We start from the raw sequence: 121896 nt of genomic DNA on the forward strand, positions 1-121896 counted from the left end.
ATTGAACCCGGCTAGGCCGGGCTGGCTGCACGCAAGGCAAACACCCAACCACTGTGTTATCGCAGTATGTAAACAAAATAAATTTTTAAATTATTTTTTTAATTTTAATTTGAGCCTGTAAAAGAAGCTCAGTGAGCATGTGCCTTTCTCTAGGTTGAATGACTTATGTCTCCCTACCACAAAAACAAAAACAATGGATTGTTCACAGTAAAAACACAGACAGAACAAGATAAAAGATAACTAAAACAGGACCATGAACAGATACAAGCAAATGATAACATCAAGGAGCTGTAAAATTGTTCATCAGAAATTTTGTTCTGAGTTTCCGAGAAACAGCAATAACTTCTGTAATTTTAATTGTTGTTATAAGAAATCACTCTTCTATTCTTAATGAAATCCTTTGTTTCACCCCACATACTGAAATAAATTTTATGGCTTAGAAACATGTATTTTTCCAGACCTGCCTGTATGTTAGCTCTATATTATGCAGTAAAGAAACATAGCTAAAAATGTAGTCAGGGATTAAGGTACTTTCCTTGCACACGGCCGACCTCAGTTGACTTCCCAGCACTGCATATGGTCTCCAAGAACAAATCTAAGAATAAACCTTGAGCACAGTCAAGTATAACCCCAACCCCTACCAAGGAAATGAAAATAAAAGGTATTTCCAGTCCTCAGGAGTTTAAAATGTAGTGATAAAAAGATAAATTTAAATAAACTACCAATATGAGCTAAGAAGCAGAACAGAACCAAAGATTCTAAACTTTACAGAGAAAAAAATAATTTTCTCCACAGTTGGCTATCAAAACTTGCTGAAATTTCATGTAGATGGAGCATATTCAAGCAATTGGGTTTTTTTGTGTTTCTTTTTATGCAAAAATGCTTCTTTATTTGCAGTATATATTTTTTAAATTTTATTGAATCACCGTGAGAAAGTTACAAGCTTTCATATTTGGTTACAATCACACAATTATCAAACACCCATCCCTCCACCAGTGCACAATTTTTAGGTATAAAAAGGTTACTATAATGCTTCTGCAACTCATCCATGTCGTCACATGTATCAGTGGTTCTTTGTCACATTTATCAGTGTTTTCTTTAATTACTGTGAGATAAACCATTACAAAGCTGTTTGTGATTAAATTTCAACACCCATCCCTCTACCAGTGTATATTTCCCACCAACAATGCCCCCAGTTTCCCTCCCAGTCCCCCCACCGACCCCCCATCTGCCTCTATGTTATGCATCTTCTCTCTCTCTCTCTCTCTCTCTCTCTCTCTCTCTCTCTCTCTCTCTCTCTCTCTCTTCCCTTTTGGTCATTATGCTCTGCAATACAGGTACTAAGAGGTCATCGTGTTTGTTCGGGATACTCAGTGTTTTTATCGAGAAGGTACAGCTGAAGTAGCTTTTTTAAACTGGGTGACAGCTTTGGGGCATAGACATAACTGCCAGGGCTTCTGGAAATACAGGAAAGTGTGGGTGGTAGCTCATACAACCCTGAGAAAGACTGGAGATTTCAGTCACAAAATCTTCATACCCTTCCAGTTGTTTACATTAGAAGTCTGAAACTTTTTGAGTAATTCTACCCTATTTTTTAACTATAGCTAGGGTACAATGGTTATGATGGTATTGATGTTTATACTTTTGATGTACAAAGTTACTATACATTCACCATCACCAAAGTGCCAAGATCCTCCACTGACATATTTATGCCATTTTTAATCTACCTCTTTCTTCACCCCTAATTATTATCACTATTAGAAATATTAGCTTATAGATGGAAACATATAAAAAGTTGACTTTTTAGCTAAGCAACTTTTTTTTTCCACCTCCTGTCCTTTCTCCCCCCAAATATGTGTCACAGTGAGACCTAGTTTGTTAGGAATGTGTGCTGATCATGATGTTGATTAATCTCTGATTAATTTATCTAAACAATGAGACAGAGATTTGTATTGTATTAGTTACACCAACTTGAAATAGAGGGGTTTTTTTGTACAATAGTGTTCACTTTTTTAGTTCTGATATACAAAGTTGCAGCATTTTCACTGCCAACAACACCCAGACTCTCCACCACTAGAGATTTTTCAAGACTAATTAAACAAACTCCTCTCGGGATTAAAATGCATGGTCTTTTTATTTCTGGAAAGTAGCCTTGCCACATTAGCCCATTTGTGAATAATTGATGCTACTAAGTTTGTGGAAATTTATTACCACAGTGACCGGAATATAATATAACCATTTGGTAATTCGATTCTTACCAAATTCAATATGAGTGAATTTCCTTGATCTGAGAGAAAAATTTAGGGAATTTTGGTGACGTTTTGAATTGCTTTGGTTTTTGGTTTGGCTTGGTTAGTTTGGTTGGTTGGCCACACTCAGCAGTGCTCAGGGTTTGCTCTTGGCTCTACACTCAGGGATCATTCCTTGTGGGCTCAGGGGACCATTTGGGATGCCAATGATAGAACCTGGGTAAGCCACATGCAAAGCAAATACCTTATCCACTGTGCTATCACTCCAGCCCCCCTGAGGAAAACTTAGATTTCCTGTAAAATTTATCCACCAAAAATTTACAACTACCTGTATTTTTTCCCCTTTATTTTATTTTTTTTTACAGTTGTAAATTTATAATTTTTTGTGCTTTGGTTTCAATTATACAATGATCAGATACCCATCCCTCCACCAGTGCCCATTTTCCACCACCATGGATAATATCCCTCCCACCCCCATTCCCCCATCCCCCCTGTTTCTGTGGCAGGGCAATCCCCTGTGTTCTCTCTCTCCTTTTGGGTGTTGTGGTCTGCAAAAGAGGCATTGAGTGGCAAACATGTTCAGTCCATAGTCTACTTTCGACATGCATCTCCCCTCCTGGGAGGATTCTCCAAACATCCTTTATTTGGTGCTCCCTTCTCTATCTGAACTGCCCTTTCCTCTAGGATACCCAGCTGGCCTCTAAGTTATGGAGTAATCCTCCTGGTGCTAATCTCAGCTATTCTTGGGTATTAATCTCATACTTTGTTACTTTATATCCCCCAGATGAATGCAATCTTTCTATGTTTATCCCTCTCTTTCTGACTCATTTCGCTTAGCATGATACTTTCCATATTGTACCACTTGTATGTAAATTTCATGACTTCATCTTTTCTAAGAGCTACATAGTACTCCATTGTGTAGATGTACCAAAGTTTCTTTAACCAGTCATCTGTTCTTGGGCATTCAGGTTTCTTCCAGTTTCTGGCTATTGTAAAGAGTGCTGCAATGAACAAACAAGTGCAGATGTCACTTCGACTATACATTTTTGCCTCTCTGGGATATATTCCCAGGAGTGGTATTGCTGGGTCAAATGGGAGCTCAATTTCTAATTTTTTGAGAAACGTCCATACTGTTTTCCAGAAGGGCTGAACCAGTGGACATTCCCACCAACAGTGAAGGAGTGTCCCTTTCTCGCCACATCCACGCCAGCATCAACTACCTGTATTTTTATTAATGAAATGTTAAGAGTTTTGTCTTCCTTAAACTGGGAAGAAGACAAGGATACCTGGGGGTTTTATTTATATTCAACATTGCATTCGAGTTTGCAATCATTAGGCAAAGTAGCACTGTACTGTAGCACTGTCCTCCCATTGTTCATCAATTTGCTTGAGTGGGCACCAATGTGAGACTACTGTTTTTGGCATATCGAATATGCCATTGGGAGCTTGCCAGGCTCTGCCGTGTGGGTAGGATACTCTCGGTAGTGTGCCAGACTCTCCGAGATGGACGGAAGAATCGAACCTGGGTCGGCCGAGTGCAGGGCAAACACCCTACCCACTGTGACCATTAGGCAAAGTAGCACTGTAGCACTGTCCTCCCGTTGTTCATCAATTTGCTCAAGCAGGCCCAGTAACATCTCCATTGTGAGATTTCTTGTTACTGTGTTTGGCAAATTGAGTATGTCATGGGCAGCTTGCCAGGCTTTGCCATGTGGGCTAGATACTCTCAGTAGTTTGCTGTGCTCTCCAAGAGGGGCGGAAGAATCAAACCCGGCTCAGCCAGGCCGGCCGCATACAAGGCAAATGCCCTACCACTGTGCTATCACTCCAGCCCAATTAGGCAAAGTAAGAAGAAATAAATGTAAGCTGGAAAGTAAGAAAATTATGATTATTAGAAAACAAAATAATCATGTAGACAATATAGACGAACTAATATAGAGAGGAATTATGGAAGTGAAAAAGTAAATTCAAGATGCAAAAGACATGAACAGCACGAAAAGAGCATTTTTAAATTTACTTTCATAAAGTTGTTCACAGTAATGGACTACATTCAATATTTCAACACCAGTCCCCCCACCACCACACCCTCCCACCACCACTATCCTGAATTTTCCCACGACCACTTAAGCCTGCCCCAAAGGCAGATGCTAGATAATTTACCCTGTGCTGCTTGTTATGAATAGCACAAGATGTCATGCGGCTGCAAGAGTGGCTGCGTGCTCCTGGATTTCCAAAATTCCAGATAGTTAAGGTCTGGAGAAATCTCTGCAGTGAGTTGCTTGGTAAGCTACCCATGACATATTCAATATGCCAAACACAGTAACAATTATCACAATGGAGACGTTACTGGGCCCACTCGAGCAAATTGATGAACAACTGGAGGACAGTGACAGTTATGTATTTTTCACTTGCATGTCCATATATTAATAATAATATATTGGGGTCAGGAGACATGAATCACTGAATCACTATTCAAGTAGTTGTACTATTCAATGATGGTGTACTCTAAACATAGACTTATTCCCTTCCTATCTATGAGACCTTATACATATTGCTTAGTTTTCCCAGCCCTTTAGTATTACTCTCTATAAAATGGGCTGAGAGCATCTAAAATTTGGGGAAATTAAGTGAATTGATATACATAAAGTGTTCAGGGGTTTTTAAATTGCTTCTGACATATATTAAATATTATAGTCCATAGACAAGAGATAATCCACAAATAGAATAGAATCTAAAAAATAGAAAACTTCATGCTAAAGAAGTAAATCTTTCAAGGCATTTCTGAACACTAGACCAGAATTTTAGGAAAAAAATCAATATCTTTTTTACAAAGCAGAAGATTATGTTTAAATTGTCATATAAAAAGTACAGTCACATCACTGAAATGAAAATTTTAGTAGACACATTAAATAGTCTATTCATTTCTGGTGGAAAGAGAATTAGCAAAAGAAAATTAAGTACAAACAGACATATACAAAAAATAAGAAAAAAAAAGTCATGCAAACTAGATTTGGATGCTCCAGATTACTCTTAATTAGAGCACCAGGGGAAGAGGCTAGGGAATGAGAACATGCTAGTGTTTATTTCTGTTATGTCAAGATTTTTGAGAAGGGTTTTTGATGAAAAGGAAATCATGGCTCTCAAGCCATATAAATAAATGTAACTTACACCAAACATATCTTAAAATTTCAAACGTCAAAAGTGAAAGAATGCTTTTAACACTATCAGGGAGAAAGAATGCTACTTAAAGTAGAAAGAGAAGCATACAGACTCAGAGACCTTAATCAACAAGAATATATGCTGCAGTGTGCTGGAACTGGCCTGTACCAGATCACAAGAGTTGATCGTAAAATTTCCAGGAATCTTGCAAGCCAGTCATTCAAATCACAGCAGTTTGAAGTCAGCCATGGTATAAACATTTCTACCAATAGAAATTGATAAATGCTACAAATCAGGGTTCTTTCCCTAGCCCCCAGAAAACATTCATGAGTACATGATTGAAGGCTAGAAATAATTTTCAAAAGTCTCCAAAACAATGATGAAAAACAGCTTTCAACCTAGGATCCAATACTATGTCAAACGAGCATTTGAGACAGAAGAGAAAAATATTTCCAGTCTTACGCTAAAAATATACATATACATACATATATTATGTATGTATACATGTGTATAAGAGAGAGAGAGAGAGAGAGAGAGAGAGAGACAAGCCACAGATCCATGCCAAAAGAAATACTAGAAGCTACATCTGGAGGGAAGGAAAGTAAACCTTCCTTTCTAAGTTTAAGTATAAGTAAGCACCAAGTAGATTCTTAAATTCAATTATTGTAAGTTGTATGCTGTATATAGAATAATTTTATGTTTCCAAACAATGTGGAATCAGATAGCACAGTAGGCAGGGCACTTGCCTTGCAAAGCAGAGCCCTGAACACAGCTGGGGCACTAACCCTGAGCACTAACCATCCGCTCCAAAAAAACATGGTAGACAAAAACTACACTATAGAAAATAAATTACTAAACAAAAGTAACAACAATAACTTTTATGTTATTAAATGATGAGAGGGGGTCAGAGAGATTGTCTTGAGACACTTCGATAAGACTGAATCATTGTCTTACTCCCATACAAGTAGAAATGCTGAGATCAAAGGGGTATCTGGAGAGTAGGGAAGCAGAGTAAAGGAGAGGAGAGCACTTTCCAAGTGAAGCTGATAAATTCTCTTGAGAGTTGGGTTTTTTTTTTCCTTACACAGAAGACAAACTGACCACATGATATAGCATCAACAACCAAAAATGCAGGGTATACAAAGCAGATAATATTGTTCCACAGTTATTCTGAATTTCATTTTCCTCTTTTGAGCTTCCTCACTTGCTTCATGATGTCTTTAATTTAAAGCATAGCACGGCACGGCATGGTCCTCCCGTTGTTCATCAATTTGCTCGAGGGGGCCCAGTAATGTCTCCATCATGAGACTTGTTGTTACTGTGTTTGGCATATCAAATACATCACTGGTAGCTTGACAGGCTCTGCCGTGTGGGCGAGATACTCTCGGTAGCTTGCCGGGCTCTCCAAGAGGGATGGAGGAATCGAACTTGGGTTGGCCATGTTGGCCACTTGTAAGGCAAACGCACTACTGCTGTGCTATCGCTCCAGCCCAATTTATAGCATATTTAATAATATTTCATATAAATACACACTTCAGTGTCCCCATTGAAGGAGTTCCTTATGGCAGGGTGATTAATTTGCCTGGAACACTCTTGGATTATACCTCTTATCTGGAAGAAACAATAACAGAGCATTCCTCCACTGGGAAGTGTCCTGGTATAGGCAATAAATGATATGGTCCCTCTCTCTGAGCACGCAGTTATGTTTATTCCAGGTAAAATGTGGAAGGAAGGAGACTGACGTAATAGAGTGCTTACAATGACTAAGTAAGCTAATTGCAAGATTAAACCTAAGTAAGTTATTCACAGCTCAGCAAAGTCCTAGGAGGAGGTAATGTTAAGTACAAACATAGAAATAAGAAAAGTAGTCTTCAGAGAGTATGAACATTGCCCCAAAGATGTATAGTTTATAAGTAAGTAAGGATCAAAATCCAGGTTCAAAGTTAAACCAGTGTTCTTGGGCTGGAGAGACAGAGGATAAGTCACTTGCCTTGCGTGCAGCTGAGCCCACTTCACTCACTGCCACTGTATGCAGTTCCCTGAGCACTTCTAGGAGTGATCCCTGAGCACTGCCAGAGTAAGCCCTGAGCACTGCTAGGTGTGGCCTCAAAAGCCAAACAAAAAAACAGTTCTGTTTTTGTTTTTGTTTTTTTTTTTGTTTTTGCTTTTTGGGTCAACCCGGAGATGCACAGGGGTTACTCCTGGCTCTGCACTCAGGAATTACCCCTGGCAGTGCTCAGGGGACCATCTGGGATGCTGGGAATCAAACCCGGGTTGACCACGTACAAGGCAAATGCCCTACCCGCTGTGCTATTGCTCCAGCCCTACAAAAAAACAGTTCTGTTCCCCTGTCCCACCTTCCCAATGAAAAGAAAATGAATCAGAATAAAAACATTTCCCATGTGAGATTTGTAAAGTCTGTCACAACTCCATTTCACTAGGCAAAGGCACCAGACATTGGGTCTAGAGTGATAATACAGCGGGTAGGGTGTTTGCCTTGCATACTGCTGACCCAGGTTAGATTCCCATTATCTCATATGGTTCCCTGAGCACCACCAGGAGTCATTCCTGAGTGCAGAACCAGGAGTAACCCCTGTGTATCACCAGTGTGACCCAAAAAGAAAAAAAAGGCACAAAACATTCATTGGAATGCAAATTTGGGTGGCTTTCTCTGAGATGTGATCAGATGATTGGATACAATTTCTGTGTTCTCTGAGGCCAGAGCTATAGAACAGTGGGTAAGGCACTTGCCATGCATGCAGTTAACCCAGATTCGATCCTCAGCATCCTGAGAACAACCAGGAATAGTTTCTGAGTGCAAAGCCCAGAGTTACCCTTAATACTCACTAGGTGTGGCCCCAAAACAAAACAAAATAATTTCTATGGTCTCACGTCACACCACCTATCCAGAAGTGAATTCTGTTATTTCCCCCTTTGAATCCAGGCTGTTCCTGTAATTGGTTTTGACCTATAGAATGCAAACAAAGCAACGTTTTTTCTTGTTTTTTGTTTTTGTTTTTGCCAGTTCCATATTAAGTCTTTCAAAGCCTAAATGAACTGCAGAAACTGCTTTGAATCTTTGAATGTGCTTTATCAATGTGAGGAGTAGAGACAAGTCATCTCCACTGATTACTGCTGGGATTTCCTGGTAAAAAAATAATAGACACCCAATATCCTCTGTCATTTAATTGGCCCAGTTCCACAACTAATTTCTAAAAGGTTCCAAGCTGCTGAACACCAGTCTCCAGGCTGAGAACTCTAGGGCCTTCTCTGAATGGAGGGGGGCAAGATTCATCTCCTTGCTGAAAGGCCTGGCATCCCCATCCACACTCAACATCCTCTGTTATATGAACAGCCCAACTCCACAACTTAACCTCATCAATCCAATAAGTCACCAAATCGTCCCACCTCTGCAGCACCTATAGTGTAGTACCACATCTATGGCTGTGCAACAAAACAAAAAACAAACACTGTCTTCCCGTTGTTCATCGATTTGCTCGTGCGGGCCCAGTAATGTCTCCATAGTGAGACTTCTTGTTACTGTGTTTGGCATACTGAATACTCTCGGTAGCTTGCCAGGCTCTCTGAGAGAGGCGGAGGAATCGAACCTGGATCAGCCAGGCTGGCTGCATGCAAGGCAAATGCCCTGCTGCTGTGCTATCACTCCAGCTATGCAACACCTCCAAATTTGGGGGGCTATATTGACAGTTCAGTAGAAGCAGTCCAAATTTGATGGCAACATTGAGTAGAAGTCCACCAAGTTCAATGAGTGAAAACAATAACACAAAAGACTCAACTAGGACCAACCAGTTCAATAAGTCCTCAGACAATGACTTTAGTTGCACCATTGTGATGGCACAATTATGACAAATTATTTTTATATGTTTTTATCATTCTATTTGCATAGTATTGTAACAAGCAATATGGTATAAATATATGCCTATTTAAGGGACAGGCTTGGGGGATGGGTAGAAAATTGAGGATACTGGTGGAGGACACTGGTGGGGTTGGTGTTGAAACAACTGTATTATGAATAACTTTGTAAACCAAGGTTTTTACATTTTTTTAAGAAAAAGAAATTGATACTGTTTTAGAGTACATACTGGAGGGATATTAATGATACACCAATAGGTAAGTGGTATATCTTCCTCAACTACATCCCAGGTTTCTGGGTCTTTTCAAATGGTACATGGGCAGGAAAGGATGTCTTGTATTAAAACGGGACAGCTGTATTCAGACCAGGAAGTGCCAGGGATTGAACCCAAGGTTTCCTCATGCAAAGAGTGCACTCCAGACCTTCAAAATATTTCCTAGACTCCTCCCTGCTTGCTTCTAATATCATACCCATTAGAAGAAAGTTACTATGTATAGCCCTACTTTATGTACAAAAATAATTTGGAATTAATCTGCATAAGAGATTTGTTAGTTATCTTCATTTATTTAGTCATATACATATGCTGTCTACTAACAATGATGTCATGTTTCAATTATGTTCATATGCTATATATCAAAAATTATACAAAATGGGACAGTAAGCTTGTTTCTTCATATCAACTTATCCAAGCAGTTTTAATACATGTTTTACTTTGCTTCATTGAAAGAATATTCTAGGAATTTCACTATTAGCCATATCTCCCCTCATAAATCCAAGGTCACTACTATAACCAGTTTGATCTTCCCTTGAAGTCCTTAAAACGTCAATTTCAGGGGGCTCTTTTTTTTAACTTTTTTATTGAACCACTGGGAGATAGACCATTACAAAGATATTTATGATTAAATTTCAGTCATATAATGTTCCAACACCCATCCCTCCACCACTGTACACTTCCCAGCACCAGTGTCCTCAGGTTCCCTCCCATCACCCTCACTCCCCGATACCCTGCCGGCCTGCCTGCCTCTATGGCAGGTGCTCTTCTTCTTCTTCTTCTTCTTCTTCTTCTTCTTCTTCTTCTTCTTCTTCTTCTTCTTCTTCTTCTTCTTCTTCTTCTTCCTTCTTCCTCCTCCTTCTCTCTTTCTCTCTCTCTCCTTTTGGGGATTGTGTTTTGCAATATTGATGCTGAAAGTTTATCAATAATGCCCCTTTACCTACTTTTAACCCTCAGATGTCGTCCAGCATGATCATTCCCAACTATTATTGCCATATAAGTCTCTTCTCTGTCTTACCTACCCTCAGCCCCATACACCTTGAGGTTAGTTCCAACCACTGACCACTCCTCCTAACCCCTGTTTTTCTGACCATGGATATTAGTTCTCTACTATGCATATTTTTATATACCACAAATTAATGCAGTCATTCTATATCTGTCCCTCTCCTTCTGACTCATTTCACTCAGCATGATACTCTCCATGTCCATCTATTTATAGGCAAATTTCATGACTTCATTTTTCCTAACAGCAGCAAAGTATTCCATTGTGTGGCTGTGCCATAGTTTACTTATCCATATGTCTATCCTAGGGCACTCAGGTTGTTTCCAGATTCTGGCTATGGTGAGTAGTGCTACAATGAACAAAGGAGTTCAGATGCTATTTCTGCTGTATGTTTTTGGCCCCCCGAGATATATTCCAAGAAGTAATATTGCTGGGTCAAATTGGAGCTTAATTTCTAGTTTTTTGAGAAACATCCATATTGTTTTCCCAAAAGGCTGCACCAGTTGGCATTCCTGCCAACAATGAAGGAGAGTCCCTTTCTCCCCACATCCTCTCCAACATTGGTTGCTTTTGTTCTTTTGGATGTGTGCCAGTCTCTGTGGTGTGAGATGATATCTCATTGACATCTGCGTCTCTCAGGAGGCTTTTTTTTGAAAATGAGGAAGATGTGTAAATAAGTGCATCTTTATCTGCAGCATGTACCCGTTTTTCACATATCCTTTAGGTCTTGATAAAATTTAAAAAATTACTTGATTCTATATGTATATTAGGAATCCATATATGCTCCACGACACATGTAAATACCTAATTTCTTCATATGAGTCTCCAGCTCTAACTAATAATGTGCCAACTTCTGAACAGTCATCTCTCTTTAATTCTCTATAAAATACTCTTTAATTCCCCTTGATTCATTCTGTAGTTATAATATAAATCCGCTCCTCTGACCTAAAGAGCTTATTCCATGTTTTTAACCAATTTTAACTGTTTCCAATGGCAACCGGATAACCAGCTTGACATTTTAGATTATTAAAAACCTTAGAGTCCATTCATACAATGAGACCGGCCAAGAACTGGGAGGTTTATGATACTTTAATCATTGATAATTTTGGTTGTGCTGATGAGAAGACTTTTTAATGTGAGAAACTTGGAGAGAGTTCCAAGGAGAGTTGCCAAGATAATTAAAACAGCCTTGTAAATTGGTTTGAAGAATATGCCGATCTATCAAAAGGACTATCAGCCCCTCTGACACCACTCCTCCCCAGATCACCCCCACATCTCTTCATCACAGGTTCCCAACCTTAACTGAAGTTGACAATACAATAATAACAAAAACAGGCCGTGGCTCTGGTAGCATATACTACTTCAGGTTCTCTAGAAAAGGTGATACTAACTACTGAGATCAATCATTTATATCCTGTCAACTTTCAGAAAGTGTTTTAGGAATTTAAAATTCAGTGAAAATAATGTGTAAAATTAACTAAAGGTAATAGCCACATCTGGACATCTGGAGTAGTGAAGAGGCAGAAATTGAACCAAAAGTGTATGCTATGATTGCCACTCAATGCCTCTTTTGCAAACCACAGCACCCAAAAGGAGAGAGAGAACAAAAGGGAGTTCCCTGCCACAGAGGCAAGGTGGGATTGGGGGATGAGAGGGTTGGGAGGGATACTGGGATTAGTGGTGGTGGAGAATGGGCACTGGTGGAGGGATGGGTACTTGATCATTGTACAACTGAAACCCAAGCACAAAAATTTGTAAGTCTACAACTGTACCTTATGGTGTTTCACTAAAAAAAGTGTATGCTAAATGAGGGACCCTACGGCCATAGATATAAATAAAGACAACTACATAACATGGGGAAGAGGAGGTAGGTAGCACACTCATGATGCAGTATTGGGGGAGATGGGATCAAGCAAAGGTGGAGACAGAGTGCCAATAAGTACTGAATTCCGGTTCACATAAAAAAATTTTTCCTAAGACCGAAGTGATCATTTAACTGTCACAGAATTAAGGAGAAAACAGAGGCTCAGAGCTAAAGTGACTTCTCTGAAGTCTCACAAGCAACACGATGAAACTAGATAGGCAATGACTCCAAAGTCAGAACTTTCTTCCCAATCATTCTTTTTTACTATTTTTTGTGCTTAAGTCACCCTGAATACTGCTCAGGGCTTACTCCAGGTTCTGTGCTCAGGGACCACTCCTGGAGGTGCTTGGGTACTATATGAGATGCTGGAAAGAACGAGGCAGGCCATGTGCAAGGCAAACACCTTATCCTATTCTTCAGCCCATGCTGATTCTTCATCAACAAGAAATGTATTTAAGGACCTGGAAACAGAATAGTTTTTGCACAGCACTTCTTTTATCCATGCAGAATGAGTGGATGAAATTCACTTCTCCCTTATACAGTCTTAGATGTCCAAGTCTGGCTGTTTTTTACTTAATGGTTTTTCTTGCTGTGAAATATGAACTACTACATCAAAAAATCGGGAAAAAAACTAACTTCTATACTTGGCAATGATAAAGGGGAGAGGGTGCAGGAGAATCACTGTATAAAGGTGTCTGGTGTCCTTTGGGTTGTAGGATAGTACTGAAACCTCGGTGGTACCTAGTGAGGAGTACCTAGTGAGGTACAAAGTTATAGTTCTGAATTTTCATTGTACTAACATGATTTGGCAAAGCCTCCCATGCATGCTCAGGGGCCAGACCCATGCCAATGATACTTGGCCCTCCTGGGCTCTATGGTCCAATGCCAAGATCCAAGAATGTACTGCTGCTTGGATCTGCAGTGCTAAGGTCCACCTGGGTCACACCAGGCACCACTTTGGGAGGCCATGTGGTGTCAGAAGTCAAATTAGGGTCCGTTAAGTACAAAGCATGCTCCCCTGACCTTGTACTATATCCCTCTCCCTTGGTAAATCATATTTTTGGAAAAATGAGTATTATTGCACAGGAATATTGGAAACAAGCCCAGCAAATATTAGTGTTTGTTGAAACAGTGAAATTAGTTGTGGAGTTTATTATATTATTCTTTTAACTTGTGGGGTTTTTTTAAATTTTCCACAATAAAATGTTTTATGTGCTCATAGTCAAAATATTCAAAGGGCTCATATGTTCATTGAAAAATTCCAGAACCAAAGGCTAACAAGAAGACCGACTTATAGGAACACTGACATCTTCTTGAAGACCTTGTGGATCCACTATTGCCTGAAATAAGACTGTCACAAACTCTAGCTGTGTATCAGAAAATTAGAAAAACAGTTTGAAGAGTTACCAATCTCCAGAATTAGGTAAAGGCCCTCCCGTTGATCGTCGATTTGCTCGAGCGGGCCCAGTAACGTCTCCATTGGAGACTTTGTTGTTACTGTGTCTGGCATATCGAATACTCTCCGTAGCTTGCCGGGCTCTCCGAGAGGGGCGGAGGAATCGAACTCGGGTCGGCCATGTTGGCCGCTTGTAAGGCGAACGCCCTACCCGCTGTGCTATTGCTCCAGCCCCTCCAGAATTAAAGCTAAGTATTTTTCCACCACTATCACTCTGGTTTACCTTTTCCTGACCTGCATTCATTGTCAATGCTGTATTTTGACTTATTGACCACGTGACATCTTATTATCTCGTTTTTACTTTGGAAAACCCGACAGACTACCAAAAGTACCCTGCCCGCAGAGTAGAGTCTGGCAAACGTCTCGTGTCGTACTCAATATGCCAAATACCAGTAACAATTATAGGTCTCATTCTCCTAGCCCTAAAAGAGCATTGAATATGGCTCTTTTAAAATCTCAGGGCTAGGAAGAAGGAGATGTCACTGGTGCCTGCTCGAGGCAATCGACGAACAATAGGATGATCATGATCGTGATTGATTTCTCATTAGTTAATGATACTATAGATTTTTTTCTTTTTGGGCCACACCCAGCGATGCACAGAGGTTACTCCTGGATTGTGCACTCAAAAATTACTCCTGGCAGTGCTCAGGGACCATATGGGATGCTGGGAATTGAACCTGGGTCGGCTGCGTGCAAGGCAAACGCCCTACCCACTGTACGCCAGCCCTAATACTATAGATTTTTAAGGATGCAATTTTACACCTCCTTACTCACCATACCCACCACCAAAGTTCTAATGTCATTCCACCAATAACATCTCTCTTTGTTACTCCCATATCTTTCCACCTTTCCTCGGTTAGCCACCATAGGAATTTGTTTTGATGCTTTTGCCAGTTTTTTTAAATTATTCAAAGTATACTAATGAGAGAAATATTTAGTAATTGCCCTTCACTTACTTATTTATTTCACTTAGCATAAATCACCCCAACTTTACTCCTTCTTTGTTCCCAAATACACTATTTTATCTTTTTAAATGGGAGAGCAGTATTTCATGAGAATATGACATATACCACAGCTTGTCTTTCATGTCATCTACTGGAGAGCATCTTAGGTCGAATCTTATTTGGCTCTTGTGAAGAATTATGTCAAATAAAGTCAAATGAAGCCAAATGACTTTTCTATTCCTATTATTATCTTCACTACGGCCCCTTCCAAGCTTCCTAATTACTCTGAATTTCCTTTTACTTAGCACAGCGGTAGGGCATTTGCCTTGCACGCAGCCAACATGGCCGACCCGAGTTCGATTCCTCCGCCCCTCTCGGAGAGCCTGGCAAGCTACCGAGAGTATCTCGCCCGCACGGCAGAGCCTGGCAAGCTCCCCGTGATGTATTCGATATGCCAGACACAGTAACAACAAAGTCTCCAATGGAGACGTTACTGGGCCTGCTCGAGCAAATCGATGATCAACGGGAGGGCCTTTACCTTACCTTTACCTTATCTGCACCATGATTCTAGTCGAAGGGTCTATGACCTACCTTCCCCAAGTCTGCTTCAAATTACTTTAATTAAGCAAAATGCAATTTGTAAAAATCACATACACTTTCAGGAAGAAAATAACATTGTTACTTACTTGACTAAATTAACTAATTATAAATTTGTCATATCTATTAATTTGGGTCTTTTTTCTGCTGGGATGGTACTTTGGTAGTAGAATGGTGACAGTTACACAAATACAAAGATATAAAGATACACCCCTGAAATTCCATAATTATAAATAAGTCAATGAAAAAAATAAAATATAAAAGTTAATTAATGGTATGAAATGCCATGACAGAGTCTCCTGCCCCCATGCCTGGCTGTCCTCAACAGGCCCCTTGGAGGGGGGTGGGTTGAATTTTCCTCCCTGCCCCGAGCGGAGCCCCGGCAGTCGAAGACCTCCAGAACCAGCCACAGCCATGCTGAGACCACTCTCCACATGCATGAAGGAACCAGCAGAGGAACACAGGCATGAGAGACCCGGGGCTGAGATCTCTGAGCCTGCTCAGATTGGGACTGGGTCTCCTCCACCCAGATCCCCCATCCTCCAGTTGGTATACATCACACCCACCAACTGCCCCCGGTGCCAGGTAATCCCATCAACGGCCAAGACCCAGAGACTTAAAACCCAAGCTCCCGGAAGTGCACGGCCACATTTGCGGCTGCGCGACATCTTATTATCTAGTTCTTACTCTGGAGAACCCAGCATACTGCCAATAGCATCCTGCCTGCACGACAGAGTCTGGCAAACTTCCCGTGGTGTACTCAATATGCCAAAAACCAGTAGCTATGATGGGTCTCATTCTCCTGACCCTGAAAGAGCCTTGAATATGGTGCTTTCTAAAATCTCAAAGGCTAGGACAAAGGAGACGTTACTGGTGCCTGCTCGAGGAAATCGATGAAGAACAGGATGATTGTGATCGTGATGAAATGCCATAGTAGGGTGACTATAGAGAAAAGAATGTTTCCAGTAAGAGATAAGACTGAAAGATAAATTTTGCATGTTTACTCCAATGTTTCTCAAAGAAGGCCCAGTCTACATCATGAAAACCCCAAGGGAGATATGTTACTTGGAAAACAAACAAACAAACGTAGGCCTTAAAATCAAAGGACCTAAGGGGCTGGAGTGATAGCACAGTGGGTAAGGCGTTTGCCTTGCATGCAGCCAACTGAGATTTGATTCCCAGCATCTTATATGGTCCCCCAAGCACCACCAGGGGTAGTTCCTGAGGGCAAAGCCAGGAGCAACTCCTGAGCATCATTGAGTGTGACCCAAAAAGCAAAAAATAAATAAATAAAAATAAAACAAAACAAAAATCAAAGGACCTAGGAGAAAATGGAGGAGCTGGAGCAACAGCACAATAGGTGGGGCATTTGCCTTGCACCCTGCTGTCCCGGGTTCAATCCCTGGCATCCCATGGTGCCTCAAGTTTGCCAGGAGTGATCCCTGAGTGCAGATTCAGGAGTAAGTCATGAGAACAGTGGTTTGTGACCCAAAAGAAGGGGGATTTGAGGATTAGAAGGAGGGGGAGAGAGAGAGAGAGAGAGAGAGAGAGAGAGAGAGAGAGAGAGGAGAGAGAGGTGGGGTGAAAAACTGGTCCTCTATTTCAGTCATAAGTGCCAACTAAATGTAGAATTTTAATGTTATAAAAACCTCCTGTGCCTTTGTTTTCTGAATTTAAATTTGACTATCAATATGTATAACCCCTTCACTGCCTAATTTCACCTCTTTTTTCCACTGTGCCAACTTGTTGCTACATAACCACCATGGAAACTCGTTTTCAAAATGTAGAAGTTAATGCATTCAATTCAACTTTAGCATTTTCTCATAAGCATGAGAGATGACAGGACCAGTATTTTGAGGATCTTGTAATAAACTGCAGCCAATAGAATTGTTTCATTATTTCAATTTATCCGAATTCTGTAATTTACTCAATTATTCTCTGTAGCACATTGCATAAGTAGATTGGAGCAATTTATCTTTGCCTGAGTAATTTTATCAAACTTGAAATTATCTTCAGCATTCTCTCAGAGATCAACAGCAAAGTAAAAAAGAAAAAATTATTAAATGTCATCTTGCTTAATATTTTCAGTTACAAAATGATAGAGAATAGTATCACCATTGATATATATTGAATATTATCAGACCCAGAAAATAATATGTGAGTTTATTTTTTTTATTAGTGAAACACCATGAGGTACAGTTGTTGACCTTACAAGTTTTTGTGCTCGGGTTTCAGTTATACAATGATCGAGTACCCATCCCTCCACCAGTGCCCATTCTCCACCCCCAATGATCCCAGTAACCCTCCTACCCCTTCCATTCCCCCCATTCCATCCTGCCTCTGTGGCAGGGCATTCCCTTTTGTTCTTTCTCTCCTTTTGGTTGCTGTGGTTTGCAAAAGAGGCATTGAGTGGGAATCATGTTCTGTCTATAGTCCACTTTCAGCATGCATCTCCCATCCTGGGAGGATCCTCCCAACACCCTTTACTTGGTGCTCCCTTCTCTGTCTGAGCTGCCCTTTCCCCAAGCATGTGCAGCTGGCCTCCAAGCCATGGAGTGAACCTCCTGGTACTGATCTTGGCTATTCTTGGGTGTTAGTCTCCTATGTTGTTACTTTATGTTCCCCAGATAAATGCAATCTTTCTATGTCTGTCCCTCTCTTTCTGACTCATTTCACTTAACATGATACTTTCCATGTAGTACCATTGTATGTAAATTTCATGACTTTGTCTTTTCTAACAGCTGCATAGTACTCCATTGAATAGATGTACTGAAGTTTCTTTAACCAGTCATCTGTTTTTAGCCACTCGGGTTTTTTTCCAGATTTTGGCTATTGTGAACAGTGCAGCAATGAACAAACAAGTGCAGATGTCATTTCGACTATACTTTTTTGCCTCTCCAGGATATATTCCTAGGAGTGGTATTGCAGGATCAAATGAAAGCTCAATTTCTAATTTTTTTGAGAATTGTCCATATTGTTTTAAAAAGGGCTGGACCAGTCGGCATTCCCACCAGCAGTGAAGGAGAGTCCCTTTCTCACCACATCCACACCAACACCAGTTGCCTTTGTTCTTTTGGATGTGGGCCAGTCTCTGTGGTGTGAGGTGATATCTCATTGTTGATTTGATCTGCATCTCCCTGATGATTAGTGATGTTGAGCATTTTCTCATGTGCCTTTTAGCTATTAGGATTTCTTCTTTGAGAAAGTTTCTGTTCATTTCATTGCCCCATTTTTTGATGGAGTTAGATGTTTTCTTCTTGTGGAGTTCAACCAGTGCTGTGTTAATATGTGCGATTTAAAAAAAAAATAGGAGCATCCTACTTTGGTTCAGCAGAGGAAACCTGTATTCGGAAAACATGTACTCTTCCCTGTAAATATACATACACGTTGGATACTTCCCTTATTTACTAATGATAGAACTGAATCCCAGGCATACTTAGACCTACTTCCTTAGTCTGTGATTTCCTACTTACAAGTGATTGAGAGTTTTCAAAATCATCTGGGCATCTAATGCATCACTTCACTACCCTCATGCTAACCTTAGTAATACAACAGCAGTTCACATACTCCATGCCTGTGTTTTACCTGCTAGCAGTCTTTCAAGCCCACACCTTATGTTTTAAAGCAATTTAGAACTGTATTCTCTAAAGAAAAAATAATAGTTTGCATTGTTTTCCCTATCTTTTCTTTTTATGTGAATTAGGTGAAACGTTCTAGCATCTATCTCCTCTAAACTGACTGATTACCTTTTTATGCTGATTACCTATTTTATGTGTGTGTTCTATTATTCCAATTATTTACTTTCAAATGAAGTTATTCACTGACATGTATATAGCTTTTACAAACAACAGGTTTCGTTAAGGCAATAGCCATATCCCATATGCTTTTAACCACCTAATCAGGGCCAGAGAGATAGTAGAGATTGTCAGACAACTGTCTTGCATGCAACCAATCCCAGTTTGAGCCAAGCACCACTACTGTTTCCTGAGCATCATCAGGGGAAAATATTGAGCACTAGCCAGGAATAGCCTCTGAGAAGTGTTGATGTGTCCCGGAACCTGAAAATTAATTGATTAAATGAACCTCTAATCGTCTGAAACAGTGCTTGGCACACAGGGACTGCTTAAAGGTTTGTGTTGCAGCAAGATAGCAACAAAGGCATAAAGGTGAAAGGGAGAACTGAGTCACATACTTGAGTTGGGGTTGGGCTGAGAAGAGGCTTTAGGATACTTGGGAAAGGAACTGGTGATGTGTGTGGTGTTGGAATTATATACATTAGAAACCATTATGAATAGCACTGTAAACCAAAATATCTCAATTAAAAAATTAAAATAAATGTTATTTTAATAAAAAAATAATAAATTTTTTAAAATAAAAGTTTGATTAGAGCCAGGGGATAGCTGCCTTAGATTGAGTGCATGCTTTGCATGTAGGAATGCCCAATTCAACCTCCAACACCACATGGTCCACTGAGCACCTTCAGGACTGACTCCAAAGCACACATCAGGAGTAACCACAGATACCACCAAATGTGGCCCAAAAATCAAAATCCAACCCCTCAAAAGTGTATTCAGTAAATGCATGAACAATTCCGTTCAGTGAATAAAACCATATCTGCCCAAAACAACTATATCATGAAGAACTTTATAAACTGTAATGTTTAAGAAAGAAAAGAGGAGGGGCTGGAGCAATAGCACAGTGGGTAGGGCGTTTGCCTTGCAGGTGGTCGACCCAGGTTCGATTCCCAGCGTCCCATATGGTCCCCTGAGCACCACCAGAGGTAATTCCTGAGTGTAGAACCAGGAGTAACCATTGTGCTTCGCCGGGTGTGACCAAAACAGCAAAAAAAAAAAAAAGGAGAAAAAATAATATGGAAAATAAAATTCCAGTTTAGTCAACATGGAAGCTTTAAAAAGGAGAAGGTATATAAAAACAGGCAAAATAGTGGAAAGCTATATAGATACTAATTGATTCTACACACTAGAAAATATATTTAAGTGTATCACTGTATCACTGTCATCCTGTTATTCATCAATTGCCTCGAGCAGGCCCCAGTAATGTCTCTTTCATCCTAGCCCTGAGGTTTTAAAACGTGCCACATTTAAGACTCTTTCAGGGTCAGGAGAATGAGATCCATCATTGTTACTGGTTTTTGGCATATTGAATACGCCACGGGGAGTTTGCCAGACTCTGCCGTGTGGGCAGGATACTTTGGTAGACTGCCAGGTTCTCCAGAATAAGAACTAGATAATAAGATGTCTTATATTTAAGTGTACATATTAATATTTTATAGTAATCACAATAAAGTGGAGAAAGTGGCAACCACAGAGCATTTAAAAAGTCACACTGATTAGGTAATTTTTGAGATGGAACACAAGAGTAGGAGAAGTCCTTGGAAATATTTAGGGAAAGAACACTTCAGAGAGACACAGCAGCTTGTGCAAAACTACTGCTGAAAGTAGCAAAAGAACTGATATCTGTGCATAACAAAAAAGAGGTCACTATATCCAGAACACTAAGCAGGAGTGATAAATAAGAAACAAATATTAAAAATAACAGAGACGGTCAGAGAGATACTACAGTAAACAGGGTATTTTCTTTGCAGTCAGATGACCTGGGTTTGATTCCTGGCACTCATATAGTCCCTGGGCCCTGCTAAGAGTAACCCATGAGCACAGAAGAGGAAGTAATCCCTGAGGACTGCCAGGTGTGGCCCCTAAAAAAAAACAGAACCTAAAAAAAGATAGCAGAGGACTGAACCATAATCATGCAAGGCCTTTTAGAAAATGTTAAATGATCAGATGGTTAGATTTTATTCAGACTTTGGGGGCCAGAAATATGATATAGGGGTTGATGTTCCTGCCTTGCATGTGGCTAAACCCACTTCAAATTTCCCAAGCACTGTCATGAGTGACCTTTGAGAACAGAACCAGGGGCAAGCCCTGAGCACCACATGATATGACTCAAAGATAAACAAGCAAAAAACTTTGGGGGGCAAGTGTTTTAAGCAAGGGTCTAAGGTTATTGGATTTGTATTTATAAGGTCACAGTGGAGAACAAATTGTGAAGAAAGGAAAATGGAATCTAAGAGCTGGAAGCACTTTGAGCAGAAGATAGATAGAGGAAAATTGAATAATTTAGAGGGGACTGACAGACCCAACTGATGACCTGGAAGTGAGAAATGAGGGAGAGAGAAAAATTAAAGATGGTACTTGAATTTGGATTTTTTATAAGTGAATGGCCCTTTCATGTTGGGAAAAACTGGGAAAAGAATCAGTCTAAGAAGACAGTCAAAGTTGGAATAGACATCCAACAAGTCTCATTTTTTTTTGTATAACAAAAAAGAGCTGGAGCAATAGCACAGCGGTAGGGTGTTTGCCTTGTGCACAGCCAGCCCGGCCAAGCCAGGTTCTATTCCTCCGCCCCTTTCAGAAAGCCTGGCAAGCTACCAAAAGTATCTCGCCTGCACGGCAAAGCCTGGTAAGATACCCATGACGTATTCAATATGCCAAACACAGTAATAACAAGTCTCACAATGGAGACGTTACTGGACCCGCTCGAGCAAATCAATGAACAACAGGAGGACTGTAACTGTAACAAGAAAGGCTAAAACTTTAGATTTACAGAAGTTTCCAGAAAAGCCATTTTGTTGCATACAAAATGGTCATAAGCTTTTCTTGAAGGAAGAATTCCACACTTGAAAGCTAAATCTTATTAGTGAGAGCTGTGGTGTTTATTCTTCTCATTTTTTATTCAAACCTTGAAGGTTGTCTGTCTACAGAATCTAAATAAAATAAAACTTGATTAGAGAGCATATTCTAAATATCTTTCAAGAAGCACCCTTTAAACTCCTAAGATTGACATGCACTTTCATTATTTATTTATTTTTTAATTTATTCTGCTTTTTGGGTCACACCCTGCAATGCACAGGGAATACTCTTTACTCTGCACTCAGGAACTACTCCTGGCAGTGTTCGGGGTAATATATGGGATGCTGGGAATCGAACCAGGTCCGCTGCGTGCCAGGTGTATGCCCTACCCGCTGTGCTATCGCTGCAGACCCTGACATGCACTTTCAGATTACAGGTGCAAGTATCTGTACACAGAGCATATGTGAAGCCGAGATTCTTGATATTTGGTGTTTCTTAAGTCTAGAGAGTTGACCTAGGAAAAGAGCACAGAGGATGAAGAAGGCCCAGAACTGAGCACCCAAGGCAGACAAACAAAAGCAGAAAAAGGAAAAGAGAAGTACAAAGAAAGCTGAGAAGCAGCTTCAAAAGAAACAAAATAAGTTTCCCTGGAGGTAATCAAATTATCATTTACTGGGTAAGTTCAAAGTCTGTGTTTATTGTTAGCTCAATGAGTTCTGAGTAACTTTTTTCTCATACTTTCTCTGTCCTTTCTGAAATTCTGAACATTAACATTACTGCATGTTATTGTAATAATTAAAAATAATCTGTGGGAGTGTGGAGATAATACAGGGGTTAAAACACTGTTCATGTCTGACTCTTGGAACATATGACTTCTGTGCAGTGCCAGATGAGGCCTAGAGATCTCACCACTGCCGGGTATAGCCATTCTGGTGGTCCCTGGTACTTCAGGGCAAATGCCCTACCCACTGTAACACTGTCTCATTCTCAGACTGTAGAACTCACCTGTTCAGCCCTGTTGACTGAGCATCACCAGAAGTAAACCCCAGAAGCCACAGGAACTGCCTATGAGTCCCACATCAGAAACTCTCTGGCAAAAAAAGATTTTTTTTTCCATCAGGAAAAATTCTAATATAACATGGGTCTTTTCAGGGATTAACATCTGGTGGTGCTCAGGGTCCACGAGGGTCACAATAGGCAGTAGATAGTTCTGGGGGTAGGGAACATAGAGTGCTGGGAACTGAGTTCAGTACCTCCAACATAAAAAGCTCTTGGACCACAACTTGTCCCCTATGGTTTTAGTTATATGTATTTCTTCTTTGACTTAGGATTTGTTTTGTTTTGTTTTGTTTTGCTTTGGTGTTGACCTAGGATTTCTTTGCTGTTCTGTTTTGTTGTTATTTTGGGCACCACACTTTGTGGTGCTCGGGACTTATTCCTGGTTCTGCATTCAGGATTAGTCCTGGTGCTATGGGCTGCCAGAGATGGAACCCTGAGACAGAACCCAGGTTAGTCACATACAAGGCAAGCTCCCTACCCGCTATCTTTCTGGCCCGTGCCCCAGAATTTCAAATAGAAATTTCCATTAGGCAGTTTTCATTTGATGGTTGATAATTCCTTTTATTCAAAATATACATTTAAAAATAAAGCCATCCTCGAAGTTGCTTAATGAATACTAAATAATTCTCTTCTAATCTGATCATCCCTAATTGTTCTTCTAATCAGTCTCATTAGTGATGAAAACCAATGGTTAACTGGGTTTCACACCACCCTTCTGGAATATCTGCAACTCGGTGATTTGGTAAAAAGTGAAAGGATCTATTTGAACTTATGATCTGAATCTGAATCTGGGCCTAGTTCCTTCTTCTTGAATTGAAATTGTCTAAGTTTTCTGACTCTTCTAGAGAGACTGAGAGTTCTAGAAATAACAATACACATAATGCCAGTCAAGAGGAATGTCCAATAAATTGTAACCATATAATAGTATTTGGGAGGGAGGGCACACCCAGCTGTGTTTGAAGCGCCTGACTGCACTCAGGAATCCCTCCTGGTAGATGCAGGGGACTATATGGGATGCTGGGGATAAGACCCAGGTTGGTTGCATTCAAGGCAAGAGCCGTATGTACCATACTATCTTTCTGGCCCCTGTAGTAGCATTTGAAATTCCTCTTTGAGACAACTTAACCATCCTACTTCCACTTAATCTAGAGTCTCTCTGCAGAATCATTCAACTACTGTAATATAGAACCAGGGATCGGCATCAGAGTTTTAACAACTAGTGAGAAGAGTAAAATATTGTTTACATTTTCAAGGAATTTTACCATCTGCTTTAATAATTTTCAGATTTAGAAACTCATCAGAATCATCTGAGTGAGAAAGATTCCAGGCACCAAACTAATAAATGCTGATTCAGTAAATATGAAACAAAGTCTAAGAATCCAATCCACCCTACCTACCTTCTCATAGTGATTTTAATGAACACCAGGATTAAAGAGGTGCTAATTGGGTGAATGAGAACCCCTAGAAGGACTATGAATCTATATAATAGCACAGTCAGAAGGATACACATTCCCTGAACTGCTGACAAAGAATGTACTTCTCAAATCTCATTGTCCTCTACACTAACTATAATTCAAGATATACTTAAATACAATTCAAGAATTGTATTCAGTAACTTATCTCAGAAAGAAAATATAATATGTATTGGAAAAAAGACTATAATAGATAATAGCTTACCCTAACTTTCCAATAAATTGAAGAGTACTTGTTCACGGCGCTTTTGTCATAAACTAAATAAATTGCTGGAATCATTCAGGAGTGATGACACAAAAATGGTGAAGTAGAAGACCCCAGCCCCATACACCTGAGAAGACCAACACTTAAACAGCTACCCAGGAACAAAAACAACTTTGAATACATTCAAGATTCTGTTTAAGAAACTTCAGCAACAACAGAAGAACAAAACCCCTGAAAACAAACTCCCAAAAGGTGAAGTCAGCTTCATATTATCCACAAGATCCTGTGCCCCAGGCTTGACACTTCTCCCCAACCAGGAAAGGAAGAGAAAAATGTGACTAACTTATCCAGTATTTAGTGTCACTGTCACTGTCACTGTCACTGTCCTCCCGTTGTTCATCGATTTGCTCGAGCGGGCCCAGTAACATCTCCATTGTGAGACTTCTTATTACTGTGTTTGGCATATTGAATACTCTCGGTAGCTTGCCAGGCTCTCTGAGAGGGGCGGAGGAATCGAACCTGGCTCAGCCAGGCTCGCTGCGTGCAAGGCAAACCCCCTACCACTGTGCTATCACTCCAGCCAGTATTTAGTGTATGACATAAAAAATATACACACATGCACAGAGAGAGAGAGTGAAGGAAAGAGAGAGAAGAAAAGCGTCTGCCTTAGAGGCAGGCTTAGAGGTGAGGGGTAATGGAAGAGAATCTGGGGACATTGGTGAATGTACACTGGTGAAAGGATGGGTGTTGGAACACTATGTGACTGAAATCTAATCACGAACAGCTTTGTAATGGTCTATCCACAGTGATTCAATTAAAAAAAATTAACTTCACTATGGAATGGAATGCAGTGAAGTGCCTCAAATTTAAGGTTCGTGCATGAGATAAGAATTGTGAATTGTGAATAAAGGTTTTAAGAATCAAAAAAAAAAAGTCCTACATACAGAGGGGGAAAGTGAAGGAGATGGAGAGAGAGAATCATCTGAATGAGAGAGGGAAGGAAGGGAGAGAGACAGAGAGAGAGAGAGAGAGAGAGAGAGAGAGAGAGAGAGAAGCAGAGCAGCAGAGCTGACACACACAAAGAAAGGGAGAAACAAGAAGAACCCGACATACTGATGTAGGTGAAGGCACAGGAGCAACCCCAGTAAATTTCTTCACCTAGAACCCAACCACCATGGCTGCTGTAAACCGCCTAGAGATCTCTTGAGTCTCTGCCCCAAAGACAAAGTCAAACACCATTGTTGCAAAAAGCTGCCAATTTGACCAACTTGGCCTTTTACATAAGGGTTTATTTCTGGTCTTTCTGTTTTGTTCTGATCTGTGCATACCCGTTTTATGTCAATGTCATGCTGTTTGAATTACTATAGCTCCAGCCTGTAGCAGCAGGGAAGATTTCCCTAAGACTGATGTCTGAGTCAGGACATAAAAGATGACTAAGAGTTAGTTAGGTGGAGCAATTGGGCTGAGTTGGTGAAAAGGGTTCAAAGCAATTATTTTCTAGCTTCTCAGTAGCAGAGAAAATAAGGTTGTAAATTGCCGTTGCATGAATCATAGAGTATGTCGTGTGAATTTACTTACAAGTTAGAGAAAGAAATGGATAAACCAATTAAAAAAAAAAGTAAACTTTAAGATTATACTGCCAATCAGCAGACACCAGATTTAAAAAAAGAAAAAGAAAAGAAAAGAAAAGTGGATCAGGGGCTGGAGCGATAGCACAGCAGGTAGGGTGGTTGCCTTGCATGCGGCCAACCCGGGTTTGGTTCCCAGCATCCCATATGAGCCCACAAGCACCACCACGAGTAATTTCTGAGTGCATGAGCCAGGAGTAACCCCTGTGCATCACTGGGTGTGACCCAAAAAGCAAAAAGAAAGAAAGAAAGAAAGAAAGAAAGAAAGAAAGAAGAAAGAGTGGATATCAGTAAAAGGTGTCAATTATAAACTAAAAGGTATCAATTATACAGTGAATAATAGAATTAAACTTATCAATGAACTAATAAACACTTCTATTTTCAATGATGCACATCTGAAACATATAATAATGTAATGCTACATCATTTTTTAATGTAAACTAAGTAAATTAAAGTATTACTAGGTGAACACCATAGCTTACTGTGCTGGGGCACATGCCTGGCATGCACAAGACCCAGAGTTCAGTCCCCAGGGATGCATAGTCTCCTGGATACCACTGGGTATAGTCCTGGTGGCCCCTGGCCTAAGCAGCAACATATTGCTTGCATCAAGCACTGTGGTGTCTGTCAAGGTCACAAAGAGAGTCCCAGAACCTCTGAGAGTAGTCCTAAAGGGGCTTGGGAGACAACCCAAAAGTAGATGGTTTACTGCTATTTAGAAAGACTGTGGTTAATGAATATTCTTCCTTAATCCTCTGGAAGCCTTGATTGTGCTGAATTATACACTGAGCATAGTTCCTGTATAATATCTGCTATGAAAGTTTTGATCTTCAAAGTCTGGCAAAAAAAAATATCTCCAGGTAATTGCCTATCTAGACAACAATATTTATTAAAATAATTAGAAGATGATTGTAGATGGGAAAAGCCAAAATATTTGAAATTTAGAAAGAACTTTTGAAAAAATCTTCAAATTTTGGCTTAAATTCACAGGTAAAGTATATTTCCATAAATAGTGAAGTCTATAAATTTGCATTATAATAATAAACATAATAGGACAGATATAACTAATGTCAAATATAATATCCTACAGTATTTGTGAGAGTATCATAAATAAAACTAGTTCCCAGAGTTTTCTTTAGCACCAAGGAAAAAAGACAAACAGAGGTCAAAATCAAGAAGAGAACTAATTTTTATTGAATGTACTTTTATACGTGTAATCTTTCTAAACTACATTCTTTTTATTGATTTATCATTTATCTACAATACTACTTAATTTCAGGGGTACAGGGTTAACTGTATGTTTATGGGACTCACTTGAACTTAATGACCAGCAAAGTTCCAGTCCCAACCCTACTCATTCCTCCCTGAACACCCTTGCCCTCTATTAAAATCAACCATATTTTTCCGAGTCTAATTCATTTTGGGTTTTTTGTTTGTTTACTCTAATTATAATCCATATATAAATGAAACAAGCAATAAATCATATTCTTGTATTGTTTAAACACATTCTTAAATATTAATCTAGAGGCTAGATCAATAACACAGTGGGTAGGGTGGTTGCCTTGCACGCAGCCGACCCGGGTTCAATTCCCAGCATCCCATATGGTCCGCTGAGCATTGCCAGGAGTAATTCTTTAGTGCAGAGCCAGGAATAACCCCTGTACATCACTGGGTGTGGCCCAAAAAGAAAAAAAAAACCTAAAATAGTGTCTCCATAACCATGCATGACATATTTAAGCAACGAGGCAGGTGATGAAACATTGCTAAGTGGGAGAAGAATTATTGTTGAATTTCTATCAACTCAAAAAATTCTACTTCCTTCATATATAAATGCCAATATATAAATGTCAACACCAGATTGTTTTATCTAGATAATAAATTGGACAAGCAGAACTTCAGGACAAATACTAAGGTAGGTCTGTCATTTTGTCAGTACATTTGCAACACACTTTTTCAAAGTACAAATGAGAAGATACTGTTGTACAAAACAGTACATTTCAAGGTAAAATGAGGGTTCTCCACAAAAAAGAAATGAATGCATGTCATCCCAATGCCATTTTGTAAACAGAAACAAGAGAAACATACCAATAAAATGCCACTAGAAGTGAGAGTAGCAGGACAAAAACCGGGTCAAGCCCTAAAATTGATTTCCACGGCAAACTCCAGGCCTTAAAGGATAAGGGATGGACCGGTCCTTCTCATCCCCTTCCCCCCACCCCATGGGACTCAGGAGGTCACATCCACAAACTACCTCTAGCTGCTACATAAGAAACTTATCTGCCATGATCCAGAGACACACAAAAGAATCTCTGAAGGAAGCAGCTCACTGCAGAGATGCCTTCCAGACTTTAAGCCAGGCCGACCTCACCAAGTGCTTCAGGCCCTAATTATCAAAATTTTAGAATTCCAGGAGTGTCCAGCCATTATTTTGGCTGTTCAACATCTTATGCTATTCATAACAAGCAATACAAAAGAGAATATTAGGGAGATTATCTGCTATAGAGGCAGGGGAAGTGTTGGAATGGGGGGAACACATTGGTGGTGGAAGATGTGCACTGGTAGAAGGTTGGGTGTTTGATCATTGAATAACTGAAACTCAAACAGGAACGCTTTGTAACTGTGTCTCATGGTGATTCAATTTAAAAAATCCACCAATAAATAAATAAATAAATAATAAAACAAAATTGGTTTCCAGAGGGTAGTAAAGAAATGTTGGTCACTAAGCCATTAAATAGGCAATAACTTCTGTGCTGTGCTGTGCTGTCCAATGCCTTTGCAGTTGCAGCCCTTTCTTATTAAAAATGGAAATTAAAGTCGTGATCATGAAAGGTTTTTCAAATCAACAGTGTGGCAGGTCTTCAAAAAATTAATTCTGTGTCACAAACACTCTCTTCCCACCAGGACAACCACCTGTCAATCCAGCCTCTTCCTGGCTCACTGATGTGAATTCTGTGAAAACTTGTCAAAATCCCAGAAATTCACACTTCCCAATAGATTGAATGCTCTCTACACCTTAGTCTGCATGAACCATAGTCTTATATTTTAGTTGTTATTTACTTATTTATTTATTTATTTATTTGGGGTTGGAGGCCACACAAAACAATTGCTCAGGGTCTTCTCCCAGCTCTGCCTGTCACTATTGGTAGTGCTTGGGGACCAAGTGTTGTCGTGGAGACAACCCAGGCCTCCAGCATACAAAGTATGCATTCTGCTACTGAGTGCTCTCTCTCTGGTCTTTTATGTGTTTAAAACCTCAGTGTGGTTTGGTTGGTTTTTTTGATCGGAGCAAGATGTTTTATTTTGTTTTGTACAGTCATACCTGGCAGTGCTCAGGGCATACTCCTGGCTCTGCGCTCAAAAATCACTCCTGGAGAATCTCAGGTGATTATATGGGGTGCTAGGAATTGAACATCGGTTGGCAAGCTGTAAGACAAGTGCCCTACATGCAATATTATCTCTCCATCCCCTGCCTTTGCTTTTTAAACCATGAATTTCACTTTTCCATCTTCAAAATTATAATCCAATAATTATTATTTGCTCTTAATTAACATTTCAGATGAGATATGCTAATAATGAAGTTTTAGGATACAAACTTTCAAGTGACTGGACATGAAGTCTAAGGTTGTTTTTAGAGGCAAACTATGACATTGATTACCAACCACACTCTTTCCTGACAATGAAGCCATTAAAAGCTTAATTATAAAATACATAAAGTGCACAGAAATAAAGCATACAACTTGATTATTTTTAATATATGTATTTGGCTGTGTAACCACCACATCAAAGAAGTTCTGACTTTTATGTTTAAAAATACATTGTTTTATTCCATTTCAAAGATGTGGAAGAACAGACAAAATTAATATACTCGTACATCACCATCCAGATCCAATAGGGAACATTTCAATACTTGAGATGACTTCCTTTTGCCACTTTGCAATCTCTGAGAGGTAATTGCAATTCTAATGACAAGGATTACTCTTGCCAGTTATTGAAATTCATATAAATGTATTCCCATCACATGGACTGTTCGTGCCATGTTTTTTCAGCCTGTTTCATGCATCGCTTCTTTACATACCTCACAGAATTCTACTCTATGCATTTGCAACATTACATTTTTCTAGTTTTCTATTGATAGACTTTTGAAACATGTTTCAAGTTTTTAGCAATTTTGAATAAAACTTTCTTGATTTTGCTTGTATCTTTTCTTTTCCTTTGTTTATTTGTGGGCCACATCTGGCAACCTCAGGATTTACTATTGGCTCTGAGCTCAGAAATCTTTCCTGGTGGTTCTCAAGGGACAACATGTGGTGCCAGGGATCAAACCCTGGTTGGCTGTTTGCAAGGCAAGAGCCCTACCCACTGTACTATCACTCCAGTCCTCTGAACACTGAGTCAGGAGTAGCCCCAAGCACCACCAGACGTAGTCTGGCTAGACATGACTTGACAAGAATGTCTAGAATGATGTTCAAGACAATGACAAGAAAGATGTGTTGATAATTGTTGAAGCTGGTTAGTGGGGACATGGAAGCTCGTTAAACTACTCTTATTGCTTTTATCTTTTCTTAAATTTCCATAATAAAAGGCTTTAAGGCATTAAACAGTCATTTTAAGACTTTTGGTAATTTTTGAAAGAATAGTTTCCAGAGAGAAATTGTCTTTCAAGCATAATTACAAGGGGATAAATTATAAGAAAGGAACAATAAACAAAGATTCTTCTGTAAAAGGGTTTGTAATACAAGTCAAAAAAATAAAGACATATCTATGACGTATTCGATATGACAAACACAGTAACAAGTCTCACAATGGAGATGTTACTGGGCCCGCTCCAGCAAATCCATGAACAATGGGAGGACAGTGCTACAGTGCTAAAATAAAGAAATGGGAGGGCTCAAGCTATAGTACAGCAGGTATGGTGCTTGCTTTACATGCAGCAAACCTGAGTTCAATCCCTGACACCCCTTGTTGTCCCTATGCCCCCTCAGAAGTGCAGAGCCAGGAGTAAGCCTTGATCACAGTCAGTGTGGTACAAAAACAATAAGTTAATTAAAATAAGGAAATGAAGGAAAGGAATAGTCAGCCTTTTAAATGATCATTGAGCATAAACATGTTTTTAAAAACAGAAAAAATAAATGATACAATTCATCTATAGATATCAGATGATCAGAGACAGCATTACAGAAAATATGCCTAATCTATTAACTGTAACCTCCTGCACAGACCTCAAGATGTTCCACCTATAAATCCCTGAAGTGTCCTCTTCCTTCTTTCCCATAATGTGGGGTTTGCCATAGTAAGTGAATTGTCTTCATTTGGAAGGAGGAGGAGAATATGTAAGAAACTGGAGGAGACGGGCTGGAGCGATAGTACAGTGGGTAGGACATTTGTCTTGTACACAGCCGACCCAGGTTCGATTCCTAGCATCCCATATGGTCCCCTGACCACCACCAGGAGTAATTCCTGAGTGCAAAGCCAGCAGTAACCCCTGTGCATTGCTAGGTGTGACCCAAAAAAAAAATGAAGAAGGGAAAGAAAGAGGAGGATGAAAGAGGTAGGGGGAGGAGGAAGAGAAAAGAAAATGGAGGAAGGAGGAAGAAAACCTAAAAAAAATTGTTACTTTGGTACTTCTCCCAATGTCCCTAAAAGATTATTTCCTGTTCTGTAGGGAAGAAACAGAATCATTCACAGAGGAGTTAATGGCAAAAAGGCTTCAGCAAGATCACCATAGCACCTCCTGCACTGGGGTTCTGAGAGTTCAAGTACACACACCCTCTTTCAAGAATCCCTTCACGGTCATCTCTTCATGCCGTTATCAACTGAGCACAGGCTTGCAGGAAGTTGGAAAGTGACATATCATGTTCCTTAACTTGGCAAGGTTGTCCAGGCATTGTGGCTTTGTTCAAAGAGATGCCACAGAGCACAGCCACCTTCATTGGGCAGGGGAGAGATAAAAGCATGTGGCACAGGTGAGGTCTCCTAGAATAGAGGTTGGGGATGTTGCAGAGAGATGCTCATGGGAGAACAGGTCTTAGCAGGAGTACAGGTCAAAATGCTATCTCTTCAGCCCTGATTTTCAATTTTTAATTGAGATAATCTTTAGTTTTAAAATTATGTGTGTACTTATGCCTGTGCATATATATACATGTGATATATAAATATTAAATACATTCATTATATGCATGTGCAGCATTTATTTCTTTCTAATTTAATTTTTATTACTATTCCAGCCCCGATTTGACTACTGTTCTAAAAAAAAAAAATCTTGTAGGGATGAAGTGATATTGCATGCAGCTGATCCAAGCTCAATCCCCAGTACCACATATGGTCCCCTGAGCACTACTCGGAGTGATCCCTGAACACAAAGTAGTAGTAAGCCCTGAGCCTGCCGGGTGAGGCATACAAACAACAACAAAAAAAATCCTGTAAAAAGAGCTGCCTGGTGAATAGTCCTTTCAAAGCCCTAACAATTTTTCCAGATTATCTTGGCCTTGAGTTCTCTGCAAAGAAACACATGAATCTAGGGGAAATTACAGATAACCTTCCAAATTCATTCTCTGTTGTATCCACTCCAGACAAGCCCATGTTCCTTTCTTTTTTTTTTTTAGAGCAGTGAAACATTTACTTCTTTTTCACCTAGACCTACAACATCAATATATATAACTAAATTCTAGTGTTTTCTGTTTTTATTGGGAGGGAGAGGGAAGAAATACAGGGAAAGGGAGGGCTGGAGAAGGTGACCCTTTTGTTTCCTTGTTCTCAAACAGGAAGTACTGTCCTGGGGCCCCGAGCGGCTGGTCCACTGAAGGGAGCCTGGGCCCGGGAACATCCAGGATGGTTCCGTTGGTTTCACACGAGCAAACCCTTTTCCATTGGACAGAATGTGCACCAGGATGGGGGAGGAGGGGGGCACGCAGGTACTTCATCTGTGGACAGCCCTGGCTGAAGGGACCTCAGAACAATGAGTGGGGGGACAAAGGGGAAAAAAAAGCTGGTGAGAAGTGAGGCCCAAGGGTGGAGGCCGAGGGGTGCCGAAAGAGGAGGGGCGGAAGGGCCTTTCTGGGAGAGCCCTGGAGGATAGAGAGGGAAGGTCACGACAGAGGTCACTCCAAGGGCCCCAAGGTGCTTCCTCCCCAGGTCAGGCACGAGCAGTCCAGGGACGCTGGAGGAAGTCCAGGTGCCATCCCTCAGTTTGTTCTAAAACGCAAGCGAGGCCCAGCCTGGCAGCCCCACAGAAACCCTGCTTGGGCACCTGTCAGGCAGGTGGGGAGCCCAGAGAGAACTGCAGCCCCCACGCCCGAGGAAGGAGTTGAAGCCCGGGCCCCTTGGTCCCAACACGCTGGTGGCCCCGGGTGACCGCTGGAGCACAGGGGAGGGGGCGGAGGGGCCCTTGGAGTGCCTGGCAGGGAGCAGAGGGCACCCGGTCACCCCGGGGAGGGGGGCCCTGGCTTCCCAGTGACAGGCTGCCTAAGAGGTAGAGGGACAGGCCGGGAAGAAGGATGAAAGGAGTGGGGTGCAACTGAGAGGGCTTCACAGAGAAGGTGTGAGTCTGGCATCCCAGGGGTGCTGTGGGTCCCGGAAGCTGAGAGGCTGCAGGGAGCCTGGGGTGCAGACCAGACAGGAAACACCAGCAGCGTGGGCCCTCCATGATGCACGGCAGGGACCTAGGACCGTAGGTGTGTCATCACGTGTGTTGAGCGCGTGAGCTCCTGAACTCCATCAGTCCGGGGTGGAGACCCACCGAGGGCCCAGGCGCCCCAGGCTGCCCCCACTTCTCTCTGCAAGTCAGTGCCGAGGCCGACCAAACGGGAGGGGTGCGGGCGCGGGCACGGTGCTTCCTCTGGAAGGATCCAGGATCGCAGCCACACAGCCAAGGGGAGGAAGAGATGGACAGAGGAGGGAGGGAACGTACAAAAGTTAAGCTATTCACTCGCAGCTTGTGAATTGTTTTCCTTCTCCTTTGTAAAATCCTTAGCTGCTTTTGAAAACAAAACGCCTGGAACTGTATGGGCGTTTGCCCGGGGCGGGCTGGCAGGCGGGAGGAGGCTACGGCGGCGCTGGCCCCAGGTGCCGCCCTGCAGAGGCTCGAGCCATGCCACAGTCACGGCAGAAGGAGAGGACGGACGGGCCGTTGCTCGTTTGTTTCGTGTTTAAGCAAGCGGGTCGATGCCACGGATGCACGGGGCAAGCTGGCTGGACAACAGGTGCTCAGGAGTGGCTGGAGCCTGCTGGGGACGCGGCGGCCACCTCAGGCCTTGCTCTCATCCACCTTCACCGCCCGAGGCTTGATGGTGCTGGTTCGCTTCAGCTGGGAGGGGGCCTCGGGCAGCTTCACAGCTCCCAGGCTGGGCTTCTCGTCCACTCGGGGCTTTGCCTGTTGACCGCAGTGTCCCTGCACAGGGCCCATGTTAAGTGCTGATCCAGAGGGCTTCCCACTGGGGCTAGCAGAGCTAGGCCTGTAGGCCTGCGCTGAGGGCCCTGGGCCTCCGGGGGGAACATTCTGTTTACTGTCGGCAAAGTGAAAGCCCTTCATCTCCACCTGGGAGGACTCTGCTGGTGTTCAGGACTGAAGGCTGGGACCCAGGGGGGAGGATTCTTCGGGGGGCCCCGACAGAGAGGCTCTGCCCTTGTGGCAGCTGGATGGACTGTGGCAGGATCAGAGGCTGCTGGCCAGAGCCGTAGCGAGGCAGAGGCAGCTGGGAGCCTGGCATCGGCATCGTCAACTGCGGGAGTGGGGAGTCCAGCATCTGGGAGGCGCCCAGCCCCGCAGCCTGGCCGAGCTGGCTCTCGTACACCAGGGCTTGGCTCCCGCTCATGGGCTGGTAGGGCGAGCCAGACTGGGGCTTCACCATCTCCAGGGGCTGCAGGCCCGGGAATGCCGAGTAGGGGGGTTTCAAGGCGGTGCCCCCCGAGAGGATCATGGTGCTGGGCGGTGACAGGCTGGGGTGCATGTACACCTGAGACCTGAAGGGCTGTAAAGAGCTGAAGATCTCCTGCGACTGGGAGGCGGGGAGGCCCCCCCCCCCCTCAGGCCTAGCTGGGCTTGCGCCTGCAGCGACGTGTGCAGGGAGATGGGGATCTGCTGGGCAGCGGCCTGTTGGTAACTCTGCTGCTGAGGTATCTTCGGAGGAACCAGCCGGGGCTGACTTGCAAACACGTGACCGTCCAGGTAGAGTGGCGGCAGGTGGCTGCCTGGAAGGGACGAAGGCGCGACGGAGGCCACGGGCATGGGCGGCATGGACACACCCCCGAAGGAGCTGTAGCTGACCCCGCTGGAAATGTCCACTGGTAAAGGGTACAAAGCATAAAGTTGTTGGAACATTGTATAATTGAAACACAATCATGAACAACTTTGTAACTGTATATCTCACTGTGATTCAATTTAAAAATCTAATTAAATTTTTTAAAAGATCTATGTCTAAAACATCAAGAAAGGGGCTGGAGCACTAGTACAGCGGGTAGGGTGTTTGCCTTGCACGTGGCTGACCCAGATTCGATTCCCAGCATCCCATATGGTCCCCTGAGCATCACCAGGAGTAATTACTGAGTGCAAAGCTAGGAATAACCCCTGTGCATCACCGAGTGTGACCCCCCAAAATAAAAAAAAAATCAAGAGAGTGATTTAAGGCAGTCAATGTTCCTTACAATGAATTAAGTAATGTGAAGATCTCACTCTTTCTTAATGATATAAAATTGAAATATCTAGATAATATCATTTCTCTATCAGTACTGTAATTTTTGGTTCAACAGCAAACCTCTCTGCTTCACGAAGCAGAGATTCTAACCTCACAGAGTATATTTTAAAAGACATGGATGTATTGAGAATTTTCATAGTATCTGAAAAAATATATTTGAAAATACATTTGAAAATATAATTTCCCCCCTTATCTTTTGTACTTGAAATTAATTAATTCCACCCACATTCTTCAAGAATTACTTTGTTCTCGAGTTTCTTTATTCCTTTGGGGAGGACGGAGAGGGGGCCACACCCAGTAGTTGAAGGCTACTCTGGCTTTGTGCTTGGGATCCTTGCTGGAGGTGCTTCGGGGACCATGTGGTACATACGATCAGCCCTGGGTCTTCTCATATGTTCTGCCTACACCCAGCTCATTGAGCTGTCTCTCACTTCTGTTAAACCAACTCCTCTAATTCAAGTCAGGTTAGCATGTTGCTGAAGTCCCACCATGCCTTCTTATTGTTTGTTCTCTATAGGAACATACGCCTTTTCTGGAGCTTTTATTTATCTTTTTTTGAATCAAAAAAATTCTTATTTGTTCCTCCAACAACACAATAGGTTGAAAATTGTCCTAAGTACCAAGTAATGTTCCACGAACTCTCAATATATAGAACACAGAAAACTTTGCGCATTTAACAGAAAAGGAAGTTTTTCACTGATAGAAATTATCTTAGCCTGAAGTTGGTATATATAACAGGAATATAAAAATTAAAATTATGCCTTAATTTTGGGGGGGTTTTGGGCCACACCCTGCAATGCTCATGGCTTACTCCTGGCACTGCACTCAGGAATCACTCCTGGTGGTTCTCAGGGGACCATATGGAGCACTGAGGATCAAATCCAGTCCACTGAATTCAATCAAGACAAGCACCCTACCCACTAGATGAGCTCTCCAGTTCTATAAATCATGCCTTTATTTTGACAGATTTTAATTGAATTTACTGCATTCTTTTATTCTTTTTTTAGTTTTTGAGCCATATCTGACAATGCTCAGGGTTGACACCTGGCTCTATACTCAGAAATTACTCCTGGTGGTGCTTGGGAGATCATATGGAATGCCAACTATCAATTCCAGGTCAGCTGCATGCAAGGCAAGCACCCTATCCACTGTACTGTCTCTCTAGTTCCACTTCCTTCAACTCTGAATGTAGATCACAGACCTCCATACTTTTTGCAGTGCAAATACAAATACATTTCTATATTACATCAAAGGTGTTAGAAATATCTCAAAATATCATTTATACTCATCACATTTAAATATGACATTTCATCTAACTTTTAATAAATTTTACTTGCAATGTGATTATATGTGTCACAATACCGTCAATGTTTAATTATTTTATTTCAATATAATGATTTACTTTTCAATCTTATGCATTTTGTTTTATGCATTTATAAATATTCTGAGATGAAATCTATGGGGTTCTCTAAAATTTATCAAGTACCTGTAATATGATGTTTGTATCAGCAATATGTAAATTTTAATTAAAAAATAAATATAATGAACTACTGAGGTTAGGAGAGCAGAGTGGATGGGGCAATTAGAAAGATATTAAAAATGGGGGTGGGTAGAAATTCACTAAATAATCCAAGTATGTACTATATGATCCCATGAATACCATTTATATAATTTCAGGCTTATTTACAAAGCAACTTTTTGAATGAACTGGATATTTTTACTTTCTTTTAGGTGCTGTAAGTCATTCTTTCCTACACACTATATTTAGAATTTAAGATAAAATACTCCTAATAAAAAGTCAGAGCATCTGCTAAAAAGAACAGCACAGCAAATTCAAGCACTAAGCCTGCACTCTGTCTTTCTCTTAGTGTAGAATCAGTTCCAGTTATTAAATTTCACTCGATTTTTATTTAAAAAAATAAGAAGACAGGTAAGAATTAAAGGAAACCATTATCTCTGTGTCGGCCTCTCCTTTCTCATCCTTCTCAGTGCTGCCATGTCGGTGAAAGGAGAGGCCAACAAAATCTCAAGGCTGAACTAGGCTTCCACAACGAAGGAAGACAAAAATGATCATCTGTACTTTCAATGCACGTACGCTAGCATCAGATGCATCCATCGAGGACCTGATGGTACAAGTGCGAATGATCAAGTATGACATCATTGGTCTGACCAAGACAAGAAGGCACGAATCTCACCATGCCGTTTTCGACACTGGAGAAGAATTGTTCCTCGGAACATGCAATAAGCAAGGCGTCGGTGTCCTTGTCAACACAAACTTGGCCATGAGCATTGATTCATTCGAATGCCTAACAACCCGAATCGGACGTTTACATTTGAATAGATGTGGTTCACTGCCTGCAGTTTCTATCTTCATTGTCTACGCACCAACATCTCATTATGATGAAAGAGAAATCGAGAAGTTCTACATGGATCTGGAGAAGTTCTATAAAGAAGACGACACCTTCTACAAGATCATTGTGGGTGATTTTAATGCCAAGATAGGACCAAGAAGATCAGCTGAAGAACTTCACATCGGGACCCATGGCCTAGAATGGAACAAACAAGGTGAGAGACTCTGAGTTCATCATGTCGACCAAGACCATCCATGGTAACTCACAGTTCCAGAAGGCAGAATCTAAATGTTGGAGATGGGAGTCTCCCGGTGGACGATTCCACAACGAAATAGACCACATCATATTCAATCGACGATTTTGCCTGACCGATGTCGCTGTTGTCCCAAAATTTCAAACGGGATTGGACCACCGTCTCCTTCGTGCAAAATTCTACTTCACAGAGCGGGGAGAAAGGGCTGCAAAGTTCAAAAAGAGAACTCCCAGAACGACCACCAACTGGGAACTCTTCGGCACTATTGCGGCGACATGAGAAGATGCCATTGTTGACAACATTGACGAGGAATACGATCAACTGGTTCAGCACCTCCATGAATGTGCGAGGAATGCCAAGAGAGAGATCACTTAATCACTTAATCACTTCACTTCCCGTTAGTCGTCGATTTGCTCGAGCGGACGCCAGTAACGTCTCCATTTGTCCCTGTCACGTGCTAGTGTAGCCCAATGGCATCTGTTCGCTCTGGGAACATGAAGAGCCTTAAACCAATCGTTCATGATCTTGACGAAGAAGTCTGACCATCTGGTAGGTGGGCGGCCACGCGGTCTTTTGACATCCCGTGGAATCCAGTTGGTAATAGCTCTAGTCCAGCGGTCGTCTTTAAATCTCATTACGTGACCAGCCCATCTGATTTTTGACACCTTGGCAAATGAGACAGCGTCCCTGATTCTTGATCATTGACGGATGTCAGAACTCCGGATTCTTTCTCTCATTTGAGTGAAACGTGATATTCCAAGCATAGCTCTTTCTATTCTTCTTTGGGAGACCTGAATAGCGTTCTTATCCTGTTTGCGTAGGGCCCAGGTCTCTGAGGCATATGTTAATGCAGGAAGAACAGTGGAATCAAAGAGATGTGCCCGGAGCCGGAGGTTCTTCGTCCTCTTAGCTATTTCTTCGACGTTCTTGAAGGCGTTCCAAGCCACTCTCTTCCTCCTGCGCAGCTCGGGTGCCAGGTCATTTGTCATGTTGACTTCTCGACCTAGATGCACATAGCTTTTGCATTCGGAGATGGTCGTTCCATTGAGAGCAAATGGGGCATCAGGAACGAGGCTGTTTCTCATAAACATTGTCGTCGTAAGATTCAGCTGTAGTCCTACCTTTCCACACTCACGGTCAAAGTCGGCCAGCATTTGTGCCGCTTGGCTGATGTTTGGTGTTATTAAAACAATGTCATCAGCAAAGCGGACAGGCGGTTTTTTGTGTGTGTGTGTGTGTGTGGCTATCTCTCTCTTCTTCTCATCCTGAGAAGGATGAGAAGAAGAGAGAGATAGCCACAAAAAAAACGCCTGTCTTCGAAAACTCTTGAGCTAATTCACCAGCGTGGTTTGGCGCATGCCTCAGGCAACCGCAAGCTAACGTCCGAACTCGCAAAGCAGTGCAGAGATGCGATCAAGGAAGACCTCAAAGAGAGAAGAGTAGAAGTACTGGTAGATGCGGCAGAAGCTGGGAAAACTATTTGCAACACCCGCCTGTCCTTCACCAACTACAAGACCAAGATGACTGCCCTCCGACGTCCTGATGGATCCATCACATCCTCCAGAATGGCAATGGAGAAAATTATCCATGACTTCTACTCAAATCTCTTCGATAGCCATGTCCACTTGCCAACATACCAAATTCCACAGGATGGATATGTCGTTCCCAAAATTCTCCCTTCCGAAATCTGACACGCCATTTCGTTAGTAAAGAAACGAACAGCACCCGGCCCAGACAAGGTCAGACCTGAACACCTGAAGAACCTGCCGTCAGTACTCATCAATATACTGGCTCGGCTCTTCACACGCTACCTGTCTGAATGCAAGGTTCCGTCCCAATGGAAAACCAGCAGGACCGTACTACTGTTCAAGAAGGGAGACATCCATGACATTGGCAACTATCGCCCGATCTGCCTATTGTCTGTCATCTACAAGTTGTTCACTCGAGTCATCCTAAATAGTATTGGCAGAACACTAGATGAAGGACAACCATGAGAGCAAGCCGGGTTCCGCAAAGGATTCAGCACCATTGACCATATCCACACTATAACCAAGCTCATTGAGGTTTCTCGGGAGTTCAAGATGCCGCTCTGTTTAACGTTCATTGATTTAAAGAAGGCCTTTGATTCTGTTGAGATGGAAGCGGTCATTGAAGCCCTAGCCAATCAGGGCATTCAAGCCCAATACATCAAGATCCTCCGTGAGCTGTATTGTGGATTCACTACCAGGATCTCACCATTCTACAAAGAAGTGATCGTTGATGTCAAGAGAGGGGTTCGGCAGGGTGATACCATTTCACCAAAACTCTTCAGTGTCACCCTCGAGAACATCATGCGACGACTGGAATGGGAAGGAATGGGAGTGAAGATAGATGGTCGGCAACTACACCACCTCCGCTTTGCTGATGACACTGTTTTAATAACACCAAACATCAGCCAAGCGGCACAAATGCTGGCCGACTTTGACCGTGAGTGTGGAAAGGTAGGACTACAGTTGAATCTTACAAAGACAATGTTTATGAGAAACAGCCTCGTTCCTGATGCCCCATTTGCTCTCAATGGAACGACCATCTCCGAATGCAAAAGCTATGCGTACCTAGGTCGAGAAGTCAACATGACAAATGACCTGGCACCCGAGCTGCGCAGGAGGAAGAGAGCGGCTTGGAACGCCTTCAAGAACTTGTCAAAGAAATAGCTAAGAGGACGAAGAACCTCCGGCTCTGGGCACATCTCTTTGATTCCACTGTTCTTCCTGCATTAACATATGCCTCAGAGACCTGGGCCCTATGCAAACAGGATGAGAACGCTATTCAGGTCTCCCAAAGAAGAATAGAAAGAGCTATGCTTGGAATATCACGTTTCACTCAAATGAGAGAAAGAATCCGGAGTTCTGACATTCGTCGACGATCAAGGATCAGGGACGCTGTCTCATTTGCCAAGGTGTCAAAAATCAGATGGGCTGGTCACGTAGTGAGATTTAAAGACGACCGCTGGACTAGAGCTATTACCAACTGGATTCCACGGGATGTCAAAAGACCGCGTGGCCGCCCACCTACCAGATGGTCAGACTTCTTCGTCAAGATCATGAACGATTGGTTTGAGGCTCTTCATGTTCCCAGAGCGAACAGATGCCATTGGGCTACACTAACACGCGACAGGGATAAATGGAGACGTTACTGGCGCCCACTTGAGCAAATCAACGACTAACGGGAAGTTAAGTGATTAAGTGATTATCTCTGTGTTGCGAAAATGTTTTTTAAAAAACTATGACTTCTTAGCAGGACCAAGAGAAAAACTGTGGTAAGTAAGGTACTATAAGCTATGAGAAAGCCAAGCCATTACCTTTAGAGTCTATCCATTCTACCCATTTTTTACCTCCCAACTTTCATACTCTTAACTCGCACGAGTGAGGACTGCTCCAATTCAGACAAAAGGGATTCTATTTCTCTGGGCTCTTCTTACAAATAAGAGCGTCATGCCAAAAGATCAGACACCAAGCATAAACCTTCCATCTACTAGAGCAAAAATCATTGTTTCTAATCTCAGATGTGATCCTCTTAACTTCTCTTCAAAAATCATTTAAGGATTAAGAAATCCTTAAAGGTTTCCTGTTTCTCTTAGGACCTGGGCAAACTCCTCCCTGTAGATTGACAGGCACTGCAAGGTCTCATCCAACTCTTCATCTTGCCTACTACCTTGCTTCCTCCTCTGCTCCAGCTTGCAGTAGATCCTCTCCAGCTTGTTACATCTTCTTCTTCCCCTCCTCAAGTTGTTGTGCCCAAATTTCAGATCCCCAGTCATGTAAACACCAAGTCCACAGATGATAATGCAAAAGCAAAGGAACTTTACTACTAGCCTGAGCCATTCATTGCTAGCTTGAGCTAGGGTCTAAGTCTCATCCAACAAAATGGAGTCTTGACAAAGACCCCGGCTCCAAATAACAAGCAGTTTATACAGCATTCAGTGTCAAGAAGTGGTTGATATACTGGCCTATTTTTAGCATTGGCCCTATTACAATAGTGGTCAGCAATTAGGCAATGGTTATTAACAGTTTCTAAGGAGGTACAGCGGTCGTGACCTCTCACGACCAGCCAGACCCAAATGCCCAATTCCTCATCTAGACACATCACCCAACTGGGCGTTTACCAGAAAATGCAAGTCCAATTTCTGCTTCAGGGAAACAGAAACTGAGGCCTAGTTGGGACTTAATATTAACTGTATCCTGTCATGGTATTAATTTTGCCCTCACAAACTGCTTTGCATCCACTCTTGCCTCTGAATGTATTGTCATTCCCGCGACTTCACCGAGGCAAAATCTGCCCTTACTTCAGATCTCAATGCCAGCCCAAGCATCTGCAGTTCATGAAATTTCTTCTCACTTCCCTGACATGTTTAGCAAGTCAACAGTACCTATTTCTCTAGAAATTAGCATCATTTCAGAGATTAGAATGTGTCCTAGATGTAAATGGAATCCCAATCACACCTGGTTTAGATGAAAATCAAATTCTAACAGTAAGATTTGCATTTGCTTTGGCTGTCTTTTGGGAACCACCAATCTAAAATCACTTCATCTGTCTGAGTTTTCCTGGACACATTACCGATGTGCATTCATGTGGTAAGCCATTAGCACTGACAGTACATTGGAATTTTCAGGGCAGATGAGGGGACGGAGAGAGACAGCATTTTTCTCTTTCTTCCCAGTGCCAGTTTGAAACAAGAATGTTTCTGTATTACCTCTTCTGTGAGATTCTTTCTCATGTCTCCTTTATTTAAGGGGCCAGCCCTTTGGTATCCCAGTTTATGGTGTAGTTCTCTTCAGAGTTTCCAACATAAATGGTATTTTATTACCAGTATATAGTGGCTGTAAGTCTTATTAAAATCTTTAAATTTTCCTAAAAGACAGAGGCTCAAATCCCCCTGTGTTGAGACCTTTATGGTGCTCAGCTTTGTTTGCATTATTTGATTAACTCTGACTCCAGTACCAGACTATAAAGTTCCTGAATGCTGGAACATGAGAGCACAGTTTTTCATTACAATTTTACAACCCTGAGTAGGTTTGATTAAATATTAGGTGTTCATTTAATATTAATTGAATGAATAAGTTGGTGGAAGAATGTCAGAATCACTCCTTCACAGCACAACAGTTGCACATCAAGAACATAACCCATTTGATTTAGAGCTTTTTCAAATCAACCAGACCTGTGAATTTCTATAGCTGTGTTCCACAACAACTACACACCTCACAGTCTATCCAAATTCCTTGATTCTCTGTCTCTTGAACTATATTTTCTCTTTCCCTGAATCTCTATCCCAAACCATCTAATTGGAAAGCCCTCTCTTCCTTGCCCTGAATACAGGTAAGACTAAAGTTGATCCAGCTAGACTCACCTCAGTCACACAGTGCTGTTTTCCCTAGAAATATGCTATTATTGATTTTGGGGTAAGGAGATAGGGAGCAGCCAAGAACTCTGTGTTGGGTTCCCATTTGAATGCCAGAAACCTTCGACTCTTCCCAACCCAAAGAGGGAATCAGGCTTCTTAGCCTCTTGACTCTCCAGTTCCATCATTGCTCAGTAAATCAATCCCACTGTGCTTGTCTTAGTGGTGGGGATATATTTCTCTAGACCCTAGAGGCCCCAGAGGGGCAATTTGGCCCTGTGTGGTTGAGAATTCAATATCACAGAAGTAACTGTAGCTTCAAGAATCTGGTGCTAGTTTAGAATCACTCGCCAGAGTCTGGATCTTTCTCATCCTTGACCGTGAGATCACGGGGCAGTCGTTCCACCTCTGAGCCTTGTTGCCCTGTCTGTAATGCGGGAGTGGCCATGGGGACTTGGGCAGCCTTGCTGTGTAGAGTCAGTGATGACTGACTCTTATGGAGGAGTCAAATCCATGAGGCCTAGCAAGTGACATTGTGGGGGGAGGGTCACACCCACTAGGCATGGGGACAAAGCAGGGACAAGATGAGGCTGACCCGGGAACAGCATCCACACAGTGAGGCTGAAGTATACAACCTGCATTTTCCCCATCTGTGTCATTTTTGAGGGAAGGCCTCTACGAATTTTCATGATTCTAAAACATACATGTCATAAAATTTGCCACCTTAACCATAAAACCAAACCAAAAAGAAATCAGAAGCTTGTGAGAGAAGCTGTGTTTACTTCAAGAAAACATGTGGCAGAAGAAGGCTTTTTTTGTTACACCCAACGATGCTCAGGGGTAACTCCTGGCTCTGCACTCAGGAATTACTTCTGGCGTTGCTTGAGGGGGACCATATGGGATGTGGGGGTTGAACTTGGGTCGGCCACGTGCAAGGCAAACACCCTACTCACTGTACTATCACTCCGGCCTCCAGAAGTAGATCTTGATCCCTGTCACCCCTTCCAACTTAATTGGTATTTTGGTATTTTTCTTGAAGGGACTGTGAGGATGGAGCCACCCTTTACAGTGCTCAGAGGTTACTCCTGGATCTGAACTCAGGGGTTACTCCTGGTGTGCAGGTTCTAACTGAGGTGAGCTGTGCAAGTGCCTTAACAAGTGCCTTAATTGTGCTATCTTCCCCAGCCCAGACTATTCCTTACTGCCCTCTTCCTAGTATAGGTATTTTACTCCACAATAAAAACTAATATTCACAATACCATGACTATTCATTCTTTCGGGGGGGGGGGTACAGAGGGGGAAATATCACACTCAGTAGTCCTAAGGGAGAACTCCTAACTCTGAGCTCAAGGGTGGTCCCCAGCAATGCACAAGGAATCAGGTGGTGTTGGGCTCCCACATATAAAGTATGCACTCAACCTATCAAGCTATCTCTCCGCCCCTGGCCACTCATTATAAAGATTAATTTTTATTACTTGCCAAGCACACAATCATTTTTATGACTTTAGAAATGAATATAATGCTTTTTAAAATATCCACAGAGCATTTATTCATCCAATAGATTCTTATTAGGCTCCTAGGTGTCAGGCATTGGAGTGGGTGCTGGAAGCACAGTAGTAATGGAAGGTTTGGACCGTGGAGCTCAGTATAGTTTGGGAGGTGGAAATCGCAGAGACACTGTGGAAAATAGAAAATGCTCTCTGACTAGAAATCACAAATGCTCTGGCCACATGAAGGAGGGTTTCTACCTCTCCTGATACAGTAAAGATCACACTTTATTATCACTTCCCCATTTGGATACCTTATAATATAGGTATATATGTATTATGCATAATATATATAGTAAAAATGAAGAGAGTAGAAAATAGTACACAGAGGGGAGGAAATAATAACAATAAAAGAAGGAACAAGGAAGGACAGAGGAAAGGAAAGACTAACCCTCCCCCTAAAACCTAGCTTACCAGCCCCAGTCCAAGACACTGATGCAAGCCCAGTGGCAGCCAGCAGCAAGGGTCTGCTTGGTACTCCCCTGGCCCCCTCTAGGATTATCCCCAACAGCAAAGAGCATGACTGCTACAGTACACTCCACATCCATTCATTTCTTCACCTCTCCATAACTCACATTGAACATACAAAGACATTCCAACTGTAGTCACCCACCCACTCAAAAGAAGCAACTTCAAATCACAATGGCAAAGCAACACAGAGCCCCACCAGGCGTGGTGAGTGAATATGGTAGCCCAGAAGACTCAACCAGTAATAACAAGCAATATAACCTCTCTAATAAGGAACTTAGAGAGTTGCTGAAGATCCATAAGGACCTCAAAGAAACAATGTAATGGACCGCCAATAAAATATGAGAAGATGAGAATATAAATGAGAAAATTACAAACAGAAATGACAGAACTGAAAAACTTGGTAGGCAAAATGAAAAACTCACTGGAAGGCCTCAGCAGCAGAGTAACAGCTGCTGAGGACAGAATCAGAGAGTTTCAAGATGAGAAAGCATCCAGACAATAGCAGACGGGAGGGAAAACCTCAAAATAAATAAAGAGCTGACAAGAGAACTTTGGGATTAATTTAATAGAAACAACATAAGAATCATTGGGGTCCCGGAGGTTCCTGAAGGCAGCCCTGATGAAGAAGCAATGTCACATTGCTGAGAGAAGAAGCCACTGTCAAAAACATTGCTGAGAAGTTCGCAGAGCTCAAGAGTCCATGCTCTCAGATCCAGGAGGTACTTGCCTTGTGTGCAGCTCACTCAGGTTCAATCCCCCACACACTATATGGTTCCCTGCACGCTGCCAGAAATGACCATTGAGTACAAAGCTAGAAGTAAGCCCTACACCACCAGTATGACCCAAAACAAACAAACAAAAAAATAGAAGCAACATGTGTCTTCCCTCTCATGTTGCAGAGTCAGACCCTGTGGTTTCATAGGCCTTCTATGGCCCTAAAGAGTAAGGTATAATTGGAATGTCAGCTTTATGAACACATTGATGTTCAGATGCTCAGATGTGAAGTGGTGAATTGATCAAATCAAGAGGTTAAAGCATATCAAAGCTGTGGCAAAAACCAAATCCAAACTGGGGTCATGATTTTCATGTTTTTTCTGCAGAAGGCTTTCCAGATTAAAGCCTCCCAGTGAAGGAATGGATTTTAAAGCAGGAAATGGTGACTTCTTACAATGAAAATGTTTTAAACCTCGAAATAACTCATTTGTCCATAAATGTAGAAAACTTTCATACACCTCAAAGGATAAAGCCTTAAACATAAGCTCCTTCCTTTTGGCATAATTTTGTCTGGCAGATTTAATTGTCAATATTGATTAGTCAGAAGTCATTTTCTTCACAGTCAAGGCATTCAAGGCACAGTCATTTTAATTTTTCTGAAAGAGATACATTTAAAAAATTTTTTTCTTTGTTTATATGGTAATTATTCACATTTTCTCACCAGTTATAGTTTTTTCCTAGAACCTAGAACACAAATTTGTATTGCCTAATGCATAGGGGACATTTACTAAATGCTTGCGTCAAATAAACAAATGAATGAAGGCAAGCATATCATTGGCACTTTAACTTAGATAAGTATTTATGATTTACTCTTTATAAAACAAGATTTACTCTATATTGAAGCTGGCTGTTTCAGTTACTTTATGCTGCCAACATAGTACCCCAAAATTTAGTTTGTTAGGATAACAAGGACCAGAGAGGTAACACAAGGGTTAAGATGCTCACTTTGCATGCAGCAAAACCTGGCTAATCCCTAGCAATGCATATGGTCTATCCAATCCCTTGATCATCATCAGGCATGGGCTCTGAGCATAGAGCCAAGAGTGATCCCTGAGCACCTACAGCATGTCAAATAACAGCAGCAACAACAAAAGGAATGAGGAAAACAATTATTTCTCATCATTCCTTGTGCTGACTGGTCGTAACTAGGCACTTTTTCAACTCCGGAAGTGCTGACTACATCAAATAGTTGCTGTGCTCAACTAGGCGCTCAGCTGGGGGTGCCTCCTGTTCCTCTGTCAGTTTTCTCTCTCCATTTTCTATCTCAGCCCTGTGGAGTTCTCCACGTGCCTTTTCTCTCTAAAAGTGTTCTGGAATTCCATTTGACAATGCAGTGAGGTTCCAAGAAGAATCCTTTCAAGATGATCAGTTCCAAAATGCAAACACCAGATAATCACACAATAAAACCCAGGTTCACTGCTCATTTGCAGGATTTAAAAACACATGGTAAGGGAGTAACTAATGCCCAAAGATTAAAGAAATGAAGTGCGGGAGAATGGGTCTTTGGTAGGAAGTTTGACACTGTCTGGGAAGGATCGGTAGGGCAGGGAAGGGACCACTACAACATTAATAGAGGGAAGTGGTCACTCTGAACTGGTTTCTTAGAGGAGATAAAGAGATATGCGTAATAACAAATCAGTGACAGTATTGTAAACCAAACTGCGTAGAGGTGAGGGAGTGCCCATCAGAGAGAGAGGCTGGAGAAGGAGGGAAACTGGAAACATTTTGGATGGATGGAAGGAAGTAGGCCACTGGTGAAGAGATTAATGCATAGACATTATACCCCTGAAACTCATGATGATTCAATGAATTATTAAAAAAAAAAAAACAAGACTCAGTGTGGGAGGGAAATAAAGAGAGAAGAACCCAGGATGAGTGGTGCATTTAAGCCACTAGTCAAAGACTCTACCTCATTGACCATACCATTCCCACTTCTTACTTTCTTCAGTGTGGACTAATCAAGAAAAATTGAGCTACAATAGTCATAATCATTTATGTTAGAGCAAAAACAGATTGACGAAAAAGCAATTTATGTTTACTCACATAAGTGCAAGTTCAGGCAAAGGTGAATCAAAGTGCATAATTATTTTAGTTGGGACTCTTTTCTTTCCCTTACTAGGCACTGCTTTATGTTAGTTTTTTCTACTAAAAAACAATCAATCATCTATATTAAGGTGGTCTTCTTGGACCACAATTTCAGAAGGAAAAAGTCATCTGATGACTCTGATTGTCAAAAAATAGATATTTATTTCCAGGATTTCCAAGATGGAGAATTTTCTATTACGCTGACACTGCAAAAGATCCAAAACAATCAAAGAAATTTTGAGAAAGGAAAGGTTGAAAGCATTACATTATTTGTACCTATATTAAAAGCTACTACAAACTAAACCATGATGTTGGAAACAGGTACATAGCTCAATTGAATAGCTCTGTACCCCTGTCCTTCCATTATTCATTGATTTGCTCGAGCAGGCACCAGTAACGTCTCCATTGTGAGACTTGTTGTTACTGTTCTTTGGCATATCCAATACTCCATGGGGAGATTGTCGGGCTCTGCCATGAGGGTGGGATACTCTCTTGCTGGGAGGAATCGAACTCCGGTCAGCCACGTGCAAGGAAAACACCCTACCTGCTGTGCTATCATTCCAGCCCATGGAGGCAAAGAAATAAACCCATTAGTGTGCAAGCAATTAATTTGAAACAAAGATAAAAATTTCAGTGGGGTGGGAAATGCCTCTTCCATAAAATGGTAAAAAGAAATCTGGACAGCTGTATGCAAAAGATCAAAACTGTACCACTATCTTATATTATATCCAAAAATAACTCAAAAAAAGACAAATATCATAATATCATATCTGAAACCAAAGGGTGGAGTGTATTCCTTGCATGCACAGAGCCCAGGGATTGATGCCCCAGATATAAACCTTGTGACCCTCAGAACTTCCAGAAAGGACAAAATCAATCAGTGAAATTTAAGAAATTTTCTAGAAGAGGACATAGGAGGCTAATCTCCTAATATAAGCTTTAGTGATTTTTTCTGGATTTTTCTCCAAAGGCAAGAGCAAAAAGCAAAAGTAAATCAATAAAATGATACCAAACTATGTATAGCAAAGTCAACTACCAACAAAATCGACTAGGCAACCTATTGAAGGGAAGAACTATTTGTGATTCTTGCTACAAGTTAATTTCAAAATAAACAAAGAACTCATTCCGTTCTAAATAATCCCATTTTAAAATAGGAAGAAGACCTTCTTCCAAAGAAAAAATACAGATAGCCATCAAACATATGAAGAGAATTCAAGGTTCAATTGTCAGGGAAATTCAAGTTAAAAATCACAATGAGATACCACTGAACTCTTGTCAGAATGGTTATTATCAAAAATAACAACTTTTGATGAGAACATGGAAAAAGTATACTCTCATGCACTATTAATGGGAATATAAATTTCTGTAGTCACTCTAGAAAATTGTGTCACATTTCCTTTGTGAGCTAAAACTAAAACTACCATTTATCTAACAATGCCACTTCCATGTATTTATATAAATAAAATTAAAATACAAAAAATGAATGTTGTTCATTTATTCAATTGCTTTGTTCACTGTAGCATTATTTACAAGAACCAAGATATGAACACAATCTAAGTGTCTTTCAGTGAATAAAAAAAGATGTGTATCAGTGCACTAGAATATTATTTAATCAAGGAAAAAAGTAAAGAGTGCTATTTGCAACAACATGGATGGACCTTAACGGTATTATGTTAAGTGAAAGAAGGCAGAGACAAATACCACACAATTTTATTCATATGTGGAAGAAAAAGACAAATCATTGGTGATCATAGGGAAGAGAGTGTAGGAAGAGCAAAACAGGATCTAAAAGTACCAGCTTCCAGTTACCAAATAAATCAAAGGTGATATAAAACCAAGAGACTATAAAACCAAGCTCCCGGAAGAGAACAAGGCACAGTCTCCTGTCCCCACGCCTGGCTGTCCTCACTGAAGCCCCCTGGAGGAGGGCAGGTTGAGTTTTCCTCTCTGCTCTGAGCAGAGCCCCCAGACAGCTGAAGACCTCCGGGACCCAGCCACAGCCATGCTGAGACCACTCTCCACACGCTTGGACCAGCCTCACACATGAAGGAACTGGCAGAAAACCCAGGCATGTGGAACTCGGGGCTGAGATCTCCAAGCCTGCTCGGTTCGGGACTGGGTCTCCTCCACCCAGATCCCCCATCTTCCAGTAGCTAGACAGTTACACCCACCAACTACCATGTAACCCCATTAACGGCCAGGATCCAGAGACTATAAAACCAAGCTCCCGGAAGTACACGGACGCATTTGCAGCTGTGTGACTTCTTATTATCTAGTTCTTGCTCTCAGAGAACCTGGCAGGCTACTGCCCACATATATGCCTGACTGAGAACACCTGTATAGGTGATTAAAGGCTGTCCCATAAGACTCCATCCCTTTAGGTGAGCCCGGCAAGCTACCAAGAGTATCCTGCCTGCACAGCAGAGCCTGGCAAGCTACCCTTGGCATACTTGGTATGCCAAAAACATTAACAATGATGGTCCTCATACCCCTGACCCTAAAAGAGCCTTCAATATGTCATCAGGCTACACTAGCACGTGACAGGGATGAATAGAAAAGTTACTGGTGCGTGCTCAAGCAAATCGATGAACGACAGGGTGATAGTGATAGTGATAGTGTGTGATATGTAACATGGGAACAACAGTCCATAAGACAGGAGTCCAAATTTCAAAGTTGCCAACAGAAGGTGTTAAAGAGACTTGTGATGATCATTTCACAAGATAAATATTGAAATCATTATGTTGTATATCTAAAACTAAAAAATAAATACTGTACATCAATTAAATCACTATCACGATCATCCTGTTGTTCGTTGATTGCCTCGAGCAGGCCCCAGTAACGTCTCCTTCGTCCTTGCTCTGAGACTTTAAAAAAGTGCCATATTCAAGGCTCTTTCAGGGTTAGGAGAATGAGACCCATCATTGTTACTGGTATTTGGCATATTGGGTACGCCACGGGGAGTTTGCCAGACTCTGCCATGTGGGCAGGTTACATTTGGTAGCCTGCCAGGTTGTCCAAAGAAAGAATAAGATAATAAGATGTTGCAAGGCTGAAAATGCGGCCGCGCGCTTCGGGGAGCTGGGTTTTATAGTCTCTGGGTCTTGGCCGTTGATGGGATTACATGGCGCCAGGGGGCCAGTTGGTAGGTGTGACCCCTGCCTACTGGAAGATGGAGGATCTGGGTAGAGGATGCTCAGCCCCGATCCGAGCAAGCTTAGAGATCTCAGCCCGGGGACCCGCATGACTTTGTTCTTCTGCCGGTACCTTCATGCGTGTGGAGAGTGGTCTCAGCATGGTTGTGGCTGGTTCTGGAGGTCTTCGGCTGCTGGAGCTCTGCTCGGGGCAGGGAGGGAAACTCAACCTGCCCTTCTCCAAGGGACCCCAGCGAGGACAGCTAGGTGCGGGGCAGGAGACTCTGTGCTGTTCTCTTCCGGGAGCGAGGTTTTATAATCTCTGGGTCTTGGCCATTGATGGGATTACACGGTGCTGGGGGTCAGGTGGTGGGTGTGACCCCTGCCTACTGGAAGATGGAGGATCTAGGTAGAGAATGTTCAGCCCCGATCTGAGCAGGCTTGGAGATCTCAGCCCCGGGACCCGCATGCCTTTGTTCCTCTGCCAGTACCTTCATGCGTGCGGAGAGTGGTCTCAGCATGGTTGTGGCTGGTTCTGGAGGTCAATTAAATGCTAATTTTGTAAAAAGGATCTATAGGCGTTGGGTGCAAATTGTTCAGTATCTGACATGGTCCAACCAGAGTACAGCTCCAGGCACTATGTGGTCTCCCAAGCATTATCAGATGTGTCCAACAGGTCCCCAAAAACTGCCAGGGCTGCCCCAGTAGTCCACAGCACTGAAAGATTCATGAAGCACGATATTTGCAGGTCTATAGCACTGAACCATTGGCCCAAATGACTATCACTGAGCAGCCCCCAGTCTTCCTGAGTATCTCTTGGAAGTCGCCAACAAAATATAATCTACATTTTAAGATTTACTGATTATTTTAGATATATACCAAACTTTGAAAGGTACTAATTTAAACATAATCAAATATAAATTTCACATTCATTCCCTGCCATCTCCAAACCTTAAACCTATGCCAGCAAAACTTTCCTACGATGCCTGAGAATTCTGTGATAGATATACTACTCCAAAATTTGAAGAAATATACTTATAAAATTATATCTACCTAGTCAAACAGGTTTATCTCTGGGCAAAGACATCATTCTTTTGTCCCACCACCATACCTCTACTTTAGAAAGCTGGTTTGGGGAGTATTTGTTTTGTTTTGTTTTGTTTTGGCCACATCTGACATAGTTCAGGGTTTACCTATGCTCAGTGATCAGGGATCACTCCTGCTAGGGGGTTCAGGGGATCATGTGAGGCACACGAGATTGAACCCCCGTAAGCCACATGCAGGAAAAGAGCCATACTTAGTGCAATTGGAGCGACAGTACAGTAGGTAAGCATTTGTCTTGCATGCGGCTGACACAGGTTCAATTCCCAAAAGATCCTATATGATCCCCTAAGCTTCACCAGGAGTGATACCTGAGCACAAAGCCAGGAATAAGCCCTGAGTACCTTTATCCCAAAAACAAAACCAAAAAGAAAGTTCTCTGTTTAAGGACCTGGAAAATGGCCCAGTGATAAGCATTAAGTTTCTCAAACATGAGGTCCTGACTTCGATCCTCAGCAGTATAAATAAATAAAGGTGTTTATTGATCAATTCAACTTATGCACTCATTCCAGAAGCAAATAAAAACTATTTTTCCTCTTCCTAGATGAAGGTGTATTCACCTCTCTCTACAGAGTAGAAAATCAGCAGAGTAATTACAGGTGGAATAAGGACTATATGCTCCAGATTACTCTCAGGAAACATTTCTGAGTCTAAATGCACTTTTTAATTAGCACTTCCAATAGCATCATGCTAATTGGCTAATTTGGAAATGATATGAGACCCCGTGTGCTTTAAAGAAAATCTGTTTGTTGATATATTTATTTGCACCTGAGACTGTCTTATTGCTGGCAGGACAGATATTATTAAAACAGAATCACCTGCTTATTTTAACCATCTTTTTTTTAATGAACACACATGAATTGGATTATCCCTAGGGTTTCAGGAGGAAGTATTAGCATTTTGAGTGATGGGAAATTGCCACTTAGCAGGGAAATAAATGAGCTTTAAATAGATCCCATTATTTTTTACAAGGTTATTATTGTAAATGTTTTATAATAGGAGGAATGCCCTTCAAGTCTATCTTCATTGTTGGTTTCTGATTGGGGTGCTAACCCTGAACTAGCCCAGCTCTTCACATCAAGCCACGGTGAGTTTTCCTAAGAGGCTATTACATAAAATAAAATTACCTTTTATTGGTCCACATAATATTTCCAACAAATTTCTTGGTTTGTTGACCCTGTTGTGAAAGTGTGTTAAGTTTATTTGCCTGAACCAGGACAGCCTGGATTTATTAAATTTTATGACTTTAATATATTTTACCATTAACAAGACTGTGCTGAACACTATAGGAACATGAGGTGTGAAAACAGTGACTTACTTGTATATTTATTCATATCTCATCTGGATATTTCACCTTCACCTGCTTATTCCACAGGCATGACTCATCGTCCATAAAAGTGTCCAGTCTAGCTTCCTATTTAAAATGGGTTTTTTTGGCAAGGTAAAGAGTGGTCACAGGCAAGAGAACCTGAGATCTGGCCTGAGGACAAGAGAACAGAATTCAGCCTACTATGGGGTACAGGTGAGGGCCGTAGGCAGGGAGGGGGTCAGTGGGAAACACATGCTTGTGGAGTGTGTGTGATTGAGACATCGTATACATGAAACCTGTCATTAACAGCATTATAAGTCACAGTGCCTAAAATTCAAAAATAATAATAAACAGTTCACTGTGACATGTGCTTTCTCTCTCTCTCTCTCTCTTTCTCTCTCTCTCTTTCTCTCTCTCTCCCTCCCTCCCTCTCTTCTTACATTTGTCTAAATCAAACTATTAAACTCTTCTAGCCTGGCAAGCTCCCCGTGGCATATGATATGCCAGAAACAGTAACAAGTCTCACAATGGAGACGTTACTGGTGCCCGCTTGAGCAAATCGTTGAACAATGGGAGCTACATGCAGTGCTACTTTTTAAAATAAAAATAATAAAATGCTTCTTCCAAGACTAATTATTTCCATAAATAAGAGGAGAAAATGGATTTTGGGAAAATGCACTGGGAAACAGTCTCCTCTATTCAATTTAATATTCTCCCTTTTGCCCCAAAGATTGAATGTCTTCAGCTATGTTCTGTGAGCAAATGCTCATCGCTAAGTTTGGAAATGCTAGGGTGCCCTCTACTGTTGTGAACGGGGAAACACATTCCTTTGTGGTTTCATTCAGGAAACAAGACTAAAAGGAGGCTTAACCAAAGGATGGAAGGATGGATGAAAGGATGGATGGAAGGATGGATGGATGAGTAGAAGAATGGGTGGATGTATATAGGAACTATACCTAAGAATAAATTTAAACTTTTGGAGTTACTTTAATTCCTCTAGAGATCTGTTTACTGGAGGTAAGAAAGGGGGTTGAATGAATATTCCTGCATACAACATTCCAACGCCACATATGTTACCTCTACCATTGTCTCAGGCTCCTCCCTCCCACCCTTTCTTCAGAGTAATAATAGACTCTAGAATCACTACAATATCAAAATTAAACAGTAATCTTTTTTGTACTAATAGACGACAAACAACAAAAGGTTTAGATCACAGAGAATTTACTGATTAAAAATTTGTCTTTCAATTATCAGTTGTCAATTTCAATTACCTGTGGTCACCTCACAGGTCCACCAGTGGTCATATGCTCTCAGTGATCTACTCCAGTCCTTCACCCCAATGATCTATATAATTGTACACACGTGCCAAACTGCTGTACAGAAAATAGATAAATAAAATGTAAGAGTGGAAACACAGTACAGTGGTCTGGATAACATGTTTTGCATGCAGGAGGCTCAGGTTCCAATCATGGCACCACATGGTCCCCAAACACTCCACTCCCCCTCACACACACACCTCCAGAGTAACCCTCCCAGCACAGATCCGGGAATAGCACCTTGGCATAGCAAGGCATGCCCCCCCCCCCAAAAAAAAGATCAAATTTTAAATCACAAGTCTCATTTATTCCCATTCAAACATATGAATCTTATCACAGTGATTGCTGAAATATAGCAAAATAACTAAACCCAAAATGAACTGAACCTGACAGATTTAACAATTTTTCTGTTTAAATGTGTGAAGTCCAAAAAATATCACTTGTTTGTTTTATGCTTGGTTCGTTCTGCGTGTTGTAACTCATCTAGAACATTTCTGATGGTCTCAACACAGACTTCTCCTCTATGATGCTTTTTGGATGCAAGATCCCATACATTTTCAAACTCTTCATCAGAAAGCTTGACACCAATGTTACATAATATATCTGCAATCTAGAAGAAAAAGATATTGGCAGTCAAAGCACAATTCATGTGCTTATAAATTTGGACTTTAAAAGTATCTCATGGGGGCTGGAGGTGGTACAAAGGTGAAGCATTTGCCTTGTATGCAGCTGCAGAGGCTGTAACCCTTGTTCAAATACCTGACACCATATCTGTTCCCTGAGCACTGACACATGTCACCCCCGAGCACAGAGCCCAGAATAGCACCTGAACACCACTGGATGTGCCCCCAAAATAAAACTCTCCAAATTGTTTTCATTTAAAATTTTCAAATATATTTTATGGGTCAGAGATAGAGTACAGCAAGTAAGGCACTTGTCTTGCACGCAGCCAACCCAGGTTCGACCTCCAGCACCCCATATGCTCGCTCCCCAGAGCCCCACCAGGAGTGATCTCTGAGCACAGAGCTAGGTGTAAGCACTGAGCACCACTGGGTATTGGCAAAAATAATAATAATAATAATAATAATAATAATAGTAAGTAAAGTAAAGGCCCTCCCGTTGATCATCGATTTGCTCGAGCGGGCCCAGTAACGTCTCCATTGGAGACTTTGTTGTTACTGTGTCTGGCATATCGAATACTCTCGGTAGCTTGCCGGGCTCTCCAAGAGGGGCGGAGGAATCGAACTCGGGTCAGCCATGTTGGCCGCTTGTAAGGCGAACACCCTACCCACTGTGCTATAATTACTTTGTTAATATAACTATGAGAGTACTGAACTGTACTAGTCAATATATAAAATAATTTTATTTGGGGGTGGGGATTTGGAGGCCACCAATTCTGTTTCAGGTTTAAAGAAAACAGGGAAGGCTGAAGCTGGGAGAGGAGAGTACGTAAGGCACTCGTCTCTCATGCCACCCACCAGATTTCAATCACCAGGTACAGTCCCCTGGGTGATACCAGGAAGGATCCCTGTGCATAGGGCCACAAGCAAGGCTTGAGCCCAGCCAGTTGTGGTCTAAGTACCCGCCACAAACCAAACACATAGCAGAAATCTAAATTAAAAATAAAAGCAAGAATCTGACTCTCGGCAGAAATACTTCCAGGCTTAATAAGTAAAATATCACAAATCCAAAATCGCGCGGCCCCTATCACAGCCGCGCAACAACATTTGGTTCTTGTAACCAGCTCTAGAAAACAAATTATTTCACAATGCCTTTTTAGCAGGTCTGATTTTAGGGTGTAAACTCTAAATAATAATGGTGCATCTTTTGCCGAAACAATGAATCTAATCAAAGTAGATAGAGTGTTAACTAGAAATCATCTTCCTCACAGGCATTGGGAGGGTTTGGGGGGGGGGGTATATTGGGATTCTTGGTGGTGAAAAATAAGTACTGGTGAAGGGAAATGTGTTTGATAATTGCATGACCGAGACTTAAACCTGAAAGCTTTGTAACTTTTCCCACAGTGATTCAATAAATAAATAAATTTTAAAAAATAAATTAAATAAATAAATAAAAGCAAGAAAATTCAAATGGAAAAAAAAAGTATAAGTTCAAGAGTTACTGATTCTCTCCTCTCTAACTATTAAAGGTTTACTGAACCTGAGCTCCCTCTCAGTCATGTACTGTCACTTTGTCCTATGGATTCACATAAACCCCTTGGTTGTTTGGTTCTTCTTCTTTAAAGTTAAAACGGCTATAAAAGTAACCTATCGACCTGGATATAACCTTCAGATATGAATATGGAAATACCAAAGAGATGTGCCGCATATGAGCACCTGGGAGAGAGCAAGTAGACACTATGCACCTACCATACTGAAAACGAGCAAATTTGTTTAACAACAATCTCTCTAGGCTGGAGAGGCATCTCAGTTGGCTGGAGCCTATACCATGGAGGTTGGCATGTAGGAGGCCTCTGTCAAACCCCCTCAAACATGGGCCCCCCCCCCCAAGCACAGGTGGGAGCCGCCCCCAAGCAAGAAGCCAAGACTACCCATAAGCACTGCTACACATAGCCAAAAAAAAAAGGTTTTTTTTAATTTAAAAAAATAATCTCTTTGAAGTGATAATTACTAAAGGAGATCAAGGGAGAGAGAAAGCATGCTTCTTATGTCCCAAGGAAAACAGAAAAAGCAAAGGAATTAGTGGTGGAGGAAATGAGTAGAGGGAAGAAAATGAAACGATTGAAAAGGGTGGGGGCGGGGGGAATGTATTGGGAAGCAAACAGGGAGAAAAGGCAAGAGGGAAATGGAAAGAAAGATTAGGCAGTGAATAGGAAACTCTAAGGACTAGAACAGTTGCAGAATACCTCTCCTGAATAGTCTTAGCAATTCAAAGATCCCCAGAAATGATGCAGCCGTATGGGAAATTAACAGCCGACTCAGATACACTTGAAATTGCAAAAAGCAGCAACCGTTGGCAGCTGCGACTGGAAAGTACAGTTTGGGTTTTTAATTTTGACAACTCTTAACTTTGACTTCTGGGTCCTTTAGAGAGCTTGAGGGAGGAGGAAACATGGTGCGGAAGTGTCTCTTCTCTCACCCGCAGCCCGGGATTCTGCGTTCCTTCACTGGGCCTGGCTGGCAGACAATGTCTTCTGAGTTTCCCTAGCCTCGTCGAGAATGAATCATTCGAATGAATCTGATATTAAACTTGTACTGGTACATTTCATGCCCTATGAGCCCTTCATCGGAAGTCCAAGAAGACACATCATGCCTGGCTCTAAATAGAAGATCCGGAAGAAGTAGATGCCCCCACCCTACCCCCAGATGACCATCTGCTCCAAAAATGATCCGACCAGGCGCTGCTAGTAACCCCAGGTGACTGCTAGTGAGCAGGGTACCCAGAAGCCTATTCTAGCCTTTAATCTGTTCACCCTGCCACTAGGAAGACAATCGCTTGGGACAGGAGGAGCAGATTTTTCCAAGTCCAAAAAAGGTAGGGGGCGCACGGGAGAAGAGAAGTATAAGAGATGACACGACAACAGAACAAAGTATTTTCTTGAAAACCTGTTCCTTTTAAATTTTATTTTAGGGGGGCAGAGAGATAGTATAGGAGGCAGGGTACTTGCCTTGCATGCAGCTGACCCATGTTCAATCTCAGGCAGCCTATATGGTCCCATGAACCCTGTCAGAAGTGATCCCTGAGCATAGAGAGAACACAGCTGGGTATGGCCCAAAAACAAAACAAAGAACAACAACAACAAAAAAAAAACTGGAGGTACAGCACAATGAGTAAGGCATTTGCCTTGCACAAGGCTGACCTGGGTTGGAGTTCCAGCATCTCCTATGGTCCCCCGAGCACCACCAGGAGTAAATTCCTGAGTGTATGAGCCAGGAATAGCCCCTGTGCATTGCCAGGTGTGACCGCCCCCCCCCCCAAAAAAAGACAAAAAAAATTCATTTAAGGTGCCATGATTTACAATGGTGAGGTTTTGTGCAGAAAACTGAAAGAAAATATTTCCTTTCAGAGTTTGTTAAGAATACTCTGAGACATAAATTCACAGCACAGAGAGAGGGTGACAGAGATGCCCTCAAACTTACACTGCTTCTGGAAACCCAGCACCATAAAGCCCTTCAAACGAGGAAGGGACTGACACTCCCTTTTTTCTCAGTGAGCAGAACTGCTAAATAAAAAAATATTTTAGGGGGAAAATATTTATCAAAATATTTTTAATGTTCTTTAGTTAATGTGTATATATGTGTAGTTTATGTGAATATATGACATGAATAATGCTTCCTATCATAGGATAAATTCTACTTCAAGTATTGTAACTGCAGGGGTTAAGATGCTTGCTTGAACTCAGTTTAATCCCTGGCACTGCATATAGTGACCCCTCCCCTAGCCTCCCCCAGCCACTGCAGTATACATATGTTGACCCCAATCAACAAAGTGACTCCTGAGCACAGAGCTGGGGTAGCCCCTGATATTGCCTGGTGTGGCCCAATCCCCCCTAAAAGAATTAGGCTTCAAGTTTTAAAATACTTAAAATAGGGTGCTTCTCTCTTGGGTACCCCACTCTCTTTTACCAGAGTGCCTGTTACTTTTACTTTCACTCTCCTTTTCTCTAAACCACTTGGTTTGCCTCCTGAAAAAAATTCATTTTAACGAAATACCTAAAAATAGTTGCTGTTAACATATGAACTTTTTTTTATCTTTCTTGATTTACCAAAAGCTGACATTTCATTAAAGTTTTATTAAATAATACATCGTACCTCTTTTTTTGATCTGGTCTTAAAGAAGTCTCTTTCATATATTCCTTTCTTTCCAAAGATGTTAGGATATAGTAATGAATAGACATTTCCCTCTTCACCATAATTTGTTCTGCTGCTGATGCTACAAATCCGAGGGACAGGAATGTCCGACCGAATGGTTGGGACACCACAAGTGGGATAACCTAGGACTTCAATGAAGCAGAGAAACATTCTGAAACTGAGCTGCACAACAACGGTCACCAGTCAAATGTGTCTACAGAGCACATGAAATATGATACTTTGGGATGAACTGTATTATAAATATAAAATAGATGCTGAAACCTGGAGAAATAGATTACCGGGTGGGAGCACTTACTTTGCATGCAAGAGGCCCATGTTTAATACCTTGAGCACTGAGCCAGGAATAACCCCTGCACAAGACTGGGTGTGGCCCAATCAAATGTTTTTAAAATACAAACTGGATTTCAATTTCATTAATATAGAATTATTTTTTTTAAATCTAGGAGTACTACTATTTATTCAGCCATTGATTAAGCTGATTGAGTTGGGCTTGAACTCCACAATACAGAATCATTTTGAGTCATCACTAACAATGGTTCAGTTCAACCTACATTTATTGAGGCTCCTGAGTGCTAAGAATACAGAATTGAATGGAAAGTCCTAGGCTTGGGAAATTTACAGACTCTTCAAGATAGAGGCTGAAGACAATGCAAGAAAAGAAGAGGGCCGTTTTGCTTTTTCTGTTTACTCTTCTTCTAAAATTAGAAAAATAACATGACATACTCACAGAAAGAAGGATCAACTCCCACAGCTGCACCAATCTCAGAAGAAGTTGTTTTATAGTGATTAGAAACTTTGTCACTTGGCCTTAGAAGAGTCCGGAGAATCTTTTGTGAACTCCCTGGTTCCTTTAAGACAACATCTTCAGGTTTTATCAAGAGAGCTGGTCCAGATTCTTCAGCATTAACTTCAAGATTGTTGACACAACTTGGCTTTCTACCTTTAACAAAGAAAGGGGAAAAAAAGGTCTAGGAATGATATTATTCTGACCTTATTGCTCTGCAACAAAATGACTTTTCCCATTTAGCCTCCTTTTTAGTGAAATGTGCTGATATAAACCCTTCTCTGATGCCACCACTCACCGAGGAAGATCATATTCAGACCAATGTCACCTACCAGAAAATATGGATATACATTAACGTTGTTTTAGTCACTCCTCTTTATTTTGGAATAATGCTTAACAAATATGAAAATCTATGTTTTTAGGGACCACATCAGGCAGTGATCCTGATGGGCTCAGGGGACTATGTGTGGGGTCAGGGAATCAAACCCAGATTAACAAGATGCAAGGACTGCACCCTGCCTGTTGTACTATATCTCCAGTCCTTAAAAGCTGTATTTTCTTTTTATTTGAGGGGGGAGGAGAAAGGTACATTTCATACTGTACAATGCTTGGGAGATTCCCTAGGCTCTGTGCTTAGGACTCACTCCTAGGAGTGTTCAAAAGACCATGAGGTGCAGGGATCAAACCTGGTCTTCCTGTTTGCAAAGCAAGACTCAGCTAAGTCAACAAAGCAAAGGCTGAGCTAAGTTTTTGGCCCTCTTTCTTTTCTTTTTTCAAGTTATATCTTAATAATGTTGATCTTGCACTTAGAGCTGTTGCTAGGGCTGCATCTGATGGCGATAGAAGACAGGTTTGGGGCTGAGCGGTCCATGTAGATTCTTATCGTGGAAAGAGAACCACATATTTTACAACACTCTTAGGAAGGAGTTGAGAACTCACTGTAGCCTCAGGATGCGATTATGTTCAAATAATCTCCTTCAATCGTTGTATACTAGAAAATCTTAAGTTCAAACTGAAATTTTAGGACACATTGCCTTCTTTGACAGATTTGCTATGCTGAATCAACCCTAAACTTCCTGATACTCTCTTCACAGTTTGCAACTACACATCTCACACTAGAGGGCGCTGTGGGCTTTCAAGCTCTAGAAGGATTCTCAAGCTTCTGGAGAACACAAACAAGGGTTGCACAAGGAAAGGTGACTTGGTACCAGAGAGATGTGGTAACTACCGCCCACCAAAAAAGACAAACTTCCCCAAAGTCTGCAGACATAACCCCATTCGGCAACTGACAATCACTAAAAGTCTAAAAGTCTTCATACCTTTATGAATTTCAGATCTCATGCCCTGCTTACCTGCCCAAGAAAACATTTGAAATCTGGGCTAAGTAGCAAACAGTTCAGAAAACCATTCAAAAGCAGCTCTTGCAGGATTGATGCCCTTTCCTCCAGATATAAGAGAACATTTTTGTGTAAGAAAATATCCCTTCTGGCAACTGGTCACTCTTAGAAGAGGAAAAAACCTCAAGAACTCCTTTGAAAAAAGCTAAGACCCTAAACCAGGAACAAATTTCAAACCATCTGGTTGAAAAATAGGCTTCTGCTTTGGCCCTTTAAGTCATGCTCTGAAAGGGCAAGTACTGTTGCTATTTGATACAGAGCTAGGAGTAGTTTCTGCGCACTACTGGGTATGGCCCACAAACCAAAATAATAATTAAATTAAATATTAGATAAAATAGGAGTGATAGCACAATGGTAGGGCATTTGCCTTGCACTTGACCAACCCGACCGACCGGGGTTGGATTCCTCTGCCCCTCTCAGAGAGCCCGGCAAGCTACTGAGAGTATCTCGCCCACACAGTAAAGCCTGGCAAGCTACCCATGACATATTCAATATGCCAAACACAGTAACAACAAGTCTCACAATGGAGACGTTACTGGGCACCGCTCGAGCAAATCAATGAACAATGGGAGGACAGTGCTACAGTGCATTTTACTTTCTAGAAGATAGAATATAAAAGATGGCCCCATAAACTGGAACAGTTATGCTCATAACATAACATCATCAGTTATGTTCATTGAAACACATCATCAATGAAGCCCAAAATACATTTTGGAGGGAGAAGGCTCTTCTATCACTTTACTTTTTGTTTGTTTGTTTGTTTGTTTTTGTTTACTTTGGGACCACACCCAGAAATGTTGGGGCTTTGCAAACCAGGGATCTTCTGGGTCTGTTTTCAGTGACTGCCTCTGGTCAATTCTAAGGAAACCATGCAGTGAAGGGGTAACTCAGATATTGTCCTTTCTGTATGCAAAGCATGTGCTCAGCCCATTGAGCTATCTCTCTGATCCTTCACCTTTTAGAAAAGGGATTTTCCAAGAACAAATTTTAAAAAATTCTTTCTAATAATCAAAAAATAAATGATGTATCATAAAACAGAAAATTATAAATATATTTGAAATAATACTCAATGGTAACAAGATTTAACTAAAAACCTCACAACTTTGGCTGACAAAAAAAAAGGAAATTGGCACAACAATTCAGAAAAGCAAAATAAACTTTAAAAGTTATTTGGGGAACAATAATAGCTGATAAAAGAAATAAGCCAGAAATGGAAACAAAAAAAAAAACTTTTGGGGGGGTAATGATCATTATCACATTATCCATCTTACTTTATTTATTTGTTTTGTTTTGTTTTGTTTTGTTTTGTTACCATATCCACTGATGTTCAGGAGTTCCTGCTGGTTCTGCACTCAGGAATCCTTCCTGGCAATGCTCAGAAAACCATATGGGATGCCAGAGGTCCAACCCCTGGTCAGTCACATGCAAGCAAAGCGCATGACCAGCTGTACTATCTCTCTGGTACCAACATTACCCATATTACTTTAAAAATATCTGTAACCAATTTAAATTTCAAAGTGAGGACCCTCTATGGTCCCCTGCACACCGCCAGGTATTTATAGCTACATCAACATGAAGGAACTGAAAATGAATTTTAGAGAAACCATATAAAATCTTTTGAATTACCCAGAAAATTAGAGACCAACTTTCAAAAAGATAAGGAGCCAGATAGTATAGTGGGTAAGGACCTGGCCTTGTGCACAGTAGAAGTGGATTTGATCCCTGGCATCCCACAGGGCCACCACTGTCCCCTTGTCCTCCACCCCAACCAGGCCAGCCAGGAGTGATCCCTTAGGGTAGAGCCAGGAGTAAGCCCTGAGCACCACTGAGTGTGGCTCAAAAACAAAACAAAATAAAAAAATGGCACATTCACTGTAAATTTAGCTATGTTTTAAATGAATATGTCTATATCCACACATACTGCTAATGATGCAGGGAGATAGTGAAAATATTTACGGGTTATAATTTTTTTCCTTTCCTTTTTTTTAAAAATTTTTATTAGTGAAACACCATGAGGTACAGTTGTAGACTTACAAATTTTTGTGCTTGGGTTTCAGTTATACAATGATCAAATACCCGTCCCTCCACCAGTGCCCATTTTCCACCACCACCAGTCCCAGTATCCCTCCCACCCCACCCCCCATCCCCCCCTACCACTGTGGCAGGGCATTCCCTTTTGTTATCTCTCTCCTTTTGAGTGCTGTGGTTTGTAAAAGAGTGGCAATCTTGTTCAGACTATAGTCTACTCTCATCATGCATTTCCCATCCCGAGAGGAACCTCCCAACACCCTTTATTTGGTGCTCCCTTCTCTATCTGAGCTGCCTTTTCCCCTAGCATGTGCGGCTGTCCTCAAAGCCATGGAGTAATCCTCCTGGTACTTATCTCGGCTATTCTTGGGTGTTAGTCTCCTATTTTGTTACTTTATGTTCCCCAGATGAATGCAATCTTTCTATGTCTATCCCTCTCTTTCTGACTCATTTCGCTTAAGCATGATACTTTCTATGTAGTACCACTTGTATTCCTTTTCTTACAAAATAAAAAGATAAACAAACCAGAGAGATAACTCTAAGGCCTGGAGTACATGCTTTGCATGCAGGTTGTTGGGGTTGTATCCCAGCATCATTTGGTACCCTGAGCAACTTCAGGTAGCAGCTCCTGAGCTCTGGAGGGTGTGTCACCAAAACAAAATTTAAAAATTTCAAGAAGGGATCAGAAGCTTCGCTAGTGATGTGGTTCAATGGTAGAGCATTGCCCTGAGAACATGAACTCAGTCTCTGTCACTGTCTCCTAAGTACCATCTCTGGGCACTGCATTTGGGACTCGAAAGAGCCTCAGGAATGGTGTGCATCCCAGCACACCATATTCAAGTCAGCACACGCAGCCCAACAAAAACGAGCAACTCCCCATCATCACTGCAATGACAAAAGGAAGGGAAAGAGTTTTTTAAATAATAAAATTAATAAAATAAGACAAAATTAAAAGGTTATACTTTATGTGAAATTATATTTTACTTGTTGTTTTTCCTGGGAAAGGGGAATTAATAATGCTAAGACAACGATATGTTAAAATGTTAAAGAGATTTTTTTTGGATGAATATTACCTGGTTTTAAATCAAAGGAAACAAATATGAATTTAAAAGTGAGTTTCAGGAACCAGAGCAACAGTACAGAGGGAGGGCACTTGCCTTCATGAGGCTGTCCTAGGTTTCCCCACCCCCCACCCCCACCCCTGCACGCGCTCCCCCACTCCCCTCCCCCGCACTCAATGTGATCCCTGAGTATATAGCCAGGAGTAAACCCTGAGCACTGCTGCTTTAGTCCCCCAATCCCCCCATCCCCCAAAGAGTGAGTTTTAATGCACCCAGGCATTCATCTATGTCCCAGAGGGGAAAAAATTATTAGAAAATTATTTCCTATGCTTCCACAGGTTTCTATGCATATGCAAGCAAATAATATGTATAACATATAATGTATTTTAAGTATATGTACTTAATATATAATATTAAAGTTCATAAAATTTGAGCTCACAGAAAATGAAAGTCCATTTAAAAAAATTGCACATCTTTAGAAATTAATTACCTTTAATAACAACCCTCTCTTCATATTCTTTAAGAGGCACTTTATCTTTCCAGGTAAGATAATTTGCAAACTCTAGGAGGCTAATCTGCCCATCATTATCCACATCACAATATTCAAAGAGTTTGTCCAAGACCTTTTCATCTAAATGCAAGTTGATCTTCTCACAAGCTTCCCGAAGCTCTTCTTTATCTATTATCCCATCTGCATTCTGTTAAACACAAAGAAACAAAACAAAGATAGATAGATAGACAGATATGAAATGAGCAGTGTCTTCAAAAGCATCATCTATTATGAAGTTTAAGGGAAAAAGGAAAGTGGGGAAAACGGGAACAATGGTGGAAGGAAAGTCAAACTGGTGGTAGGATTGGTGTTGGAATATTAAATGCCTATAACAAATGCTGGAGCGATAGCACAGCAGGTAGGGCGTTTGCCTTACAAGCGGCCAACATGGCCGACCCGAGTTCGATTCCTCCGCCCCTCTCGGAGAGCCCAGCAAGCTACCGAGAGTATTCGATATGCCAAACACAGTAACAACAAAGTCTCCAATGGAGACGTTACTGGGCCTGCTCGAGCAAATCGACGATCAACGGGAGGGCCTTTACCTTTACCTTACCTATAACAAATGCATCATGAACAACTTTTGAAACTATGGAGTCTAAATGAAGTGGGAAAATTTAGAAAGAAAAAAGGAGGACAAAAGAGGAAATGGAAGATAGCACAAAGGGTTACGTGCATGCTATGCATGCAGAACACCTGATCCCTGGCACTATATGGTCCTCCAGAACCTCAGGGTGTGCCCCAAAACCAAGCAACCAAAAAACAACCAAACAACTAAAACCCCCAAAAACAAGAAACAAAGCAAACAAAAACAGGAGCTCTTTTTGCAAGGACTATCTTTGTAGTAAGAACATTTACACAAAAATAGCCAAATATGAAGTGAAATTGCCTCTCTTTAGTTGATCTGATATCACTGTCACTGTCCTCCTGTTGTTCATCGCTTTGCTCGAGCTGGGGGGTCCCAGTAACGTCTCCATTGTGACAATTGTTATTGTGTTTGGCATATCGAATACATCACAGGTAGCTTGTCAGACTTTGCCGTGCGGGCGAGATACTCTCCATAGCTTGCCGGGCTTTCTGAGAGGGGCAGAGGAATTGAACTCGGGTGGGCCATGTTGGCCACTTGCAAGGTAAACGCCCTACCTGTTGTGCTATCGCTCGAGCCAGTGATATGCTATGTGCACAGTTATTTGGACATTGGCTGGAGCAGGGTGTGGCTTGAAATCTTTATTCATTCTAAAGTTTTTTCCTTATATCACGTAACTTGCACTGTGGTAGAGCTATGCTAGACATTTCATTTGACCAATATTGTCTACGTTTGACAGCATTCTACAAGTGTCCATGCTTCCAAAGTTTTTAACACATTTGGTGTTCCAGCTATGTAGGAAATGATTCTCCACTTTTTTGCCTGGTAATGAGGAGAAATTGGGGAGGTGGAGGCTAGTATCACAAGGCGGATTCAAGATACTTACTTGCTCTATTATTGATAATACTCATTCTCGGGGAAAGAGGGACTCACTGTAAGAATCAGTACTAAGATTCATTCTGGAGCAGGAAAAGGGGTAGGTTTTTACTCTACTCAGATGATAATTCCTTCCCCCTCCACCACCACCACCCCCCGGCACTGCCAGGGATCAAACCCAGGGCCACACCATGCAAGGCAAGCACTCTAACCCCTAGCTCCATCCCATTCCCTGGAATACCACACTGAGAGTAAAAGCAGGGAAATTTATAAAGGGTCTGGACAGAGAGGAGAAAGTGAGAGAGAGGAAGTGAGCACATGGTACTTATAAAAGAAGGGTCGAAAGAGCTAGAACTTTTCACCACTCAGCCCCTTCTGCAATTTATCAACCTACTCTAAGTACATTTGGAGAGGACAGTAAAAGGCCTAAGTATTTGGCAGTGGGTGTTGGCAGCTAAAGAGCTTTAACCCTCAGTTCTCTGAGATGGACTCCCAGGGGAAGCCTTAAAAGACTCATTAGCTAATATTCAACTCTTATGACAAGGACTGAATTCATAATGCTGATGATGGTGATACCTTGAAGAATGAGAAACTGGCCTGATGAATTCTGAATAAATTCCTGCCCTCACATCTGTAGGCCTGGAAAATGTTTCTAACTCTTGTTTTTTTTAAAAAATGGAGTATCAAAGGCCATAAGCCTCTGACCAAGAATACCATGGTACTTCAGAGGGGTATAGATTCAAACATAAACACCAATACCATTGTCTCACTCAATCTGAAAGGGAGTTTCTGAGAATCAGTAGTGGAGTTTGGGCAGGTACTTTTCAAAGTAGTATAGGAAAGCCAACAATACACTAGTCTGTGGCTTACACAACTGAATGCATACTTAGTATTAGTGCTTTATATGCCTGAGAGTTTTTAAGTACCAGAGGCCCTGGTACTACCTTTATGGTGCCACAAATCCTAGTGATTCTTTTTAGTTACAAGTCACCGTAACCACCACTTGCAGTTGCCTTGGGAGATTCTGAACCCAATGCCTCCTAACCCACTTCAGAAGTTAATATATTTTTCCAGTGACTGGGTTCTTGAAACCAAATGCTTAATCAATGAATGTCTGTGACTTTCCAGGATAATGATGGTTTTAAGGTGAACAAACTTGAACTCAATGGCTAACAAGGTGGAAAGAATCTAACAAGCTTCATTTTTGAAATAACAATGATATATTCAAAATGCCAACTAAGTTGATCCCAGTAACATCCTATCTTCACATGAAAAATGTCAGTAATTGATTTTTGTTTGTTTGGTGTTTGTTTTGTTTGGGGGCCACTCCTGGGCTTGCTCAGGGGCTATTCCAGGCTCTGTTCTCAGGAGTGAACCTTGGCAACACTCAGGAGACCATTTGCAGTAGTATGATAAGCACAGCGGTAGGGCATTTGCCTTGCATGCAGCCAACATGGCCGACCCGAGTTCGATTCCTCCGCCCCTCTCGGAGAGCCCAGCAAGCTACGGAGAGTATCTCGCCCACAGGGCAGAGCCTGGCAAGCTCCCCGTGACATATTCGATATGCCAGACACAGTAACAACAAAGTCTCCAATGGAGACGTTACTGGGCCCGCTCAAGCAAATCGATGAACAACGGGAGGGCCTTTACCTTTACCTTTATGATAAACCAAGGCTATGGTTGAATGAAAGGGAAGTGCCTCAACCTCCACACGATCTCTCTGGCTCTTGCCTGCAATCCTTTGGGAATAAATTATTCATCTTTGTGTTCACTCTACCTCCTAAAAGAAAGTCACTGTCTCAATCCAATCATCTGTTCAGAGGCTCCCCTAAATTCTGGGGGTAGCTTTACTCACCAATACCTAGTGATCTTCACTGGGCTCCTGTTTTTCAACTCACTGACAATGAAGGGCTCCAAATGGACTCTGCTAAGTGGGGTAGAACTCAAACTTATTCTTATAACTTTGGCCAATACTTCTCTTGATGTGTCTGCTATATTCATAGGGCCTGGGACTATTGCCAGTGATTTACCTATAATACAGATGAGAAGAGCAAAGATACCTTTTTTGGGTAGTCTGAAAATGATGGGAACAAATCATAACTGCTGACTGAATTTCCCATGTGGAAAATTCATAGATGCCCCATGAGAGTGGTCCATTGTCTGAGAAGAATGACTGTAATCAAACTTCTGATTAAGTCTAAACCATCCAAATTGCTTCTTCCTGAAGCCAGCATTGTACAAATAAACACACCCACCATTATAGACAGGTCACAGAGGAAAGCATCCTATGTATCTGATGCACAGATTACCACAGCATGCCCAACCTGTGACTCCTATCAAATATGAACCTATTTGTCTCACAGAGAAGGAGGACACATCACCTACAATGCATTACATGCACACACACATAGATACACACATACACACACCGATCCTGTGTTCCTAGAAAACTGAACTTTTATAACCTCCCAGAGTTATTGATGGGACAATATATCATTAACATATTTTCTTGTAGTGGAGTCTTCTATTCTAGTCAAATCAGTCAACTCCAGTCATAACAATGTGTCATGTGAAATTAATCTGAGTCAAAATTCATGAGTTTTTTTTAATTTCTGTACTGAGTCCAGTCTGAAAATGATGCCCCTTATTCCAAAACAGCTACTCACCAATGAGCTGTGAATAAAGATATTCAACCTTTCTTGCTCCCAAATATTCATAGCTACCTGAAATTACTGAGCTTTAGAACAGCCTTCTCAAGAAATATCTACTTTCTTCACCAATTCCTAGCTCATGTATCTTAATAAAGCAGCTTTATCATTGAATGCAGTTGCCCCTAAAAGAAATCATTCGATCTCAGATGCTTCTTAAGTAATAGATATAATAGAAGCATTCAGAGTTTTCTTTAGTCCTGTTTTAAGATTTTGAAGACTGCTGTTAGCACTCCTGGGTATGGAATTTTTTTTTCTTTACACTCTCCACATTTTCAGTTCCCCAAGCACAAAGTCTGAAATGTTTGCTGTATTATAAGTACTCAGTTAAAAAAAATTAGGCTGGGGATGTGACTCAGTGGTAGAGTATCTGCTTTGCATTTATGAGGCCCTGCTTTTAATTTCCAGCATACATGATTCCCTAAGCACCACTGGGTGTGACCCCTCAGAGCCCCTAAGCACAGCCAGGTGTGGCAATAAATAAATTACTTAAAACATAATTTTATAATTCAATAAGACTTATTAAAAGAATCCTAGTGTATTTGTTCTGTTGTTTTTCTTTCCCTTAAAATTAAATCTGGACATCCAACAATATAAAAACTAAAAAGTTGGGCTGGAGCGATAGCACAGCGGGTAGGGCGTTTGCCTTGCACGCAGCCAACACGGCCGACACAGGTTCGATTCCCAGCACCCCATATGGTCCCCTGAGCACCACCAGGAGCAATTCCTGAGTACATGAGCCAGGAGTAACCCCTGAGCATCGCCGGGTGTGACCCAAAAAGCAAAAAAAAAAAAAGCTAAAAAGTTATCCTACAGCTGTACTTTTAAGAACAACAACATTGTATTACTGTCTCAGAGAAATAAAACTCTTCACGGACTAAGTACTTTATATGAATATTAAAAGTTAACTATTTAAAAGGTATATAAGCATTAAATAATTCTCCCCAATTTCTTTCCTACTTAATTTTACCATAAAGGACATGCCTGATGGTTCTCTAAGATAATAAGTTCATTTTCTTGCCTATAATTAGCACAGCGGTAGGGCGTTTGCCTTACAAGCGGCCAACATGGCCAACCCTAGTTCGATTCCTCCGCCCCTCTCGGAGAGCCCGGCAAGCTACCGAGAGTATCTCGCCCGCACGGCAGAGCCTGGCAAGCTACCCGTGACATATTCAATATGCCAAACACAGTAACAACAAGTCTCACGATGGAGACATTACTGGGCCCGCTCGAGCAAATTGATGAACAATGGGAGGACTATCATTAATTTAGAATAATTTTTAAAGCAAAAGACTATGGATGATTAATTATGGACCACTAGATTGATCTGACTTTATCAAATTATATCATCAGAGTAGCCTAAATTTAAATGACCCTACTTTCTCAAACCCAAAGCCATATACATTCCTCCCCAGAGGAAAACACTTTTTCTTTGGGGCCCACTCCCACAGTGGTGCTTGGAGCCTCCTCTGGTGGTTTGGAGGGGTCAAAGTGAAATCACTGCTGCTTTGGATTGTATCTGGGCCTCCTATATAAAGTATGTGCTCACGGTCCAGATAGATCCTGTGAGTTATTTTCCTAGCCAGAGGGAGAAACATCTAAAGTTTGATTTCAATCTAGACTGATAGTACTGCTTATATAACATATTCAATTGTTTTTTCCCCAGAAGTCCTTCCCAAGAATGCACAATGCTGGCCCTCCCCTTGCTCTCAGCATACTGTATTTTAAAAGTCTACTGAAAGTAGTTCTCTGGAGGCTGGAGAGGTTATACAGGTTAAGTCACTTGCATAGCACTGCATAGGGTCCTCTGGTCACTGAGTAGTGACCCCTAAATATAGAACCAAGAGTAGTCCCTGATCAGTGTGGGGCTTGACACAATCATCACATACACACATACATACAAAGTGATTCTCAAACTTGAATTATGCATCAGAATCACCTAAATAGCTTGTAAAAATAATTATTGAGCCCCAATCCTGAGTTCAGTAAGCCGGGGTAGGCCTTCAATGTGTGTTCTAACCCATCCCCAAATAATAATGAAGGCAATGCAAGACTCACTCTTTGATAACCATTGATCTAATCAGCGATCAGAGTCGAGGGCATGTGAAAGATCAATGAGAAAATATTTCAGTTTTTTTTTTTTGAGTAAATATCCAAGTCTCTGTTTGCTGACTATCCATTGGCTATACAAAAGCAGGAGTAAAATGAGTGAACATGTAAAACTACTAATCAAAAAAAGTGATGGAGGGGCTGGAGCGATAGCACAGCGGGTAGGGTGTTTGCCTTGCACGCAGCCAACAAGGCCGACCCAGGTTCGATTCCCAGCACCCCATATGGTCCCGTGAGCACTGCCAGGAGCAATTCCTGAGTGTATGAGCCAGGAGTAACCCCTGAGCATCGCCGGGTGTGACCCAAAAAGCAAAAAAAAAAAAAAAAGTGATGGAGGCCCACGTCCAAAAGAACAGGGGTAACCGGTGTTGGTGCGGATGTGGCGAAAAAGAAACTCTTCCTCACTGCTGGTGGGTATGCCGACTAGTCCAGCCCTTTTGGAAAACAGTATGGATGATTCTCAAAAAATTAGCAATTGAGCTCCTATTTGATCCAGCAATACCACTCCTATGAATATATCCTGGAGAGGCAAAAAAGTACAGTAGAAATAACATCTGCGGTACAGCCCGCCCCCAAGGGCCTGGGACCCTCTCTGGGCATGCGCAGCTAGATCCAGCCCCTAGAAAGCCGGTTTTCAACCCCTGATCTGCGTGGGACGGGCACAGAGGCCCAGCTCTGGGCAACAAAGCTGAACAGCTCCAATTCCAACAGGTACAGCCCGCCCCCAAGGGCCTGGGACCCTCTCTGGGCATGCGCAGCTAGATCCAGCCCCTAGAAAGCCGGTTTTCAACCCCTGATCTGCGTGGGACAGGCACAGAGGCCCAGCTCTGGGCAACAAAGCTGAACGGCTCCAATTCCAAACAGGAAACGTTCCCAACTCCTCGCCCAGTGCCAGGAACTCTTTCCGGAGCCACGGCCGCTTACGCGGCCGCAAAATATTTTCCCACTACATATGCCATATGAACCATAAACTACCTTCTTAGATGGAAACTTCTCTCGTTTAGCTCAGCCACTAGAAACACAGTAACCAATAACTCATAAGCCTATCTTAACTCACACTGCATATCAAGCAGAATAGTAACAGTGAACGTGAAGGACTAAACCACACCTCTCACCATGGTAAAGCAACGCAAAAGCCCACCAAACTTTCATATTGAAGAGTCTAGCCCAGATGACACCAACAGTACTGTAGTGTTAGACAACCTCTCTGACAAGGAATTCAGAAGGGAGCTACTTAGGACGATTAGGGAATTAAAAGAAACAATGGAAAGCAATGCCAATAGAAGACAAGAGGATCTGAAGGCAGAAATGAGGAAAATGCAATCAGAAATGTCAGACCTGAAAAATCTCGTAGGCGAATTGAAAAGCTCAGTGGAAGGCCTCAGCAGCAGAGTAACAGCAGCTGAGAACAGAATCAGTGAGCTCGAAGATGAAGTTCAGAGACTTTCCAGAAAAGAGCAGAAAATGGAAAAGAGACTCACAATTCGGGAACAGATGGCAAGAGAAGATTGTGATAAAGCCAAGAGTGGTAACATAAGAATTATTGGAGTCCCAGAGGGACAGGAAGAAAACCTCGATGAAGAAGAACCTGTCAAAGAAATCATTGCTACAACATTTCCAGAGTTGAAGAAAACTTGTGACCACATTCAGGAGGCCCGAAGGGTACCAGCTAGAAGAAATCCGAATAAAAATACCCCAAGACACATTCTGACCAAAATGAACAAAACCTTAGACAGAGACAAAATTCTGAAAGCAGCAAGATCGAAGAAAGAAATCTCTTACAAAGGAGCATCCTTAAAATTCACAGCTGATTTTTCTGATGAAACCCTCATGGCCCGAAAACAGTGGTGGGACATAATAAAAAAACTCAATGAAATAAATGCCTCCCCAAAAATACTTTTCCCGGCAAGACTCTCATTCATAATAGAAGGAACAACACACAGTTTCACAGACAAACAACAGCTCAGGAACTTCATAGACTCAAAACCATGGTTACAAGAACAACTAAATGGGCTACTTTAAGGCAAGAAAGGCCCCTTAAATACACCAAATTTTAACAGAACAATGGGACAAAATCCCATAACAATAATCTCTCTCAATGTCAATGGGCTAAACGCACCAATTAAAAGACATAGAGTGGCAGGATGGATTAGAAAATTGAACCCAACATTCTGCTGCCTGCAAGAAACACATCTCAATAGTCAAAGCAAACACAGACTCAGAGTCAAAGGCTGGAAAACAATCCTACAGGCAAACAGCTCCCATAAAAAAGCTGGGGTAGCCATCCTTATATCAAACCACATCGATTTCAGAGTGAGGAAGGTCATAAGAGACAGTGAAGGCCATTTCTTATTGATCAAAGGATCTGTACAACAGGAAGAACTTACAATAATAAATGTATATGCACCTAATGAGAGACCAGCAAAGTGCTTAAAGCAAGTACTCATAGATTTGGAAAAAGACATCAATAGCAACACAATACTAGTGGGAGACTTCAACACTGCTTTGTCACCTCTTGATAGATCAACCACACTCAAGCTTAGCAAGGACATACTTCATTTGAGGGAAACAATGGAAGAAAGGGACTTAGTATATATATACAGGACACTTCATCCACAAAAAGCTGAATACACATTCTTCTCAAGCGTACATGGAACATTCTCCAAGATAGACCACATGCTGAGCCACAAAACATGCCTCCATAAAATTAAGAAGATAGAGATTGTATCAACAATCTTCTCAGACCATAATGCGCTGAAATTAGAAGTAAATCACACACAAAAACAGAAAACTAAATCAAACACCTGGAAATTAAACAGTGCACTATTGAACAACGAGTGGATTAGACAGGAAATCAAAGAGGAAATCAAAAGATTCCTAGAAACAAATGAAAATGAGAACACGAGTTACCAAAACTTATGGGACACAGCAAAGGCTGTGTTAAGAGGAAAGTTTATAGCTCTACAAGCATTCCTCAGGAAGGAGGAGCGAGCACACATAAGTAACCTAACCTCACAGCTTAAGAGCTTGGAGAAGAACCAAAAAAAGGAGCACAACCCGAACAGGAGAAAGGAAATAAAAAAACTCAGAGCAGAGATTAACGAGATGGAAATCCAAAAAACAATCCGAAAGATCAATGAAACCAAAAGCTGGTTCTTTGAGAAAATTAACAAGATCGATAAGCCTCTAGCAAAACTCACAAAGAAAGGGAGAGAGAAAACCCTAATAAACCGAATCAGAAATGAAAAGGGGGTCATTACAACAGAAATCACAGAAATGCAGAGGATCCTCAGGGAGTACTTTGAGAAGCTTTATGCCACGGAACATCAAAACCTCGAGGAAATGGATAAATTCCTAGACTCCTACAGACTCCCAAGGCTGAACCAAGAAGACCTGGAATACCTGAACAGACCTATCACCATCAAGGAAATTGAAATGGTAATAAAAAGTCTCCCCAAGCACAAAAGTCCTGGCCCGGATGGATTCACTAGTGAATTCTTCCAAATCTTTAAAGAGGACTTACTCCCAATGCTCTTTAAGCTTTTCCACGAAATTGAAATATCAAAAACACTTCCGAACAGTTTCTACGAAGCAAATATCACACTGATACCAAAAGCAGACAGAGATTCCACAAAGAAAGAGAATTACAGGCCGATATCCCTGATGAACACAGATGCAAAGATCCTCAACAAACTACTAGCAAATAGAATCCAACTACTCATCAAAAAGATCATACACCATGACCAAGTAGGATTCATCCCAGGGATGCAAGGATGGTTTAACATTCGGAAATCAATCAACATAATCCACCATATCAACAAAAGAAAAGATAAAAAGCATATGATCATATCAATAGATGCAGAGAAAGCATTTGATAAGATCCAGCACCCCTTTATGATGAAAACCCTAGCCAAAATGGGTATAGAGGGGACCTTCCTCAACATAATTAAAGCCATCTACCACAAGCCTACAGCAAGCATCATCCTCAATGGGGAAAAACTGAGAGCCTTCCCTCTAAGATCAGGGACGAGACAGGGATGCCCACTCTCTCCACTGCTGTTCAATATAGTACTGGAAGTACTTGCAATAGCGATTAGGCAGGAAAAAGATATTAAGGGCATTCAGGTAGGAAAGGAAGAAATCAAGCTCTCACTATTCGCAGATGATATGATACTCTACTTAGAGAACCCAATAACCTCCACCAAAAAACTCCTAGAAAAAATAGACTCGTATAGTAAAGTTGCAGGTTATAAAATCAATACCCAAAAATCCATGGCTTTCCTATACGCAAACAGTGAGAGAGAAGAAAGCAACATGAAAAAAAACAATCCCGTTCACAATTGTGCCCCAGAAAATCAAGTACCTAGGAATCAGCTTAACTAAGGAAGTAAAGGACCTGTACAAAGAAAACTACAAAACGCTACTTCAGGAAATAAAAGAGGACATGAGGAAATGGAAAGATATCCCCTGTTCATGGGTCGGGAGACTTAACATTGTCAAAATGGCAATACTACCGAAAGCATTGTATAAATTCAATGCAATCCCTATAAGGATACCCATGACATTCTTCAAAGAAATGGAGCAAACACTCCTGAAATTTATATGGAACAATAAGCCCCCACGAATAGCTAAAGCAATGCTTGGGAAAAAGAAAATGGGAGGAATCAACCTCCCGAACTTCAAACTGTACTACAAAGCAGTAATAATTAAAACAGCATGGTACTGGAACAAAGGCAGAACTGCAGACCAATGGAACAGGGTTGAATACACCGACATCTCCCCTCAATCATATGATCATCTAATCTTTGATAAAGGTGCAAGTAATGTGAAGTGGAGTAAGGAAAGCCTCTTTAATAAATTGTGTTGGCATCACTGGACGGCTACATGCAAAAAAAATAGGCTCAGAACTCTGCCTAACACCATGTACAAAAGTAAGATCAAAATGGACTAAAGACCTCAACATCAGACCAGAAACCATAAGGTACATTGAAGATAAAGTTGGCAAAACTCTCCATGACATTGAAGCTAATGGTATCTTCAAAGATGCCACGCCACTGGCCGAGCAAGTGAAAACAGAGATAGATAAATGGGACTATCTTAAACTAAGAAGCTTCTGTACCTCCAAAGAAACAGTGACCAAAATACAAAGACAGTCTACAGAATGGGAAAGGATATTCACCGAATACACATCTGACAAGGGGTTGATATCCAGGATATACAAAATACTGGTTAAACTCCACAAGAAGAAAACATCCAACCCCATCCAAAAATGGGGCAATGAAATGAACAGAAACTTTCTCAAAGAAGAAATCCAAATGGCAAAAAAGCACATGAGAAAATGCTCTACATCATTAATCATCAGGAAGATGCAGATCAAAACCACAATGAGATACCATCTCACACCTCAGAGACTGGCCCACATTCAAAAGAACAAAAGCAACCGATGCTGGCGTGGATGTGGCGAGAAAGGGACACTCCTTCACTGTTGGTGGGAATGTCCACTGGTTCAGCCCTTCTGGAAAACAGTATGGACGATTCTCAAAAAATTAGAAATTGAGCTCCCATTTGACCCAGCAATACCACTCCTGGGAATATATCCCAGAGAGGCAAAAATGTATAGTCAAAGTGACATCTGCACTTGTTTGTTCATTGCAGCACTCTTTACAATAGCCAGAAACTGGAAGAAACCTGAATGCCCAAGAACAGATGACTGGTTAAAGAAACTTTGGTACATCTACACAATGGAGTACTATGTAGCTCTTAGAAAAGATGAAGTCATGAAATTTACATACAAGTGGTACAATATGGAAAGTATCATGCTAAGCGAAATGAGTCAGAAAGAGAGGGATAGACATAGAAAGATTGCATTCATCTGGGGGATATAAAGTAACAAAGTATGAGATTAATACCCAAGAATAGCTGAGATCAGCACCAGGAGTATTACTCCATAACTTAGAGGCCAGCCGGGTATCCTAGAGGAAAGGGCAGTTCAGATAGAGAAGGGAGCACCAAATAAAGGATGTTTGGAGGATCCTCCCAGGAGGGGAGATGCATGTCGAAAGTAGACTATGGACTGAACATGTTTGCCACTCAATGCCTCTTTTGCAGACCACAACACCCAAAAGGAGAGAGAGAACACAGGGGATTGCCCTGCCACAGAGGCAGGGGGGATGGGGGGATGTGGGGGGGGGGGGATACTATCCATGGTGGTGGAAAATGGGCACTGGTGGAGGGATGGGTATCTGATCATTGTATAATTGAAACCAAAGCACAAAAAATTGTAAATCTACATCTGTAAAAAAAAATAAAATAAAATAAAGGGAAAAAAAAAGAAATAACATCTGCACTTCTATGTTCATTTGCTGCACTGTTCACAATAGCTAAAATCTGGAAAAAACCTGTGTGCCCAAGATTGCATCCACAGGCCTTAGTTTGCTGACCCCTAACCAATACCAGCCTACTGGAATTTGGAAACCCACAAATAAACCATAAAGCTCCGTATTACTACTGGCCTTGTCATAGTGTCTGAAGGCAGCCAGCATGGTGTCAAAGTTTTGGTAGTTGAAGTTCTTAAAGCAATGTCGAACTGCTGCAATCTGGGCTCGTTCTCTATCCTTCCCTCGAAGATATTCACCAGGACGTCTATTATAGATGAGATCACTAACTCCTAGTGAAGAAATAAAAAAATATATACCTTTATTCTGAATTAAAATTCTGTAGAAACAGGGGTTAGGGTAGGCAGAGAGAGGGATACACTCTGAAATGGGGTCAGTTAGTATCAATTCCTCCTAGCGTGGGCCAAACACAAGCCTCTAGGAGAACTCAAGGTGCTTCATGGTGACCTTTCTTTCTCCACAATTTTCCCGATATATAAAAACTTTTCGGATGATATCTGTATAACAGAGACCCTTTTATTCATTCACCCTTTTATGCAGTCTCTTTACACAGAGACTATTAACTCTTATTCCAAAAATTTTCATCTTCAGAGCCAATACTTCTTTTACACCAAATAATATATTATCATTCAGTTTATGAAGGTAAAATCTTGATCAACATTAGAAAATTTATCAAATGCTCAAAACAATAAACATATATTCTACTCATAAGTTCAATAACTGCTGATGGACAATGTCCTGCTGACAGATGCAAGAATGCAGCCAAGAGTAAGATGGAATATTCCCAAGCTGAAGCCTGCCCCCAAGAAGGAAAAAATTATCATGATCAGCAAGTTTTCCCTTTGGATATCTAGTGTTTAGATTGCTTTAGGTGTGATTCCTCTTTTTCTTTTTGAATTGGTTGGTTGTTTGGTTGGCTGACTGGTTGTTTGGTTCAAAGAGAATGTTTGTGAATTATGTGATTATTTGGCAATGTTGTAAATCAAGATTGTAGTTCAGTAAGTCTGGGTGGAGCTTGCTAGCTCACATCTCCAATAACCTTGCAGGAAACACCATTTCCACAGTCTTTTAGGCCATGTATTGAATATCAAGGGCCCAATACAATATTGATTCACTGAAAAGCTTCTCCTGAGCTGGAGATAGTACAGGAGGTAAGAGGTTTGCCTTGCATGCAACCAGCCCTGGTTAGATCATTGCCACCTCATATGGTTTCCGAAGGATTACTATCAAGGGTGATTCCTGAGACAGGAATAGCCCCTGAGCACCACCACTTATGACCAAACACCAAAAAGTAACAAAATAAAAAGTAAAAGCACTCATTTCACTTTAGTTTGTTCAATACAAACCACATTTATTTACATGAAATGTAAGTCCTAAATACACTTAGGTACTCACTACACGTACTTTAAACTGGACCTATTTGAAATGTTATAATATGAAAAATTTCTTTCTTGTGCTACAGTTTTTCTCCTCTAATGTTAGTGTAATATTTTAAGCCTTTAAAACTAGAAACTTTCAGAGTAGATGAACTTAACTGAATTTTACTGTTATTTTTCAGGGAGAAGATTTGTATTTCTTTCTGTATTATATTTACCATACTCTTCGGGACGGAGACACGCTCCAAAAGTGTGGTCTGGAGAAACCTTCATAGTCTCTGCAATACTATTTAAAATTGAAAAATAAAAATTAGTTCAAGTTCCCACTGTAGTACGGGGAGAGGGCCCAAAGGACTGGAGCACATGCTTCACATGTTAATTCCCCAGGTTGATCCCCAAAATGACTTGTTCCCCCAAGAACTTCCAGGAGAGACCCCTGGCATTGTGTGGAGAGAGGGCCCCCATACACCAGCAGTTGTGGCTCCCAAAACAAAAACTCAAACAACATCACATGGCCTCCCTGAAATCTAAAATATATCTATGCAGGTTTCCAATGGCTTGTATTTTCCTCCTGCAGACAAACCTTCTCCAAGAAATCATTTATCTAATTTTACGCAGGTATTAACAATGGTGAAATCCTTTCACACGTGTAAGATTTAAAAAGAAACAACAGCCCAGGGATATGGCTCAAATGGTACAGGCTTTGCATGCAAGAGGCCTTGGGTTTCATCCCTGGAACTGCATGCCTAGTCCCCACTGCCAGTACCTACTAGTGACCACCAGATCACCACTGGCCCTGTTTTGCTGTGAGTGGGCAAGTTCCCTGACTAATTCAAAAAGTTTATCTTTCTGTTTTATTTAATGGATTGATTCTATTAAGACACAAACCATTTCCATGAGTCCTTTTTAATATTTGATCCAAAGAGGCTATTCATTTGAACTTAATCATTAACTTACGGATCTAAACTTCTTCCAAGTTTATGCTGAAACTTTTCATTGAAATCATCAACTCTCTTGGATACTACTTTAGCCCCCTTTTTCCTGCAAAATTAAAAAGTTAAGTATCTTTAGTTGCTTCAAGTATTCTGACTTAATTTTGATTAAAATATAAGACTACTTCATTTATTTTCATTAAACAACCGAAGTGTTCAGGTCAGAGAAAAGCTCAATGGGTTGCACTCATGTAAACCAGTTTTCATGCAGAAGGCCCAGGTTCTATGATACAACATGGTCCCCACCCCAAACACACACACACAAATACACACACACACCAAGACCACCAGACGTGACTGTGCACAAAATCAGGAATAGCCCCTGAGCAATGCAAGGAAGAAAGGAAGGAAGGAAGGAAGGAAGGAAGGAAGGAAGGAAGGAAGGAAGGAAGGAAGGGAGGGAGGGAGGGAGGGAGGGAGGGAGGGAAGGAGGGAGGGAGGGAGGGAGGGAGGAAGGGAAGACAGCAAATAACCAAGGGGAATAAAAAGATAGCTTTCAGCTATGAAAAATATGATGGAAAAATTATAATATTCTCTAGTGACAAAATATTAAAGAATAAAAGATCCAGAGAGATAGCTGAAAGGGATAGAGTATGCTTTGCATTCGGGAGGACTGGGTTTAATCTCCAGCACTGCACGGTTGCCCCTGAGCACAGCTGGATGTGGCTCCAAAACAAAAAACAAAATAAATTTTAAAAATTAAATAATAATGTGCCATAGAGGTAATACAGGGAGGTTACGCTGTTTGCCTTGCATGTGCTTCACCCTGGTTCAAATCCTGTACCACATATGCTCCCCTGAACACTGAATCAAAGTAAGCTCTAAGCATAGCTGGGCGTGACACAAAAACAACAAATAAAAAAGATGAATAAAGTGTGACTTTAAACATAGTAACACAGTTTAACATGATAAGCAGTACACACACACACATACACACACACACAGACAAGGGCAATAAGTATGAAAAACACTTGTGGCTTATCAGTGTAAATAGTTATAATTCTTTTGGGAATAATCAGGCAATAAAATTAAAAAGTGGAGGCCAGAGAGATAGTACAGCAGGTAGGGCAATTGCCTTGCATCTGGTAGACCCAGTTTGATCCCTGGCACCCCATATGGTCCCTCGAGTCCACCAGTAATGATCCTTGAGCACAGAGTCAGGAGTAAGTCCTGAGCATGCTGGGCATGCCCCCAAACACAAACAAAAAAGCTAAAACAAAGGTAGTGACAAATTTATTAACATATTATCAAGAATGCACTCTATGAATTTTAAGTGTTGCTAAGAATATACAGCAAAAAAATATAAAATTGTTTTATATTAAGTATAAGTGAACAGAATATAAAATAAAATCGCACTCTGATAAAGCTATGCAAAGATCCGTACAGGAAGTCACATAGACAGAAATGCATTAAGAAGATAATAATGGTTGAATTAGGTTGACAGGATTATGGGTGGTTTTATTTTCTGTAATATAACTTTGTGTTTTTATCATTGTGATTAAATGAGTAAGATTTCTTTTGAGAGCTGTAAAATTACACTATTATTTAATAACATTAAAATTAATAAATTCTCTATTGTTTGCCAAGACTGAAAACAATGAACATTAAATTCTTAAATTCCATTTGCTTTTTAAAAGTATTTACTATAGAAATATCAAGCTGAATAATTTTCTGGAGAAGAGTGACACTCTGTGGAGAAACAAAAGATGAAACATAAAGTGATTTTTCTTATTATTTCTTCATTTACTTCCCATTAGCTCAAAAAAGAAAAAACACAATACAGATGAAATATAATCTGTCTTATTTCTTCATTTACTTCCCACTAAATTCAAACATGAAAAAAATGTAGGAACAAAAGTCAGAAGAAATCAAAATCAGTTTAAGGATGACAATGTAAACAAATGAGACTGAAATCTGAAATCAGGAGGCCAGAATGATAGCACAGTGATGAAGGTGCTTTCCTCGTAAGTGACTGACCAGGTTCAATCCTTAATCCCTGCCACCCCATATGGAGCCCCAAACCCTGCCAATTCCTGAGCACAGAGCCAGTAAGAAAGCCCTGAGCACAGTCAGGTGTAGAAAAGATATCTGAAAACCAGCTCCAGGGCTGGGATCAGATTCCAGTACAAAGTACATGCCTAGCATGTGAGTTCAATTCCCGGCTCTGCAAGATCCCCTGATTAAGACCATCTGCCCAACCTCTAATCCATCAGGCCCCCACCATTGACCAAGCATCCCCCACAGGGACCCAGGGTCTCCCAAAAACCTATTAAAAAGCAAAACATGCCAAAATCCCAACCCAACAGAGAATTAAAAAGGGATGAAAAATATGGATTATAAATTTGATAAGTCTAATTCCTTCTAAATCTAAAAGTATTTAGATTACATATCTGGGAGAATCCAGAAGTAATGGCCATATATATCAGAGCATTGCTCACTGTAGCATCATAACACATATTCACTAACCAACTGAGAATAAAGAATTTTATCCACCATTAATTCATTCACATATAATACACATATGAACATGTGAACATATTTGTATGCTACGCATACACACATATCTGTAATTTTTTGGGGGGAAGCACACCTGGCTGTGCTGGGGATCAAACCAAGGTTGGTCTCAACCAAGTCAAGTGCCTTAAGCCCTATTTTATCTCTCGAGCTCCATACCTACAGTTTGAATATCTGATTCTTTGGGTGTTTTTTCCTAAATTTTTTTATTTAATTAAAATACCATGATTTATGCTGAAAGTAGACTACAGACCAAACATGATTGCCACCCATTGCCTCTTTTTCAAACCACAACACCCAATAGGAGAGAGAGAACAAAAGGGAATGCCCTGCCACAGAGGCAGGGTGGGATGGGGAGGATGGGGGGTGGGAGGGATACTGGGATCCATGCTGGTGGGAAATGGGCACTGGTGGAGGGATGGGCATTTGATCATTGTATAATTGAAACCGAAGCACAAAAATTTGTAAGTCTTCAACTGTACCTCATGGTGTCTCACTAATAAAAATTTTTTAAAAATTTAAAGGATACTGAAAAAAAAAAACATGATTTACAAAGTTACTGATACTTGAGTTTTAGGCATACAGTATTTCAACACCAGTACCATTACCAATGTCAATTTCTCTTCACTTCACCAGTTTCCATAATTCATCTACTCTAACACACACACACACCCTGCCCTTCTGACACCTGCCACTTTGAAAGGCACATTACAGAGTTCAGTGGTTGCAGTTTCGATCTCATGGAGTTTTTTTTTTTTTTCAGTGTTGTTGAGTCTGTGTTTTGGATACATAGCTCTAACACTCACCCACATCACCAGTATAACTGAAGCCCTGACCATTATTACCATTATATTGCTTCATTACTTCCCTTTTTCATCATTTTCCTTCCCACCTTGATTTCTGTCCTTCTTTGTCCTCCTACTCCCTAATCTCTGGGATCAAGGGTAATCTAGGCACACACACACACACACAGACACACACACACACACACACACACACACCCTTAACTACATTACATTTCTTCATCCAGTTTTTTTTTATCCAGTATTCTATATATCACTCGAGCGGGCCCAGTAACGTCTCCATTGGAGACTTTGTTGTTACTGTGTCTGGCATATTGAATACTCTCGGTAGCTTGCCGGGCTCTCCGAGAGGGGCGGACGAATCGAACTCGGGTCGGCCATGTTGGCCGCTTGTAAGGCGAACGCCCTACCCGCTGTGCTATCGCTCCAGCCCTATATATCACAGGTAAATGACATCATCCTGTGTTGAGTAAAATAAACCAGATGAAGAAAGACAAACAAAGTATGATCTACCTGATCCTTTAATCAAATGATCATAAACAGAATAGTGCAGAAGGACAGTGGAAAGAGGGTCGAGAGGAATGTCCCATGCTTGGGAGCTTGCCACAAGTGGTGGTGAGGGGAGAGCAGCTAGGATAGAGAAGGGACCACTCTGACAAAAGTAGTTAAAAATGATCATTCTGGACAAGAACTGAGAGCTGAAAGCAGGTAAAGCAACAAACATGATAACCTTTCAGTACCTGTATTGCAAACCATAATGCCAGAAAGAGAGAAAGAGAGAGACAGAGACAGAGACAGAGACAGAGACAGACACAGACACAGACACAGACACAGACACAGACACAGACACAGACACAGACACAGAGAGAGGAAAATTGCCTGCTATAGAGGTAGACTGCAGGGAGGGAGTGGAAGGGAAACTAGAAACATTGTTATTGGGAAATGTGCACTGGTGAAGGGATGGGTGATGGCACATTGTATGGGACATTCCTCTTGACTCTCTTTCCACTGTCCTTCTGAAACTCAATCATGAACAACTTTGTCATTGTGTATCAATTTCAATATATATATTAAAAAATAAAACACTATATTGGCCCATCATGCTGGGACCACTCTCCACACGTCTGGACAGGCCTCATGCATGAAAGAACTGGCAGAGGAACCCAGGCATGCGGGTCCCGGGGCTGAGGTCTCCAAGTCTACTCAGCCTTCTCCACCAAGACCCCCCTCATCTTCCAGTAGGTAGGCGTCACACCCACCAGATTCCTCCAGCGCCAGGTTGGTCCCATCAACGGCCAAGACACAGAGACTATAAAACTCAGCTCCTGGAAGCACGCGGCCATATTTGCAGCTGCGCGACATCTTATTTTTTCCTTTGTAGAACCTGGCAGGTACCAAAAGTATCCTGCCCGCATGGCAGAGTCTGGCAAACTTCCGTGTCGTACTCAATATGCCAAATACCAGTAACAATCATGGGTCTCATTCTCCTAATCCTGAAAGAGCATTGAAATGGCTCTTTTAAAATCTCAGGGCTAGGAAGGAGACGTTACTGGTGCCTGCTCGAGGAAATCGATGAACAATAGGGTGATCGTGATCGTGATCGATATTGGCCCATAAAGCGAAAGAAAATCATTTAAATTTTAGAATAATTTAAATTATTAAAAATGATTTAAATCTTGTGTTTCAGAATTTTAATTACAGAAATTAAGTACCTTCTAAAATTAATATGTTTTGTATGTGTATAGATAAACATAATTTAATGATTTTATAATATATATTTTAAAATCTATATAAAAAAAGAGTACATGTGTAAGAGAGCAGGCTAACTTATAGATGCCATCTGTTCTCCAGATAAATACTCTAGCTGCCCTTAGCCTTGATTGGTTTCTTAATACAAAGAAATATTTTCATAAACTATGTTAATGTTAAACAAAAAGTCAATTACAGATGAATGAGAAGAGAACAGGTCCTCCAGAGAGAGATTTTGGAAGGTTGTCACCCAGGCCTCCAAAGGCAGAAATGTTTGTCAAAGCTTTGACCAGAAACAAACACCATCATTAAACTGCTCTTTCTAATTGGAATACCACTTAATTGGTCCCCTCCTCACTACTCTCATCCTATTATTCCTTCTTTTCCTTCTTTTTTCATTATGTACACCTAAACATCATCCTGAGATATTGGTACAGTAAGTTCATGATCTTAGGTTGCTAGCATTTGGTAAACCTAGTTTTTCTTCATCCAGTATGTCTTTTGAGTAAAGGCTTTCAAAATGGCAAGCAACTGAAGCCTGCATTAGGGAACAGATGTTAATGAGGTGGCCAGGAAGGATTAGGCCTCTTACTTCTCAATGATCAGAACAGTGGGCCAAATCAGTGTCAGGGCTTAGCTGATCATATTATGAGGAGAGGCAGCAGCCCTGAGACAGTGACGTCCCTTAGGAGTAAATGACCCTGTTGGTAAAGTTGTGAGACTCCCAGCAGTTTCCAAAACTCATTTGCCTAAGGGACAACTATCCCTTTTCTTCTCCTCAGAGCACCAGCTACCTTAAGGTAAATTAGTGGAGAATAATCATTTCGGTTTATAAGGAATCAATAGACTCCAAGACTCAGTAAGTCCCTATTGCTCACAACCAGAAAGCCTCTGTCTTCCTAAATTGGAGCTTTTTAGGCATTTAAGACTTCTAGGTAGATGTCTAACAAGAGATTCTTACTGGCTATTTTGTGAGAGAGTTTGTATTGAGATATTATGGATAAATGGGATTACATTAGTATATTACTGAATATATTTACTGAATTTTTCTATAACCATCACAAACCATGAAAAATATGTCCTTATTGATAATCCAAGACACTCTGCTTTCAGAAAGTTCAGGTTGTACCTCATCATTATTAATGTGTTTATTTAATAACTTTATAAATTGATAACGGTCCTCCCCTTGTTCATCGATTTGCTCGAGCGGGCCCAGTAACGTCTCCATCGTGAGACTTGTTGTTACTGTGTTTGGCATATCGAATACGTCACAGGTAGCTTGCCAGGCTCTGCCGTGCGGGCGAGATACTCTTGATAGCTTGCCGGGTTCTCCAAGAGGGGCGGAGGAATCGAACTTGGGTCGGCCATGTTGGCTGCGTGCAAGGCAAACGCCCTACCACTGTGCTATCACTCCAGCCCAAATTGATAACAAGTTTGTATATATTATATACATATACATTTATCAGTACCAATGTTAAGGCATCACATATGCAAAGCAAGAGTTTTACCTTTGATTTCAAATCCCTAGCCAGGTTGGCATATGTTATATAATACATAATAAACATAATATGTAAACTATAGGTTGATATTTCTGAGCTTTCCGAAGTGGATAAACCACATCTTCATGGATCTTTAAGTATCAATTTCTATGTTATATTTAATTATAAATACTCATAGTCCTTAAATATTTAAATAATTTATTCATAGTATCCTTATGACTTAAAGACTTTAAATAATGAGAAATTAGGGTCAGAGCAATTTATAGTCCCTAAATATTTAAATAATTTATTCATATTATTCTTTATGACTTAAAGACTTTAATAATGATCAATAAGGGTCAGAGCAATAACTTAAAAGAACTTTCACGTGGGAGCCCTGGGCTAATCCCTAGTACTATACAGTTCCCTGAGTACCACTTCATATGACACAAAACTTAAATGAAAAAAAGCAAACTTTCATGTATTTGTTACATGAGCTCTTCCTCTACACACTAAAGAAAATTATCTCATTTGCATTTATTATAATAATATAAGGATTACTTTACTTTTGCATTTGTTTTACCATCATTACTTTTAATAATTCAAGTATCAGAAATTCAAATATATAATAAATAAATAGAAGAATGGAAATCAACATTTCCAGCCTGTGATCACAGAACCACATGCCTGTCAACCTGATAAAATAATTAAAGACAGACACTGGAGCTACACAATCTGATTTCATTCCTACTCCTATACTTCATACCTGACCATTCTTGGGCAAATGATTTAACTTCTAGGCATCCTGATTTTTTGAAAAGGATAAAATTTGTAGTATACTATCAGATAAAGTTGTTAGCAATATTAAACTAATAGCATAAAAAGAACTTAGCGCTTTGCCTCTCGCATTAGGAGTTGTTAATACAGGCACCACACAGACAACTGAACAAAAACAGAGAAGTTAGGGGACTCAGGGAACAGCAAACTTTGCTTGCATGTAGAGGGCACAGAAAGCTGCAGAGCTATTATTTCACTTTAAGAGGGAAAAGGAGAAAACAAACCTATTGATGTGCAGAAATGCAGGCTCAGAGCACATACTTTCCATGGCGGGAGACCCATATTTGATCTCCTGCAGTGCATGGTTGCCCAGCATTGCCAGAAGTGACCCCCAAGCACAGAGCTGAGCTGGGAATGGCTCCCTTCAAACTCAGTACAGGCAGGGATGGCTCAAAAAACTGCCACTGAAACAGAAAGCAATGCAGGCCCAGTATATTACTAGTTTCCTGTGGTTGCTATAACAAATTACCACAAACCACTGCTGATTCAAAAAACAGAAATGTATTCTCTCAAAGTTGTGGAAACCAAAAACCTACACTCAAGATTTGTCAAGGTCACATGTTGTCAAAGGCTCTAAAGAGAATCTGTTCATTGTTTCTTCTCAAATCTATTGGATATTCTTTTCCTTCTTCTCTCACGAGACCACATCACTCAATCTCCCCCTCCAACCTCAGGTCTCTCTTTTTTTGTGATCTTTTTTGTCTCAAATCTTCATTTGCCTTTAAATGTGAATGGATTTAAGACCACCCAGATAATCCAGAATGATCAGTTAATCTCAAGACACTTAATTACATGTATGAGGACTTGTAAATTAAAACATGAACACATCTTTTTGCAAAATCACCAATCAAGCCTCTAGACCACTGTATCCAATTTTCTATTTTTTTAGGAAACAGATTTTATGTTATCTCTTAATGTTTTCATATTGGCTTAGATATAAAATATAACAGAAAATAAAACACTAAAAAATCTGTTTTAAATTTGAAAGAAAGTAGTCACAAATAAGATAATGACATAGAAAGTTGACATTTGGTAAGATATAAGCCAGGTGCTTCCATGTGTTGTAGGGGAGACTCCTGTCCTTTCGTGTGCCTTTCTGCTTCCTATTCCAAAAAAAAAATATTAACAAAGTTGAATGACAAAAGACAGTTCAATTACATGTGATATAATTGCGAAAATGAGAAAGGCAATTATCTTTAGAAAACAAATAGGACCCACCTCCCACAGCTGCCATCTTGTCAATTCACCCACTGGACCTATTCTTCAGATTCACAACTAAATCTCAGAGGAGATGCAAGCCAAGTAACTAAAATTCATGGACACACTGGACTCCCAGCTGAAAACTCTGGGCCATCCCTGCCAAGCCACTGCCCTGCCAAAGCCCTGGCAACTACACACACACCCCACCACTGCTTCCATGCCAACAACCCAACTCCACAGCTTCACTAATAATCTCTTCAGAGATACCAAACTATGAAAATTTCCGGTACTCTGGTGTCCAGGCTGAGAACTTTGGGGTCTTCTCAGAGTGGGGGTAGGCATTATCCCCCTCCAATCCCTCTGTACTTGTACCTGTACCTGTACCTGTACTTGCACCTGTAAGCCACATCCACCTCCCATAGCCACAGCCATGCCAGGTCATTAGCCAGTTTTACAGATCCTGAAGTTTCAAGACTGCATGGCTACATACCAAATTCCACAATACTGAAATTTCAGCAGAAGTACGCCAAATTAGATGGGAAAGTAGCATAGAAGCAAACTAAAAACAAACAAAAACAATAATACAGAAGGCTCAACGAGCAACAAACAGCTTAGTAAATCCTCATACAAGAACATAAAAGCCCCATGATGAGATATAACGATTTTCACAGATTTTCCTTTACTGAACCATTTTTGACAATTTCATTAGCATTTATTTATAACAAGCATTATAAAATAAATTATTGTGTGCCTGCTATGGGAGGTGGTTGGGAAAATAGGGACAAATGATGGAGGGAATACCACACTAGTGGTGGGATTGGTGTTGAAACATCAAAAAGCTCTTAACAGTTGTATTATGAACAACTTTGTAAACTACAGTGTTTAAAAGTATTTGTTTAAATAGGACAAGGAAGGTTGTTATAGGGGCTAAAGCAGTTGTCTTGCAAGCAGCTGACTCAGGTATGATCCCTGGTACCACATGATTCCCTAAGCACCATCAGGAGTAAGTCCTGAGCACAGAGCCAGGAGTAAATCCTGAGCACCAGTGTGTATGGCCCCAAAACAACAACAACAACAAAAAACAAAAGCAAAAGGAAAAGCAATCCTGAACCATACATAATGATCTAAACCAATATTACCTCAATGTAAAAGGAAGAAAAATTGTAACACTTAACACACATTTATTCCAGAGCACAATATAACTAAACTTACATTTGTTGTTCATAGAGCCAATGTAAATTTTTTGCCATGTTTCTTCCATCATTAACATGTGGTGTTGGGACCCCATATGTGTTAAACTTATGGAAACTTGATGGGTTGTATTTTCGGTTCTTTGGTTCTCCTGTAGGGTAAGGGGGAAAAGACTTCTGAGTTAAGCAAAATAAATAAATTTATCTTGTAAAATGTACATTATATTCTTCCTGACTTTGAAAATGGGAGTGGGATAAAGATTGAAAGTCTGTCTATGGAATTGCACAGATCAGCTACAGATGACAGGAGTCTTCTTCCATTGTGAGTATAGGGATTAGCAGGTCAAGATTTCTTGTGTTACTACTGGAAAGCAAGGAAGGAAGGAAAGTAAGGCAAAGCAAGTATTCTCCTCTTGGGAGTGGGAGGTAGGGCAAGGTGGTCCACACCCAGCAATGTTCAGGAGTTTCTCCTGGTTCTTCACTCAGGAATTACTCAGTGCTCAGGGGACCATAAAGAATGCCAAGGATGACTCCACACTCCACTGAGGTCACGAGTTGCACCCCACGAACGAGCAGCTCTCCGGCACGGCCAGGGCACCAGAGGCTAAAGGACTTAAACCAGAACCCAGCAGCTTGCGGCAGAAAAGTGAATGGACTATGCATTAAACTGCGGCACCATGCCTCCCCAGGAGGGAAAGGATGTTGCTCCCTTCTGCCTTCTCCCCCCCAACCCCCCACCCCCGGCAGCAAGGTGGCTGCCAACTTGGAGCTTATTGGAAAGCCAGGTATGAGCCAGAGATGACGGGGCAACTGCAGTCTCATGGGAAGGGGGGCGGTACCGGCTCGTCCTTCACGCCCTACCGAGGTCATGAATTTCCCCCTACAAACAGCTCTCCAGCACGGCCATAACACCAAACACACAGAAACCAATCTCGTAATTAGCTGGCTCTATGCAGAAATCCCTCCAGACTTACCTAGTAAAATATCAGAAATCCAAAAACGCGTGGCCGCGCGACATCATATGGTTCTCATAACCAGCTATAGAAAACAAATTATTTCACAATGCCTTTTCAGGAATTCTGAATGTTGGGGGGGATTCTAAACAATAATTTTGCATCTTTTGTCAAAATAATGAATGTAATCAAAGTAGAGAGAGAGTTAAGTAGAAATCATCTGCCTCAGAGGCATTGGGAGGAGTGGAGGAGGGTATATTCGTGGTGAAAATAAGTACTGGTGAAGGGAAAGGTGTTTGATCATTGTATGACTGAGACTTAATCCTGAAATCTTTGTAACTTTTCCCACAGTGATTCAATACATAAATATAAGAAAAAATTAAAAATAAATTAATTAAGAAAAAAGAATTCCAGGGATGTGACACACAAAAGAATCTCAGAACAGAGAAGCTCACTGCAGAGATTTCTCTGGACTTTGCACCGGGTTCACCAGGCTACTCCAGACAGGAGCAGGTGTTGTCCCTCCACTTGCCCCCTAGGAATCCCAGTGGCCGCCATCTTCCAGAACCCAGTGAGAAGCCCAGGAACACGGGAACAGTAATGGGAAATGCCAGGCCTCACAGGGTAGGGGATGAGTCGGTCCCTCTCGTTCCTCCCTGCCCCCTCACCCCTCACACTCAACCCCAAACCCCAACCCCACCCTATGGGGCCCTGAGGTGATGCCCACAAACTGCCTCCGGCTACTATTTAAGCTCCTTAAAGGCTTAAGACAGAGACGCCCAAAAGAATCTAGGAACCAAGCAGCTCACCGCAGAGATTTCTCCAGACACTAATTATCTAAAATTTTAGAATTCCAGGAGCGTGTGGCTGCTGCTATTCATAATTAGCAATACAAAACAAATTTCAGCAGGATTGAGTGGTGGTGGGAAAATTCCAAATAATAATGGTGAGACTGCTGTCGAAACATTGAATGTAATCAAAGTAGGGAGAGAGTATTGTGGAAATTGTCTGCCACACAGGCAGGGGAAGGGTTGGGATATGGGGGGATACTGGAACTTTGGTGATGGAAAATGTGTACTGGTGGAGGGGTGGGTGTTTGATCATTATATGACTGAAACTCAAATGTGAAAGCTTTGTAACTGTAAAAAAAAAAAAAGCCAGGGATCTAACCTTGGTCAACCACATGCAAAGCAAGCACCCTACCCACTTTACTATGGTTCCAGCCCAAGGCAAGTATTCTTGACAAAAACTGTAAGTTCCATTAATTGTGACAGAAATCTTGACAATCATGGTAGATTGTATAATCTCTAGGCGGGCAGCTAGAGGAAGCCCCGGTGGCTCTGTCTCTCACCACCCACATTGGGTGGACTCGGGCTGCTCCCCTACCTGGGGTGGCCCAGGCCATAGGGCAGATGAAGGAGGAAATGAGGGCCAAGCCAGTTGATGATCAGTTGCCGCTTATTCCATTCTCCACACACGCCAGTTCCAGTCTCACTAAGCTCTCCATTCTAGTCTCACACTGCTCCTCATACCCATCTCCTCCTTTCTCTCCTGCTCATCTCTCTGCGCTCCCTCTAGGAGCAGCATCTCTCATCTCTCCATGCGCCTGCTCCTGAATTCTTCCCCTATCTTCTTCTCCCTCTGTTCCCCTTGCCAGTCTCTCTGAGCTCCATCTTGCTGCCCTGGTCTCTCTCTTGTCTCTCTCCAACTCCTCGTATTGGGGGTAGTCATCACACCCCGTCCACAACAAAATCAGCATAAGAAAGCCCTTCCTCTGCTTTCTTATGCTGATACCACTTAAGATGTATTTCTCTTTTCCTTAGTCCAATAACTTAACTAGCATCTTAACTCTACTTCTTAATATTAGCTATTTTGTATCGACACAGAGATACATTGAGCTTGTAGGGTGGCTCAGTCTACAGTGCTCGGCTAAATTAATCTTTCCTATCCCTAGCAGGGTCAAAATCTAGTTACTACTTCTTGGATCATGACAGCATTTGTCCATGACCAAGCTCTTAACTTATAGTTAAGCATTATGGCACTTTGGTCAGGCCCATGTTGATGCTAGGGTAGGATATAGCTCACAGCTTGCCATCCAGTCCCTCACTGGGACTCTGCTTTAGGGGTGCGAGGAAATAAGGGCAACTGAGATTTAGGTTGAGAGAACAGATGCCCTGGAGGTAATATTATCTGGAGTCAATTAACTCCCATGTTACAAAAGCGTAGCATTAACTGTCTTCTTGTGCCCATACCAAAAGGACATTGTTCAACCACAAAACCCAAAAGGAGAGAGAGAGAGAACAAAAGGGAATGCCCTACCACAGAGGCAGGGTAGGATAGGGGGGATGGGGAGTGGGAGGGATGCTGGGACCTGTGTTGGTGGAGGATGGGCGCTGGTGGAGGGATGGGTTCTTGATCATTGTATAACTGAAACCCAAGCACAAAAATTTATAAGTCTATAACTGTACCTCGTGGTGTTTCACTAATAAAAAAATAAATAACAAAAAAAAAGGACATTGCTCTAAGTTAACTATGCAAAGGACTTAAGGATAAGAAAACAAAACAATATTTACAAGCCAACAGAGCACAAAGAAAGAAGTTACAAGTAAACACAGAGGAATGGGAGCACTGTGATGGGAGTAACCCAATAAACATAAGCTCCCTGCTGCAAGGCTGAAACAACAAACTAATGTTATCCTATAGTAGATACTATAATGTTTTGGGATCTCAACAGAACTTTTAATTATTCTAAACTTTGATAGGATAATATTTTGTACTTAGCTCCTTAACATTTGTTAAAATTATAAGAATATCGCAATACTTATAACTACTCGTCTCACATTAGCAACATGCAAAGAGAGACTGAGGGTGAAGAACCCAAAAAAAAGAGGCTTGATATTTAAGATTTAATATGTACTTTTAATATCTACTAAATATAATAAAAGTATAAATATCTAATACTTGTTTTTTCAAGTCATGATGTAGTGGCAATTTTGTATTTGCAGATAAGAGTAATACTGAAACTAGACATCAGCTAAGAGATTAAGAAAACATGAGCATAAAGTTTTCAACTTCACAAAGAGAACTTTTAAATTTTCAAAAGGCATCCAACTTCATAAATAAAACATAACATTAAAAATAAAATTTCAATGAGCTAGCAAGCATTATTTATATGTTAGTTAATTCAGAATAAATTTTGGGAGTAGTCCATGAGACCATGGTATGACCATGAGACAAAAATAAAGTCCAATGTGAATGGTGTTTCTGACATTAAGTAAAAGTTTCTATGTTTATATACATGGCATTTTTCTCCAAAGCATGGAGAATATATCCCAGTTAACAAAATTAGATGGCTCAATAAATAAGGGTTGTAAAAATGTGCAACACATGGACCAGAGAGATAACTTAATGGACTGAGCATATGTGTTGCATGCAGGAGGCCAGGGTTCAAATGTGATGCATTCGGAGGCCAGTACTGCATATGGTCCTCTGAACACCACCAGGAGTAACTTCCAAACACCAATCTGGAAATAGCCTCTGAACATCACTGGGTGTGACTCTCAAAATATTCAGAATATTTCATTGTTCAATTTATCAACTCGTTACTTCTAGTTAAGAGGATTTCAAGGTTATAATACTTTTTCTTCATTTTCCATATTTAAATTCTTCAAAATATTGTATATTTTTATAATTACTAAATTTCACCTGAAAGTAATTTTATTTTACTTAAATTTCAAAATCGCGATCACAATCACGACTATCCTGTTGTTCGTCGATTGCCTCGAGCAGGCCCCAGTATCATCTCTTTTGTCCTAGCCCTGAAATTTTTTGAAAAGTGGCATATTAAAGGCTCATTCAGGGTTAGGAGAATGAGACCCATAATTGCTACTGGTATTTGGCATATTGGGTACACCACGGGGAGTTTGCCAGACTCTGCCATGTGGGCAGGTTACATTCGGTAGCCTGCCATTTTGTCCAAAGTAGGAATGAGATAATAAGATGTCTCATGGCAGCTAATGCGGCCGCTCGCTTCCGGGAGCTGGGTTTTAGAGTCTCTGTGTCTTGGCCTTTGATGGGATTACACAGTGCCAGGGGGCCAGTTGGTGGGTGTGACCCCTGCCTATTGGAAGGTGGAGGATCTGGGTGGAGGATGCTCAGCCCCGAACTGAGCAGGCTTGGAGATCTCAGCCCCAGGACTCGCATGCCTTTTTTCCTCTGCCGGTACCTTCATGCGTGTGGAGAGTGGTCTCAGCATGGTGGTGGCTGATTCTGGAGGTCTTCAGCTGCCGGAGCTCTGCTCGGGGCGGGGAGGGAAACTCAACCCGCTCCCCTCCAAGGGACCCCAGCGAGGACATTTATTTATTTCAAAATAAAAAAAAATAAATAAATTGAGTCGCATGAGTTTTCAAGAGATTAATGAAAGTTCTATAAAGAGAAGCAAATGAAGGCAAGAGAAGTATCCCAAAGGGAGAGAAACTACTTGTTCTTCATGCTCTAGACTTTAGAAATCTTTTCCAGATTAAAGTTTGTTTCCCCACTGCAGAATTTCTTTCTTGGAAATGTTTCCAAGAACAGTTCTGAGAAAATAAACTCAGGTGTCTGACTGTTTTTAGAAAAAATACAACAGTATTTGTCAGTCAGGAGCTCTTGAAGCTCACCAGCCAGCCCAGATAGGCCCCCTGAAGATGCCTGCTAGGGTTTGGAAGGCACTGCTCCTGAGCCAGTGGATGAATTTACAGGTAGGAAGCTGCACTAAGAACTCCAGGTCAGTCAGGAGTCCCTGAAGTGCACATCCAACATTTTCACTTCATCATATCTCACAGCAAGTAAACACCAACAATTCTAACTCTGGATGCTCATCCATACAATGTCGAATATTAATCCTAAGTGCTTTAGGCCTCCTCAGTAAATTGTTCCTTTTCCTCCCCTACAGAGAAGCTTATAGTGCTCTTATGAGTACCTGTAATCCCCTGAGTTTATATTTAACCTTTCTTTTGTGTTAGTCACAATTCCCCAAGCCAGGGCTGGTTGCTTATAAGTCAAACTTTCTGGAAACTCTGAACTTTGTATTTATAGTGAATAACTTGTTTTTCAATTTACCCTATAGCCTTTTCATATTTCACTATAGAGCAATGTTTTTTGCTTAAATACAAAAACACCATTAATGCTATGCTCCTAATATTTGGGAGTTGATTGACTCTGAAATATATCTACTCCTGGGCATCTGTCATAAGTACTTGACTTGACTCAGGCTTTGGTTGCTGTAGTTCCTAACATCCCAAAAAGGGAGAAGAAGGTATCAAGGGCCTTGGACCCAGGACGAGCAGCAAAGCTACCCCGACATCGAAATGGGACAGACTAGAAAGCATAAAAACACAGTCTTGATACAAGCAGTTATGAATTAAGAGACAGGATCCCCACAGGAAAGGACAAACTAAACTAGTCTGACAATTTAATCTGGGATTTACAATGAAAGTCTTGCTTGTCCTTGGAGTCCAGAGAACTAAGTGTTGGAATCTATATCTCTTACTGTGCTTATCCAAATTACTGCAAGTATTATTAAGAAGTAAACTTAATTGTTTAATATATACAATTAAAGGGAAAGAGAAAAGTGATATAGATGTCCCTGGGAGGCAGAGTGTCTCCTTAAGTTAATGCTCCCAGGAGAATTGCATCCACTAAAATGCTTTACCTCTGTAAATGATCAATCACACCTATGTGCAGTCCTATACCTTTAATCCCCTCAGATGTTCTATAAGGATGACAGCCACTCTGCATTAAATGGTCCATTCTGTCCATCAGTCTGTGATACCTCTCTTTGTTCTTCTGCCAGGGAGGTGGTTCTTGACCACAAAATACATGTGTCACACAATCACATTTTGAACTCACAACACTCAAAATTCATCTCAATTCATCTCCAGTTTGAAAAAGGAACAATGGCATACAATACAGAACCACACGATGCTTAGTCACTGGAGAAAGTAGCGCTGAAAATTCAAGAAGTAATAACCATTATATGACTCCTCTGATAAGGACATTAGAGAAGAAATGTTGCAGATGTTTAAGGAGCTCAAAGAAATAATGAAACAGACAGCCAGTAAAACACAAGAGGCTATGAAAGCAGAAATTAGAAAACTACAAGCTAAAGAATTTGGTAGATGAAATGAAAAACTCACTGGAAGGCCTGAGCAGCAGAGTAACAGTAGCTGAAGACAAAAATCAGTGAATTCCAAGAAGAAATGCAGAAAATCTCCAAAGGAAAGAAGAAGATGGCAACATGATTCAAACTAAATGAACATCAGACAAGAGAACTCTGGGAGGAATTCAACAGGAAAAACCTAGAAATCATCAGGTTCCAGGAAGAACAGGAAGGCAATGCTCATGAAGAAGTAACATTTAAAAACCCCATTTCTGAGACATTCCCTGAGCTAGAGAGCACAAGCACCCAGATCTGAAGGGCACTAAAAAAAAAATTGAATCTAAAAGAAGATTCAAATAAAAATACCCCAAGCAACATCCTAATCAGAATGCCAAATGCCATAGATAGAAATATGATACTAGCAGCAAGATCAAAGAAGGAAATTACATACAAAGGAGCGTTAAGATTTTCAGCAGATTTATCATAGAGACCCTCTGGGCCCAAATACAATAGTGGGATATGTTTCAAAAATATTAATGAAATGAATGCCTTACCACCAAGAATACTTTATACTGGCTGGGGTATGGTGCCGCCAGCAGGTCAATCTGTACCTGTGAGGCAAGTGCATCAGCAGCCTGATGGCGCCTTCAGACTTCCAGATACCCCTAAATTGCTGCTGTGCCTTTGGTAAGACCCCAAAAACTTGGGGCAAAGTTTACCAAGAAAGTAAAAGGCCAAAAGTTAGGCATGTGGGAGACACACCCACAAACACCTCCAGCTCAACTCTATAATTGGAGGCAAGGCCAGTCTGGTTCCTAATCGAACTGCTTAATGGCCATGATCCCAGGGACTCAGAAACAAATCTCGAAACCCAGCGACTTTTGACAGAAATGCATCCAGACCCCACAGTAGGTTACTGTCGCCAGGCCACCCCAGAGAGGAAAGGGTGCTGTCCCTCCGCCTGCTTCCCCCCCCCCCCAGTGGCTCGGTGGTTTCCATCTTCCAGAAGTCATTGGACAGTCAGGTTTGGGCCCACAGTGATGAGTCACGCTGGGCCTCATGGAATGGGGGTGGAGCTGGCCTTTTTCCTCCTTGCCCCAATAAGACCCTAAGTCGCCGCCAATGAATGGCCTCTCTGGCTCCTGATCAAGCCACTTAATGACCATGATCCCAGAGGCTAAGAAACAAATCTTGGAACCCAGCAGCTTTTGGCAGAAATGCATCTGGTCCCTGCAGTAGGTTACCAGCACTGGGCCACCCCAGGTGGGAATAGATTTCATGCCTTGGCCTGTTCCCCCTAGCGGATGTGGGTGTGTCTCCCACATCCTCCAGAGGCCACTGGACAGTCAGGTTTTGACCTGCAGTGATGATTCACGCAGGGCCTCACGGGATAGGGGTGGAGCCGGCCCTTTCCTCCTTCCACCAATGAGACCCCTGAGTTGCCGCCCACGAACAGCCTCTCTGGCTCCTGATCAAGCTGCTTAACAGCCATGATCCCAGAGACTCAGAAACAAATCTCCAAACTCTGTGGCTTTTGGCAGAAATGTGTCCGAACCCCACAGTAGGTTACTGTCACCGGGCCACCCCAGAGGGAAAAGGGTGCTGTCTTTCCACCTGCTCCCCCTTGGTGGCTCGGTGGCCGCCATCCTCCAGAGGCCATTGGACAGTCAGGATTGGGCCCTCAGTGATGAGACACATGGGGCCTCATTGATGGTAAAGGAGCCAGTCCTTTCCTCCCCGCCCCAATGAGACCCCGAGATGCCGCTCACAAACGACCTCTCTGGCTCCTGATTAAGCTGCTTCACAGCCATGATCCAAGAGTCTTGGAAACAAATCTCGGTACCCAGCAGGTTTTGGCAGAAATCCCTCCAGATTTAATAGTTAAAATTTTAGAATTTCAAAATTGTGTGGCCACTACTACAGCCACGCGACATCATATGTTATTCATAACCAGCAATAGAAAACAAATTGTCTACTGTTGCCTTTTTGGCAGATCTGGGTGTTGGAGTAAAATCCCAAATAATAATGGTGGGTCTGGTATCGAAATATTAAATATAATCAAAATAGAGTAATGTGGAGATCATCTGCCCCACATATAGGGGGAGGGCATAGGCTGGGGGTATACTGGGGGTTTTGGTGGTGGAGAATGGGCACTGGTGAAGGTATGGGTGTTTCATTTTATGACCGAGACTTGAACCCGAAAGCTTTGTAACTGCTCTCATGGTGATTCAATAAATAAAATTATAAAAAATGAAAAAAAAAAACAAAGTAAGGTTGAGTTCATGCACAATTCCATCAGCTAATCAGTGGCTGGATACAATTCCACAGGTAAACAACAGCTCAGGAACTTTATAGACTTGAAACCATTTCTACAAGGAAAGCTAAAAAACTACTCTTAAAACAAGACAAATCTCATAACCATACCAAACATCTATAGGAAGATGGCACAAAACTCCATGACAATAATGTCACTCAAATCAACAGCCTAAATGTACCAATTAAGAGACGCAGAGTGGCAAGATGGATTAGAAAATTGAATCTATCTTTCTATTACTTATAAGAAATACATTTGAATAGCAAGGGCAAACATAGACTCAAAGTTAAAGGTTGAAGAAAATATTCCAAGCAAAACACCCCCACAAAAAGACTAGTATGGTCATGCTACTATAAGATAACATGACTTCAGGATTTTAAAAGTTATAAGAGACAGAGAGGGTCATTTCATTTTGTTGTTGTTTTGTTTTGTTATTTTTTAACTTTATTTAAACATGGTGATTTACAAAGTTGTTCATAATAGAGTTGTTTCAGGTATTCAATTTTCTTCCTACACCAGTACCACCATAAATGTGTCCTTACCACCACAAGTGTTTCCCCCCGTCCACCCTCCAAGTATTCTCCCTTAACAGGCACCAATTAATTTACTTTATATCATTTGTTCCAACAAATATCTCGTAATGGGTTGTTAAAGTCATGTCCTGAGGATTTACTGAACTGTTAGGCGGGTGTTGGGCCTTCTGTATTATTTATTGTTTGCACTCATTGAACTTAGTGAGCTTCTACTCAATTTTCCCATTCCATTTTCTGGTAATTCTTGGGCTGTAAACTCTATGAAGTTTGAAGGTGTTGTGTGGCCACATATTTGACTATTTGCTTCAGTGATTTTGGAGCTGGAATGATCAGTTGTGATTATCAACATATGATCAAGTCAACATACAATCATGTAGTCTTACAAGCATTCTAGATATAAGCATGTCTCTCTCTGGCCTCGCTGAAATCAGTCCTGAAGCTGGCAGTGACAAGAGCCAGATGTGGGTGGGTAGACTACTGTGCCTTTGGCAGAGCAGGGACTTGGTCTTGTCCCTGTCCCTTCTAGAGTTGAAAGATCTTGGAGAAAGGCCACTCTTTCTTTTTCTTATAAATTTTTTTATTTAATCACAGTGAGATACACAATTACCAGGTTGTTCATGATTGGGTTTCAGTTATAAAATATTTCAACACCTATCCAAGGAGTTCATTTCTTAATGATGAAGGGATATGTACATCAGGAAGAATACAAACTCCTAAACATATACATACCTAATCAGGGACTAGCAAAATACATAAAACAACCACTAATAAATTTGAAAGTGGAAATTGAAAACAACACAATAATAGCTGGAGATTTCAACACCATTTTATCACCACTTGATAGATCAACTAGATTAAACCTCGGTAAGGAAATACTAGATTTGAAGGGGAAAAATGGAAGAGAGGGGTTTAGTGTGTAGATAGATATATCCATATATGTATATAGATATATGTGTATATATATATATATATATATACTTATGGCTTTTAATCCCCAAAAAGCAGAATACATTCTTCTCCAATGCATATGGGACATTCTTCATGATACACCACGTGATAGACCACAAAACATGCCTCCATAAAGTCAAGAGTACAGAATGATGTCAACTATTTCCTCATACCATAGTGTTCTGAAAATAAAAGTTAACCACAAAAAGAAACAGAAGCAACTCAAGTGCCTATAATTTGCACAGTTCACTACTGAACAACCAGTGGGTCAGAGAGGATATCAGATAGGAAATCAAGATCCCTTGAAGCAAAAGAAAATGAGGACATGAGCTACCAGAACTTTTTATTTAAGAGGGTCTACAGGAAAACCCTTATATTTAACTTACCGGCATTCTCTGAAACATAAAACCCAGTTTTTCTATACCCCCCCCACAAAAAAGAGCCATAGTTAACTTAGTCTTATCTAAGTTCCTCCCCACGTGGGAAATTCTTTTTCCTTTCTCCTCTAAAGTTCCAATAAACTTTTCTACTTTCCAACTGAGTCTGAGCACCTTTATTACTCAATATTTTTATTCTTGAAAATATTGAACCTGGGACTCACAGAGACCCACCACCACTGCCCCTGCACCAATATCAAAAGCAGACAGATACAGCACCAAAAAAGGAGAATTACAGACCAATATCCCTGAAGATCATAGATGCAAATATCTTCAACAAAATATTAGCAAATTGAATCCAACAACTCATAAAAAAAAAATCGTACATCGTGACCAAGTGGGATTCATTCCTGGAATACAAGGATGGTTTAACATACACAAATTAATCAATGAAATATTTCAAATGAATACAAGGAAAAATAAAAATTATATTGTATATTAATAGATGCAGAGAAAGCATTTGACATAATTCAACACCCATTCATGATAAAACTCTCAATAAAAATGGGAATTGAAGGAATTTTCCTCAACATTGTTAAAGCCATTTACCAGAAGCCCAGAGAAAACACTGTACTCAATGAAGAAAAGCTAAAATTCTTCCCTTTAATATCAGACACAAGACCAAAGAAAAAGGGAAACTGAGAATATTGGTGAAGAGAAGGTCACACTGGTGGTGTTGGAACATTAAAGCTTGAAATAACTGTGTAATGAACAAATTTGTAAATCACAGTGTTTTAATAAAAATCAAATTTAAAATATCAGATACAAGAGAAAGTTACCCAGTCTCACAATATTTATTCAATATTTTATTAGAGAGACTTGCCATAGCAGTTAGGCAAGAAAAAGATATCAAGGGCAACCACATAGGAAAGAAGCCAAGTGTTCACTGTTTGCAGATGACAAGATCCTATATTTTGAAAACCCTTAAGACACTACAAGAAAGCCTTCTGAAAAAAACTCATTTGTACTTTAAAGTGGAAGTCTACAAAATTAACATGCAAAAGTCCATGGTTTTCCTGTATGCAAATAATGAAATAAAAGAGGAAGTTATTTTTTAAAACAATTACATTCACGACTGTGTTTCAGAAAATCAAACACCTAGGAACTGGATTAACTAAGGATGTAAAAGACCTACTCAAAGAAAACTACAAAACACTACTTTAAAAAATAAAAGAGGACACAAGTGGAAACACATCCCCTGCTGATTGGGAGGATTAACATTGTGAAAATGGCAATAGTCCCCAAAGCATTAAACAGATTTAATGCAGTCACAGAAGGATATCCATAATGTTTTTCAAAGAAATAGATCAAAAACTCCTGAAATTTTGTGGAACTATGCCCCACCCCTCAATAGCTAAAACCATTTTGGGGGAAAAGAAAATGGGTGGTATCACTTTCTCCAACATCAAACTATACTATCAACCAATAGTAATTAAAACAACATGACACTAGCATAAGGATAGACCCTCATATCAATGAAATAGGATAGAAAACCTAGAGATAGACCCTCAAGTATATGGTCAGTTAATATTTGAAAAAGGAGCAAAACATACAAAATGAAAAGCCTCATCAACAAATGGTGGAAGAAAAACTGGTTAGCCATATGCAAAAAAATTAAAAAGAACTCATATTTCTGTGAATTGTGAACAAAAGTCAAATCAAAGTAGGTTAAAGACCTACATATCAGGCCTGAATCCATAAGGTAGAGCGGAATAGTTAGACAGAACTCTTCATGACATTGAAGATAGAAGGCATTTTTAAGGATGTAATGCCACTGACCAAGCAAGTAGAAGCAGAGATTAAACAAGTGGGACTACATTAGACTAAAAAATGTCTGTACCTCAAAGGAAATGATAACCAGAATACTAAGATAACCCAGACTGGGAGAAATTATTTGCCCACCACTCATATGACAAAGGGTTAATATCTAAGATATATAAAGTATTTGGCAAAACTCTACAAGAAAAACACTTTCAACCATATCAAAAAATGGGGAGAAGAAATGAACAGGAACTTCTTCAGAGAAGAAATATAGATGGCCAAAAGGCATATGAAAATATGCTCTATATCACCAGTGAAATGCAAATCAAAACAATAATGAGATATTGCCTCACACCACAGAGACTTGCACTCAACAACAACAACAAAAAAAAAACAAAACAGTGTTAGTGGGAATGTGGGGAAAAAAGGACCCTCATTCACTGATGGTGAGAATGTCAACTAGTCCAGCCTTTTTGGAAGACAATATGGACATTCCTCAAAATACTAAGAATTGAGCTGCCATGTGACCCAGCCACTCCTGGAACTATACCCAAGGGCCAAAAGCACAAATCAGAAAAGACATTTGGACTCCTATGTTTATTGCAATAGCCAAAATATAGAAACAGGGGTGCCCAAACAGAGCTCCACAACTAAAAGTCTCCAGAACCCAATCATCGCCATGCTCATGGCCAGACTCCATAGGCTCAGGATGAGCCTCATGCAGGAATGAATCTGTAGAAAAACTCAGGCATGCGGGTTTTATAACAGAAATCTCCAAGTTCTTGCCGACCCCCCGCCCACCCCGCTGTTCTTGCAGAAGCCTGGCATTCATGCCCATGAACTGCCTCTGGTATCATATAAAGCTCATTAACTGGCCATGATCCATAGACTCATAAAAAATTTTGAGAGATCAGCAAGCTGCAGAGATGCTTTCCAGACCCCAAAGCAACCATTCAGTTAAAAATTTAACATCAGCTGTATCCCCATTCAAAATTTTAGAATTTCCGGAGCAACATCCATACTCTGCACCACTGATATACCAGGAGTAGCACACCACATTGAATGGGATGGAAAGTAGAAGGCAACCAATCTCTATTAAGAAAATATTAACAAGGCTTAACCTGTAACAACATGTTAGTAATCTCTTATATAAGAGCTTAATGCTCCAGGGTGAGATACAACTACCTTCACAGACTTTCTTTTAAGGAGATCTTTTTTTCATCATTTTTAGCAAATTAATCATAATAAGTTATACAAAATAAATTATTTAGGGCCTTCTATTGGGGCACACTTTGGTGATGGTTGGGAAAATTGGAAATAAAGGTGGTGGGAAGGTGCAATGGTGATGGGACTGGTGTTGGAATAGTGAATGCAATAAATTACTATGAACTTTATAAAAATAAAATAAAATTTAAAAAAATAAAAAAACAAAATTTAAAACACAAAATATGAAAACAACCCAAATGCCCACAAAAACATTACTGGATAAAAATCTATGGTACAAATACACAATAAAATATTTTATGCAGACTTTAGAAAAGATAAAATTATGTAATTTGCTGCAACATGGATGAATCTGTAGAGTATCACATTGAGTGAAATCAGTCAGAGGGAGAAAATAGGCTCAGAATGATCTCTCTCATATGTGGGATATAAAGAAACCTTATAAGATACTGTATAACTGAAATCCAATATGAAGAGCTTTGTAATAGTCTATCTCACAGTGATTCAATAAAGAGGTTTAAAAAGAAAAAAATAAACCTCATAAGGGAATATCAAATGCCCAACGGTAATAGAAATGAAAAGCAGTAGAACTGGTCTTCACTAGGAAGGCTGGCACCAGGGTAGGGGTGAAGGAGATAAGTTAGGGAAGGGAACACTAGGACAAGGGAAAAGAAACATGCCTGTCACAAAAAGGCAGGTTGCAGAGTGGGAAGGAAATTGGGGACATTGGCAGGGGGTAGTTGGTGCTGGTGAACAATTTGTATTGGAACAATTAGTACCTGAAACTCAATCATAGATGTCTCTGTAACTTTGTAATTCACAGTGATTAAATTTTTTGAAAAAAAATAGCTCAGAGCTGAGAACATGAAGAAAATGAGTGACATATATAAACATATCCATTGATATGTATATATGTATATGTATATGTATATGTATATATATATATATTCATTGATAGTTCCTTATTTCTCCTTCCTTTTCTTTTTGTTGTTGTTGTGATGACCAGGACTTGCAAACACGTGATTGTGGTGTACCAAAAATCACATATAATTGTGGTACCTATAATCCTGTATCCTGCTCACATGTGTTGGGAAATATTGGGATCAAACATTAGGCCTCATGTTTTCAAGGAAGTCTCCTGTCTATGAAAGCTATTCCTGGGCCTCTGATAAAAGTTTTTTTTTATTTTTTAATAATTGATACTTTCAGGGATATAATTCAAGGGACTGAAGCACATGCTTTGGATGAGAAAGTCCTGTTTATCCCTGGCACCTCGTGTTTTCCAAGCATTACCAGGTATACACTTAAGCACTGAGCTGGGATTAGCTCACAAGCACTGTCAGGTCTGCCCCAAAGCCCAAAATAGTAACTATTAAAAAAGCATATTCCCCCACTCTCTAGCCCTTCATCAGAAAATCCAGTCACAGCCCACCCACCCACCATCTTTCCAGCAGAGAAACAGCCCAGCTCCACACTAATCTTGGAAAGAACATCACAAATCAATCACAAATCATCCTGTTATTCGTCAATTGCCTCAAGCAGGCCCCAGTAACGTCTCTTTCATCCTAGCCCTGAGATTATATTCAAGCCTTGGAAAGAACATAATGCTACCCAATTTTCCTAGGGCTGAAAACTCTGGGACCTTCTTTAAATGGGGTTGGCTGGCAAATTCCCCTTTCTGCCTGAATACACAGCATCCCAAAGCCACACCCACAACCTCTGACATAAAATATCCAGCTCCACAACTAAACCTCATCAAGGCACCAAGTCACCAAATTACTTCAGCTCCATAACTCCTGGATAGCGCAGCTTTTACATCTACAAATTCCATAGAGCTGTCAGCCCCGTAGAATCATAGCAAATCTGATGGAAAGTTGCATAGAAGACCACCAAGCTCAATGAGTGAAAACAGTAACATAGAACCAGCACTAACCAGTCCAATAAATCCTCGGACAATGACTTCAGTAACACCATCGTGAGATACAACAAAGGTCACAAATTGACTCTATTGATCTAAGTTTTGATAATTCCACTTGTTTTTGCACTGTAACAAACAATATGAAGTAAATTTGTGCTGCTAAGGGGGCAGGCTGGAATGGGAAACTAAGGACATTGGTGGAGGGAAGGTCTCACTGGTGGTGGGATTGGTGTTGGAACAGTTAATGCCTGAAGCAACAATATTATAAACAACTTATCACAGTGTTATAATTTTTTAATTTTTAATAATAATAATTGGTTCCTTACAATGTTCTAGGCACTATACTAAGCATTTTGCAAATATTTATTTAATCTTCACATTATTATTGTCCATCACATGAGATCTAAATGATGATTAGATAAATAAAAGAGAAAAGGTCTAAAAGCTAGTGAGTGGATTTGAATTGATTTTTTAAATTATTTTTAACTTTTTAAAATTTTTTTATAATTTTATTTTTATTTTTTTCCTTAAATTTGATTTTTTTTGTTTTTTAATCACAGTGAGATACAGTTACAAAGTTTTAAGATATAAATTTTAATTAAGATATGTTTTAATCTTTCTTTTAATTTTTTTTTTTTTTTTGCTTTTTGGGTCACACCTGGCAATGCACAGGGGTTACTCCTGGCTTTGCACTTAGGAATTACTCCTGGCAGTGCTCAGGGGACCATATGGGATGCTGGGAATCGAACCCGGGTCGGGCGTGTGCAAGGCAAATGCTCTACCCACTGTGCTATCTCTCCAGACTCTGAATTAAGATTTAAACCTGGTCAATATAATTCAATATTTTGTGCACTTAATCATTGCCCAATATTCCTCATATTAAGTTAATTATTATTTAAAATAATCCTGACATTTGAATGAGAGCAGTATTTTAAGCCTAAAATCACTGAAACTAACATTTAATGCTTCTTAGCAGTTTTTTAATTTTAATACATGTATTTCTACAAGAAAGGAGACATCCACGACATTGGCAACTATCGCCCAATCTGCCTATTGTCTGTCATCTACAAACTATTCACTCGAGTCATCCTGAATAGGATTAGCAGAACACTAGATGAAGGACAACCATGTGAACAAGCTGGATTCCGAAAAGGATTCAGTACCATCGACCATATCCACACAATAACCAAGCTCATTGAGGTATCTCGGGAGTTCAAGATGCCGCTCTGTCTAACGTTCATTGATTTAAAGAAGGCCTTTGATTCTGTTGAGACGGAAGCAGTCATGGAAGCCCTAGCCAATCAGGGCGTACAAACTCAATACATCAGGATCGTGAACTCTACTGCGGATTCACTACCAAGATCTCACCATTCTACAAAGAAGTAATCATCCATATCAAGAGAGGGGTTCGGCAGGGTGATACCATTTCACCAAAACTCTTCAGTGCCACCCTCGAGAACATCATGCGACGACTGGAATGGGAAAACATGGGAGTGAAGATAGATGGTCGGCAACTACACCACCTCCGCTTTGCTGATAACATCGTTCTAATAACACCAAACATCAGCCAAGTGGCACAAATGCTGAACGACTTTGACCGTGAATGTGGAAAGGTCGGACTACAGCTGAATCTTACGAAGACAATGTTTATGAGAAACAGCCTTGTTCCTGACGCTCCATTCGCTCTCAACGGAACCAGCATCTCCAAATGCAACAGTTATATATACCTAGGTCGAGAAATCAACATGATGAATGACCTGGCACCTGAGTTGCGCAGGAGGAAGAGAACAGCTTGGAACGCCTTCAAGAGCATTGAAGAAATAACTAAAAGGACAAAGAACCTCCAGCTACAAGCACATCTCTTTGATTCCACTATTCTTCCTGCATTAACATATGCCTCAGAGACCTGGACCCTACGAAAACAGGATGAGAACGCTGTTCGGGTCTCTCAAGGAGGAATCGAAAGAACTATGCTTGGAATATCACGATTCACTCAAATGAGAGATAGAATCCGGAGTTCTGATCTTCATCAACGCTCAAGAATCAGGGACGCTGTCTCATTTGCCAAGACGTCAAAAATCAGATGGGCTGGACACGTAATGAGATTTACAGACAACTGCTGGACTAGAGCCATTACTGATTGGATTCCACGGGACATCAAAAGATCACGTGGACGCCCACCTATAAGATGGTCAGACTTCTTCGTCAAGACCCTAAATGATCGGCTTGAGGCTCTGCATGTTCCTAGAACGAACAGATACCATTGGGCTACGCTAGCACGCAACTGGGATGAATGGAGACATTACTGGCACCCGCTCGAATAAATCGATGAATAACGGGGATTAAGTGATTAAGTGATTTCTACATTTTAGATCCAAGATTTGTCAGTATATGTGGTCCTGACTATCACAATTTATGACCTTGTGTATGATTTGTTATCATTAATTGATCACCTGCCACAGAATTTAATTTTATGCACATTGGATATTCTAAACACAATTTATTCACAAATATGGGAGTGCTGAGACCAGTTGTAGTTACTGGTTTTGGCATATCGAATACACAGCGGATAGCTTGCCAGGCTCTTCCGTGCGGGCGGAATACTCTCGGTAGCTTGCCAGTCTTTCCGAGAGGTATAGAGGCTTTTGGGGTGACCTCTAATCACCCTGATTAATCACCCTGTTACTGATTGGATTCCACGGGATGTCAAGAGACCGCGTGGCCGCCCACCTACCAGATGGTCAGACTTCTTTGTCAAGATCATGAACGATCGGTTTGAGGCCCTCCATGTTCCCGGAGCGAAGAGATGCCATTGGGCTACACTAGCACGCGACAGGGACAAATGGAGACGTTACTGGCGCCCGCTCGAGCAAATCGACGACTAACGGGAAGTTAAGTGATTTAAGTGATGGGAGTGCTATACCCTCTGGTCTAATATATGTTGGAAAACACTTACCCCCATAATAATCATTGTGAGAAACAATATATAGATCATGTCCTTTATTTCCTTCTTCAAGTACCTCTTCATAGGACTTTTGTGGATTCACCACTTCTCTAGCAGAACAGCCTGAAAGAAGAATTAAAACGGTCTTAGTGTTTTTCGTTGTTATATAAGATATTTAAATGGACTAGAAAATGGTTAATGAGGTATACTGAGACATAGATACCCAAGGAGAATACAAAGTCAACATAAATGAGAATTATCAAGAAAGGCAGAGTATAGCCCTTGTCATAGTGTAGAGTATATAACCACTTAATTTTCTCACTCTCTAGAATTCTGGAATAGAAAAGAAAAGGAAAGGAAAGGAAAGGAAAGGAAAGGAAAGGAAAGGAAAGGAAAGGAAAGAAAAGAAAAGAAAAAGAAAAGAAATTTCAGAACTCTGTATTGGTTGTCCTGCCCATATTCCAACTCTGGTTAAATTTCCAATTTGAAGAAGCTCTTAAATTTTTTTAACTTTAGTTTGGTCCAGATTTCACAAAATGATGATCAAAACAAACTTAAATCACAAATTACAGAAATTCTGGTGCTGGACCAGAGAGAATATACTAGAGTTAAGGTGCTTACCTTGCATGTGGCTGACCCTAGTTCACTCCCCCACACTCTGGTACCACACATAGTCCCCACCCGCCTCAGCACAGAAAAGACAAAAACCAGAAATTCAGGGCCAAAACAATAGCACAGCAAGTAAGGCATTTGCCTTGTATGTTGCCAACCAGATTCAATCCCTGATATTGCATATGGTTCCACGAGCTGGCCAGGAATGATCCATGAGCACAGGGCCAACAGTAAGTCCTGCAATCCTGCGAGGTATGATCCAATCCCTCATGCTCCCCACCTCATCCCCTAAAATATATATATATTTTATATTATAGAGTAGGTCTGAAACAAATTTCACTGACTACGGAATAGATAGGGACACAGCCTGGACCTGTTTTAAGATGAATCTTCTTCCTCAAAGTAGCCAAAAAGCTTCAGAAAAATTGCTGAAATCAAGAAAAAAAATTTTTTTACCTACTAATGCCAAGCCTAAGCTCTCAAATACTTAACAATAGTTTTCCATCACTGGTGGTCCCAGTTTGGGGTATACAACTTTGTTTGACATGATTCTATTTACAAATCCACTTTTCCCTTTCAATCAGCACATTGGCTGCTTTCTGTATTCTGCCAAGTATTGGGTCTGTGAACAAACAATTACAATTAAAATACCAGGAGACTGTTCTACTCAAAATAATCCTCAAAAATAAGGCCCGAATGGACAGGCTGGAACATGTTCTGTGCACGTAGCAGGTCAGAGGTCTGTCTCCAGCACGTATCATTCCCCGAGCATCACCAGGAGTCGCCCCCATGCACAGTCAAAACTAGCCCAAGTATTGCCAGATACAGCCCAAAGCCTCTCCCCACACATACCTCCAAATTATAATTCTATAAAGCAACATTCTCTTTTTTGATACATCAACTGTTATACCTATTGACTAAAGTACATATTTTGCTATTGTTAAATGTAGGTGGAAGGAAGAGACTTTCAACTACCTACTTAAATGGACTGCATCTAGAAGCATTTTTCATAATAAATGATGAATTAATTCTAGATATAAATTATAATATGGTTACTATAATGATACCATGTCTACAGAAATACAATTTTAAGTCCATTAAAAAAATACTTTTCTATGTGTCTAAATATCTTTTCCGTTTCAAAATTTTTTTGCTCATCACTAACCCCATGTTTCAAATTTTAACAAACTTTAAATGAGTATTTGATGCAATAAATTTTAAGGGAATACTTTGAATTCCATGAAAAAGAACAAAGGATACTACTATGGTAAAGAAAATGATCTAAAAAAACCTTTTGATAGGGAAAACGGAGTAAATTTCCTGAAGCAGAACCATATGGGGGTACAGAAAGACAGTGATAACTGAAATTCTCTACAGGATAAAAAAAGTCTTCAGTCATAAGATCACTTGAGAAGAGTAAGAGTTGAAAAGGATAATAGGAGGTAAATATAGAAAGATGTAAAGAAAGCAATTCAAAAGCAACAGAAACTGGGGTGTCAGAAGGAATAATGGCCTATGAACCATTTCTGTTACAAGTTGTCCTTTGCTCTCAAAATGAAAGTGAAAGTAGTTTTCTGCACTGGTTGGCTAATAAGTGGCAGATATCTGGAACTGTATGAGTCGAGTATGCCATGCAGCATTTACCAATTCAGTTTTTCTGTTATCTGCTTATCAAAGAGTTACATAGAGTGAGGAGTTATGAACAACTCAGAGGCACTAGTGGAAATAAAACACACAAATGAAAGCCCAAAGAGGAAAGGCTTATAGACCTCACAAGTCCCAGTGTCAACTTTTCTGAATTTCTTTCCTGCTTTGAACTATTTTCACTACACTCAGTGGATTCTGCTCTAAAACCTTAATTTTTAATCCTTCAGTATATGTGACCTCTAGGGGGTCTGAGTCTGAGAGAAAATTTCTTGCTATGAATAATTTAATTCTTGAGTAATCATTTATATCAACACTAAACACTACTCCAATGGGATATTTAATCCAATTTTCAAAGAAGACCGACTATGCTACTTCCATCTCCCTACCCCTTATTATTTTTACTACCTCTGATGAGTGCTGTCCCAAATGTAGTATTGTATATATCCAAGCCTTTTGGTAATCCTGGTGTCGGATCGCGAGATTTTCCTAATGGTGCCCATTGATTGCTAAAATATATTGATTCTTTTTTATCTTTGATTTTTTGTTGAAATGCTGTAAGAGGCTGTGGGTTCAGCAATAGCTCTGCCTAAAAAAATCACATAAAGGACAAATGTTAACACAAAAAGTACAAATCTGAAAACTGAAACTCTAGTCAATAACTGGGAAGAGAAGAGTATGATTGTGGAAATCCATCTCATTATCACTGACTTTGCTCATCTCAACTGACCTCTTGGAATTGGGACTATCAACATGAACCCTAACGACACGACATGAGTATTCAATAATGATCAAAGGTCTCACTGGGGCCAAAAGGTTGATAAAGTGAGTACCTCTGTTACTTCACTCAAAATCAAACATTCCAGGACTGTGAGAATCACAAGCACAGAATCATATGAAATGATTTCCATAATCTCTCTTCAGACATAAGTTATATCCTCTGAATTTAGACTAGCTAGTCAGTTAATATCAGTACCAATAGTATTACTAACTCTGCCTCTAACAATTAGCATATAAGCAAATGATTGAGCCACCACAATGCATCACCTAGGATGCATTATTCTCTCTGTTATCTAATAAAACCTGGTGACACTTGTCCAAAGTCAGAAAAAAATAAGTAAAACTTGGCTTTTATTGTCTGAGGGGATAATATAAAGTTTTGTTTTTTAAAAAATTACCTAATGTAAGCATGAAAGTTTGTAAGTCTATAACTGTACCCCACGGTGATTCACTTGAAAATAAAAAATTAAATATTAAAAAAATTATCTGAGGAGAGAATATATGGTTTAAACCATTATTTCCCAAAATAAGCAATACTGTCCCCAAGAAGGGGGCCACTAGAAAAATAAGGGATAGTAGCCTTGAATTAAATGAAATTAGTTTCTCTGCTTAAAGAAGGCAGAGTTGCTGCATGGCACTAAGCAATTAATTTTCTGAAAGGGATAGTAGTCAAATAAACTTAAAGTTTAAAGAATTATTGCTCCATGAATTTTGGTTTGTTTTGTTTCATTTTGTTTTGCTTTATGGCCAAACCAGTGTTCACGGGCTATTTCCAGCTCAGCTCTATGGAGCTATGGAGATTCCCCTGGAAGTGTACAAGGGACCTTGAGGTGCCAGGAATCCAATCCAGGCCTCCCACATACAAAGCATCCACTCCAGCTCATTGAGCTATCTCTTTGGCACTGCAGTATGTATCTTTGCACTACTCAAGATTAAAGCTGGACAGATGAAATGGGTAACCCCTAATACTTCATTTGTACATTTCCACCTTGTAAGTTCATAACATGGAGGAGCGGGGTGGGAGAGAGTAGGTTTTACCGGTATTGAAGTTGTAGTTTGTATTCCGTGTGTCAAATAAGGTGGAACTTTGGGATCATTTGCTACACCATAAAACACTCTTTTGGCTCCAGTTGGTGGATATCTGAAGTTGAAAAACTTTTTAATTTCAGGCGGAGTATTTAGCTACAAATAGTGAGGCAAAAAAGTAGAAAAATATAAGTAGGACCAGTCTCTACCAATGAACATTTCACTGCATGTGTACAATAAGTATATGGGAATCTAGAGATGCAAATATTTTAACCTCCTAAATTTTTTTTAAAAAATTAATGTTTTAAAAGTTATATTTAGAACACAATCAAGAAGAAAACAACCCCAAGTTGGAGAGAATATCATAAATTGAATCTCCTGTGGTATTTGTAGAACTGGAAATTGTAAGCCTGGAATTTTTACTTCCTTTGACAAAATCAAGAGAAAGTCTCAAAAGATAATAAATAAAAAAATAAATAAAAAATCTCTCAGAAGAGAGCACAGAACGATACGCCATAGAGATGCCTCCAGACCCCACACCAGGCTGTTTCATCTGGGGCAACCAGGAAGGGGGGGGCAGGGAGGGAGAGAAGGAAGACAGGAGAGGCCCCTCTCTGCCCCAACGGAGCCAACCCCCGGGAGCCGAAAACCTCCAGAATTCAAACTCTGCCCTGCTCAAGGCCATTTCCACATGCTCAAATGAGCCTCGCCTATGAGGGAATCTATTCCTGGACAACTCATTCTTTAAACCATTGATATATCCCAAGAATAGCACACCACATTTGATGGGGTTTAAAGTAAAAGGCAACCAATCTTAGGCAAACCAATATTTATACAGAGAGAAATATATATAAGCACACAAGGCTTAACCTTTAACAATATGTTACTAATCTCATATAGAAGGGCTTTATGGATCCTGGGTGAAATACAACTATCTTCACACACTCTCCTCAAATAAATTCTTTGTCTCATTTTTAGCATAGTATTCATAATAAGCAATACTAAATAAATTATTTTGGTTCTGCTTTGGGGACTGGGTTTGGGATTCAGGGTGGAAACATCTGAAATATGGTGATAGGAAGGAATAATGGTGGTGGGATTGGTGTTCAAATACTAAATGTACTCAATTAGTATGAACAGCTTTATAAAAATAAAAAAATTTAAAAGATAATAAAGAATTCAAATAGATCACATTAAATATACGCAAGTTTTGGGGCTGGAGCAATAGAACAGCAGGCAGGGCATTTGCCTTGCACACAACCGACCCGGGTTTGATTTCCAGCATCCCATATGGTCCCCCGAGCACCGCCAGGAGTCCAGGAGTAATTCCTAAATGTAGAGCCAGGAGCAACCCCTGTGCATGGCCAGGTATGACCCAAAAAGCAAAAAAATATATATACAAGTTTAGCACAGCGGTAGGGCGTTTGCCTTGCACGCAGCCAACATGGCTGATCCGAGTTCGATTCCTCTGCCCCTCTCGGAGAGCCAGGCAAACTACCGAGAGTATCTCGCCTGCATAGCAGAGCCTGACAAGCTCCCCGTGACGTATTTGATATGCCAAACACAGTAACAACAAAGTCTCCAATGGAGACGTTACTGGGCCCGCTCGAGCAAATCGACGAACAACAGGAGGGCCTTTTATGAGGAAGGTTGAGACTTGTTAGAAAACACTGTAATATTTACATGCAAGGTAGAAATAAAATGCTCACCCTGGGAAGTTCTTCAGTCAGGCAGTTTTCAACCCTGTAGCCGATGGGAGGCACTTTCCCTGCCTAGAAAAAAAAAAAAACAGTACAATGTCATGGTTAGGACTGAGCCCCGCATCTCATAAACCATAGGTACGTGCTCTTCCACTGAACCTGAGAAGGAAAGTATTTGGAAGAATAAATCGATTTTCTTTTTTATTTTTTTTGGCTTGTGCTTTTATTTTATTTTTGCTATATTTGTTTTGTCTTTTTCTGGCCCACATCCAACCGTGCTTGGGGAACTATGTGTTGTCACAATCAAACCCAGGCCTCCTGCAGGTAAAGCATGTGCTCAGCCCCTGTGAGTCATCTCTCCAGCTCCATGGCCTGTGCTTTTCATGCAACTGTGCAACTGTAAAACAGCTAACATGGTTAGGAAAATAAGGAGCATGTGGGAGATGGCTTCAAGGGCTGGAGATGCACTTTGCATGTGAAGCCCAGGAATCAATCGCCAGCACAACATGGTCAAAAAGACCCCAGGAGTGCCCCCCCCCAAACACACACATCTGCATCAAATAGCAAATCAAAAGCAATCATATAAACATACATAAACATTAAAATATATTTACAAAGACTTTTGTAGCCTGAGTTCCCAGGTGGTACTCAAGAGGTCCAGAGTCCCATCTGTGATTCTCAGTCACCCCAGCACAGATTAAGGATTGGATACTGCTAAGGAGCTGCAGACACTCTGGGGTCCCCCACCCCACCCCCAGCATTATCGGGTGTGACCTAATCACAGGGTGTGGTGCTGGGGATGGGGGTGGGAGGTTACCTCCAGAGCTGTATCCGGCCATGCTTGGAGGACCAGATGGTGTCAGGAATGAAATATAGGTCAGGGGCATGGCAGGCATGTGCCCTAGCTGCTGTACTATCTCCTAGGCTCATGCTTTATCTTTTAAACAATACTAACATTGTCAGCAATCCATCCAATTAGAAAACTTCTAGGCTGGTTGAGGGACTCAGCTTCCAGAAAAAAATCTTGTCATAATTCACAGATTATCGGTTGCCCTTTATCATTAGTAATATGGGAGTATGACTGCATTCAAGTTAAGCTAAAGATAAATGTTAAGGAGTTCACAGTGTGTATGGGTGTACTTCCACCAACACCTTAACTAATGGCCTGAGCAAACATCTGATTTCAATGTGGCCTTTCAGTGAAGAGCTAAATCTCTCTGGGTTCAGAGCACTTAACTCTAATTTATATCTTATCTGTCCTTCCCTTGCCCATGCAAAGATTAGAACTACTTGCTTACAGCTATATATGTCTTATCTATCTCCACTTTATTTCAGGAAGCTGAATTTTTACAAAGAGTAAGTTTTCTCTATAAAACTGAAAGGAAAAAAAATCTGTGTAGAGTCCTGGGTCTTTGGCAGGGGTTGAGAGAAGTCAGGAAAAGAAGAGCAGATTGAAAGTTGGGTGCATTGAATGAATGTGCAGATATTGGGGAAGGGAGGTGATTAGAGAAATGAAATAACGGTTGTAGGACCATAATAGAGGGATAAAGATGAGTAAGCAAACGTGTTCTCTCATGTTAGGTGCAGAATTCCTTTTGGGAAGAGTACAGTCAAAGTTTAAGAGAGTATCTTGATATTTCTGAACATAAAAGAGAAGCATACAAACATGTCAGGGAAGTATGACCTTCCAATTGGACAGACTAAGGAAGAAAGAATTGAAGCAGGGGTTTCAGGGGAATGGTGAGACAGTAAGGTAGGGAAGGTGTTTTCCTTGCATATGGCTGACCTAAGTCCCATCCCTGGCACTGCATATGGTCCCCAGAGGACTGCCAGGAATAATCCCTGACTGCAGAACAAGAAATATGCCCTGAATACCACTGGATGGCCTGTCAAAACAATAAATTAAAGCACAAGTTCCCAAACATATTTGGTCAACTCTCCTTTTTCCAGGAAAAAAAAATATACAGATATCATTCTGGATATCTACCTTCTTTAAGCAAACATACAGAACCCCTCAAATTTCACCCAAGGCTAATACCACACCTCTCCATTCTTCCAGTGTCCCCTGGGAAATATTTCATTAAAGAAACAGGGGCCCGAGCGATAGTACAAAGGGTATGGCTTTTGCCTTACAAGTGACTGACCCAGGTTCAATCCACAGCATCCCATATGGTCCCTCACGCACCACCAGAAGAAATTACTGAGTGCAGAGCTAGGAGTAACCCCTGAGCATTGCTGGCTATAACCTGAAAAGCAAAGAGAAAGAAAGAAAGAAAGAAAGAAAGAAAGAAAGAAAGAAAGAAAGAAAGAAAGAAAAAAGAAAGGGGTAAGGGATATAACTCAGGGTACAGTGAATGTTTCTCATGTGTGGCCCCTGGCTTTGAGTCCCAGAACAGAAAAAAAGGGAGAGGGAGGTGGGAGTAGAGCAAAATTTAGCAGAGGTGGGGCCAGAGCTCTTTTTATTTATTTGTTTGTTTATTTATTTATTTGCTTTGTGGGTCACACCCGGCAATGCACATGGGCTACTCCTGGCTCTGCACTCAGGAATTACCCGTGGCAGTGCTCAGGGGACCATATGGGATGCTGAGAATCGAACCGAGTTAGCCAAGTAAGTGCAAGGCAAACACCCTACCCTACCGGCTGTGCTATCACTCCAGCCCCTGGGGCTAGAGGTCTTATGATGAAAAACTGTTAAGTTAGTAGCAGTCAACCTTATTGCTAAATCAAAGCAAACTCTGCTCATTTTTGTGTCCCCAGTGAAATGCACAGACACTAAAGCCTTATCACAGCTGATTTGCAATCAAATTGGTTTTGGATTTTTTCCTTCTTTCTCTTTTTTTTTAAATTGCAGTTGAGCCACACCCTATAATAATCAAGGCTTACTCATGGCAGTGCCCAGGCCAGGTAGTCAGACCAGGGACAGCAATTGGTCAGGAAAGTGCCCTACCACTGTGCTATCTCTCCACCCCCAATCAAGTTGACTTTATAATATGGGCAGCTGTTTGAGGAGTACCAAGGACATTTCTGCCTAATAGAATGCTTACAGTTGTCAGTCACTCTGGCTGAATAGCTATGGAATAACTCCTCTCATACGTGGTACCTGAAGATATACAACAAGGTAGCAACAAAGGGCCAAAGAAAACATAACGGAGAACTGATGCACATAACTGAGTTTGATAGGATTGGGGCAGGTTTAAAGTGAGGGGGTGTATCCTTAGGGGAGGGATATGGATACAACTGGTGATGGTGTGGCATTGGAATTATGTGCAGGGAAAATCATCATGAACAGTATTGTACATCACAGAACCTCAATCATTTTTTTTAAGGTTGAAAGAAAACAATTGAGTAGATGCGTTGAAGAATAAAATGTTTGAGTTCAATGCAAGAAGGAGGAGATAATCAGGAACTATACTCGTATTCACACAGAAAGGTGACATCTAGGAAGGGAGGTAAATTAGATAAAATAAGGAAAAAATTGGAGAAAGTCCAGTGGCACAATGGATCAGAATCCCAATGGACCCTCTCCATTTTCACTACACAAATCCAAACCAGTCTCATGGGTTTTCTTTTTGCTATAGGCGTGGCTTTGCTTAAGTCCTAGGGTGAGTACTTAAAAAACAACTTACACTTGGCAAGCAAGGTGACCGATCGAAGAATTTCCCGCTGTATATGGGTCTAATGCAATCTGGAGGCTCGTTTTCCGCGTTCCTTTTCTCTCCCAGCCGTTGTGCAAACTCGTCTTCAAGAGAGTCTATGGCCGAGCTCATCAGGGGCTTTGTGTCCTTGGTTTCATTGGGCTCCTCTGGTCGGGGAAGCCCAACGTCCACTTCCACAGGAGAGGTCACCCCGGGACCAGGCTTTATGGCCACGCAAGGGGGCTCTCCCATTCCCTGCCGAGGCCCCATAGCTAAAGCAGGCTGCTTCCCCACTGAAATCCCTAACCCTGCAGGGCTAGCATCCCCTGAATCCCTCCAGCTCCCTGGAGCCTGTGGACTTTCACCCACGGTGCCCAAGGGACCCTGTATGATCCTCCCAGAACAAGCTGCCGGAAGATACTCATCTTCTAACTTCATTCTTCTCGGTAACATACCCAGAGGATCTGGTTTAGTTTCCCATGCTGATGAACGTCTGGTCGCTTCTAAATTAACTGTCTCGGTGAAGGGCCTAGAAATAGTCTGCCCTTTAAAACTCACATCGAGCTGCTTAATTGATGGAGATTTTGTTTCTAATGATTTTATTCTTTCCTCATATTTATTACTCTCTAAAGTAATCTCTCTCCAGGGGGATTTTTCTTCTAATCCCAGACTGAGTCCTGACTCCCAAGGCGATTTTCCTCTCCTCTCTCTTAGGTCAGCGGTTCCTTCCTGGGTGAGTCCTGCCTTCAGTCTCCCTGGAGATTGGCTCTCGGACATCCTCATCGTTCCTCCAAAGGCGTTCATCTTTCGCGGAAAAGCGGTACCTGGTTCAGGCGGAATTCCCAGTCTCTTGTGGGAGGGTCCCAACCCTCTGGGGGACCCTCACTCCCACGAAAGAACACTTTATCCACTCGGGACCCCTGCCCGCTGCTGTCTACCACTAACTAACAGGACGGAATTCCGAGGAAAAGGAGCTGGAATTGTTTGACTGGTTACCTGGGAAACAGGGGCGTGGCTTGGAGTTCAGTTCTTACTCCGGCAGATCCCTACCCCTCCTCCTCCTCCTCCCCACCTGGCGTCTTTACTAGATTTGGAGGGCGAAAAATTGAAGAGTGGTGATCCTGAACACTATCGGCAAATGTTCCCAACAACTACTCTATGGTTTTCCAAACAACGTCAGTCCCTTAGGTTGGATTCAGCTATGGGTTTCCTCCTGGGCAATTGGTTTATTAATTTTACTGATGATAAGGAAATAAAATACTAGTTTTTGGTTTTTCTATGTCAATGGAAATAACATTCTGGCAGAGGCTGCAACTAGTTTTAGGCCTTTCCATGTAAAAGTACACACAACCTGTAGATCTTTGGGTGCTGTGGAACGCCTTTATTTTATTTTTATGTAAAGGGGGTCACACCCAGAAGTTTTCGGGGGGGGGGGTGACCAGAAAGTGTTAAGGGACGATACGTAGTGCTGGGGACCAAATGGGTGTGCTGAATGCAAAATAAACGCCTTAATCCCTGTATGATCTCTCTGACCCTGAAGAACTACTTTAAATTCTATACAATTTTTTTAATTTGGCAGCTGTAACTTAGAAATATTACATATGTGTGCATTGTATATGAGGCAAGAGCCCCACAAATAAAAGTGTATTTTAAAGTGAGAGAGAAAGAAGAAAAGTGCCTGCCATAGAGGCAGGCTGTGGGGGAAGGAGGGAGAAGAAGAGGGTGGCAGAAGGTTTCCCTGGGGTCATTGGTGGTGGGTAATGTACACTGGTGAAGAGGTGGGTATTGGAACAATGTATGACTGAAAACCAATCATGAACAAGCTTGTGACTGTGTATCTCACAGTGATTCAATAAAATAAATACAATTTCAAAAATTAATAAGGAAGTCTTTAAGAATACAACCCAGGAGCTAGAGTGACAGCTCTGCAGGTAGAGCATTGACCTTGCACATGGTAGACCTAGGTTTGATCCCAGGCATCCTCTATGGTAGCCCAAGCTCCACCAGGAATGATCCCAGAGTGCAGATCCA

The 121896-nt window shown here is 41.1% G+C and overlaps 1 protein-coding gene across 1 annotated transcript; it reads right to left on the reverse strand.

Moving 5' to 3' along the window:
* Positions 1–56271: 56271 nt before the first annotated feature.
* Positions 56272–120669, reverse strand: EFHB (EF-hand domain family member B). Its single transcript, XM_056129306.1, has 13 exons — positions 119857–120669; positions 116240–116302; positions 114543–114686; positions 113133–113313; positions 110481–110591; positions 91320–91449; positions 81492–81575; positions 80753–80820; positions 79276–79430; positions 66428–66635; positions 61395–61607; positions 60608–60789; positions 56272–56445 (listed from the first exon to the last, which is right to left on the reverse strand). Exons 1-13 carry the CDS (start codon positions 120667–120669, stop codon positions 56272–56274), a joined length of 2526 nt encoding a protein of 841 aa, XP_055985281.1.
* Positions 120670–121896: the final 1227 nt, after the last annotated feature.

This window comes from Sorex fumeus, unplaced genomic scaffold, assembly GCF_029834395.1.
Source record: "Sorex fumeus unplaced genomic scaffold, SorFum_2.1 ptg000072l, whole genome shotgun sequence".
Lineage (NCBI taxonomy): Eukaryota > Metazoa > Chordata > Mammalia > Eulipotyphla > Soricidae > Sorex > Sorex fumeus.

Bases quoted from the DNA above. Each gene is read 5' to 3' on its own strand.
- EFHB (XM_056129306.1), bottom strand. From the start codon at position 120,669: ATGAACGCCTTTGGAGGAACGATGAGGATGTCCGAGAGCCAATCTCCA. The intron at 114,687-116,239 runs GTGAGCATTTTA...CACTATTTGTAG, and splicing joins TGACTGAAGAACTTCCCAGG to CTAAATACTCCGCCTGAAAT. The intron at 80,821-81,491 runs GTAAGTTAATGA...AATTTTAAATAG, and splicing joins CTTGGAAGAAGTTTAGATCC to TATTGCAGAGACTATGAAGG.